The sequence below is a fragment of the Centruroides vittatus genome, unplaced genomic scaffold (genome assembly GCF_030686945.1).
Source record: "Centruroides vittatus isolate TY-2023 unplaced genomic scaffold, ASM3068694v2 contig_1506, whole genome shotgun sequence".
Taxonomy (NCBI): Eukaryota; Metazoa; Arthropoda; class Arachnida; order Scorpiones; family Buthidae; genus Centruroides; species Centruroides vittatus.
In genome coordinates this window covers 642,375-749,823 of record NW_027120931.1, presented here as the reverse complement: position 1 = coordinate 749,823, position 107,449 = coordinate 642,375, and the positions used below count along the sequence as shown (strand labels likewise).

Below are 107,449 nucleotides of genomic sequence, written 5' to 3'. Positions count from 1 at the left end.
CGGGAAATTGTATGCGACAGCGCGATCGCCCACGTGCATACAAATTAAACAAAACAAAAGTATTTTACAATACTTTTCTGAATTAACGTCACACAACTAAGTAAAAACGACGTATTTTAGTTAAAACGTAACAATATTTACGTAATTGTTAGAGATTTCTGTGTTTACAATAATAGAATTTCGGCAAAAATTAAAAGGAAATATGGTAACAAGAAACGAACACGGTGAACTCGGAACTCGCTCCTGTGTGCCAATAAGGATGTCACCGAGCATGCCAAGAGAAAGAGGAGGAAGGAGCCATCTCAAGCGACCGATGTCCTCCTTCCTTTCTTATTGCGTCGACAATCTTCCGGAACTTAGAGCCGCGGGAGTAAGGCGAGTGACAAAAGCGGTAAAGATATTAGCGAAAAAATGGAAACAACTGGAATTCGAAGCTAAGAAGCCTTACATCGAAAGATCAAAAAGAGAATGGGAAAGATACAAAAGAGAAAAGTCTCTTCTAAGTTCCTTGCCAACATCTGAAAATGTTTTAAATCAAAATTATTCCTTTAATCCGGACGAAGAAACTCGGGCAGGAGCGAGAATGAAAAATATTCCCGAATCGAAAACGTTGGTTACACCAGAAAGATCCGGGTGTTCAGATTACCAAGAAAACGAAGACATGGTAATAACAAAAGAGATTGAGACAGATGTTAAAACGATCAACAGAAAGAGATGTGCTGACGACGCAGAAAATTGCGAGCCGGAAAGCAAGAAAAGAAAGATCGAAGAAGAGGAACGGGCAAGAGAATTCACTGAAAGAGAAGAATCGTCTTACAACGGCGATCCTTTCCTCCCGTTTTTAACTTTAGCAATGGTTGTATCTGCCCTTTTCGGCGTTTAAATCAAAACGAAACAGAAAGAATTTAGATAGTTTAGGCACACGACATCAAAAGTTTATCAAGAAACAAAATTAAACTGCTGCATCAAAATAGCTGAATATTTCGGATAATCATTATTTCATTGAATAAAATTCATTTATTTATTTTTTAAAAATGAATACTAGTTTGCTCTGACTATAGTCTATTAATAGAACTTATTATACTGATGAAATTAGAGATTGGGGCGCGTTTGGAAATTGTAACCGGTGTTACCGGTAACTCCGGTTACAATTTTCAAACGTGCCCTGAATCAGCCTCTTGGTTCAACAGAATAAACTTTTAGTTGCAACTGCATTTAGACATTTTTATAACAAGAGATGCATTATGTATGCCAGGGGTGGGCAAGCAAGAGTTCAGTTGGAGCCGAAATGTAGGTTTTGCAAAATGCATGGGAGCCGCAGTTCTGTACTGTCGTGGCGGATAGTATGGTAAGGCGCACAATTTTATTATATAAAACAAATATTGAATTTTTTTAATAAACATATTTTCACAAAATTATAAAAATAAAATTGTAAAAATAATAATAAAACACAGAAATTAGCTATTTGTAAATGAACAATAAAAATTATTGGTTTATATCTTAAAAAATAGGCACACTTTTATTTATGTAAATTAGACTTGAAGGACAATTGGTTCAAAATTCATTTCTAATTCTTCATCTGTTAAGCGATTATCCCCACTTGTACACGCTTTGATACTGGTGCTAAATTTTATCTAATCATTTACTTATAACTAGTAATCAAATGCTACTGCTTACCTGAAATGAAATGTGTTTGACAAAATCTTGTATTGATATTCACTTTATCTGTATTGAAATTTTTCTGGTTAATTCAGGAGAGCCGTGCAAATTGCCTTCGTCGTGAAAGCTCCTCAGTTTGGAGTCCTCGATGACCAATAATGACGGAAATTTGTTCTTGAGTTAGAATGTCAAAACTAGTTATACCCAATTACACAATTTACCATAGTGATATTCGCGACAAACAACACAAGACTCCAGCTAAAGCGCGAATAAACACAAATAAAACAAAGATGGCGCCAGAGCTCAGGACGTCACTCGTTGAAACCTCTCTATACTAGTGCCGAAAACAAAACCGGTTTTGAGCAGGTAGTGAAGTTCGTTTAAACTGGCCAACGGTAATTTACATATTAAAAAAAATTATAATGAATACAGAAATTTTGTTGCCGTCATTGCGGATTTTCCCTTTCTCTTTGCGTCAACAAATCTGCCGTTCTGATTGGTGTGAAAAAAATTCACTGAACATTTACCGGAAACTACGTCACTAAGACGCGAAATTCGCACCCGGTGCAAACTACAGTAATTTCAAATTTGAATCGGTTTGGCATATTTAAAAACCATTTCCAAAAGAAAAATTGTGGAAATGGTTTGTAAATATCATGCCCAACCGATTCTCTTGTTAAATATGAATTATTTTTTAAAATATTCTAGAAGAATAAAATTTTATGTTTAACAAGAAATGGTGGCCTGCTTCCTGCCAAATCGCTTAGCAATTATTTAGTCTTAATAACCCAATAAAATAATCGGCCGTTGGTTTGGTATTTGAATTACAAATACATATCGGGCCCTTAGTTGTAAGGATGCGCCAAAAGAGATTCCAGAAAAATATTTTGAGGTGGCTGCACCCGTGTGAAAATGTGATAATCCTTTTGAAATGGCATCTGCATCCTCTTGTGTAGACAAATTGTAAAAATATGTATAATCGAGCTAAAATATCTTTGCAAAAACAAATGGTTTAATGAAATAACAACAGTAAAATTATTATAAAAAAATGTTTGGCAGACATTTTTGCTTGATATATCAAGCTTCTTGGGGCAATACATGGTACAAAAAGCTTTGAATGTAAAGGGTGGCGGTGTGAAAATAATTAAATCACAAAAGTGTTTCCTGGTGTCATTTAGTTTGCTTATGCTGATATGCGTTAGAATTTTAAGGATTTTCTAAGAAAAATTAAGGATTTCATGGGATAGCAGTTTAGTTGGATAAGATCCTGGTCTGGGGAATAGCCTTCTGTTACTACTAGCTTAGCTAATTCTATTGTAATTCTATTATTTAATATATATAACCCTTTCTAATTCTTTCGTGTAATGTATGAGCTGTAGCACTGATGTAAAAGATATTTGTTCCATCATCTAATATAGTTTTTGACTGAACTTCATCCAAAACAGAGCATATTTTAAATGATACTTAATAATTGAAGAAGTTACCAATTGTCTTCCTGCTAACAGTGTGAATTTTCTTGGCAGCTGCGTTTGAAAATACGAGAGAACATATTCTAATCCAAAAATATTGGGTTAACTTGTGTCCAAAGAGTTTTTAAACAATGTACAAACAATAATTTGGAGCAAAAAACCTTAAATGCTATGATAGAAACAATAAGTTCTATAAGTTGTAAAATTCGTTTTTTAAAGAAGGAAATACAGTAATAAAATTCCAAGACAGAATATGACAATTGATTTTTTTTATTTTATTTTACTCACAATAAAGTAACAAGCAAGGGAAATAAAGTTTCTGCACTTTTGGGATATCAAAACTGATTGTTTTTACAATACCCTACATAAAAATTCGGACAAGGGTATATTCTACGTATTAGCAGAATTATTTTTATGATATATGTATATAAAATGTAGTTTTAAGCAGAATAAGTTCAGCCACTAAAATGCAACCAATTTTTGTTTACATTTCATATCAATTTCTAACAGTTAGAAATATAGAAAAATGGAGATGTAAATTTGTTGTGATGTAAATAGTAATTCAAAAACATGTAAAATGATATAACAATAATGTTTTAATTGATGAATCATTAAACAATATACCAAGAAGAGTTTACAAAAATGGTAAATCATCCAAAGCAATTTACATCCATTTGACATCACTATTATTCTTATTATTATTAATTATTATTAAAGCCCATAGCCAAAAATATAAAAATATTCTAATTAAAATTTAAATAAAAATGTTACCAGTGCATACAACTAGATTTATATTTTTGTTTTACATATCTCTTTTCTTCCCCTCTAAAACACACAGTGTTATGATTGATTAACGTTTGAAAAACATTGCTCATTTAAGTAGTAATATGAAACCTTATCTTTGCTGTTTGGTTTAAATTATGCTAAGGAATATATTTTAGTAAAACGAATAATCAATAAAATGGCTTTAAAAAATTTATAACGGATAAACATGCTCACCATTTTTCATTAATCCATTACAAATGGCGGATCAAAATAAGATGAAAACATTCTTTCTTCGTCACGCTTTTTCTGTTACGGCAAATTATCTATACTGTGCTGATTTAAAATATAAATGCAGAGATGTATATAAAAGCCAATTAGCCAAATATGTCGGTCTTTAAGTAAACGCATTGTTGTCACAATTAGAAATGCTGTAAAAATCATTTTTTTTTTTTTTTGGTACTTACAATTTCAATAACTAACAAAAGAGAATTTTGTAGATATATATATACAATTTCAGTTTTTAGCAATTAGATTTTTAGGAGTAAATAAATTTTTAACAAATATATATAAAATAAAATGAAAACAAAACATTTATTTGTTTTATCAAATTGACATTGACATTATCTACTTCTCTTTCCCTAATTTTACAACCTATACTAAATCTAAACTTTAAATGGGATAGGAACAATTTTGGCATTGGCTCTACATTTTATTTCTTATTAATAAAACATCACAACAAACTTACTTTTCGTTTTATTTTTCTGGGAATGATTTTAAAAAGTAAAATTCTAAAATCCTAGTTGAGATTCTACAGCTTATCCATGATTCTTATTTTCTGCACTATAATTGTTATTGGCAAAACAATCCATTTCAGAAAAAAATCTGAATTTAATAAACATTAAAATATTTTAACATTAATTATTTTTTATAATGATTCGGAAACCATTGCATTTGTTTTTTTTTCTTTATAGGATATCCTGATCTTACCCTGCTACCATTAAATCTTAATTATCAAATAATTCTCTTTGGTGATTTGGTTTTGAATATTTTTCTTTTTAACCAAGTTTCAGCCATACAACCAGGCACTTGTGGTTAGGGAATAAAAACTGAGGACAAATTTTTACCAATTCTTCAGTGGAGTGAGCATGCCATTTTTAAATATAGCTTCAATTCTAGTTCAGTTTTCACTTTCTGAACCAGATTCACTGCTATTATCACTACTACTTTCACTGTCACTATCACTATCAGAGTCACCAGAACTACTTTCTTCACCTTCCTAAAATAACAAATTTTGATGATTGAGATAAAAAATATTTTAACTTTTATGCTGTCAATATGAGAGAGCTTACCTTCTTCTCTTCATCTGAATCCTCATTATCGTCGTCGTCGTCATCTGAATCACTTCCAGAATCATCCGATCCTGAACCGGATTCTTCGTCCTCTCCGGATTTTTCTGAGCCTTCTTCTTCGTCGTCGTCATCACCAGATGAATCATCTGAACTTTCAGACTCAGTTTCTTTCTTCTTATTTCGCTATAATTAAGATGAGACATTACGCATATAATACAAGCAAGATTTTTGAGATAATAAAATCAGAATTTTAATAAAAATTTATGAATTCTATTAAATGAATATGATTTAAAAATTGCTATTTAGTGAAGATATTTTTTTGGATACAATGAACACTAATGAATAATATGTTTGTTATTTCTTTGATTCCTTTCCACTATTCATCAACTGAAGTTATTTTCTCTTATATACTTTGTTTCTTTTTGAACTGGCATATTCAAAAATTTTTAATAGTTCTTTAATTCAATAAATTAAATACTTTTGATACTTTAGCAGATGAAAAATGGTATGTTAAAGTACACACACACATAATATACACGAATTTAAAAAAATGAATCTTAATATTTTTGTATAAAAGTATGAGCTTCATTTTTGTATTAGTAATTTTGTATGTAGAATCACATATTAAGAATGAGTATGAGCTTTCATCCACTTATTTTTTAATAAAGAAATAAGCAATTGCTGTATTGAAGATAACAGTAAAATCAAATGAAGAGAAAATACATGTATGCAGTTATATGCAGTAACAAAAATCAGATACTGTTTTGTACAACAGGTATCTGATTTTTATGGGTGAAATTATTTCTGTACTATATTGAAGATGCTCTTTAGCTTATGCTTCATTTAACTGATACCTTTTAAAAACTAATTGCACCAGCAGAATCTTCTTTGACTACTAAAAAAAACTGATTCTAAAATATTAATTGATAATTTTTGGATGAAGGAAAAGATAGAAAAAAAAATTATAATTGCTTTTATAAACAGAAGACATTTTACATTTATTTTTAATAAAATTCAGAAATTTATATGAAAAATTTAGTATGTAATACTGCTTTCTGTATCAAATTTCTGAGAGAAATTTAATTAAGTGGAATCAAAAAGAATGTTTAATACTTGAAGTGAATCTTTCTGTGCAAAAAATATATATTGATTTGAAGAAAGAACAATTTCATACTATGATAAAAATATATATATATATACATATAAAAACTAGATTGGAGTCAATAACTAATTGACATGAAATATTTTGGTAAAATTCGATTTTTTACACATAAATAAAATGGTGCAGCTGGAAAAGAACGTCAACTACATTTTCTAGATTTTTTTTCTTTTTGGGCTAAGTAAAATATTTTATGTATGATGAAACCTAAAAGATTTACTCTTGATAATATAGATCTTCTTGAAATACAAATAGTTTATTTTAAATGCCATTTATACATTTTGTAAGTATTTAAAATAATGCATAGTAAATTAATAGTAAACAACAATATTTTTTGTGTTATTATTATTTTATTATTATAATTTTTTTGAATACAGCTTATAAAAATTGCAAAAATATCCTGGGAATATTGTGAAGCAACAAGAAATATCAGAGTTGAGCTGCTGACAGTAGTCAAAGTTATAGCCCTAGTCTATAACAGACATAAAAGACTGTTTAATTCAATGTCAAACTGAATAAATTCAAGAATGTAAAATATAATCATGTAGTTGTTATATTCCTGAAATTAATTCAACATAAATTAACCAATTGGAAGTTTCATTTATTAATTTAGTTAAGGATATTTGACATTTTTATCTGGAGTGATCAATTCTTTTGTAACTGGCAATGAACAGCAGAATTGAGAACAAGATTATGAAACTGTTTTGTAATATACGATTTATTCAAAACATATGAATATTTTAAATTACATTTTGAGACAAATGCAATTTATTCACTCACTATTCAATATTAATGTTCATTACACAAAACATTAAATTTTAAAATTAATCAATATATAATAAATTATTTTGCTCTGCTATGTTATGGTAACCTTAATATTTTGTATTGTACTTGTTTTATAAAGAATCTGAAATAGTATGATGTATGATAAGATGAAATATAATACAATGAACTTTTGATACAGTAATCGCCTGATAGAATGAAAATTTTGTTGATCCATTGCTATTCTTTATGTAGATACTGAACTCTTGTTATTGTGAATGAAGTAGTGTGATCTATTGAAAGTGTACCACAATAGGAATCTGTGCTGTATTCATTCAGACTTTTTATGAAAATAATCATACCTTGGTTTGTGCTTGTTTTGCAGCTGCTTGATCTTTTGCAGCTTTTGCAGCAGACCTAGAACCCTTCGTTCTACTTTTAAGTCTATAATATTCCTCTCGTTCAGCTTCTGACAAACCCTATAATTAATAAAATATTAAAAATGCAGGAAATTAATTTATGTAAAATCAAGGTAATTGATAAAAATATTTGGAATTCAAAAATTTAAATATATATAGGTAGGATTAATGATAGAAATAGAAGTAACAATAATCTTCCAGCGTTTGGCTAAATCTTCAAACGTCTTATGGATAAAACAATGATGTTCTGGCATTTGTAATGTCTTTTATCCTTTTTGCACCGTCACCAACTGTTGTCTCCCTCATCTCCCCTGCAATTCCTTGTTTATTTTCTGAACAGCTTAGGAATGTTACTCATCTAACCCCCACATATATAAAACCACATCATATATATAGTCTACAATTGTGATATGGCCTTTGTTTTTATTATAGTGTAATAATATTAATACTTTTCTTTTTTGAATAAAGCATTAGCTGTAGGATATAAATTAATAAACATATGATATCTGCATTTTTTATAAAAATTAATTTATTCATCTTTGTTCACAAGAAAAAAATATATCTGTGTGAAGTATAAAACTTGTCATTGATAACTATGATTGACAATAATCAGATTATTAACTATTTTGTGGTTTATCTGATTTCTACATTGTTCCTTGTGCATGTGAGTTTTAATTGTAGAAACAATCAAACAAGATTGACAGAACAGTTCAATTACTGTTCCTGGATCAAATACAAATTATTTTTATCAACTGCTTTCAGATTTTATTATTGTTATTATTATTATTATTATTATTTTTAATTAAATTGTACTTGGTGAATGAGGTTGGCATTTTTTTGTTGTTGTATAATATAGGGTAATTTAAAAATGCCTAAAAAAATTTGAAATTGTCACTCTGTTCTAAACCATACAAATCATTTTTTGAAACTTTTTTCTATTTGAATTTCATGCAAATAAATTTTCTAATATACACAATCTTTCATGTCTTTATTTTTTTGGTAATAACATATTTTTTACTTTGCAATTTGAAGCAAAGAAACAGTAATACTTAAAAAAAACTCAAAATTCATTTTTGTATGTAACTTCAAAATTCATAAAAAGTTTGGTCTAATATTGGGCAATAATTTTACTGATACTCATTTTTTTTGGCCAATTTTTATCCCATTACCTGACTGAGGCTAATTTACCATGCTTATCCTGCCGATATGGCCTTTAATATGTAATGGAACTTTAAGATTATTAAAGTAAATAATTTAGAATAATACATACAGCTATAAACTTCTCAATATCTTTATTATATTTCTTCATCATTTCTTGACTTTTCTTTCGATATTTATCTTTCTCACTCTGAGATAAAGCATTCCATTTCTGTGCTGTGACGGCCATTCTATTCTTAGCATCAACATCAGTAACAGCACCTAACATTTCTGTTGTAAATAAGCTGTATCCACTCCTAATAAAACAAACAACAGTTTGATCAGAAACAAACAATAAAACAGTACCTCATACAATAAAAATTATAGAAAGTTATAGGATCTACACACAAGTTCAAACTTTAACAGTGTTTTATGCAATACAAAATCCTACACTTATTACTTTACCAATGCCAAATACTTTTCTAATATTTATAGGAAAGATCTGTTCATTAGTATTCATTAGTACTTTATGAGAGTACTACATCATAGTCTACATACTTATCAATATAACTTACTGTGGAGGCTTCTTTGGCTCTCCCTTAAATAACTGAGGTTTTCGACTTCCTGTTTCATGAACTTCATCTTTACTGTAATTTTAAAAAACAAAAAAATATATATATAATTTATCTCTCTATTTATTAGAAATTTGATTTGAATTATTTGACTGATCATAATTTTAAATGTTAATATATTACGGTCAATAACTAGTAATTATCACCTCTTTGATTCTTCGTTACTTTGTTTCTTAGCTGCTTCAGCTAACTTTTTATATTTTTCCTAAAAATATCCATGTATATAATTTAAGTTCATAACTATTGTTATATATAATTGAATTATTGGTTATATGTATAATACATTAATTAAAATAATTTACCTTTTTCTTTTCAGGTAGCTCACTGTATTCTCTAGCTAGAAGTCTCATTACTTCTTGTTTTGAAATGTCAGGATTCTTCTCACGGAATGAATCTAGTTTTTCTTGTTGAAAGTAAAACATTGCAGACAGAGGTTTTTTCGGTCTATTTTGGACATCTTCCTCTTCCTCATTTGTAGTTGTCTTTTTATCATCATTTTCTGATGATGTATTTTCATTAACAATCTTTTTCTTACCACCTTTTTTATTTTCACTTTCTAATTTTATTCTTTCTTCTTCAGGCAAACTCTTTACATATGCTGCATACTTTTCTCTGTATTGTTCATTAGCCTAAATTTGTAATTATAAATTAAATCTTTATTTATATCACTATGTATTTTAAAATTGAATTTTGAATATAATAAAGCTAATTTTTTATTCACTAATCATTTTAAAATAATAAACTAGATCAACAAACAAAATAATTGAATTATTAATAACACACACATACACAGATGCACATGTCTTTAATAATTAAATTAAATTTCAGTAATTTTACATTTCAGTAAATACTTTTATATTATTTTGCAATTTAAAATAAAGTTTTACCCATTGTGCCTGCTTATTATATGAATCTCTCTCCATTTCACTGAGTTGTTTCCAATGTTTAGAAATCTGAGCCATTTTTTCTTTGGACGGTACGTTTTTTAGTTCTTTCAACATTATACGGGAAAATAGACTATACCCAGAACTAAAACAAAAATTAATTCATGTTATTCAATATAAAAAAATTTATAGTCATTAATGTATATAAAATATGCTTTACATATACACACATGCACATGTGCACTTTGAACATATTTCAAAAAGCATTTATTTAAAAATAAAAAAAAAAAAAAATATTATTATTTTAAAATTTAGTTTACAATTACATAAAATACAAACATTTCCAGAAAAAAAATTTAAGTTATTGTGTATATAGAATGCACTCAAAATTTATTAATTTTACTTGAACTTGACATATGTTGCCTCATGTATGGGACGTCGCATACTCTCTGCTTTGTCGACATGAAAGTTTTCAATAAACTAATATTCGATTGTTAATATCATAATTTTGAAAGTTTTTAATCTTTGACTGAAACAAATAATTAATTTTCTTATAAAACGTGGAAGAATCATTTTTAAGAATCAGAAATCGGAGTGATTTTTGTTCTTTTGTTTTTTAATCTTTGACTGAAACAAATAATTAATTTTCTTATAAAACGTGGAAGAATCATTTTTAAGAATCAGAAATCGGAGTGATTTTTGTTCGACTCCAATTTCCGGAAAATGTCCGATTTTTCCGATTCCAATTAATTCTCATAACTACATTATATATTTAAAAAAAAATAAGAAAAGACAAATGAAATATTTTAAAATAAATTTATATATAATAAAAAAAAAAAAGAAATTGCTTTAATTGCTTATAGTTTCATTAACATTACTGTAATTACTGATACTTGAATATACTAAGTTGCCTTATTAAAGAAATACTGAGATAATTCCAGGATCAAATTACACTCACGAGGCATTTACAACTTTATTTAGCCCTTCTCATTGTACATTTTGGTATATCAGGCACCTCATAAACTGAGTAGCCTGTGATCTTGGTAATCCAATTTATGTGACCGAGCAGTGTGATATCAGATTCTTGAAAATTCCAATTACAAAAAATATCAAATGAGTAGAAAATAATCATCAAAAATACATACATGTAGCTGTGATAAAATAAACACACACATACAAACTCACACACTTATTTTCGATGTACAAACTGTACATAGAGGTATAGTACTTATCAATGTCTCATAAAAATAACTATAATAGGTCTATTATTTTTCATATTAGACAAGGCAACACTAGATTATTGAACATATTAGATGTTAATGGCTGGATAACTGATATTACAATGTACAGTTACATTTTTAAGTTTGATATTACATGTTCCTGTCCCTAGAACCTGGTTCTTCTTAAATGACATAATGTTCATTAACACACTGATGATTTGAATGTTAAGTTTATGAACTGATATAGATAAAGGGTAAAATGATTAGTGACATTCCTGTATCATCTCAGAGAACAAAATCAAACATGACTAGTCAATGTCAATTTGGGAATTTAGTGGTGTGTATCATGTTTACATTAATATAGCAAAAATTTTTCCAATTAAATTAATATTCAAATTAATTTTATTCCACAAATAGGAGTTTTCTATTTAATGCATTAAATAAAATACATATTTATTTCTTACTTTGGAGGTCGGTCTGGTTTTCCATCGAAACGATCCTTTAATTCTTTTTCAGCTTTACTTAGGACAGATCTAATTGTATCAGGTTTGAAGCTTGGGTGACTTTGAGAATATTCACCAAGTTCAGTCTAATCAATAATTAATTATTAAAAAATATATATCAATTGTAAAAATATTCAAAATTAAAATACTGAATGCTTCTAAAAAATGTTTAAAATTATCTTTCATTAATGAAATAGGCATCATATTGTATTAAGCAATGGTAATAATTTATAAATTTATTAATATAATTTTAATTAAAAAAATAGAATTTGTTTCCAATACATTAATGTAACAAAATCAATCAATATAATATCAAATAATACAAATGTTAATATTTTAATATCAATTTTTTACATTGATGATAATATACTGTATAAAAATTTCAACTTTAATGTAATTGAATGAAAATCAGTTTTATATAATTATAATTATCATTTCAAATTATAATTTTATAAAAAAAAAAAAACAATTTCTTTTAAAATTATTATATTTAAATAGTATTCATTCAACATAATTTTTCATAAACAAAATTTAGTATTTGATATTAAAACTTTTGATAAAAATCATCTTATTAATTTATATGTTTAAACAAGTTAAATTTAACAGTTTGAATTTCTGTTTTTAAATTAATCTAGGAATAAATATTCCAATTATATTATATTGATTTTGATAGTTGGCGACGAAGTTTAATACGTTAATATGATCGTTTTAAGTTAAATGATTAGAAAAGAAGTTGAATAAATCTTAAACTTTTCTTATTACACTAATCTGAAACAAAGTTCCGCTGTTATTCAGTTTCAAAAATTCTCCTGAAGTCATTAAATGTAGATTTTTTAAACAGTTTTTGAATTATTAATGTCTAGTTGGACTTATAGTAATAGGATTTATTATGCTGGTGTAGTCTATCAAAAAAAAAAAAAAAAAAAAGAGAGAGAGAGAGAGAGAGAAATCAGTAGTCAAAAAGACAAAGTTTCTCTGACTACTGTTTTGTTATAATCTACCAAAAATTCTCCCATTTTTGGTAGATTACACCAGTATAACAAGTTGTATTACTATGAAGAAGACCTAGTAGACATTAATAATTCAAAAATATATTTAAGGACAAAGGCATTTACTAGCTTTTGAGTGAAGTAGGTTGTGCTTGTAAAAGAGCTTTACCAAAAGCTATATATGTCAGCAAATAGAGAGTTATAACTCAGTAGAATAAATAAAAATTAACACAAGATTTATTCATCTGAACAAAATATAACTATATATATATGGGAAATTTATTAAATCTAACAAACACTGCTATTTTTAGGTTATAAAAAAATATATGAATCTTTTCAGACTAATTTAGCCATCCTGAACATTGAACACAAAAACGAAATAAAATACTTTTTGCAATTTAAATTTAGAATTATGGTGCCAAGTTTCATTGTATTTCTGGTAGATATGTTGTAATGTTAAACAAGTGTCAATGAAAAATGGCTTGTTTAACTATTTCCAAGAAATAAATAACAGTACATTTTCTTGAAATGATGCAAAATGACTGTAGTAGTGCCAACGAGTGTAGAATATCACTTTCAAAAGAACTGTGAAACTCAAATGATTTGTTTAGAACAAATATCTGAATTCATTATTTGAAATTATGATTTTTAATATTTTAACATTTCAAATTAAATTCTAAAAATTCTTCTACTCTATTTGTTCAATGCTGAAGATGGTCTAAATTAGACTAAAGATGTTTCATGTTAAATATAACTTTTTAGTAACTTGAAAACAGTATTTTGTTTTGGATTGATTGATATATTATGGTACCAGCTTTATTAATTTCCAAATTAATATTTTATATTAGAATAATTTTGCTACTTCAAATGAATGCTATTATTTATTAATATTTTTACTATGCCAACAAAAAAAATGTATTTATTTTTTTAAATCTAATAACTTTCTCTAGTAAAGAAAAATTATTTTATTTTATTAAAATAAAAATTTTACAATTAAAAGTTTATGCTTTGATACGTCTCGTTTGATTCAGAAGATATCATCACCACCACTGTTCAATTTTTTGATTAGAAAGATACTGATAATCCAATTTTCTTTATAACAGAACAATGTAGCATTGTATGAAATAGTTTGAGAATTCATTAAAGAATAACAATATTAATAATTTTAAGTATTAGAAAGAAAGATTGCAAAGATACAAAATGTCAAATGTTTTTGTATACATCTACACCAATTATTTTGAAATATTTAAAATAAACAAATACAAAAATGCAAATATTTTAAAATGCCCAAAGGAAGAGTAAATAAATGGATTAAGGAAGAAGAATTAAGAGTTTGTTACATTTGCAATTGTAATAATTATATTCTAATAACTATTCTAGTAATAATAACCAACTATAAAATAGAAAGAAACATTACATAAACATTTCATTTCATAAGGAAAGAAATCTAAAATCACCAAACGTTGTAATGTTTCACAGAGAAACAAATATTAATGTTCTGATGAAAGAAACAGACATATTAGTTTGGAAGCATAGTAATAAAAATGTTACAATTGAAATAGTAAATGTATACACATACTTATCTTGTTCCTAATCCTAATATAAAACAGCATAAATGACAGAATAAGTAAAAAAAAAAAAAACGAATAAAATTTTAAATTTTATTCTCTTTTATTGTAAGTTAATGTTTTACTATAATATAATAATTTTTATTTCACTATTTATTTAAATAACATTTCCTGTAACATTTAAATTAAATATTTTTTAAAAAATGATTATTTTTTTTAAAAAAGAATTATTAAGAGTAATTTAAATTTAAAGAAAAATGTATTAAAAATAATTTTGAAAGGAAACATGTCTCAAAGTATTCATATTATGTTGAAATTTGCTTATTTTCAGAATACTTGTAAAATTTTACCATTTAATGATAGTACAGCTTAAAAAGTATTCTAAAACAACAAAATAAATAAATCTACTCTTAAAGAGTAAATTTATTTATTTTATTGTAAATAGAAATTTAGGAAATAAATAATGTAACAAACTGTATTTAGAAGCCAGGGAGTATTATATTTTTAATTATAATTTTAAAGACAATATATATATTGTTTTGTATATTAAGCCAGTATACATTATCAAGATTTATAGATTATATTACTATAGAAGTTATCTGTATTGAGATCTAATCTATAAATTATGAAATTTTTATTTATTTATAGAATTATTTCAATAACTGTAATGCTGCAATGTATCTATAAGTATATTCTATCAGTCGGGCGGATTATCGAATAGGCAAAGTAGACAAATGTCTAGGGCCCGTAATTCGGAGGGGCCCGGCTTCAGTGCAGAAGATTTCCCTGTTTCAATATTAGTTAAGAAATTCGATCGGACAGAAAAGGCTCTATTTAACAATTCCTACTAAGCTCCGCTCGACTACCATTACCTGAAAAAAAAAAAAAAAAAAAAAAGATCAACAGCCATCCGTGCGTCAGAAGTAATGTACGCCACGGGATCTCTCGCACCATCTAGAAATATTCCTAGGGCCGTCTCTCGTGGCAGTACTGATGTATGGGTATGATTTATTTTCTAAATCTACACTTATACGTCGCGACATCGCATATTCGATATAGCGTTCAAGTTGCTCGAGTGTGAAGATATTACAATTCCATAGTGTTTTATAAAAGAGTTAAAAAGGGTGACACTACGGTGTGACTTGGGGGTGACACCGCAATATCCGCACCGGGTGTCACCCATGCTAGCTATGCTAATGTCACATTATATAAGATTTGTTTAGAAGCAACTTATTTAAATGGGGCCCCAATTTAAATTTTGTCTAGGGCCCGCTAGAGGCTTAATTCGGCACTGCTATCAGTTAAACATTTGTTAATTTATGTTATTTGATAGTCCTCAGCCTTTTAAAGAAATAACAAAAATTAAATTACTTTTTACATCATAATAATATCTTTACAAAGAAATTAAAGGCATATAAAAATGAAAAGATTTATAAAATTCACATTGCATCAACTTTAATCTGATTCAAATGAATTTTGTTATGATTTATCTAAGCTTACATCATGGTATCTGAAGTAATTCTTGACATTATATTATAGTTTCTTGACATTAAATATAGTTATATTAAATATGTATAGATCAAGTGAGACACTTGTGAGATTTCAGAAACACTATTTTAAAAAAGTTTAAAATCTTAATAAGGTTTTTCATATTTAATAAATCATCTTAACTCTTCGACATCAATTCCACTGATGCTGCAAGAATGCAATTTAATTTTTCACTTATGATAGAATAAACTATTTACAATGCATCTTAATAATAAATCTTGTGATAGAGGAAATTTAACTGAAAGTAAATACCAAATTTCAATATTCCCAACTTCTAGTATATCATGTCTATGTTTATGGCATTACCATTTAGATGTTTCTCCATTGTTTTTATTCTTGTACTAAATTTTCCTGATTATTATTTTCAAGTTAAACTTTAAATTTTCTTAAATTTTTATCTTTTACAATAAATGTGATTTATATTTTTATAATCAGATTAAGAATTAGGTTTATAATGCCGTTTTTATATTTTTATTTGGAAAGTTTTCTTTGTTAACTAAGAAAGATCACTGCTTACTTCTGAGGCATTATCTTTTTCCTTTTTAACTATAAAAATAGATTTAAAAAATTCTTGTGGACAAGTTTATTTTACATTGTCCAGTTCTGTCCCCTCTGATATATAAAATATTATCTGATAAGTTTCATAAATTTCTAAATATTTTATCCATTATGAAATAAATTACAATAAAAAATGTATCTGTATTATGAAGTTACAATGAGTTCACTGACTGATAAACATTTCACATCTGTGAATAAGAAGTACACTTCTTATAGAATATGAAATGAAACATTTGAAAGTAAAACATTTAGTACATTAACAGAAAAATCAAAATCCTGGACACTGTTACATGTCAAAGTTTGATCGTTAATGCTTCATCGAACGCAACGATGTCCCTACAATTGATTAATTTAAGCACCATTAAAAAGTTAATTAAGAAAATTAATAGTTATAATTTTAAGTACAACATTGCTATTTATTCATTTTTTTTATTATTGTTTATATAAAGAATTGTTATAACATTCAATACGAAGAGGAATGAGGTCATACAAATCCAGAGTTGGACTGTCAATAGTAGTCAGTAGTAGTGCCAGTAGTGTTTATTATAAAGTTAATCTTCAATACAAATACAATTATTTTATACGTAATGAAAAATCATAATAATTATTAGGATATTTTTTCAATGATTTGGTAAGAGAAAGTGATAGGAAATGGAAATTTAAATTTTATAAAATAAATTACAATTGAACATAAATTTATTACTTAATGTTTCATTATTCTTTAGATTTATTATAATTCTACTATACAATTTTTATAATTATAATATATTCATAAATAAATTTGTTTTTGAAATTTTTATTTTTATAAGCAGTTTCCACTATATATTTCTTACATAAATTTAAAAATTTTAAGAATAAAATTAAGTAAATGATCCATGAAATAATTCAACATTATACTTTCAAGAAATTTAATTATAAAAAAAAATATTGTATATTTCATTATAAAATTAAGAATTTATTAAAAACTTACACCATATCTCTGCTCATCCTGAATAGCTTTCTTAATCCATTTAATTTTTTTTGCTTCGGTTAAACTATTCCAAATGACACGGATTCTTTCTGTTATTTCCTTCTTTTCAAGCTAAATAAAAACACTCAGATTATACTATTATGATTAATATTGTTGAAAAATATCTCCATTGTAACAATAAAAATATATTTAATCAAATGCAGAAACATGAATCTAATTAAGTTCTTATCAATACAATGTTCCTCAAAGATACAATAAATATATATATATATTTCCATGTAAATTTCACATTAAGAGCATGCTCTTGCATGCTTTGACAAGTGAAAATTGTTTGTTTTCACATTTTTGAAATGTGTCTTGATTCACTTAAAAGAGAATGCTTGTGTGCCAGCTTGTTATAGAGAAAAACAAGCACTGGGCTGTTGTGTCAATGTAAATTAAATGTTCATGTACTGATCCACTTAACTATTCAATGACAAAAATTTAAAAAATGCTTCAAATACTAAGTTTTTAAAGTATTTCGCAGAATATAATGCCAATTTTGCCCCATCAAGTGCAAACTCTTATACCTGAGATAGGTATAGGAGTTTGCTCTTGTATGTGCAGAAATACAGTATTTCACAATTTATGAACATAGTTTATTTCTCAATAAGAAGAACAGGCCTGGGAGTACCACTTTCCCTTCGAAAAAGTGAGTTGAAATACAGAAAAAGTGAATAAAAAGTGAGTGCAATAGTGACAAAACAAAGTGAAAACGTAAGTAAAGTAAAGTAGCAGTAAAAGTTGTTATTTTCTTTTTAATATGTTCTGGTTAAACATATTTTAAAAATTTCTGTATATACTGTAATACAGTAGCCACTCGTTATACAGCCTTATCACTAAGTATTAAATGTTCAATTCAGAACCCAACATTATATTATCTTAATTATAAGAAAAAAATAAAATAAAATATCAATTAGAAAAGCAAATATCTTTTGTGTGTGTATTGATTTCAATTATTATATTGCTGGTGTATACTTTTTAATGTGTATTATACTATACATGTAATCATTCTATTAATTATACAGTTTTAAACTGAAAGAATATATAAAGATAAAATTACTTCAGCAAATTCGGCTTTCTTCATTTTTTCTGCCATAAAAAGCTGAAAGGGTGTATGCGGTTTGTAAGGACCTTCATGTTGTGGATGATGTTTAGATTCTGCTTGCGGAAATTGATCAGGATGCTCTCTCCTGTAAAATATCAAGACATTCCAGAAAATAACATTTAAAGTACTTATCGTTTTTGGTAATTGGCTATTCTATCCAATATTTTTACTAGATTTGTTACAATGATTAGACACAAATCTATTTATTACTATTATTAATATTTATCTTTCATAATGGAGAGAAAAAAATCTAGTTATCATTTTTAAAATTTAACGTATTTATGTCAAAGATCCCTACTTTGTAAATATATTATAAAATATTAAAATAAATTTACAAAAATAAATAAATAAATAATCTCAACTTTGAACTTACTTAAACTTTTCTAGTTCTTGCTTATACACTTCATTTTCTTTTTCATAGTTTTCTTTGTATTTTTGCTGTAATAAATAATTATACAGATATTAAATTATAAATTAATTAATTTAATTTAATTTAATCTACAAAGACGAAATCATCTGAATAAAAAATTTAAAATAACAAATTTCTAAAATTTTAAAGTTTTGTTTCATATATTATAAACACAATGAGACAAAAATAAACATTTTATTAAAATTTGTTCTATTATTAAGTATATATAACATTTACCTTGTATATTATTAATTTAAATATTGGAGTAAAATAAAATTTTCTTTCTTTGTTTAAAATAGAATATGAATATCCCCAAGAAGTGTGCAAAATTTATTAGATATCATGAATGCAAATTAAATAGTCTGCTTGAATAATAATAAAAATTGATACATATAAAAATTATTTAAAAAAACTAAATGTCAGAGGAAAGTAATCAATTGGGGGGATTCATATGATAATTTTGGGTTACTGTATTTACTGCTTTCAAAGTTAAATTTCCGATCTATCAGAACCAAGTATTATTATTAAGATTGTTAACCATAAAGATGAACAATATGTAAAACTAAGTATATTATCATATCAACGGAATGTACCAATATACTTCTATACGATTAAGGTTGGTGAAAAAAAATCTTTAAATTAACAATTAGCATTCTCCTGTGCAGCAGCTAATTCCAGTTGCGATGACTTTATGTTGATGAGTCGAATGAAAGAACAGGATTCGTTAAACTCTGATTGAAGTTGATTTTGGGACAGTAAACAAAAAATATGATTTATATTAATCCTTATTAAGATCTTTTGTCAATTCTTTTTTTTTTGTTGGGTAACAATACGTGTTATAACGATCTTAACGTTTCAATTATACGCGGCCCATCATCTATGTAAACAAAAAGTTGTTTCTAAATCTCACGAAGTTGTACTCATTGATCTATAGCATATCGACGTTATTTTATACTTCACTTTAATCCTATAACTATATTTTTGAATGTCCAAGAAACTTACTAGTACCCTACTGACAAAACTTAGATACGTTTCGCATCATTAATGTCAAGAATTACTTCGACGTTGTTCAGATACCATGATGTAAGCTGGTATGGCTCCCAACATCATAAAGCAGAAATTATTCTATTTTGAAAACTCTTTAGGGTTAATGGTAAAAAATTTCTTGCTAATGTATTTTAATTTTTAAGTAAAAAATTATATTTATGCTTTATCAGGAATTTTTGCAAAAAGGCAAAATTGTGAAATTTTTAAATAATTAAAAAAAGTTCTTTTCAAAATATTTAAGTATGCCCAAATGAACCTAATTAAAAGAAAAATCTTCATATAATAAAAATTGTAAAAAATATATGACTATTAGAATTTACATCTAAGGTTAATTACTGAGAAAAGAATAAAGATGTTGATTTTGATATTTTTTTGTGGGAAATTTCTATTCAATTTAAGGCTGAGGACTATCAAATAACCACTAAATTAACGGATAATGTTTAACTGATAGCGAGCGGCGGCATGCCTGTTTGGCGGAGGGATATTAAGCCTTTAACTTTTGCATACCGTTATATTCTCTAGCGGGCCCTAGACAAAATGTAAATTGGAAGGCGCCATACTTAAATAAGTTGCTCTTAAACAAATCTTGATATAATTTTGTGACATGTAGCCATGCTTAGCAGAGAACGCCCGACTTACACCACATCGACGAGATTCGGTCTTGGAAGATAACTTTAAATGACATTTACAAATCTTGCTAACGGTTGCAAAAGGGGGTAATCGAGATGTCAACCACCCAGAAGTTCACACCGTATGAGATGAGAGTGTCACGACCCTTAAATACTGTTTAGTGAATAAAGCACTATATGGAATGATATAAGATCGTCAACACATCCTAAGCTGATAAAGACACAATTGGAAGCAGGACCTTAGTATAATATCACTGTGAAAATATAGAGTCAATGAGGTTACAGCAGAAAATGCAGTGTGTTAATTGATTAACAGTGTAGAGTTTAGCTGCATAGATATTAAATATTATAATCTGTATTAACACACACCCATACTTCAGAAGTTCAAGGAGGGGTGAGCGCACTGTAAGGATACCCATACATCAGTACTGCCACAAGAGACGGCCCTAGGAATATTTCTAGATGGTGCGAGAGATCCCGTGGCGTACATTACTTCTGACGCACGGATGGCTGTTGATCTTTTTTTTTTTTTTGTTTTTTATGTGCAGTGAGGGTAACTCCAGGTAATTGGGTGAGTGAAGTTCAACGACGCAGGTCGAAGAACCACTGTAGATAAGGATCGATGTGTTAAATAGAGCTCTTTTTCTTGAGTACTCGCATAATCGAATTATCTTAACTAATTTGAAGACAGCGGAGAAATCTCTGCATCTGAGATAGAGAACAGAGCGCCCTTTGTAAGATAAGAAGAATTGTGTAGTGAAGTTCCCGAAGTATACACTGTGGCCCCTAGGATCAATCTTGTTCTAACTGTGAGTTGAGAATGACTCGTACAGATAATTACTCACGATAACCACTGAGGATCGGAATATGGTATCGTATGTGTCCGATGCTTTATAATATGAAATACTGTGTGAGTAAAGATAATCATACCGATGTGGAGAGAAATCCAAGTTAACCAGTTATTTGACAACTAGGATATAACGATAAATAAATAAAAATTTTCATAATTTCGATAAGAGTTTAGACTCCTGTCTAATCATTACAGATAACTTCGTATTAGTAAAAAAGCATGCTCATCATATGAATGAGAGTGTCGTATTATCCTCCACGAACAAGATCTTATATTATACATAAAAATCACCATATAAACTAGGTATAATAGAGTCATAATTAGAATATTATTAAATATCATATATTAATCTAAAGAAATTATCCCACTTTCTGCGACTTATATCTTGAAATACAACACCAGAGTAATCAAAACTGAGGCATGATTCCGTTACTTGTAATTCCTAAAGATATCGAAAACATTATTTTCATTTGTCTATTATTATCATAGTAACATAAAAGATAAAATTGTAGCTCTTTATATGAAACAGTAGGAATTTTTGTTATTCATCAATTTTGGTTGATTTTATCGAGAATACTTTTCTTTTAAAGCAGTTGGTTATCTAAGCCGTCTTTAGTCAAGCTATTATTAACCAAATGCATAACAATTTATAACTCAGATATCTTTGTTATGAGAAAATAAGCACGCAATCTGTCTCTAAAAACAATCAAACTCCTCTGGAGATTGTATATTAGCCTTTGAGCCACGAGTTTTTTTCACGAATAATACAAAAAGGAAGATTATTATCTTTACTTGTAATTAACATTTTCGTTTGTATGAAACATACTCGTATATAGACATTATGACCTCTTAATAAATTACTATTATTTTATCATTACAAATTAATAATCTAATTTTCTATAATAATGTTGATTGTTACTCTTTTTAAGTATTACAAATATGTATTTACAGGAATTATATGTATTATTTAAATAAATAGTGAAATAAAAATTCAATTCACATTATTGATGATAATATTAATAGATTCAGATTCATAATTAAATCCTATGTACAACTTATCAATCTAATTCATGATGAGTACATAAAATTATTATTATAATAATAATTATATTCTTTTCTTTTATTATTACTTATATTAACTAACTATGTCAATAAGAATATAGCATGATTGAGTTTATTGCATTAAAGCGATTAGGTACCTTACAAGAGTCAGACTCGTGTGTTATACAATTCTAAGCTTAGTTTACAGATTTTTTGTGGCACCATCTGTTCTAAACACGTATTTTTAGATGTGAGTTAACTATGCTTCTCAAGCTATATAAATTTTCTGTATCTAGTTCATCAGAACATTAATGATAGTTTGTTTTTGGCCTGTGACAAGAAACAATAGGAACCTCACAATCTGTTGGGTGATTATTAGATTTCTCCTCCATGTATGGAATATGTAAAGTGTCCGTATGTATGTCTCGAAACTGTTCTAATCTCTGAAATTTTATAAATTGAAGGTTAACTAATTATTCGAGGGCTTAGCCGGAATGAGTGTATTATAATAAGAATATTCTGCCGTTGTGAGTAGTGTATTACAATTATAGCATATGTCGTGAGAGGTCGAAAATACTGCTAATTCTCTTCTTTACCAGTCCAATCCATTTATTTACTTCTTCGTGAAAATTTTGGGCATTTTTAAAAAATAATAATATTGCATTACTCTTTTTGAGGCTTATTCGGTTTTATAGTCTGTTTATTTAAAAGTTTATACACGAGGTGTTCGAACAAATCAAAATATAGGTTATAGGATATAGATGCGTAAAGAACAGTATACAAACAACACTATTTGAACAAGTTATGTGATATATTCATTATACCAATGCTATATACTTTCTAATTAACGTTAAACTCTCCCAATAATTGATATCATTACTCTTTACACGATAATTCTCCAACGCGAGTTGTCGAGTCCAAACGGACGATACATAATTCTCGTCTGTTATTTCACACATGAATAATTGGATTATTCCGAGTCCTCCATTTCTAATCCAACGTTTAATCAATTGAATTAGTCGTTTTCGTGATCAACTCACTCTATCTGAATTTCATAAACGAGAAATCTAGTCCAAAATGCAAAGTATTAAAAATTACATGTTTAAGATTTGGTTTTTAATGTAAAAATTATTTGTATTTAATGACTATAAAAAAATATAAAGAGAAGGTGATAAGCTTAATGTCTGTCTTCATATCATCTAATGGACAGCTTAATTATATATTTAAATATCCACCTTACCCTAAATCATACCACTTATACTCATCTTCTCTCACTACTTCTTTTTAGTTCTTAAACTCATTTGGCAACAATTCATATTAAGATTAGCCACAAATACCACTAAATACATCAAACCACTAAATTGGAAACTTTGTGAAAAATTATAGCTATATTTACCTCATTTAATAGTAGCATAAATTAATGTGATTTATCTAATCTCCTAATATAAAAATATTATAGATTATTTTCAAAAATTTAATTCTTAAAATCTTTCGGTACCTAATATAATTTATACAATTCATTATGTCACACATGCAATTCATTATTAACTGTCTTTTGTAATTAATACTTAACTAATAACATACAAAAATAAAATTATCATTAAAGTTAATTCAAGCATATTAACACAAGAAGATAGTTACATAGTCACACCATAACACTGTATTTCCCATAATAATTGTCCACAAAAGTATTCTTGTAATAATCACCCATCTAACTTGTATTGTGAAGTAAATTCTGAACCAGTTAACATAAATACTAATATATTAGTGGTATTCCATATTATTAAATAAATCAGGTACCAATACAATCTTTTCCTATATTGCAGTCAAAAAAACAAATACAGTGGAACCTCGCTTAACGAGCATAATTTGTTCCAGAACCTTACTTGTAATGCGAAACAATTTTTTCCATAGAAATTCACGTAAAATATGATAATGCGTTCCATGTTGAAAAAAATACTCAAATACCGTTTTACTTGTGTATAAGATGAGGTTTTTATTCATTTTTCACTGCTTCAAAAACCTAGGTCATCCTATACGCACAAGCGAAGGATCCTTTGCATTTTTGCAATAATTTTTGTGAACCGTGTATAGTTCATGCTGCCATTATAGCAGAGTGCTATCGAGGTCAAGATGAATGTCGCTTTTAAAGAGATGATCCGAAAATAGTTGGTCACTTAGCAATGATTATAAATGTAGTTATTTCATATTTGTTAAATTGGTATTTTTAATGAATATTTGTACATTCTGAATCATTAAAAATAAACTATTTCCTGTCATGTGCATTATAATCTTTTGGTTTTGCTACATGGGTATCAGGTGATAGCGTCAAGAAAGCATGGTTGTTTGCCTTAAAATGTGCATTTGATGATAATTTATTTGTGATTAAACAAAATAAAATAGAATTGTATTAATAAATCTAATTTTCTTTATTTTGATCTTTAAAGTCACACCTCGTCCTATATGTGAGATCATCTTATACGCGAGTAAATACGGTATTTTACATATAACATTTATTCAAAGAAAATTATAAAATATACATTGTTAAGGTGCGTGAATCATCATCATCTTTTCTTCTAGCACGGAATGAACCAACCTGGAATGAAAATTCGATTTGCAGAAAAAAAAAAAAAAAAAAAAAAAAAAAAAAAATCACAGATAATAGGATGATGGAGCATGCACACAATCCGAGACTCCCCCTCTCCTCGTCACTCATTATGCAAGGTGCTCGTTAAGCAAGGTTCCACTGTACTGGATAATATCATTATTGACAGTCAATATTATTAATATCGGAAATTTACACAAAGGTGATTAAGGCAATTCAAGTACTTTATTCAAATTATTTTTTATATATTTGTCACAATATTCCAATTTAGCTAGTAATTTACATTAGTTGTTAAGTTAGTTTTACATCTCTATTGGAATCATGCTGCTTTCTTTCTTACATGTCAATATTTTTTACTTCAATAATTACCCCCGTGTGAAAAAAAAAGCCCAGTGGGCGATTATTGCAGGAAAATGGTACTTTCAACAGTTAATTGTAAAGTTTCAATACTTAAAAATATGGCACATTATATTTTTTAAAGATATTATTATTAGTTATTAAAATCTTATAAAAATGCTTTAACTCAATAGTAAAAAAATCTCATTTACCTTCTTTTTTTCTGGAAGCTGTTGATATTTTTTAGAAAGAACTTTAGCCAGCTCCGTCATGGACATGTCAGGATGTTCTCGACTGTATTTTTGACGTTTTTCCAAGAAATAACGGAAATAAGGAGTCAATGGCTTCTTCGGCATTTCTGGATGTTTCTTTAAAATAAGTATAACTTTATGATATTACATATATAATATACAGTGGAAACCACATACCATGAAATCTGTTAAAGTAAGAAATTGATCTATTTGAAATTGTCACAGGTGTTGGTCTCCACAATTGATAAAAAATGCTATATTTATACTTATTTATTTTATTTATATTGATACTGAATAGATCATTAAAAATTATTAATTAAATTTGCAATGTAATAATTTTGGCACGCATGTCTACATACATACATTGAGACAATAACTGAGATTTCAGTAACTGAAAAAAAAAATTACATAATTTTCTGTTGTATTAAGTGTAATTCAAATAAATCAAATTAATTTTACTTTAATAGGATCAGTGTTATTTCAATTATTACATTTCTATTTTAAAATATTTATCCAGCTTAGTAAGATATTGTATTAATTTATAAAACATTAAATATTAAAATTTCAATTAATGATACACTTTGATTTTTCAAAATACTGTAGAAGTATTTAAGCTAACAATGCAAAATGTTGAAATTTCAACTATCAAATGATATATTCAAATTGCCAAACAATAGAAAATTTTTATCATAATGATTACTAACAAGCTAAATGAAACACCAACCTGCCAAATTAATGATTCTATTTCTAGCCAGTTTCTCAATGATTAGTAATTTATATTCTGTGATAGAGAGTTTTTACATATACAGTGGGTGATCGGTTAACGAACAAATCGGATAACGAACACTTTCACGAAAGATTTTTATGTTCAGACAACGAACACCTCACAGAACAAACACAAGAAGAAGCGACGTAAAATAATAAATACCAATTGGTCTTCCCTTGTCTTCGGGCAACAATTCAAAACTTTTCGGAGTGCAGGCGACATTGACGCCCAACCCGGTATATACTGATTGGATAGTATTCCTCTGAACTTTGAAACCCTCCCTTTTAATTCCAGCCTTTTATTTTTCTGACAGAAACAATTCTTTTATAGTATTGTTGGGCAGGCACTCATTAAGTTTAGTGTCAGTTTTTATTTTTGAAAGGTGAGAGTATAATAGCAAAGGTAGAGAGTATGCAGAAGATGTCTGATGTTGCTGGGCAGTATGGCTTGAACAGGTCTACAGTAGGCTGCAGTTCAATCTTATCTAAGAAAAATACTGTATAATCAAGATGACTCAAGCAGCAAAAGGAATAACGAAAATCACATCTGAGAAATAAAGAACATTGAAGAGCTCATAATGGAACCTGCAACTGATCTGACAACAGAAGAATACCAAGAACTCTTGAATGAAAAAACACCAAAAAACTCGGCGAGATATGTTTTCTTCTGAAAAAAGAGTATTAACGTTGATATCTGCTATTAAACATTTCTTTAAAGAAGTGGGAGGATGTCAGAAAACGGTCTTAGAATGGCATCCAAACCACGTTGAGGTTAATAGGCTTGGGATCTCTACAATTATAATGCTATTAATTACTTATGAAAAGTGCTGAAGAGAGAAAAGGAATTGACATTAGACAGATTCTTTAACCCCCACAAATGGAAAAAACATGACTAATAAAAATGCAAGACTGTGTATATACCGGTACGTATTTTTATTATCACATATACATAAATGTAGTAAGAAAGTATATATTATTTATTTTTTGGGGTCTCCATGACGAATTAATCAAATTCCCATAAAATCCTATGGTAGATCGATAATCAGTTAACGAACAATTCGGATAGCAAACAAAGTCTTGGAACAGATTATGTTCATTAACCGATCACCCACTGTATTATAATAACCAGTTTGTCATTATCATCCTTGCTAGAATTATATAACTGAAAGAGAACTAATAACTTTAATTTTATTTATGCAGTACATATTAATCTGATAAGATTATGTTTAGTCTTCATAAATGCTGTATGTCTTATAAATTTGAGTTAATCATCAATAAAAAAAAAGTGTTTTATAGGAAGTAATTAGTAGCAATATTTAAGCTTTTTAATATGAAGAAAAGATGCATACAGAAAATATAAACAATATAGTAAATAGTGTATTATAAAGAACAATACACTATATATATATAGAATAAAGCTAATATAAACTTATTGGTCTTACGTTGCTTGTTGAAAATGTCAACCAAATGGAAATGAAAGTTAATAATATTTTCTATAGACCAGTTTCTCAATCACTGGTCCATGGACTGGTATCAGTCTGCAAAAAAATTTCATTGGTTCACAGAAAAATATTTGACCATACCAATGCTGACACAGTTGATTACGGGTGACATTTACATAGTAATCTAGAGTTACTTTATGAACTTTGTTACATATAGTAACTCTAGATAAGCATATATAAGCACAATTCATAGTTGAATATAATTACTGGTCCATGTAAAATTATCCATAATTTTACTGGTATACAATGAACAATAGGTTGGGAAACACTGCTAAAGACCACATATTAATAACCAAGTACAAATCCATAATGAAAAAAATTCTGTTATTTTTTTTTAAACTGAGCAGCAATATTACACGGTACAGTATTTTTTTACTGTACCATGTAATATTGCTGTTTAGTTTTGCGACAAACCAAACTTTTACGACAGATTTATTATACAACACTTTACCATACTCTTATCACGTTATCTTCAAAAGAAATCTTTCTTTGCACTTCTACCAGCATCTATATTACTTGTGAAAGCATTTTGAAAGCACTTTTTGTGATATCTTTAAAGGTTTTTGTCACCGCAACTTCCACTATGCTGCTTATTAGAATTTGCATTCCTTCAAACTTCTCTTTTGTTTTAGGAAAGAGTCCGCACAGACAAAAATCAAGGAAGTATGAAAACTGGGAAAGTATTGTTAAGCTCTTCTGTTCAGATATTCACTGACTAGAAACAAAGCTAGGGCGGAAGCCACAGTGATTAGAGCCCCTGAAGACATCACAAAAGATGATTTCCAATACTGCTGACAAACAATATGGATGCTAGCAAAAAGTACTTAGTTTGAAGATGGTCTTCTGTAAATACTTGTACCACTAACTTAAAAGTTATATTAAAAGTTTGGTTTATTTTTGACTATCATGCATATACATTTATCAAAAAGTCATGATAAGTTTTAAAACCTCAGATTTAAAATATATATTAGATATAAAATATTTTCTTAAATTTTTAGCATCAATAACAAGCCTAAAAAGTGGAGACTGTTCATTGGCTATTCTAAGGAGAGTTTCAGAGCAGCTTCTCCATGTTGTAATGTTCTTTCAATTCCAAATTGGCATGCTACTCATAAGAAAGAATCTTATGAAAAAAAGATGTAACCTCTACTTGCAGCTAGCAAGTACCATGACTTTCAGTGGCAATTTGTGGTGACCTAAAGATACTAGCACTCTTACTAGGCTCATAGTCAGTCCATACAAAATAATACTGTTTTATCTGTACAAGGATAATAGCACTCATGCATCTCACAACACCAAAACCGGCTTACCAGAAAAACCTTCAGGTGTGAATAATATCCAAAATAAACCACTGGTTGTTTCTAAAAAGATTTTTCTTCTATAATTATACATTAAATTAAGACTTATGAAAAGTTTTGTCAAGAGTATGAACCAGGTGAGGTCGATAATCACTGAAGAGGAAAATTCCCTCAATGATAAAGTCAGAGAGACTATCTTTGTAGATTCACAATTTGGGAGCTTTTCAGAGATCATCAATTTGATGAAATTCTACAAGGTGATGAGAAAACTGTGTATGAAAATTTTAAGAAGGTTTGGAGTTCTGGGGAAAGAACAAGGCACAAAATTACAAGGATCTTATGAGTGAGCTGTGGTCATTGTAGAAACCAAGGTTATACTCTCTCTCTCAAAATCCACTTCTAACATGCCCATCTTGACTTATTCTGAAAGAACTATGGAGCAATTAGTGATGAACACAATGACTGATTTCATCAGGTTATTGCAGCTATGGAGAAGAGGTATGAAGGAAAATGATGTCATGCCATGCAAGTAGTTTGTTTGCAGACTATTGCCGGATTATGGAGAGATGCTCTAGAGCAGCGTTTCTCAAAGTGGGCGATAACGCCCCCTTGTGGGTACTGGAGGCTTTCAGGGGGGCAATAGAAGGCTCAAAGGAAATTAGGGGGCATTAAGGAAATCTAGAGGGGCGATGGCAGACAAATTCTATCTATAAAAATCTGACTATAATATATATAAAATGCTGACAATCTATATATTTTTTAATTTTTATTGAAGATTACAACCTGAATATTTCTAACACGTTGACTTATATTATGGTATGAATGAACTTATGATAGTAACATTATTGCATAAATATGCTAAAAATGAAAGTTCAAGAATGGCTACCAAGAATTTTGGCTGCAGAAGCAAATCTCTCAACTGTACCCTGAGTTATGGTCAGTTGTTCAACGATTTCTGATAGCATTTCCATCGTCGTATTTGTGTGAACGTGGATTTAGTGCTGTAGCAACGTTGCTAACTAAAAACAGAAATCGGCTGCAAGTTACTGAACGCAATGACTTACGGCTGATTTTAAGTGAATTCGACCCTGATATTAACAAACTGGTCGAAATACATCAGATTCATCCTTCACATTAGATAAGTTTTAAATTCAAAGCCTTCTTTTAATGTTAATAAAAATACTTCTAAATATGATTAAGTATGAGTTTTATTTCCTCTCATTGAAACATTCTTTGATCTCAGAAATAGGATATAGATCACACCCTATCTATCCTATCCATATAATAATGCATGTTTAAACATTATATTTGCAACTGTTTTTAAGATACGCAACAGATGGTATTGTAAAAAGGCAAGTTAAAAAATATGGGGGCACTAGGATTTTTTTAATCTCAAAGTGGGCGGTGGTCGAAATAAGTTTGAGAACCAGTGCTCTAGAGGTAATCCATAAATGATAAACCAAGTAAAACTGCTAAACTTAAGACTACCTTAATATGTTATAATATACTTTTCAAATGTTAATTTATCTTTGTTGCATTGTGTAAGCTTATTTCAGCATAGAATTAATGTAAATCTTGTAAATGTAAATTGTTATTTTTTACATTTGCTTTTAAACTGATATTTTAAAATGACAGTTGAATTTTTTACACCATTACATCTGTTACATCTTCAATTTGTATTGTTTATTTTGTAATTTGTATCTTGTGTAATTTTCATATTATAATAAAGAACCTTTATTTCTAAAACTAGAGCTAAGTATATATTTTATGATCATATTTTATCGTATTATGCTCAAATAAATGTAAAAAACTTAAATATTGAAGGCATTTACAAATTTTTGGTCAAAATCTGTTGAACAATCTTCAACACTTTGACAGCCAATTAAAAAAATCTCCATTCCATTAAAGAACATTAAAAACAGAATGTAAAGTGAAATTAAGAGCTATAAAAGCATTGTTAATAGTTATGAAAATTAAACTAAAGTGAAAGCTAATTGTAGCAAAATGTAAGTAATAATGTTAAGTTAAGTGTTAAAAAAGTTAATCAAATACATAATTTACAATGAAAACACTTACTGTTATTGTTCTAAAACTGCTGAAACTATTATCAGTTTGATATTAGTTTTAAGCCAGTTCTCATAACTTAAATACTTTAAAGTTATAGGGCCTTTATCTATTAAAGTCAATGCTAAATGCTTTAATATTAATCACTATTATAAAACGTTGGCTTAAACTAAAAAAAGAAAAACAATCGTTTGTAGAATAAGAAATCAAACCTTAAAATGACAATTTATTATGCTAATGTAAAACTGGCAATTTCATATAAATTCAGAAACAGTTTAAAATAAAACTTGATGAACTTGTATTACACTATTCTCTAAACTATAATAAAATAAAGTACTATATATTCACATGTTTCCATTCACACTCACTTTTACTATACGTTAAATATTTTTTAATATATATTTCATATTGACTGCAACATTTTGCATTTTATCAAATATTTTAAAATTTTAAAAGTTTTTATTTAATTTGTCATTAAATATAATTCAAATTGTCATAAAAGCAATAAGAATGCTTTTCAATGAACAATAAAATAATAATCCTTGGATTAGTTTGGTTAAATATATTTTTATATTATGGAGATATAGTTGAAATTTGTCTACAATTTAAATTAGGTTTTCTCAGATAATGTGATTATTACTTGATACATGTAAAAGTAATGCTATGATTTTATAAAATGTAACTTAAATATTGATGTTCTTCTTTTTATCAGTAATATTTATTTCGAAAACTTCATATTACTGTTTCATAATCTTCAATTAATTACCAGCATATTGTTGTTTTGTTTTAACTAAATATAAAACTAACCAACAGAATTTCAAACTGTGAAATTTTAAGTATTAAATAAATTACATTACTTTCCAATATATGTTATTAAAAGCATTAATCTACTAGAATTTTATAATAGATCTTATTCTGATATTAGAAGTTTAAATAATCTGAAAACTAAATATTAAAAGTTTAAATATATATATATATATAAATGTTTTTAATATTAAATTAATAAAGCTTACTTGTTTTTTCGAACTGCAATAAGATGACCACGGGTGTTTTAACCATTCTTTTGCATCTGTTATCATATCTGTCAGGGTACGAAATCGACGTAACTAAGAAGAGAAAGATTTTAAATTTTATACATAATTTAAAATTGAACTAAATAATATATGCAATATTATCACATTAAAATTCGGAAGTGTTTCAATTAATTAATGACATGAATGCTTAAAATAGAAGAACTATTTTTTCTTATAACACTTCAAATGAAAAAATTTAACAGATCATATGTATTTGTTTTATGCAATGGAAATTATTTTGATTTCCACTGCATAAAACAAATATATGTTCTCTTACCAATAGTTTTTTAAACTCAAATCTCTACAAAAATTTTCATTGACAATTGACAAATACTAGTTGTTTGATGAAAATACAGTAGAACTCCAATTATCCGAGGTAATGTGAACCAATGCTGTTTTGGATAACCAAAATGCAGATAAAATGGATGACAACAACCATTTCAGATTAAAAATTATAATTATAAAAGATTTATTATGATATATCACTTGTCTCTTTTTATGCCTTAGTGAATTTAATCATAAATAAAAACAACATTTTTACATCATTTATTATACAGCTAATATATGTCCAATAGAATAATATATGTCCAAAGAATTATTATTGTAATATTGTAGTTACATTTTAATATGAATGGGCTTGCCTCACATTGAAGTAAAATGATAAAAGGTAGCAGAAACAAACCATTTTGCAATACATGTTATAATTTTAAACTTTGTTTTATGAATTGTGGTATTAGTAGTAGTGTATTCATTTACATGTTCACCTCAAATAATGCAAAACCTCATAATTGAATTTCTAACACAGGTGCACACACCTGTTGAAATTTCATAACAACAAACATTTAATTTAAATTTCTCTTTAATGTTTAATATGTCTTCAAGACAAACATTAATATCAGATTGTAAAGGTGAAATTTAGACATCTGAAAAACAGTTTATTGATAACTAATTCAACAACAATTACAGTTCAGCATGATAAGTAACCACTATCAGTATCAATCACATCTTGTGACTTTTGATGCAAACTTTCAATCCTGTGAGAACAGAATGACTAGGACTTTTCTTTTAAGAAAGTTTTGAACGTCATTCTTACACAGGTATTGTCAATGAACTGTAAATTGGCAATATGTTTCTGCAGGGAACGAAACAGGTGATAGTTAGTTGGTACAAAGTCTGGACTGTAAAGTGGATGAGGCAGAACCTCTTAGCCCAGACTAGCCAGCCTCTCTAAGATTATCTTTGCTCTATGTGCTGGCATGTTGACTTGGTGGTATTAGACTTTGTCAATTTTTGGGCAAAGTTTTTTGATCTTGGTGTTCAAATGATCCACTTGCTTACAGTAGGGTTCTTTTGTGACAGTGGTGTTGGTTGGAAGCAGCTCATTCATGATGCCACATACATCCCACCAAACACAGATCAACACCTTCTGCACTATCAGTCCTTTGACATTTGCAACAGCTGGTTGACTTTTGTTCATCCATAAACACTTGCATGTCGCATCATAGTGCAAGATGTATTTCTTATCTCCAGTTATAATGTATGGTGCTTAATAAGCAAGAATTGCAGATACTGACCCAGCAAATTTTGTTCACAGCAGTAAATTCATGGGGCAACTATTTGCCTAATTTGTTCACCTTGCTAAAAGCATAAAAGCAATTGATGATTATTACACAGGAATATTCAAGTTGTTGTGCTAATTCTCTGGTGGTCAATCATGGATTATTGTCTATGAATTGCAGGAGAATGTCACAATCAATAGTGGAATCTCTGCCTAGATGGCATTCTTCTTGAAGCAAGAAATCTCCATCCTCAAATTCCTTGAATCAATTGTAGCAGGTTTGTCCATGCCAAATATATTGCAGATGAAACTGTAAGCCTTTATTGCATTGCACTTTTGAAGTGATAGAACAGCAGCATGCAAATGTGTTCTTTTGAGTTTCATATTGTCAGACATTGCTGATGCATCCATTTTCAATGAAATATGTGATGAAACCCTAGTTACTCTACTTATAAATCCACATCAAACATCCTAGAATATATTTTCCAGTTGTTTCTAGAAAAAATCGAAATATCTAAATTTCATCTTTACAACCTGATATATGAAACTATTTAAAATTGAATGATTAGTTATTGACTTAGATAATTAAAGAATATTTATTTTATGGCATTTGTATTGTTTTTTTAACTTGTCACTTAACAAAACCTATTTTGCTTTCATAGAAAAATCAAAAAATTTATTTCAAAATTGGGATGCATCTTAGAAATACAGTAATATTCGTTTTCTTGAACTTCACTGATCTGGGATTTATTTGTCCAGTAGCTTTAATGGTTTGAGACTAATTTGAATCTGGTGGTCATTAGTTTGAACGATTGCTGTTCTAAATACGGATGAATGACATACAATTGAAATAACAAATAAATAATAATATATTATTAATATAAATAATATATATTAATAATAATATATTACCTTAAAATATAAACAATAATAATAAACACTAGATTCATTAATTATATAACAGTAAATTACTGCTTAGTTTTGTTCCCATTGTGGTTTATAAAAAATTTTCATGCTGCTATAAGCTTGCTGCATCCTTATGATTAATACATGTATTCTTAACAGTATTTTTGTATATGGCTATTTTTTTCTAGAGTTTTTCCAGAGTGTTGGTTCCTGGAGGATTTAATGAGTTTTGCAACTGTGAAATATGGTACATTATCTGAAAGCATTGCCATAATGGCCAGCATTGTGGTGCTTTTACGCTTACTCACATTGGACTGATGTTCCTTGAGCCTGGTAGGCAGATTTCAGGATGTGTACCCTATATATTTGCTAACCCTTTTTTCTAGACCTAGAATAAAAGGTATTTCGTATACTCCTGAAACTGTGGTAGAATCTGTTGGGTCCTTGTCATTACGCAATAAATCATAGACCATACAGTTGAGCTTATAAATTAGTTGTTTGATGCCCTATCAAATAGCTTTTTTGAAGTGCAATCAAGCAACTTGTTATATGTTACCAGTGTAGTCATGGATGGAGTGGGTTTATCATTTTTTATGGGGAGTATTTGATGCTTGTATCTATTAACTAAGGTGTTGATGATACTTTGGCTGTATCCATGAGTGGCTGCTATGTTTCTGATCCTGTTCAATTCTTTCATGGAGTCCCTTATCTCTGTGCAGTGTGTGTACACCCTTGTGATAAGGGCTTTAAAAGCTGCCATTTTGTATCTGGTAGCATTGTTTGAGCAGCAAGGAATGTATAATGAGTGATATACCTTTGTGCATATCTCCCCATTTACTAGGATGATGTTCAGATCCAGGAAGTGTGCTTCTTTATTACTGAATTTGTCCAGGCTATTTTTAATCCATAAAAATTGCTATTGATTATGTTGATGAAGCTTTGCACATCTGGTTTGTGTTCCATAAAATCAGTACATTGTCTATGTACTGCCCATATAATAAAATATTATTTTGCATTTTAGGAATAACAGTGTTTTTCATCTTCCTTAGCACTAGTAAACCTGCCATGGGACTTCCCATAGGGACTCCTCTATTTTGAACATATACCTCTCCTCAAATCTGAAGAAAGATGAGTAGCATATTAATTGTGCTATCTCTATCAATGTTTGGTTGTGGGTGGCCATTCTATCTAATTCCTTTAGCAAATGATCATGACAAGATTCCAGTTTAATGGATGAGTAGACTGGAAATCTAGAATGAAAATGTATTCATCATTAGTAAAGATAACATGTTTTAGCTGTTCTGCTAACTGTGCCAGGCTACTGATGCTGAAACCTGTTTATTTGAGGTTTTAAGATAATTCATTTCTCCAATACATGTATTGGTGATGCACACTTCTCAACCACCACTTACAATTGTTGACCCAGCTTATAGGTTTTAGAAAAGCCAAAAAGGTTACATTAAAAATAATTAAAAAAGACAGAACTTAATAATCGTAATTAATAAATCTTCAATAGTAATTATCCAGTGTTATTTGCCTACTGCTTTTAACAACAGTAGATGTATAACTGAAGAAAGAAATATCAATTTAAACTATTATACTTTCAGTAAATAACAAATTAAAAAACTAATATTTAAAGCACTGATTAATAATTATAATTTATTATAATTATTAATTTAGTTAAGAGACGGTGCCTAACATATACCTCTAGTGACAAATTACTTTATATCAATCATTTAATTAGCCAGATTATAGTCTGATCTTTCAGGCGATCGTTGGTTACTTCATTACACACATCGGGCTTTATTATTTACCCACATATGAATTTTACTATTACATAATATGGTAGTGTACAGATTTTTAATGTTTCATTCCACTAACAATTCTCTAACAACAAACAAAGATAATTAAGATTAAAAAAAGAATTGCTTAAATTTCTATTTATAATTTCTATTTACTTCATTTAATGTTATTTAATATTATAGGTATAATATTTTGTTAAAAGACTAATTCATTTTTAATTATTTAATAACATCTTACTTTTGTCATAATTTGCATCCATTTTTCTTTGCATTCTGATGCAGAATAATTGCCAAACCGAACTTTTTCCCAATCCAATTTTTCAATTAATGTGCTGTATTTAACATTGTCATATTTGGGTAAACATATTGTAAGATTTGAAATTAATTGAGACAATTCTTCTGATGTCCATCCAAATGCTAAAACTGGAAGAAAATTATTTTAGATTAAGTAATATATTTAATTTAAATCTTTATTAAAATACTTTCTCATATCTATATTAAAAAATCCATTATGTATTGAAAAGTATTTTATAATATTAATTTTACATCAAAATATTTTATATAGAATTATACTAACAATGTACTTAATATCATCATCATCATATATTTAGTTCTCTTAGATAAGTGAATTCATATTTATATCATCAATAAGACAAAGCTAATAACTTTTAAGTTGTCAGTCAGTTTATGTTCCACTTATTTTTTGTGTTCAATGCAAAAAATGTTGATTGTTAACTTTGAATTACTCTGTAATTAGAATGTTTATAAATTATTTTAAATGTTTTATTATTCAATTGGTAGCTGTTATTTGCCTTTTACGTTTTATTTTTAATGCTGTTATTAAGTTCAAAGTTTTAAGTAATAAACTGACTTCTTAAAAATCATTGGCAATGTCTTGCCAATTCATATTAAAAAACCCTACTGATACATGCTTTTCAATTATGCATGGTGTAAGCAAAAATACTACATCAGGCTCTCTTGCTTCTGCTACCTATTAGCTAAATACAGTGCATGAAAATATAGGTAATCAGTAGTGGGCTATTTAATGGCTTAATCAAAATGCACCCCCAACTTCTCATGGGCAACAGCTTCTATGGAAGACAACAGCACAGTTTAAATTATAAAGTCATAGAGCTTCTCAAAATTAGTACAAAACATTTCTTGTCCTGTTAAAATACTCAAGCAGCTGAATATTGGAGAGAAACTGCATTGTTGCTTTCCACCGTAAACTATTGCTACAAGTGCTGCTTTTGCCGTTCGATGGCGCGCACTCCGACTGGAATTTAGAAATACGTTCTGCAGGAATTTTTAAACAGATGTTGCCCGTGCAGAGTTACGCAGAGGAATAAAACAATGCACCCCGTGAGGCTTCTCTGCATGACCCCTCACATACTCAAGGCAACTGACTGCACACAGTATACAGTATTCCAAAGGATTCTGTATTTCAAAAACTAAAACTTTCCCATTAATAACACTATTCTTTTAAAACAATTTCAATCACTCATTATTTGATGTCCAGCTACATCCCTTTGAGTATTTTAACTAGAAAAAGAAAAATGCTTTGTTACTAATTTTGTGATGTTCTATAACTTTATAATTTAAAATGTGCCACCATGGTGCAAAGACGGATTTTGCCTCATGAGAAGGGGGAGTCAGAAGTGCATTGTGATAACACCATCGACAATACTACCAATAAACTTGTGTGAGAAGTTGGAGACAGCACGAAAGCCTTTCTTTACGGTTGGAAATTTTCTCTAACCTTCATTTAATAATTAACACAATTAAGCTGTTTGTATGTGTGAGAACAACACAAACCACTTTACACATTTGTGAGAAATGGATACAAAGGGAAATAAACCTTCCGTCCAACATCTATTTCCTGTGAAGAAATCTTATCTTGCCAGCTAATAATAATGGGTCTTTCAACAATAGGTGTCATTTTAAATTTTGCACCATTTTTCAACTGTCAACATACAACTGCCATTGCGGTGACATTTGACAAGTAAACATTAGAAGGTTTTCAGATATGAATCGATATACACTCACACAACGAACTGGAATAGTGAAAATTCACTACAAAAATGGTGAAAATATTGCAGAGACGATTCGTAAAGTTTGTACTGCTTTTGGTCTTCATCAAGCGCCTTCTCTCACAGCTATAGTGAATTTAATCAATAAATTTGAAGATTGCAACTCTTCTTAAATTTGAAGATTGCAACTCGTGCTCATCCAGCCAGGTCAGCTGCAAATATTGCTGCTGTAGCTGAGAGTGTGGCTGAAAACAGAGGTTTGTCCATTTTGAGACAATCACAGGAATTAGGGATATCACAAGCCAATTTGCACCGCATTTTGCATAAAGATCTTGGTCTACATGCTTATAAGTTGCAGTTGACACAAGAATTGAAGCCAGCAGATCACACACAACACTATACATTTGCTGATTGGGTGCTAGAAATGCATGAACAAGATAATGATTTTTTAAACAAAATTACTATGAGTGATGAGGTTCATTTTCATCTGTCTGGGTATGTAAACAAGCAAAACTGTCGCATCTGGGGCTCCAAAAACCCAAGGGAAATAGTTGAATAACCTCTCCAACCACGAGTGACAGTTTGGTGCGGTTTTTGGGTTGGCGATGTAATTTGGCCATATTTTTTTGAAAATGCTGCTGGTTCGACCGTTGCGGTGAATGGATTGCGTTACTGAATGATGTTGACTGACTTTTTTTGGCCTAAAATTGATGATAAGGATGCAAACGTTTATTTTCAGCAGGATGCGCCACCTGCCATATAGCTTGTGAAACAATGGCTCAATTGCATGAAAAATTTCCTGGATGTGTGATTTCTCAAAATGGAGACTTCAATTGGCCGCAGAGATCATCCGATTTAACACCATTAAACTTTTTTCTTTGAAGCTATGTTAAAGATAAAGTCAACGCCAATGCTCCAGTAACAATTCAAGCACTCAAAGACAATATTACAGCTGCTATTGGTGAAATACAGTTGCTATTATGGAAAAACGTGATGAAAAATTTCATCAAAAGAATGACCATTTGTAAGAAGAGCCGAGGCGGACATTGGGCAGATACTGTGTTGCATTACTAACTTCAGAGTGTGTATTTTAGATTAAAATAAAAATATCACCACTTTTCACAAAAATATTGTATTTTTCTGTTAATTTAAAATGACACCTCTTGTTGAAAGACCCTATACATATGCAAGTGTCTCACAGCTGCCCATGAGACACAGCAGTTATATTCCATCACATAAGAAAGACTGACCCCTCGATTGGAGGGAATTAGAAGATACAAGGCAGAAATCCCAGTCTCAGGATGGACACTCTCCTTGAAGCTAGCGGGCCAAGCTTCAGCCCATCAATCCTCCTGGCTGCCAGCTCTTGACCATCTCCATCAAGTTTGACTTTCCAGAGGGAAGAATTCTCCTCACTGTTACCTTGTCCAAAAAGCAAAAGCTAAAGACTGTTCAAATATCAATAAGATAAATTATGTTCAACCCCTTGTAAACTCTCTCTCTCAGTATAGGTATAGGTAGTTAGATACTCAATATATTTTACCCCTTTTGCAATGATATCTGATAGACTATATATAGACTGACTCAACATCTCTAATTGTATTAGTTTGTATGTAATCATTGATTCATTTATAGTATTAAATTTGTTGTCTGTTTACCTAGTATCGATATCAGTTCTTTCAAAGACCGGTCATCCTGTCAACATATCCTGCGACCCCTCCGCCACTCAATACAACCCCTCCTATTTTAACGCTTTGTTAAAGATAGCAATTGATAATCACAAGTTAAGACACATTACTTCCTAACTGGTATCAGGACCCTGATGACAACAGGGTCTTATGATCCCGGAACCAAATAAGAAATTCCATTGCCATCCAGTGACAAGGTGAGCAGGAGTAACCGTCCCAATGCCGCGCATAAGTGATAAGAGTAATAAAACCCATCATTGTGGCTTCTCACACTTGTATTTAGCTAGTATGTAGCAGAAGCAAGACATAGCCTGGTGTGATATTTTGTATACATCTATATTCATATTTATTGTTTTCAGTACTCACCTTGCTCTTAAAGTAAACATGAATACTCCCCTAATTATTTTCACTTTGGTATCTTTTTTTAATTGTGCACTATTGCACAATTAAAAAATAATAATACTGTGAATATAGTTTTAAGCTTTTATATGAACTAGCAAGCAAAAAAAAGGCTGTAATTCACATTATAATGATAGTCTGAAACCTAACCCGCCATATTTATGAGGGATGCTTTTATAAATTTCTAGATGAATCAATATTTAAAAGTTGAAATTAATTACAATAAACTTACTCTGTCTATTATCATGATTCTCTTTGTCTTGCTGCTCATCTCCAGATGCTCCTGATTCTTTGTTTTTCTTTTCAATTTTAATTGTTGCTGATATAGCTACATAAATATAATTTATGTTAATATTTTATTTAGCTGATTTCTACATAATATTTAAAAACTAAGACTAATATTAATAAATAAATAATTTTAATTAAATTATTAACAAACATTGTTGACAAGACTGTCTTGTTTATAAAATCATACTGCCTGCTGTTTTACCAGCTTAGAGATATGAAGGAATACATGTCAGGAACTGAAATTTGGCAGAGTATTAGGTGCCCAAATCATGTGCACATAAAAAAACACCAGACTTGTAGGTAGTCAGGACACCGAGAACCGAAACATAATAAAATACAAAATGGCAACACTCTCTACAAACAGGCAGTAGTGCAAGATTTGTGCATGCGTTACTGGTCGGTAAGTTGGAAATACAAATATTGTGAAATCGAATTTTGACAAACACGTGCATTGGGAAGTTCGAAAAGCGAATGTTGCTAAATCGAATTTTGACGAATGAATCTTTGAAAAAACCCATTTACCTGTCCCGTGTTATTCCCCACATATTTCTGGTCGCCACATGCTAACCTTGACTGATTGACCAGAAATATCTCGTTTCATCATTGGAACTTTTCAAAACTAGATGGTGCATTGTTATAATTTTATATTAAAACTAACTTCTGAAATATAATTATTTTTTCTTTTTACATTTCTTAATATATATATATGTATATATATTTCGTTTGTGCAAAATAAAAAATAATTGCAAACCATACAATAGCCACCATTATTTTTTTCAAAAATGGGAAATTTTTGCATTGACAAAAATTCAACCTGGGGCGTCATGCAACGGAGAAAAATTTCAACATTGGATAGGTTAATTTCACTGAAAATGCATCACGGAAGACCTCATGGTCATGGCTGTGGCCGGCGAAGTTTGAACAATTGCGCTCAAAACCAGCGATACCAAAGATGATTGGAGAATGAGAACGAGACCCGCCATGAGCGTCGAAGTGATCCTGCTTAGTAGTGAATCTCCGAAACATAGTCTTGTCCCAAATATGGCCTTGCTGTTTTACTTGTTAGAGAAATAGCTTTTATTTATGTTGTTTACTATTAAAATATTTATTAACACTCAAAAACTTTAAACATAACACCAAAAACTGTTTTATTTTTAAATTTTACTCAGTCTCCTTTTGATAGGAGAATCTTATCTGCTCATACAACAGTTGGTCTGATGAAACTGGCTGGTCTGCAGCTTAGCTGACAGGATCTCTTGGGATGTATACAGAAGAAAATAGAAAATAAGCTGAATTGAAAGAATTACAAAAGAAGTATTAAGAAGCGTGGTTAAATCTATTACACACCTTTAATGTGTCCAGCATACTGTTAAATTTTCATAAAAACATTTTCGATCACTTTTAGAGATCTTCATCAGTTACAGATTACAAAGAACGAACAAAAATTCGAATTTAAAAAGATCGAATGTTTCGGTGAAAAACGTAACTCCGTTCATAATGACGTCACCACTAACGTGAAAAATTAAACAACCCAAATAATTCTAGTCCCCGTGTATAAATTACCCAACAGTAAAAAACAAAATAAGATAGAATGAAGAGAAGCGGCTAGTGCGTAGATGTAAAATTACGTCATATTCGTTTTATGGAAAGACTTCCAGGCGGTTGCTAAGCTGTCAGAGTCTCTATGATTGATGCAGTGTTTGCTGAGGTGCGCCTTGTGTATCTCCATTTTTTCTATGTGTTTCACAGCTTGTGCTGATCTGGTAGGTTTAATGATCTCCGCCTTGTCCCAATAAACCGTCACGTCCTGCTCCTTGGCGAATGCCGCCAGTACCGTACTATCAACGTTTTTATTGACTGCGTATTTATGTTCCTTGATCCTTTTTTTCAAATTCCTCATGGTAGCCCCTATGTACACAAGATCGGAGTTGAATCTATTATCTCTCAACGGTATCGAGTAAACTCCTGTGAGGGTGTCGTATCTATATCTTTCCTTGTCATTTCTCAAAAGTCTATAAACCGTGGGATTACGTCTATAAACTATGCAAATATTCCTTTTTCTGGCCACTTTCTTAGTGACTTGGTTTAAAAACGGTATGTAACTGAGGGCAATCCTTTCTTTCTGCTCATTTTTCTTTATATGTCGGCTGTGTGGCTGGTAGGTCTTAATAAGGGTATCTATCGTTTGTCTTCTGTACCCATGTTGAATTGCTATTTCGCATATGTAATCTAACTCTCTGTACATATCATAAATGCTAGTACAGTGCGTGTGAGCTCTCTTTATCCATGATTTAAAAGCCGTTAATTTTAGGTGTTCCGGGTCTGATGAATTCCTGGAAATGATGTAAGGTTGATAAATCTGCTTGCGGTATACTTTCGTTACTATGTGTCCCTCTCTGCATATAATCTCCAAATCAAGGAAATTAACCTGTCACTCACTTTCCTGTTCTAGCTTCAGTGTGAGGCCATAGGAGTTATCGTTGACCAAGTTTATAAAACGGTTTATATTCTGTTTATTTTTCCACAAAATGAAGATGTCGTCCACGTACCTTGTGTAAACCACTATATCTTCCTGGAAGAAAGGTAGGATGTAGTTTTCCAATTTACGTAGGACAAGCTCACAAATTAAAGGCGAAGTGGGGCTACCCATTGGAACCCCACGTTCCTGTAAGTATGTCTTTCCTTCAAAGCCAAAGAATGACGTATGAGAAATTAAATGAGCCAATTCTAATATGTCCTTATGATGTTTCGATGGATTCTCGATGTTATTGAATAGAAAATTTCTCAGTTCACAGAAACATGGCAGTAATTTAATGGATGGGTATAACGCCTTATAATCTAGTACCGTCATGTATTCGTTATCCATGAGTGTGATGTTCTCAAGTTTCCGGAGCAGTTGTATGGAGTTCTTAATTGAAAAGGGGGAGTACAGTATTCTTTCTTGCAAAAACTTAACTAACTTCTTTTCTATTAAGTAGGTAGGCGCATTGCATTTCTCTACTACTGGGCGTAACTGTAAACCAGGTTTGTGTGTTTTTCCGAAGGCAAATATTCTAGGAGTCCTCGGAGATTGTATGGTGGCCCTTTCCATATGTAAAATACGTGCCAAAGAAGTAGCGACAAATCTCCTGACCCTTCGTTGTACTGTGTCCAAAAAATTGTCCAGCGCTATACGAGATTCTGTGGCGTTGATGTGCTCCCTTAACTTCTCATTGTATGTGTTCCTTTTGAGAAGAACACCACCTTAGTTTTATCCGCTTTAATGAGAACTACTTGATTGTCATGAAGCCAATCTCTTGCTTCTTTTATATATGTGTGGAAACGTCTCGCATTCTTGTTAATTTGATACTCTCTTTCCGCACTGAATCTTGCTCGCCATCTGACGTAATCTTGCATGTTGGCATCACGGTTTATTGGGACAAGGCGGAGATCATTAAACCTACCAGATCAGCACAAGCTGTGAAACACACAGAAAAAATGGAGATACACAAGGTGCACCTCAGCAAACACTGCATCAATCATAGAGACTCTGACAGCTTAGCAACCGCCTGGAAGTCTTTCCATAAAACGAATATGACGTAATTTTACATCTACGCACTAGCCGCTTCTCTTCATTCCTATCTTATTTTGTTTTTTACTGTAGGGTAATTTATACACGGGGACTAGAATTATTTGGGTTGTTTAATTTTTCACGTTAGTGGTGACGTCATTATGAACGGAGTTACGTTTTTCACCGAAACATTCAATCTTTTTAAATTCGAATTTTTGTTCGTTCTTTGTAATCTGTAACTGATGAAGATCTCTAAAAGTGATCGAAAACGTTTTTATGAAAATTTAACAGTATGCTGGACACATTAAAGGTGTGAAATAGATTTAATTTCAGATTTAGTTCCAGTAAGCATTTCTTATTATAAAGAAGCGTGGATAAGAAAAGATGCTTTCTATAATATGTTGAGCATAAGAATAAAGGAAAAAAGTAAAAACTTCACGTAATTAAATAATTTAAAAAATTCTGGAATAAAGGATCAATTCAGACTAGAATGCAAATGTGCAATTTCTGTCTTTCATCCAAATGTGATATTAGTTATACTATACAAACTGCTGGCTGATTAGTTAGATATTTTAATTTGAATTACCCTAATTTTGTGAGGTTAACCCACACATTATATGTTTAAATGTCAATTTAAAAGCAGGTGTAGATCATGCAATAATGCATGTTGTTTATTGATTTTAACTTGCAATTACAAACTTATCGAACAGTATTTCTTTCATCTGAATTTATCAAGTGTGTCTTTAAAAATGTGCAAGCAGCAATTTATATTTTTATACTAAGTATCTAAAGTTACAAAATTTAAGAAAAATCTGAAAGTAGACAATACATAATAAAACATCTTCTAACTTTGTCCCTTTGAAGACACTTTACGTATAACTTAATGCAATTTTGGCAATTTCTTGGCAATTTTATTAAATGCACAAGTATCTGTTTTATTTATTTCATAATCATATTTTAAAGAGCTACTAATGGAAATGAAATGGGGTAAAAACAGAACAGGGTATATGGTAGTATAGGTTATATGTTGATGTGATTATGTATCACCAAGGGCGCAGAATATGTCTGAGGTTCAGGGAAAATTTTTGATAGAAAAATAATAAGATGACAATAGCCATATAAACACTTTAAGCCTATGCTTAGCCAAGACACTACTCCATTAATTGGAAAAATTTGGCAAAATACAGTGAAATGTCAGTGTAACAAATGCCAGTTTAATGAAATTTTCAGTATAACGAATATATCTTGAATCCTCACCAATTTCCTATTCAGTTTAGTGCAAAAATGTTTCAATTTAACAAATACTATTATAATGATCATTTCAGGTTAACATAATAAAAATTTTGTATGTTACAAAAGAATAGTTTCATTATAATGTAATCTATAAATGCATAAATCATTCATTATTAGTAACCAATGAATATTATGTCAAACAGTCTGGCAACATTAATTTTAATCCTTAGTTATCATTTCATTTTGATGTTATTACTCTACATTTTATTTCTTTTTAATTAAGTTTGTGAGAAAACACGGAGAACGACAAAAAAACAGAAGTAGTTTTCTTTGGAAGAGAATAATAAAATATTGGATGTATAAATATGACTCTGTCCTGTTTTAATATACTGCATTAGTAGAACTGCTTGCATGCAACTGAATCTGGAAACACTTTTATTTGAAAGGTTTGAACAGCTTTCTTTAAAAATAATTATGTGACATCTGTTTAAAGTGTAAACAATAATTATTTTTACCTCCTTAAAAATGTCGAGCTATGTGCCCAAAAAACAGAATTTGCGGGAAGTTTCACTTCCTTATTTTATAGCAAAGAAAATTGCAGCAGAAACATACCATTTGCTGTTGGAAATTTATGGTGAACATGCTCCATCAAATACAACTTGCAAAGAGTGGTTTCAAAAAAATGGTTTAAAAATAATGATTTTGATACGCACGACAAAGAGAATGGAAAACCACCAAAAACATTTCAAGATGAAGAATTGGAAGCATTACTGGATGAAGATCCTTACCAAACACAATTGGAATTGGCTGCTGCATTAAATGTTTCTCAACCATGCATTTCCCAACATCTATATGCAATGGAAATGATTCAAAAGCAAGGTAATTGGATCCCATATGAATTGAAAGAAAGAGACATTGAATGTCAAAAAAATGTGTGAATTATTGCTTCAAAGACAAAAAAGAAAAGGTTTTTTTTCGTACTGAATTGTTACTGGAGATGAAAAATGGATTCACTTCAACAATCCTAAACAACCAAAGGCATGGGTGCATCCATCAATGCCAAAACAGAATATTCATGGAAGTAAGGTTATGTTGTGTATCTGGTGAGACCAAATGGTGTAGTATACTATGAACTGTTGAAACTGAGTCAGACAATCAATGCTGAACATTACAAACAACAGTTAATGAAATTGAACAAAGCATTGAAGCAAAAATGTCCAGAATATGCCAAAAGACATGACAAGGTTATTTTCCAACATAATGCTTGCTCACATGTTGCAAGACCAGGCAAGGAAACTCTAGAAGCACTTCACCAGTATGTATTGTCCCACCCACCGTATTCACCAGATGTCACTCCTTCAGATTACCATTTGTTTCGATCCATGCAGAGCAACCTTTCTGGAAAGCAGTTCAGTTCTTATGAGGCTATCCAAAATTGGATTGATGACTGGATTGCTTCAAAACAACCGACTTCACAGAATCTATTTGTTGCCTGACAGATGGGCAAATGTAGCTTCTGATAAAAGATACTTTGTTTTTAAAATAAAAGAAAGACTTATTCAAACAAATGTCTTTTATTTACTCAGAAAAGGGCAGAGTCATATTTATACACCCAATATTTAATAATGTGAAAAAGGAATTAAACAAAAAGATGTGCCTGATGGTCTACTGGAATGCTGTGTCACAGTAGAGATTTTATCAAAAAAACTTTGATTAAAGAAATAACACACAAAAATTAGACTTCTTTTACCAGAAAATGATGGCTTCATACAGAAATGACAATTAAAAAGGCAGGATTTGAACTAATCGATACTACTATATTGTTAATTTAGTTGTTTGCTCTTGATATTTTTTGATAACTTTTTATTACAGATGAATTTTTATCCTAATTTAATATAACTTACATTCTGAAAATGTGAAATTTGGTTCTATATAAATACTAATAGACAAATGGTCTTTCTAAAAATTTTCTTACTTCAAAATGTAAGCAATTTTTTAATATCATCAATGTCTTTTATCCTTCCATTTTTGTCTGTGTTTCAATATAACAAAATTTCAGTATTTTGATGGTCCCCAATTCCGTTGTACTGACATTTCACTGTATAGGGATCAGATGTTTTAAAAGTAAAATTAAAATGTTGTTTGCTAAACTGATATTGATCAAGTTGTAATTTTTGTAGAATAAAGTATAGTGCAATCTCAGAAATCCTGTGGCTCTTTGCCAGTTCAACAAGTTCAGTAATCCAATATTAAAGATTGTTTGGCTGCTCAAAAGAGATGCAGTATCTTATAACAAAATACTGTACAAACATAAAAATCAGCCACCAAAAATACTGCACCTCCCACCAAATTTCCCAAAATTCCTTCAATTTCCCACTAAATTTAGTGGGAATCCACCAACTTGTCAACATTGATTATTGGCGACAGCAGCACACACAGACGTTTTTATCAACTAATGTTTTACTGCATCATTAACAGTTGACTCAGCACTGGCAAATTCATTTATGTGCCATTGAATTCATATTACTTCTAATAATCTGACTAGCTCTTTCACATAACACTGTTTAGTTTCATGTATGTGAGATTACTAAGATTGTACAATAGCAGTTTTTCATTCTTTATTTGTAAAAAACATTGCATAATTCAATTAGTGTAGATTTATGTCAACTGAAGTGTATTATATTTCAAGATTACAGCTGTAAAATTGTTATCTAGTAATAAAGTCCACACCTTATATATCTCCAGCAAGCAGAATTAGTATAACAAATGTTTTCAGTTTATTTTATAAACCTGCTTCAGGTTTGAAGTTTTACAAATTCAAATTTTCAAATTTTGACATGGAATGTTTTAAATTTTCCATGACGTTAATTGTAAATTCTTTTTTTTAAACATTGTAATTGTGTATATATTACAGTAAAAACCCATTTTTAGTGAAAACGCGTTTTAACTAGTTGAAACTAGTTTTTACTGGATGTCATTGTTATAACTAGAATTTACTGCTAGTCAAAAACGAATTTGAGTTAAAACTAGTTTTAACTAGACAAAACGGGTTTTAACAAAATGGCTTAGTAAAAACTGTTTCGACCGAGGTCATTCAGCTAACACGTTCCTATAGTGTATGATGAATTTCGTATCACTTTAACCCTTTTCCCCCGACATCTTGTTTACATTTATTTTGCGATCCCTCCTAAGGCAATATAGGTCAGTCGGGCGATATTATTTTAAAAGTTCACCAAAAATCAAATTATCATTATATCTATATGAAAAAAATCACTTACATTTATTAATATCTTTAGTTTTAAATAAGATTTTTTTCAATGCATTTTATTAGAAAAATTTATAAGAAAAAAAATAATATATATCAGAACTGACATATAAACTTGATAATTTGTAATATTTTGTGAAAATTAACATTGTCTAGTTACATAGTTGTTTGCTGGCACTGAGCCAGAAAGACATAGAATATTGTTTTGTACAATTCGATATAACACTTATGCGTGTATGTTTATTCGTTGTGAAATTATCGCGCATTATATCAAACATTTGTTTGAAATCAAAATTTTATACCGCTATCAACTAATATAATGAATTATTATACTTTATTCACTTTGTATTAAACGAGATTATATCTGTTGTTAATAAATTTTACAAAAATCGATATTTACCAAAGTAACGACGAATCGGTACCCTCGAAGTTTTGCTTAAAAAGCCAGGGTACCGATCGGTGTCTTCAGGGACAAAGGGTTAACAACATAATCCATTCCAAGACTTTGTTTGCTATCCGAATTGTTCATTGACCGATTATCAATTTACCATAGGTTTTTATGGAAATTTGATTAATTTGTTCTGGAAACTCCAAAAAATAAAAAATATATGCTTTCTTACAATGTTTATTTATACATAATTTGTTACTCGTTAATTTGCTTGAGTCATCTTGATTATACAGTATCTTTCTTAGATAAGATTGAACTGTAGCCTACTGTAGACCTGTTCAAGCCATACTGCCCATCAACATCAGACATCTTCTGTTCACTCTCTACCTTTGCTATTATACTCTCACCTTTCAAAAATAAAAACAGACGCAAAACTTAACGAGTGCCGGCCTGACAGTCTCGTGAATACTATAAAAGAATTGTTTCTGTCAGAAAAATAAAAGGCAGGAATTACAAGGGAGAGTTTCAAACTTCGGAGGAATACTGTCCGATCAGTATATACTGGGTGAACATCAATGTTGACATCTCCCCCACTCCAAAAAGTTTCGAATTGTTGCCCAAAGACAAGGGAAAACCAATTGGTATTCATTATTTTACGTCGCTTCTTGTGTTTGTTCTGTGAGGTGTTCGTTGACCGAACATAAAAATCTTTCGTGAAAGTGTTCGTTATCCGATTTGTTTGTTAACCGATCACCCACTGTAATTGATTTGTAGGGTTATTGAAGAATGAGCACCAAGCATTAGATAGGGATTCTAAGTCCTTATGGTTAATATAACTATTTTTCAATGTGATCTTGAATATTTCCAATGTTTTCATTGTTCTTAGATGATGTAAGCATAATAAAAAGAGTTTACAATCAACTTCATTTAGATTTCCAGACACCCCAGACTCTGTTGCATATTGAGCTAAAACAGTTGTGGGTCTGTTGTTATCTATGTCACATTTGTGCTCATTGATTCTGCATTTTAAAGATCTAATTGTTGTATATAACATCAACAAACCTTTATAATTAAATAAGCAAATAAATTTTTAATATACAGTAGAGCATCGATTATCCAAATACCGATCAACTGAAACATTGGTTAACCGAAAAGCATTCCAGTCTGCAAATTCAAATTTCCACTAGTGCATTGGCACTGCAACACTCTCCATTTCCGTGCCAACCTAAACTGTAGGCCTACTTTAATGTACTACTTTATGTAAGATATGTATTTATAAGCTGTGCAATACAAAATATATACAGTACGGTTTTGTGTTCAATATATTTTTTCATAAATGATCAGTTATCCAAAAAATCAGTTATCCGAACAACCCCAGTCCCAAATTGTTTCATATAATCAATGCTCTACTGTACTTTGACAAGTGCTTTTGATCCTAATTAGGATCTGCTTCAGGTCAAAATGTTCTATACAAAAATTTGAAACACTTAAAGAGCAATTTTAAATTTTAAAATTGCTGGTTTAAGCAATCCAAATTTTTGTATAGAACGTTTTGACCTGAATCAGATCCCAATTAGGATTGAAAGTGCTTGTCAAAGTATATTAAAAATTTATTTGCTGGTTTAATTATGAAGGTTTGCTGGTGTTATTTACTGTATAACCAGCTGTGAGAAGATTTAGATCTAATTGTTGACCCAACGTACGTAAGTTGACAATTATATCTTGTATCTGTTAATGGGATAGAATATACATCCGGTGCATTATTGTTGACCATCTGATCTTTTCTGTTATATAATAATTTATAGATTGTGCATTTCTACATCTCTGCTAATTCTGCTTGCTGGAGATATATACAATGTGAAATGTATTACATTCGAAATAAGATCTTTATAAATTTATATTATTTGTATTAAAACTATAAATTATATTTAAACATTTTTAAAATCTATGTACTGATACCTAGTGTTAGTTATGCTTAGATCACCAGAGTGTCATTGAGAGCATTGGGCACAAAGTCATCCCAGTTGGCAGGGTGATTAACCTGTATGGTTATATGGTTCAAATTCATAGGTCTGGAGACAAAAATTAAAAGTCTTGTTAGTACAACAGAGGCTGTGATAATGCATCTGCATTATCACATGGTAAGCAGAAGCTGTAGGTTCAAGTTCTACTTTGATTTTTTCTTTCAGAATATTCTAAATTATTAAAACTACTACTAAAATCAATATAATTTCTAATGTTGGTACAAGATAGCACCCTAAAGTATCTACCTTTAGTCCATACTAGTTAGTTTTAATGATTAAAGTCCAGTCAAAATAAAGCCCAATGAAATCTGGCTTTTAGATATTTAAACATAAAAATTAAATTGTAAAAAGTAATATTAGTAGTATTGTCCTACAGGCAGCTGAAATTTAAAGAATGAACAAAAGCGATATTAAGAAATTATTTACTTTCAAAACAAAATTCCGCAGACAAATTTCAAAGATAAAATAGTTTGGCAAAATCTGAAAAGAAAACACTTATAAAATATCACATACAGCAAAAATTGTTGAAGAAATTAAAATCAGATGGAAATAAATTCATTACATAATGAGAATGGATGATGAATTGACTCTAAGCAACTTTTAAAATGACAGCTTATATAATAGCTCATACATAAAAAATAAATACTTAGATATACATTCTTCTTCTTCTTTATGTGCCCTGTCCTCCAAGAACGTTGGCAACCAGTCGCATGATTTTGATTTTGTTGTCAGCTGATTTGAATAGTGATCCGGTACTAAGCCTAAACCATTGCTGTAAATTTTTGAGCCAGGATGTTCTTCTTCTGCCTGGGCCACATTTACCGTCGACTTTACCTTGAATTATTATTTGTAAGAAATGATATTTTTCGTTTCTCATAATGTGGCCGAAATATTCTAGTTTCCTTCTCTTGATGGTGTCTATTACTTCTGTTTGCTTGTTCACTTGTCTTAATATTTCTGTATCGGTTTTCTTGGCTCCATGGAATCCTTAGCATTCTCCTGTATGTCCACATTTCGAAAGCCTCGAGCTTACTAGCTTACTACACATTGTTTCCGTTAGAGTCTAACACTCTGCACCGTACAATAAAACACTAAAAACCTAACATCTAAGCAGTTGCAATCGAAGTTGTATTTGCACATCTCTTGTGACAAAAACCCTCTGTATTTTTATGAAAGCACATCTTGCTTGCCCAATTTTGCATTTAATTTCTTTTGCATTGTCCCACTTTTTGGAAACACAGCAGCCCAGATATCTGTAACTAGTAACTTTATTGATAACATCACAACCGATTACAAGTGTCCCTTGGCTTTGGTTGTACTGGTTTTTGCTTATCACCATCCACTTCGTTTTTTTGATATTCAAATGCAATCCGTAGTCAAGACTCTTGGACGCAATCACATTCGTTAACATTTAAGTTCGTCTAAACTGGTGGCTAATAATACGGTGTCGTCAGCATATCTTAGATTATTAATTGGAACACTATTAACTATTACTCCATTGTTGTAATCTTCAAGGGCTTCACAGATTATGTCCTCTGAGTATAGGTTGAAGAGCAATGGTGAGAGAATGCAGAATTATCTTACTCCCCTCAAAATTTGGATTTCCTCTGTCTTACTATAGATATACATAGATATACATTAGATATACATTCATAAAATTAAATAAAAAGATGATTCTTCTTTCTATTCCAATATTCTATTGTATTTGTATTTTTCTATCTTTTATTTCATTCATAATTTATTTAGTGAATAGAAGTGTTATTCATCAGAATTCATTTCATTTTTTGCTAGTTTATAAATTTTTCCAATTTCTAAAGGAACCTGGCCCATTGGGCATACTTTATGCCTATGAGTTTGTTAAGAAACATTAATTTACTCATCACTTAAATGTCATTAGATCCCAGTAATCCATTAATTTACTGGGATAAAAAAAATTTTGAAATATGACAGGAAAATAATGTCAAATGATACACTATATCCGCTTTATCAATTTCACATTTTCAGTTTCACGGTGAAATTTTGATATTGATATTTTTTGTTTCTTGACATTTTGGTTATTTGTAGAGTTTCTAACTTTCAGAGTTACGAATTCTGAACACTGTATGAAAAAATTTCCTTGATGGTGACAATGATGATACTTAACTGAAGGTTATAGTCTGGGGATTCGGGATCAAATCCAGGCAAGCTACTCCAGAAATTTTAATGGACAGTCCGTTCTGGTTAAGTTAGACTCCATCCTTCATCACTCTGCCACTTTCCACGTAGGTTTGATCAAAATCACAGCTTTTTTAGTGGCTGTAGGATGGAATGAGAGAAAGATGAAAAAAAATGTTACCCAGTGAAAATGCAAGTGATTTAGATTACAGTTACAGGTGCCAACTTCTCATGAGGAATAAAGGATGAGCTAAACAAAAATAGGTAATTTCTTGTTCAGTAAATGTATCCAAAAATACAGTGGAACCTCGCTTAATGAGCACCTTGCATAACAAGCAAAACAAATTGTGAAAAAATGACTCGCTTAACGAGTGACAAAGAGAGGGGAATTCCCGGATTGTGCACATGCTCCATCAGTCTGTGTTTAGCACTTGTTCCTCTAGCATCTTAGTGTTGCTTGTGATTACACACTTTTCCAAACTTGTGTTCAGACATATTACGTATAAACATCAACAACCATAACCTGTTATGTAATAAACACACACCAAACGATATGCCAAATTCTTGGGCTATGTAAAGGCTATAATTAAATATTAGAAGTTAAATAATTTGACTAGAGGTAGGCAGTTATGCTGCCATCTTGTATTAAATTTAATGACCAATTCCAGTTAATTCCAGAAATGTCTAAATTAAAAATTAATTATTTATAAATATTAAATTTAATACGAGATGGAAACATAACTGCCTACTTCTAGTCATACTAATTAATTAATTTCTAATATTTAATTATAGCCTTTACATAGCCCAAGAATTTGGCATATTGTTTGGTGTGTTTATCAGACATATTGTCTGTAATTTTTTTTTTCTTTTCTGCAAATTGAATTCACATTTCAGGTTGGTTCATTCCATGCTAGAAGAAATGATGATGATTCACAAGCTCCTTAACAATGTATATTGTGTAATTTTCTTTGAATCAATGTTATACATAAAATATTTGAGTATTTTTTTAGTATGGAATGCATTATCATATTTTACATTAATTTATATGGGAAAAACTGTTTTGCTTAACAAGTGTTTCACATTATGAGTAAGATTCTGGAATGAATTATTCTCGTTAAGGAGGTTCCACTGTATTTCCAAGCAGTTTCTGTTTACTCAAAAATTTTTAAGGAATAACTGTAAAACTGCCAACTGTTCAGAATTTGTTATTTGATACTTTCATCATTCAATTTTATACACACAAAATTAAACTATGAATTTGTACTTATAATTATTACCCAAGATTTTTTGAAGAAATAATCACTCACTTTTCATAAAATGGAATGAAGTGTTACCAAGTTAGATGACTTATAATAAATTCTGCATTTCACAATGACAGTTATGGCTAGACTGCCTTACAATTAGCACTAACTAAGGCAAATTTTGAACCATTATACAATGTTCTCCATATCTGTAAGTTTTTCATATCAATAGTTGATCTCACCACTTTAAAACATTTTAATTAAATGGTTTGAACAGGCTCAGTTTGCAGTTTCAATGAATTCTTATCCCACCAGTTCAGTTTGGGTTTCAATTCAGTAAAAGTGGCACAGGTTCATTTCAGTATTGGTTCAGTTAGAGTCCATCGATTATCCGAATACTGTTCAACCGAAACATCAGTTAACCGAAAGCATTTCAATCAGCAAATTCAAATTTCTGCTAGTGCTGTGGTGTTGCAGCACTCCATCCCTTCCTGCCAACCTAAACTGCATGCCTACTTTAATGTACTTTTATGTAAGGTATGAATTTGAAGACACGTGATTTAAAATATATACAGTACAGTTTTGTGTTTAATATATATATATTTTTTTTTTGTAAATGATCAGTTATCCAAACAACCCCAGTCCCGAATTGTTTCAGATAATCGATGCTCTACTATATATATAAGTTCAACAGAAGCACATTTCACGTTAGTTGCTACATACAAACTAGGGTTTCTCCAATGGGAACCTGACTGTTTTTTAACCAGGGAAATCCCGCAAATTTCTTAAAAATTCACTTTTTTCTTATTTTGTGTTAAAGTTGAAGAAATTTTGCAAATAGAAAGTATAATTATTAACCTATAAACTGTCAGAATACATTTGTATTTATTAATTTTAAGCCTGCTTATTAGTTTTTTTAAACTTTTGCTTATTATGGCATGTCACAGATTGTCAATAATCAATATCTAGCCTATTTGTGACAGGACTCTGAAAATTCTTTGTCAGAATCTGTAATATCTGGAATGATTGTGTGTATGATGTCTTAATTTTTAACCATGCCCAGTAGCTTCAATAACTGCATTATGCCAGGTTGTGCAAATTGGGCAAGGATACAAACAAATATGAAGTTTTTTTCATAAACCTGATTATTAAAGCCAAACGAACTGCCAAATTATCGGGCTATAAGCTTGGTGCCACTATTAAAGCAGCCGAGGTAGACAAATCAAGAATACTAAACAGCAAAAGAAATACTGCAATGTATCTGAAAACGAACTAGAAAGCTTCCAGGCTACGGGTGAAAAAACACACAACATCCGTCTTCTCTTAAATGCATTAAAGACAATTTCACCCACATCAATTGAATCGGAACAGGAATTCTCAGTAGCAAGACTTTTCATTACTAAAATAAGAACCAGATTGAGTGATTGGACCATCTTTACTTTTTAAAATCTTATTATAAAAATTTACAATAATATTTTGTATTATGTTTTATTTAAAAAACGAAAATTACCTTGCTAATTACTGCCTTATAACGATACTTAAATCATCCGACAGGTTAATTTTGGAGCAATACTGAAATTATCTTGCATTCTCTAACTTCTGAGTACTACATGACCCAATGGGTCATGGGTAGAGTAGTAATTATAAATTACAACTCTATCCATAATTATAAATTTTGTTATAACTTATTATATTTAAAATTTATTATTTATATATATAAGATAGAATGAATGGCTATCTGTCAGTCCTCTATACAATTCTAAACCCTTTAACCAATATGAACCTGTATTTTACTGACCTTCCTTGGAAGAATACTGTAATACAAATTCAATTTCAGTTGCATTCAAATAAAACAAAAATTTTTTAAATATTCTACAATAAATATTTCAAATGTCGATAGCAAGTTCTTTGAAATTATGAATAAATGAATATATAAAGACACACACGTAAAACATACATAAAAATAATAATAAAAATATAAGAACAAATTATAGCTGAGTATGAGGGTAACCCCCAATGCACACGCTCTGAGTTCATATAGTATCACTTGATGTATATTTTAAAAAAAGCTCTCCACACCACAGGTTACAGCATAAGTTCTCACCTTGTCTCATGAGACAAAGGTTCAAGTCCAAGATGATTGAGGGAAAATCTATAAAATGAAATATGTGGAGGCATTACATTTCTATAAAACACTATTATTACCTATTACAGTATTTTCTACTCTCTATAACTTTTTAGTAATAAGTGACCCAATGGATCTTGGGTGGTCTAGTTTATGCTAAATATTAAAGGAAGTTATTTATAAAAATTTAAAAGCCAATGTCCATAAATATAAATAAAACCAAGCCTAGTTTTTTAACAGCCAAATATAAAATACATATTTTCAACAGTTAAAAATCATAAATTAGACTTGGTTGTTGCTCACTCATGCTCATGAACGCAATGCTGTGGTAAAGCTTAGTAGTAAGCTGAGAGCAATGGAAGGTCAGAAATCTATTGATCTCAACAGTTGTCAGCCTACTTTCCCATTGCCAGGGCTCCAGTCAGCATAGCAATTAACATGATGGCAGTGCTGTGCTGAATAGTGCCAAAATCATCATTTGGAAATATTTTTATTAAAGTAAAGTGAAAAGTGGCAATAAAAATCCTAGTCCATTTATTTCAATATTCGGCATAAAATTGAATTACAAAGCACACTTCAGAAAAAACAGTAGAATGTCGAGCTCCTATGCAATGGGAATCCTGTGCACCACACACATAGCAATGTCATGACATCAAGCAGCAAGTTCTGAGGAGTAAGGAGAAGTGATGTTGAGAACCAAAGGCAGTTTTCAGCATTTCTAGATTGGGAATTTTTTATCAACTGACAGAAAATTTGGGAAATTTTTTGGAGTGAGTTTTTTCACTTTGATCTTTTTTCAGTAGACTAAAGCATAAAAATTTTGACATGACAGAATCTGTGAAATACTATTTATGCATTATGATCAAATGTGATATTCAGAATTAGTCAATAAAAAATTACTCCTATTTCTAAGTAACAGCTTAACATGTTACTTTTGCTTCCTAGACTCCAAACTGATAAGGCCTCCAGCACCTGCAATCATTAGTAAGTAAAACTGATGGTGATAAATAATTTGAAGTGATGAAAAAAATGTTTAAACTGGCAAAATAGTTGTTGATTTTTTAAATTTTTCAAAGCAACTGTGAATGGTTATACCTTATATTCTAAATGTAGGTCTAAAAGTAAAGACCCCCCCCATAGTATAACTGGCAACAGAATGTAAGAAGATGAAGATTTGAGTCCTATTCCAAGTTGATTTCTTCCTCCAAAATATTTAAGAGATTAGAAATTAATAAAATAATTAATTATCAATTGTACCACAAGATTATGGCCCAACTACAGTAGAATCTCTTGGAGTGGCAAAAAAAATCGTCCACTGTTCTGAAAATCCGTTATATTGAGAACAATGGATTTCTCCTACTCCCAAGAAAATATCAGTTATTCAAACAAAAAACAAAACGAATAGTTAAAAAATTTTCATTTTTAAACCCTACATAAAAAAACACCTGTACTTGAAATTATTCAGTCTCTTGAGATTTCTATCCTTTATTTTATATAAACACATATATTACAAGATTGTACATTATGCCATAAAACTGACAGAAACTGTATACATTAGGGCAGGAGTCCCCAACCCTATGCCCGCAGGCACCATAGCGTCCGCCGATCGTTTTACACGTGCCCGCCACTGTGCGATCACAATAAAAATTAAAATATTTCAGTTTTCAATAAAATGCTATGTAAAAGTTTTCTCATTTTAATGATTAACCACATAAAAGTAGAAATGGTGTCCAACACAGATAAAAGCACAAAGCGAAATGTGACCGATCTCTTTTTCCCCTCGCGCCAAATCTTCACCAACCAAATTTCCCATACCTAAAATGAAATAAACCGGTCTGTTTCTACGGTTGCCATGACAACACAAACATTTGTCTGGAGCTCGTACAGCGTTGCCATATTTGGCTACCCTTTTTTAGTTTGGTGTAAAAAATATCATTTGGCGCATTGGCTACTTTTTGCACTACATAAATTTGATGTGGCTACATTTTTAGCTACATATTATTTATAAATATATTACTTGAATAAAAATGCACTTTAAAATGGTGTTTCGTCGTTTTTTATTTGTTTTATTTGGGTCTGTAATTAATATTTGTTTTATTATGTTTTTCAAATTATGCTTTTTTTCAAATTGCATTTTCATTTGTCTCCTTTATAATAAATGAATTTTTTTAAATATCCTTTTTCATGATAAAGTTTTAATACTTATTACTATAATCTAGACATGTTAATCCTTAAATAATAAAAGTATAACAAAAATAATATTAATTTTCCTATTCCAAAGAACTTCTCAAACCACAGTTATTTAATCTGAAAGATGACTGAGATTTCTTTATTAAACTAATATGTGCATTTTGCATATATCAGTACCCTTCATCAATTTGGTTTTAAGTTTTTCTGTTTTAAAAGATATTTTAAGTGATTTTAACTTTTCCTTTTTTAAACTTTTGCTGCCCTGTAGGCACTAAGAAGGCCTTTTTAAGGAAGCCCATTATGGGTTTGGCCACCACACAATTGGACGGCCGGGTGATAAGGGACAGGACCCGACATAGCAGCTTGGACCACCCCGAAAAATTCCTGGAGATTTTTCGACCTGATCGGATTCGATCCAGGGACTCTCCAGAGTGGTAGGCTGCCACCTTGACCACTCAGCCGTCTTTAACGTTTCTTTATGATACTTTTGATGATAAATTTAATATCTGCTTTTAATATTTTAATTTGTTTCTGTAGTCTACTTTCTGTACTGTGGGGTATAGGCATTCTTTATCTATTATTATTATTAATGTACAGTGCATATTGGCTTAATAAAGAAATCTATTAGTCAACTTCCAAATTAATTAAATAATTGTAGTTTGATAAATCCTTTGTAATAGTAAATTTGATTAAAAAATTAATTTTTCTATGTAATATTCTTGATAGTTATCAATTAATTATAGTCCATCTTGGCAAGATCATTTGTTGCAAATCTACTTCACAGATAAAATGAGTGTTCTCGACATAAAATACATGCACATACTATAATTTACTGACTTGAGTCTTGCCGTCCCTACTTCTGATCAGTTTACAGGCCTGTAAATTGGCCTGTAAACTAAATTGTGATTAAAGTAATTGCTGGAAAAGCACAAATGGTGTGTTTTTTATTTTATCCTCAAATTTCGGGTTATTAGAAAGAAAATTTTTGAAATAGCTACTTTTGGCTACTTTTTAGAAAACTTTTGGCTACAAACATTAAAAACATCTGGTAACGATGAGTTCATCTCATGAGAGCCAGACAGTGGTGCTGTGAGATAAACTTCATTTGACGTATCTACTTCATTATTTATTCATAATTATATGCTCATATTTTTTGTATACTGTGTTTCCTCTTTGTTGTTTTTAAATACTTCCTTATTTTTACCCCAAAATCAGTGGATCAAGCAAAAGACAACAGACCTATAATTCTAACACTGAATGGGAGGATTCATATTGCTTCGTCAATTTAAAAGACGAATGTATTTGTTTGTTGTGTGGAAATAGCGTCACAGTGCTGAAAAAACAATGTTGAATGTCATTTCCTGACAATTCATGCTACTTTTAATACAAACTATCCACTTAAATATGAAGTAAGAAAGAAGAAAATAGATCAGCTAAAAATTAAATGTCTGCTCAACAGTCAATTTTCACTAGGCCAGTGTTAAGATCTAAAAATGTCACCATTGCTTCTTTAAAAATTTCTCACATACTCGCAAAGAAGAAAAAGCCTTTCCAGGATAGTGAGTTGTTAAAAGAAGCATTTCTTACTGGCATCGATTGCTTATTTGAGGGATTTTCCATCAAACGTGAGATCATGTCAGCAATACAAGACTTACAGTTGTCAGATAACACCATTACAAGAAGAATACAAGCCATTTCAAAGGACACGCAAACTCAGTTAAAGAGTGACTTGAAAATATGAGAGTGGTTCTCACTACAATTTGATGAGTCTACAGACATATCAGACACAGCACAGTTAGCAGTTTTGGTGAGAATGGTATTTAGTGACTTTACTGTAAAAGAAGATCTACTAAAAATATTACCCATGAAAGGACAAACAACAGGTGAGGATATCTATAAAATATTTATAACATATGCAAAGTCGATAGATATGCCTCTCCAGAAGCTGTCTGCAATAACCACTGATGGGGCACCAGCAATGGTTGGTAATGTCAATGGATTTATTGCTCTCTGCATAAAAGATGAATCACTTCCAAACTTTATGTCGTATCTCTGTATTATCCACCAGGAAGTTTTGTGTGGTAGAATACTACCCTTCAGACATGTCATGAAAATAATTACAAAAATAGTCAACTTAATTCATGCAGCTCCTTTGCAACACTGCCTTTTCAAGGCCCTATTAGAAAATCCTGATCTCATTGTGCATACTGAAGTACATTGGCTCAGTAAAGGCAAAGTTCTTGCTAGATTTGTAAATTAATTTAATTGAAGAAATAAAAAATTACCTCAATGCCAAACATCAAAATTTTTTTGAACTAACAGACCCTCGTTGGCTAGCGGATTTGGCTTTTTTCACAGACATAATGGAAAAACTGAATTATTTAAACTTAGAGCTGCAGGGAAAGGACAAACATATAGCCACAATGATAGGGTCTATAAACTCATTTAAAGCTAAACTGGTTTTGTGGATATCACATCTGAAGGTGAAGTCCTTTGTGCATTTTCCAAATATGAAAAAAATGATAAGCAACAGTGAAATTGACTTATCAACATCTGTTATCAACCTTCAATTACTTCAAGACCAGTTTGAAAAGTGCTTTCAACAGTTTAATATCATCAAGCCAATGGTCACCTTTTTCGTCAATCCTTTTAGGCCGCAACTCCACTAGCACAAAAACGGCCATAAAACCCTTAGCCGTAAAAGCTTTTAATCATGTGACCTATTTGCGTTTGCGCTCGGATTGCAGTGGAGGTCTGGCTAACGAAGTTTTTACGGCAATGGTACTATTACGTTGTATACGTGATATATTGATATAAAGACAATGATTATATTCCACGAGTTTTTTCTGTATTATAATTACAAATGTAGTAAAAATAATATCTTTACTTTCATATATTAACGTTTATTATTGTATTATTAAGATAATATACAGCCCTTATAAGCTTAGCTTTTTTATTATATACTCCTCTAAATAAAGGATTTTCCTTTGGCCGTCCATATCTCGTATTTTAGGCATCCATTATTATAATTGAGATACCTCTTGTCGTAGATATATGAATACTTTCTGATGTCTTCGATAAATCTTTCCAGATCTATTCTAATTCTCTTCCATGTAGCCACGAGAGAATGTACACAAAAGCTCGTTTTCCACCATTTTCGCACGTGTCACAATGACCTAGATTTCACTGATTTCTGATTGGTGGATGGTACCGTTTTTCGGCCATATTCACGTCAAAAGTTGAACAGTGCTCAACTTCGTTTTTACGCTGGTTTTGCAACCTGCTCAAGCGTAAAATATCTTGGTCACGTGATTAAAAGCTTTTACGGCGAGGGGTTTTACAGCCGTTTTTACGCTAGTGGAGTCTCTGCCTTACTTATCAAGTAAATGTAACCAAACTAGCTACATACATTTCAGAGCTTGTTCAAGTAAGGACGAACTGGAGATAGAAATTTTGGATCTTCAGAATGACATTGTCCTAAAATCCATTGTATCAGATAAGAATTTCTGGAATATAGTTGAAAGAAACAAATTTCCATTCTTGAAAAAAGCAGCATATAAAACAAAATCGTTTTTCGGTTCCACATACTTGTGTGAATCATTGTTTTCGACAATGAACATCATGAAATCAAAGTACAGATCACGACTTACAGATGAACACCTTGACGATTGCTTACGAGCAGGAATATCATCATACTCTCCTAATTACAAAGCAATGGCCAATGAAATGTAATGCCAAAAATCACATTGACTTTGAGATTTATATTTTTATAAAGAATTTTTACACTTTGTAGATTTTGTATGCATTGTTTAGTTATTACTTGTTTCATAAAAATTATTGTTAATATTATTGTGTACGTTTTATTACATTTTTGGAATTAAATGTTTTTTGTACATTGTATATATGTATTATTAACTGTGTACAACTACAAATTCACCTTGAAAAAATAAATAGTGCTCGCTGTCCGACCAGTATTCTAGAATGTGCTCTTAGGTACAAAAAGATTGGGGACCCCCTGCATTAGGGTTTCTCATTTCCTGGTGTTTCGCTTGTCCTGGGATTCCAGGAAAAAAGTGAATTGTTTCCAATCTTGGGATATACCATATTTTATGGACTATAAGACGCTACGGACTATAAGATGCACCTTAATTTTTAAGCAATTTTTTAAAAAAATACCTATAAGATGCTACGGACTATAAGACGCACCTGAATTTTGGAGGCAATTTTTCGAAGAAAAAAGTGCGTCTTATAGTCTGTAAAATACGGTAATTAATTATTTTTAAGATATAAAATAAATCTTAAAATCGATATAATTATTTTTCATTTTTTAAAGTAATCCTCCAAAATCATAATATTAATAATGCTGTATAAAATATGTATTAATAACTTAACTTTCTACATAACTTTTGAGTTATGTAGAAATTTTCACAAAAAGAAAAAATTTATTAAAGTTTGTTGGAAACTGCTTACAACAAAAATGCCTTTGAATTAAGTTGAAAATTTTAATAAAATATAAACTTATATCAAACTTCTAACTTAGAAGGTAATTTTCATTTTTTAAATAAAGCATAATACAAAATATTATTGTAAATTTTTATAATAAGATTTTAAAAAGCAAAGATGGTCAATACTTCGATCACTCAATTCGATTCTTATTTTACTAAAAAAAGTTCTACCGAGAATGCCCTTTTCAATTCAATTGATGTGGGTGAAATTGTTTTTAATGCATTTAAGAGAAGACGGATGTTGTGTGTTTTTTCATCCATAGCCTGGAAGCTTTCTAGTTTGTTTTCCAGATATTTTGCAGTATTTCTTTTGCTGCCTAGCATTCTTGAATTGTCTACCTCGGCTGGTTTAATAGTGGCACGAAGCTTATAACCCGATAATTTGGCAGTTCGTTTGGCTTTAATAATCAGTTTTATGAAAAAAAAAACTTTATACTTCCGTGTTTTATTTTCGTCTGACGAATAAAATATTTTTTAAAAACAATTAAAAGACAATCGTTCCAAAAAATTAGATGATCACCATTTTTTATTTTCCTTTAGTGTTCCAGAACCAGATCAGACAGCCAGACCTTTCTTTATAGGCTACTTAGCTGCCCTTTCTAAAAAAGTTCCTTAAAAAATACACAGAAAACCAATTAAAATCAAATAAATTTCTTAAAAATTGGAATGGTAGATCTTACGATGTCTTGTGATGATTCATCCTTATCTATTCGGGATTTCGACTCCTTTTATCTGCTGAGGATTGGCGCTGACAAATGCAGATTACGTCAGAATGTCCCTCTAGTGACGAATTTTTAACAATATTTTCGTTTTTTATTTACATTCAAGGATACTTGTTTGTATCCTTGCCCAATTTGCACAACCTGGCATAATGCAGTTATTGAAGCTACTGGGCATGGTTAAAAATTAAGACATCATACACACAATCATTCCAGATATTACAGATTCTGACAAAGAATTTTCAGAGTCCTGTCACAAATAGGCTAGATATTGATTATTGACAATCTGTGACATGCCATAATAAGCAAAAGTTTAAAAAAACTAATAAGCAGACTTAAAATTAATAAATACAAATGTATTCTGACAGTTTATAGGTTAATAATTATACTTTCTATTTGCGAAATTTCCTCAACTTTAACACAAAATAAGAAAAAAGTAAATTTTTAAGAAATTTGCAGGATTTCCAGAGTTAATAAACAGAAGTTGTATATATTACTCCCTATGGAATTTCGGGACTTTGAATATATAACTGAACTCGGGACTGAGACGAGTTCAGTACCCTACTTTTGGACCGAAGATGAAAAATAAGAAAGTTATACAGTAATACCTCAAACTTATGCGATAGGTGGGACCAAGCGATAACCACATAAGTTGAATTCTCATATAAATACATACAAATTATTTTTAATTGGGGCCAGAAACTAAAGAAAACAATAATTTAGAAAAAAATGTTTAATAAAATCTTAGATAATACATATGTATAACAAATTATATTATTAAAATCGTAAACCGAAGTTTTATTATTAAGTATTATTAAAGATTATTTTGATGTAGAAGGCTTCATAAAATCTAACAAATTCATCTAATGGCTCAAAGAATTTATTTTCTCCCACAAAATTTCCTCGTAGCATGCTAATAATTTTTTTTTATTTCTCGTTTTATAGAAGAAATGCGCTCTTCGTTGGAGTCTATATTTTCTAAAATTTGTAACTCCTTTTCAATTGAACTGAGGCCTTCTGTCAAGTTTTCACAGCTTCAAGAATTATTTCTTTACCTTTTATAATTGTTCTGACTGTCGATTCCGGTAGATCAAACTTCTTTGCCAATTCACAAATTTTCATTTTTGTATCAAAGTCTTTAATAATGTTAACTTTACATTCCAAAGGTAAAGTTTTTCTTTTCTTGTTTGATGCAGAAGAATCAGTTCTACTTCATTTGGATGACATAGCAGAGTCTCTCAAGTCTCTGTAGATATAACAAACACAGAAATAAATAACACAAAATAAATTGTAGCTAGGTGTCGATTCCATGCAACATGTCCGAACATGTAGGCTGAACGATAGTGTGGGGCAGTTGCGTGGCGTTCAAACAACTGACGAATCGACGAGATTTGAAAATCGCGTAAGTCGGGGTAGCATAAGTCGAGGTATTACTGTATTTATGATTTCTTGCCTTTCACAATGCATTCCATGCCATTTTAGAGTTTTCCATTAGGTGGTGCTTGTAGTTCAGTATACATTTTCTTTTCTTTTGTTCAAGAATTATCGTGAATCAATAACTAGTGATGTTAAACACTGGGCGGCCTGCCAACGGCTCCCCTCCAGGAGTCTGTCAGGAGCATGAACAGTCAAACGCTACCTAGTGGAAAACTCTAAAATGGCATAGAATGCATTGTGAAAGGCAAAAAATCATAAATATGATTACTTTCTTGTTTTTCATCTCTGGTCCATAAGTATTGAACTCGTCTCAGTCCCGAGTTCAGATATATACCCAAAGTCCCAAAATTCCATGGGAAGTAATCTATACAACAGCCTAAAAAACAGCTGGGATCCCGTTGGAGATACCCTAGACATACATCATAAGCCAAAAAGTGACAAAGTACAGTACATAAGTACATATGATCATTAGCACTTCATATGTTAAAAAAACTCATCTTGGTTTGCGCTTTGATGACATTTTACTGCCCATTGAGTATAATAAACCGTCAATATTAGCAACGTTACATACAGCCTGTTCATTCAAATTAAAACTCATCAGGAAGATCTTCACAACTTGGAAAGACTCTACGGCCTCACAAAATTTTGGCACTACACTTAGACTATATTCCCAATCACGTGTCTGCAATAGAGGTGCAGCACACATGTGCATATCTGGAAGTGCCAGTAGTAGTTTCCCTCTGCTAATCAACACACTACAGGAGGACACTAATGCACGGCTGCAATGTTAGCAGTGAGAACAGTAATGATTATGTGCTTAGTTTGTACAGCGTGCAATGTATTTTTTTGAATTCAGTATACAGAAACACACACTTATTAATTAAAGGTTGAAAAAATATGATGTTTACTGAAGATGGAGCTAGAAAAAAATCCGTTATTCCAAGTTACAGATCCACTAAAGGTAAAATTACATCAATTTGGTGGGACCTGGAAAAAAAATCTGTTGTTCTGCAATCCATTAAAATGAGATTCTACTGCAACTACTGCAACAATCTCTAGGAAAAATTGTCATGCAAACAGCAGATGCAGTGGGTGTCATTAGCTTAATTATAGCCTAAAAAGCTAATTAATTTAGCTATTTAAATGATGTTTCTCCATCCAGTTTTATAACTTTTGTCAACTGAACACTAAACTAATACTTTGTTTTTGACTGAATAATAGAGTAATATTTCAATAATCATTACATCTTTTAATCAAACCTATAAAGTGAGTCAAAAATTCCGAAAAACTTTAATATAAGCCCAGTGAAGAATTTTAATTAAATATGTTATTGGTCTTATATTAAGGTTTTCGGAGAGTTTGATTCATTTGTACAACCAGTGTTGTAAAGAAAATTTTGAACCTAAGTATAAATTTTCTTTAAAACTGGCATTTTATATTATAAGAAGGATTACAAAGTTTCCATTTTTGCTCAAGAGAACAACGGAAATATCTAATCAAGACTTTTAACATGATCACCAGATATAGCTGACAAAAATAACAAAGAAACGAAACCCATCAATTCTAAACTGAGTCATGGCATCTGAAGTAAGTAAACTGAAATACAAAGATCATAATAAATTTAACAATTAATTACTTAGAACAATCTATTAAATTTTCATGGTGAGAAAATATTTGAATCCAAATGCAGTTGCCATAGAAACAAATGCTCCACCAAGAAAAAGCCATTTGCAAAGTTATAGACGTGCAAACAAACATAGAATGATATTACATTGTTTCCGTATTCACAAATGAGGTGAATAAATTAAAAAATAAAAAGTGAAGTACAATCACTCAACTGACGACAACTCTGCGCTGAACATTAACATTTATGTAGAGAAAACATTAATTTTGTTTATAATCTGTTCTCTATTTCCACCACTAGAAACAAAACTACATATTTAGCATTAAAAAAATAAACACTCAGTATCAGAGGTTATTACACATTTATTATTTGAATCAATACTAGACAGAAGATTGAATGGCAGTGGTGCTTCACTTGTCTATAAGCTATATCCATTAGTTCCAGCTTTTTGCTTTTTGAGATCAAATTAGACTCACAAAGCAGAAAATTTAATATGTAGAAGTTACACTACACAGAACTAAGTTATTGTGTGTGCAGACTTTCATATTCTCATCTATCGAAAATTTTTTTAAGTTACTTCCACTTATGGTGTTTTTATATACATATAAGGTTAAAAAACTGAATGCAATATTTCTTTTAACAGAGAAAATAAATTTTTAATACCAATTTTAATTGAATGGAAATGAGGAATTCTATAGTATGATATAAATTTTAATGTTTTAAATCAGAAGAGTATGGCAATCACATAGTTTACAAACGTTCAATCAAACAAAGATTCATTCATTTCATACATATATTTAGAACAACTCAAGTTTCATTTACAGAAAACTTTATTAAACTTTTTTAAAATTTCATTCAAACTACTCAGCAATACAGATAATTTCGACGCAAACCATATAATTACTACGGTCCAATAAATCAAAATCACAACATATTTTTCACATCCAGTACGAACGATCTACGAATCTTTGCTTTATTTCAATTTGTTTCTTTTTTTTTTGCATTAATGCACAATTAAAATATTAAGTCATAACCATTACAACTAGTTTATTAAAACATTTTATTACCACATTAAAATTTTACACAAAACCAGTTCTTAAAGTACATTCACATCGACTCAACATATCTTATTAAAGAGAAACCACCGTGGGAAAAAGATCCCACCGACAGAGTCGGTGGGATCTTTTTAATCCGATCGAGCACTAATTACGAATAACGATTTAAAGCGTGCGGTAAAAATAATCGACAGAGTCCGACCCGACCGTGCCGGGACTCGTACCCGTTCTTGTCAATTAGAGAAGACGCATAAAATTGCAATCTTAGAAAAGCACGGCGTCCATACGAAAACGCTCCTCCCATCTCTGCCCGCGGAGACCGTCCCATACGAGAATCTCGAACCCGAAGAGTCTGGAGAGGCAAGAGAGACCGTCCGATAACGCGGGCGGAGAGACAAACACTCCTTCCATCTCCGCTGACGGAGACCGTCCCGGTCCAAAAATCTCGACCCCAAATAGAAAAAAATAATAATAAAAATATTTTTAAAAATCGTTGGTTAAATCACGAAATAAGATTTGTGTTTTATTAAAATAAAGCAAAGGAATCGGCAAGAATTAAATTAAACGGGCGAGCAGCGTGCAGATTTGAAGTAAAGAGGCGGAGGGAGAAAGAGAGAGAGAGAGGAAGCAGACGACAGGATGGCATCGGCGTCGGCCGTATCGAGTGTACGAAGCAGGCAGGCAGGCGGGCGGGCGGTGCAGCAAGCGCCGCGAGCGACAGCGGATGCGGCCGACCGACAGTCGCCCGACGGCGGCGGCGGGGTCAGAGTGGAAGGCACCGCGGTGCGCACCTGCATCGCCTCGTCCTTGCACCGGCAGGCAGCACGGGAAGCTGCTGTGGAGTCCCCCATCCCCACCGCTGACGCAGGCCATCTCCGGCTGGATCGCCAATCGCGCTCCAGCGTCGTCTGTCGACCAATGCGGCCGTTGCTTCTCCCTCGTCCGGGGAGTGAACGATGGCTTCAGCCATCGAGCTTTTCCTTTGTCTAAGCGGTTATTTAAGTGGAAAATCGTCTCACCTTCTCCTTCTTTCTTCGCCCGATTTTTCTGCGCCGTCGACGTTTCGGTCTTGGCTTTCTTGGCCGACGATCCGCTGGCTTCGTTGACGGACGGCGTCGAAGGACCGTTGGTCGGATCGGTCGGCGGACGCTTCCCGCCCTTCCTACGCGTAGAGTTGGCGGCCGTGTTCGGTGAAGCGGTCGCCATTTTGCTTCTACCGCTCTGACGCTCGATCGAACGATTTTAGTCCCTCGAAACGGTTAAAATTCGTCCGACGCTTTAAAAATCTAACCACTTACGAATAAAGACGCTCGATAGACACGTGGATGACGGCTGTAGTCGGCAACGTGCGGCACTTCTTTCGATTTAGCGTCTGCTTGGAGCGCGACGTTTCTCTCCCCCTTTCAGCTCGAGCACGGAATGGCCACCAGACGTCGCATTTGCGCATGCCTCGTCCGAATTTCGACCAGTCACAGGCCGATGGTCGAGTAGAAGAGTCGTTCGTCGCTAATTAGCAGCAGACGACTTTTGTGGGAGCGGCCGACCGCACCTCCTTCCTTCCTCGACTTTCTCTTCGCTCCTTATCCAGTTCTAATTTTTATGTACTCGCAATCTTCTCTCCGACTCTCCCTCTCTTTCTCCAATCACGTGATTTACACGTGCCGGGAAACACGAACTTCTCCGGCGGATCCGACATATAAACACCTCTACTGCCAGAAAAGTCCGTTATTTTTTAAATATAAACCAATAGATACACACAAAATTACGCCTCCGAAATACGATTTTATCACTTTATAACCGATTCGATCTATCGGAGACTTTTTCTAGTTTACTTCTCCCTTTTCTAATTAATTTTTGATATTCACTAGAATTTCAGTGATTATTAGCCTAATTAATGGATTAGATGATGAATTCTTAAATTAGTTTAGAACATTTCTTAATTACAATGAGCAGTTTTAATGTGTAAAAGGGTAATATTAGGCTATAAGCGTTTGTTTCTATGATTGTATAGAAACAGGTTTGTTACAATTTTTGTAAAAATTTAAAATATACTGTATATAATTCAGGATGAAACACTTACTACAATTATTTTAAAGGAAATATAGGTTCCTATACATATATTCCTTTTGTTATGTTTTATGCTATGTAACAGAATATTCCTGGATAAAGAGACTAGCAGAACCATTTGGGCTGATTCTGGGCATATAAATGCCTCAAATTTAGTCTTTAGTGTAATTACGTGATAAGAAAGTATTGTAAATTGAAGTTTCTTGTGAAAAGTGATGAAAATTTTGTTTTATTGATTTTTATGGCTTACAGAAAGGTGTGACTAATATCTATGATTATCCCAAGCCTCTGTCATCTCTCAGTTTCTGGTTGTAAATGTATTAGATGAAATTTCATATATTCAAGTTTATATGAAGAAGAATTTACAATGTTTCATAAAAGTTTTCCTCTCTTTTAGATTCTGTCAGTAGGGAAAAATTTACTATAATTTTTAGAATTGTCAATACATTAATAGATATCAGGATATTTTATAAAATGTATTTTAGGAAAGTAATAAAAATACATAGGTATGAGCAGCTATAAAATTAAATTTTTTTTTAATATGTCAATTCTAAATTATAATTAAGAAGTGTTAGTGTTTTTATGTCTTTCTTTATTCAAAGCAATTAATTTTATTCAAACAATCAAGTTAATGAAAGAATAAAAATAGTAATGACTCTTGCAGTTTTATTAGTTTAAGGTCTTATTTAAATTAAATTTTGTATAAAAGTAATACATAAGTGTATTTTTAATTAGACTTCTTTGATTTTTAATTTCTCTGTGACAATAAGTGTGGAGAAAATATTTATTTTATAGAAAAATCAATTTTATTATTTTTGATTTTTGAAGGCCTCAAACACCATATAGGCTAATGACTTTTAAGATAAACATCTATTATGTATATAAAAATACATTCATCCCTCACGATAGAAAAAATTTCGTTATGAGGTTTCGAACTCGAGTTCTTGTTAAAATGTCCTAAAATTTATTATTTTTACTTGTTAATACTAAATCTGAAATAACAATTGTTAACTTTAATAAATATTCTCCTCAAAAGTGGAAAGGGAATATACTCTGTATGGTGTACTCTAACGCAGTGATTCTCAAAGTGGGGGTCGCGACCCCCAAGGGGGTCATGAAAAATATTTGGGGGGTCGCTGAAAAATTGATGCCAGATCAAATTTTTCAAATATTTTATAAATTTACTATGGATTGATGTTTAAAAATAATAGAAACAAAAAATATATAAAATAATTTTTACTTAAATAAATTGCACATATAAATAATAAAAATAATATAAATATATAAATACGAGCCTAACCCCCTCCCTCCGGGATGTTTTTCGACACATACTTATTCCTCGGGGGTCCTTTGAAATTTTTAAGTGCAGAAGGGGGGTCGCGGTCCAAAAAGTTTGAGAAACACTGCTCTAACGGACACTTTTACTTTCCCGGCTGACGTAACATAACACGAGAAAGTATTGTAATCGTATCAAATTTGACCCTCTGGGGTTTTTCAAATCTCGTCGTTTTGAGTCCCCTGAACAAAAACAAGGGAAAAATTCCGCGTGTTGGCTTGTATTTTGTTTAATATCTCCGGAAACGGTAAAGATTAAGAAACAAAATTTGGAATGATAGATTGTATATAAAGAGCATTACATACAAGCTACTATTAACTTCGGAGTACGGAACTCTTACTCTTGCTAGTGTTTTTTACTATTTCCGTCCTGAGGGTGCTAACAAGCAAAATGGCTTTTTATATGTCCATTGTGGGTTTTGTCAAAATGGATTTGTTTTCAGGAGCACAATACGAATTCATATTTTGGGTTTCTAGAATGAAACGGATTAAGAAGGACCCTGCATATCTGGTTCTCTCATTAATAAATAAAAAAATTTTTACGATAATAGCGAGGTTGAGGCCGAAGTTTTAAACGAGAAAACGTGTACGTCGGACGTTCAGCACCGCTTTCTTGTAAGCCTACAAGTTTGGAAATGGCGTTTGGAAAGTCAATGGAATCATACTCGACATTCCAAACGTCATTGTCAAACTTCTAGGCTTACAGGAAAGCGGCGCCGAACGTCCGACGTACACGTTTTCTCGTTTAAAACTTCGGCCTCAACCTCGCTAATGTTTATTGACGTAACTTCATTCATTTCTCGTTCATTCGTTTTAATTTTATCAATTTTATTTTCAATAGATATAATGGCACGCGATTTCTGAAAGACCGAAAAACCTCAGGAATTTTTCGTGGACAATTTTTCTGTTTCAGAGAAATGAAGATCCATCCTTCACTACCTAGTTATTCCTATTATGAGCCTGATGAATCCGTAATAGACAAGAAAAATAATCTCTCTTAGTACCAAGAAGTCGAAAATTAAAAAAGGGGCAAGCGCTGCCACATGTTATTGACGCCCACAAATGGCTGAGTGTATAAAACCGCTAACACTACAAATACCACGATTAGGCAATGTTGGTGAAACACTCCGTAATAGTTGGTCGCAGGTTGGCACCTAAATAGGGGCCAGTTTCTTATAGAAAGTCCTTTCGGGTGGCAGGTAGTTGTATTGCCTTATTTCGTCAATTCAGTCCAGATGTTCTTGACAAATGCACGACTGCAAATAATTTTTAATTTGCTTTAATTTTAAGAATGGCTTTTCTGCTGAGGTAACCGTTACTGGGGTTAATTTGAAGCGGTTCAATAAGTAAGTTTTCTGGGTTTGGTAAATTGTCACAATTAAATAAATTTTTGTTAATTTTACATGGAATGTTACCAACATCCTTAACTACTACTTTACATAATCACGTTCAGTGTTCAGACATTTATTCCATTTCCTCATCAACTTGTCAAACCTGCATAGAACGTAGAGTTAAGCTTTATAAGTACAGTACGAGTCTATAAGTATCAGTTGATACAAGACACAACGAGTCAATGGGCATCTCATTGATGGCGATGTTGTCGCTATTACAATGAGCATCGAAATCCTCTCAAAGAATTCAGAAGAATACCTCAAATAACTGCAAAATGTTGCAAAACACGTTTAGCACGAAAACCCTAATATGTTACGTGAACATATTGCCACCATTTCAAAATTGCTTACCCGGGCAAGGTCAGCAAATTCGAAAAGGTGGCAACATGTCTCGAACAGGTCGTAACCATTTTTGAAATTCGTTTTGTGCCAACCAATATTTATTACATATACAAATTCGCTTCCTCTTTTTTGGGTTTGGGCTTTCAATTTCTCGAGTTGTCATATTATAATAATTAAAACAGATATTATAAACTTGTAAACTGAAACTGTCACATTCGCTTTACGATAGGTTTGTCGCAACACAAGTCTCTGACTGGTTTGAATTTGAAACCGTACGAGGCATGCGCAATGTAATTTTACAGCCAAGAACTGAATAATGCACATGCCAGTGTTAAACCAGTTAGGGACTGGTGTTGAAGAAAATTTCATATTTGCCAGAGATATTTACAAAGTTAGAATTTCGAAAGTACCGGTACATTTTCTGTCACTCTTAGCCTAGGGATAAATTTGGGTGGGTGTGTGAAGTTTATCTTTAACCGTTAAAATAAAATACTCGGAAATATTTTTATAAATTCATTTTGTTTCATCATAATTTCACAATTTCTACGAAAAATGGGCAAATTAATAATTAATCCGGACCATAAATTTAAAAACCGACTTATCCGGGTGAAAACCGGCCTAGTGGCAATACTACTGGTAGGGGCGCGTTTTTTTATGCAGCGCTCGAGAAGCGCTTTACAGCTAATCCTCTGAAAACCGTTTCTAAATGGCCAACGCTGCTCGTGACGTCATTTCGCTACACTTTCGCTGCATAAAAAAACGCGCCCTAGTTAATTAGGATAATATATATCCAGAAAAATGCTATATATTATTTTAATTAGCTACCATTTAAAGACAGTTATAATTATTATCTTTTTCTCGTTTCAAATATATCAGTTAATTTAATAAAAATTAAATTTTCTGTTTCCTTTGTCGCCATTCCTTACATTTTCAACGATCTTTTGGTTGTTATATATATATTAATGAAATAAAATGAAATATAAAAAACTTAAGCAAAACTGCTATAAAAGCATAAAATTTGTTAATATTTTCTCTTTTCGAGAAAGGACAAAAAGAAACTCCATCGTTTTTGAGAAATCTCCGAAATTTTCGTGAACGATCTGAACCCAAATTTTTCATCCCTCGGCGTGGATTGAATTTTTAAAAAATAGTTTTGATTTTCTAAAATTTCTATTTATTCGTGGTTGATATTCGTGATTCTGATGTAACCATCGATACCTGTAAGTCCGACATGATGGCACGACGTGTTCGTTAAAAATTTCTTAGAGGGCGCTAAAGTACAAAATGGCGACGATCGAGAGAGAAGCTATCCAGAAACAAATCCAACAAGATTGGGCCAATAGAGAATATGTCGAAATCATAACTGTTAGTATAAAGAAAATAGCAGACTTCTTGAATTCCTTTGGTGAGTCGAAACCAATAAGTAATCAACATTCTTTAACGATTTAAAGATAAATAAACTGTCAAACATGTTCCTGTCATTTGGTAGAAGTTATCTTTAGGTACCTTGTTTATATACTAGCGTATAAACGAGTGATTTAAAATTAACTTCTACTAGATTTCACTTGGGAATTTATTTATGAGTTATACATTTGTAATTGACTTTTAAAGATAAGATTGGAGATGCGAATGACACTGTTCAGACCTTAACAGAGCTGTAGAGCATGCCCGTAGGAGCAAAACAGTCGGCACTTTTAGGGGGTACGGCTGTTTGAAAGGTTTTCTTTCATAAAATTAATTGATTCTAGACTAATTCGACTTGAACATTTCCAAAACACGTAAAATTTTTTAGGAATAGTCCATATAAAATATGCTATAAACAAAAAATTGTAGGAATACTTACCGAGTGCGCACCGTTCGGAGACGCCATTGCTTAAGATTGTTTTCGTCGCGGAACGGCACATCGGACGGAGGACGCGTACGAAGCGTGTCACGTGACATTTGTCGGTGCTATTCGGTCACGTGATTACTCATCTCTGACGTATTTCCTGATAACTTACTCTTTTTGCGAAGAATTCGCTGAACTTTGGAGACATCATTAATAGAAATATCAAAACTTCATTCCATTCTAAATATGGATTAAAATCAACATATAATAATGTATGATAATGCGATAAATCTATACTAATAAAGAGGAAATGTTTGTAAGTTTGTATGTAACAAGTAATCTCCGAAACTACTCATCCGATTTCAAAAATTCTTTCACCAATATTTAGAATGGACCTTCAGGGTGGACATAGGCTGTATATTATTCCGTTAAACATTCGTATAAATTATATAAATTAAAAGATATCATCTAGGATTAAGGCTTTTATGTCCAACAGATGACGCTAACTTCGACGACCTAAGTTTGCTTTACTGTGAGGCATTATGCTTTTCTGTGAGGATTAACTAAAGCAGGTCATCTATTCATCTATATAAATAAAAATGTAATGTTCGTTTGTTTCTACCGATTCCTTTGAAATTTTGGCACAACGTTGCATTCGAATACGCACGAGTTTTTATATAATATACATGTAGAAATTCCCCCCACTGGGGGGAGATGGACAGGATTAAGGCTTACAGTGGAGAACTCGGTTTCTATTGAACTATTTTAGATGCGGTTTTTTTGCGTTTTTGATTGTATTTTAATAGGGTATGTCAAGATAATGTATACTAAGAAGGAATTTTTTGAAATTCCCCCCACGGGGGAAGTGTTATACATTTATATTAATTACATTTTGAGCCACAACAACGCGTGGCCGGGTCTGCTAGTAACTAATAATTCTGCTCTACTTTCAAATGGCCTAATCTCTCATGTCGTAAATTGTATAATATTTATTTACATCAAGACATTAGATGTCTTATGTTGCATCTGATTAGTATTTATCATCATAATATATATCATGATAGAATTATTTTCGTTAGTGAGCAGTTTTACCTTTGATGTTTCATATAGTCAATAATAATAATAAGTCGTTTCTAGTTACAATAAAAGGTAATACTATAGTGTATTATGATCTATCATGTGATGTCTCCAAAGTTCAGCGAATTATTCGCAAAAAAGTTATTAGGAAACACGTCAGAGATGAGTAATCACGTGACCGAATAGCACCGACAAATGTCACGTGACACGCTTCGTACGCGTCCTCCGTCCGATGTGCCGTTCCGCGACGAAAACAAGCTTAAGCAATGGCGTCTTCGAACGGTGCGCGCTCGGTAAGTATTCTTACAATTTTTTGTTTATAGCATATTTTATATGGACTATTCCTAAAAAATTATACGTGTTTTGGAAATGTTCGAGTCAAATTAGTCTAGAATCGATTAATTTTATGGAAGAAAACCTTTCAAACAGCCGTACCCCCTAAACTGCACAAGTGCCAAAAAGTGAAAGGAACCACACCTCTACATGTGACCCCCTCACGAGGTATAGCCCCTCAAAATCAGCCTACTTCTACCAAAATGCTTAATAATTATAATCAAATTAATTATAGTGAGAGAGATTCTTATTGATGAATGTGCCCATTTAAAATTCACTCATTATTGAACATAAATGTAATTAATATATGTATATAGAGGTCTGTGTACACTTCATAATGTATTGTCGTTATTAATGAATGTGCAATTATACATAGCCTATATAAACAGTTAATCCTTTTTTAATTATGTATAAACTTAATGTTTTCACATGATTTTCTTGATAGCCATTATTCTCATTTAGTATATTGTTTATCTTTTGGCAAGATGCCAATAGTGTTGGGCAGAAGTAAAAGATGCGTTTACTTGATAAAACTGCTAAAGTGACTAACAGTAAAAGTAGTTACTGTAAGTTAGCCCCTATTGCAAGACTTGGAATGCAAGTAAGCAAGCTAATGACTTGGTCCATTTCATATGAAGAAGTTTGTCATAGACATGTTTACTTATACATCTTTAGAAGCAATAAAAATGAAATGTAAAGTGGCAGCCACAAATAGCAAAGTAAAGGGTTGCACGTGAAATGTCATACCTTTATTCATGACAAGATTAGAACAGAATTGGTATAATCTTAATCAAAGCCTGGAAATTTTCATCTTATGTGTTTAATATGATGGCTGGTGTGTTGTGATTAGAAGCTCATTCTTGTGTTGACAACTACTTTTTGACACAGATCTTCAGATAATGCATAGTACAACTGCATTACATGGTGTGATTTTCGAATTAAAATACATTTTCTAGTTTACTTCTGTATGTTTTGATAAAACTCACAAGGCGCAAGCTGTAAGGAGGCCACATTCTTTTGCCTCATAACATTGAGAAACTGATTTGACGTTACATGAAGATAAATCTTTGATGCAAGAAATTGTGAACAAGGTTTGCAATAAGTGGATGTGCTCCATCTTACACGAACCGCTCCATCTGTATTGGTAGACTTGTTTTTGTTGCCATGAGTTGGGAATTTGTAACTTGTCCATTTAGTACTCACTGGTCATAGCAGCATTAAAGAAAAATAGATCAATGATTTCATAAATTGAAATTGCAACCCAGCCACTAACTTTTTCTTTTTAAGTTTATTTCTTGTGGCTTATTTAATAATGATTTGTTTCCCAGAAGTAATTGTTTAGCTTGTTTATGATGCCATTTATATGAAAGTCTTGTCTGTTAACTGTATGTTGTAAAGTGTAGCCTCTTTCTTCAATTGCCCAAGATGCAAACTGTAAGCTTTTGCCCTTGTCTCTTCCATAAACTTTTGCATCATTGTCACTTTGTAAAGAAACAAATGAAGATCTGAAAGAATAATTCATTAAAGAATTTTACATCAATCTCAATATAAAATTCCCAACTCGACAGAGATCCTCCTTATTGATTTTCCAGACTTTGAGTTAAAGCTGTTCTAACCACTTCAATGTTTTCAGGCGTAAGAACAAAAGTGGTGTAAGGTTGTTTTTTTCTCCAATACAAAACCATTAGTTTTTAATTGTGGGATTGTCTAAACTGTTTATCCGTTGAGAGCCTACTGTGTACTGAAATGACTATTCAAAAGTTAACTGTCTATTGTTCACCATCTTACAGGTTTTGACTTATGATGCAACCTAATGAAATTTTCATGAAGTGCAGCATCTGCTCATGCAGTTGTAACACCAATACTCCATTAGAATAGTTTTAATGAGATAATTAAATGGTATGTATCTTGTGTACCATATTGTATTTGTAGTAATTGCTAGATTAGTAAATGCATCAACTTTCTCCAATGCTATAAAAATGATAAATATTGGCTACAATTCTGTGTCATCTCTGGCTAAGCATTTTGATTTACATAAAAATGGTGATCAAAAGCAGCAAAGTAACAATACAGCTGTTTCTTTTAAAAATGGAAATTGCAAAGTGATCATTAACAACTCAACAAAGGAAGCTTTACAAGACAATACACCTAAACTTATAATTCAACAAAGTAATTTATGGTTTAAGAGCAAAATTTTCTCTTTGCCTGATTGTATTGGCACCTTGCCAGGATGGAATTTTCTTATGTAAAGCCATAAGAAAAATCAAAAACAATCATGAGTCTAGCAATGATTCTTTCCATGAAAGATATAGCCTTTGAAACTGGTTTGAATTCTGTAGTACTGAATGATTTGCAAAATTTAAAATAAAAATATTGGAATACTAAGTTCTAAAATTAGTGTTGTTTTACTCTCTATGAAAATATATTTACGATGTGAAGTGGATTGCTAATATGAGATTATTTGCTGACAAAGTATAATACACAGAGTTGATGCAACATGTAAACCATGGCAAAATGAAACTGTTTATTAAATATAAGCATGGCAATTGGATAAAGAATAATTCTGAAATTGTTTACCCAAATACCATCCTGAGCGATAAAAAGAAATTTCTTGAGTAATATACAAGTAATATACAAGTCAAACACAATTGTGTGCATAATAAATTGTTATTCTATTCTAGAAAAAGAAGAGATCGTATAAAAAAGTGTATCTTAATTAGGAGTATAGAAAGTATGTTGATAAAATTTATAATTCCTGATAAATAAATTAATATTTTAAATCTAATTTAGAAAGTTCTGGAAAAAACAGGTTGGGCAGAGGCCTAGGTAGTGTAACTGGCAACATGTCCGCATGGTAAGTAGGTGTTGTTAGTTTGAGTCCGACTCTGAGCCAATTCTTTTCTTCCAGGACTATCTAAATTATAAATATCCATAAATATGATTAAACCCTTTCTAAATTAAATTAAAAATATTAATTTATTTATAATTATAATTTTTGATAAATTAATTTTTGAATTTTTCATTTAATAAGTTAAAATACAGATTTTAACAAATATATATTTGCATTAACTGAAATTTTATAACTGACTAGTCAGTATCAAAATTACGGCTATTTCAAGAAAGAAAATAAATTTCAGTGATTTTTGAAAACTAAATTTCTCTGAAAATTGATGTTTTCTAGTAATCCCAATTTTTATTTTAAATATTTTTTATATCTGGACATGATAATACATGGATTTCCATGTACTATACACAGAATTACATGTGTTATATTGTAAAGTTTTTTACAATGTAGTGTTAATCACTATATAGCATTTTTACTTTCCTAGTTGTTATATATTACAGAGGGAAAGAAGGGAATATATAAAAGAGGGAAAGTATGGCAGTCAGCAAAAAGTGATCCTCAAGATTTATGTTTTTGGACTTGGGACCTTGAAATGCCAAGAAATGCAAAAAAGTTTGGGAATTTTTAAAAATTAATTTTGCTATATTGCCTATACAATATCCTGTGTAGTATTGCACTTGAATATTATATATAATTTGTAATAATATGTATTACTATTGGATATAGTACTACAAACAGTATCCTGTATCCATTATATTTTCATCACCCTTTTGACAAGATTACCCTTTGAAATGACCAATTTTCTTAAGTTTTGAGGATGATCTTGAAGAAATTTTATTGTACAATAATAAGCATTTTTATTCTTAAAATTATTATATGTATTAGCTATTAGTTACATAATAAATGTAAAAACTGTTCTTATATATGATTAAATTCAATAAGGGTATAAGAGAGGCCTAAAATTAATACTATGTAAATCTTTTAACTTATGTTTGTAATTTTAGACTGCTACAGCCATTTCAGTTTATTTTATCTGAGTTTTCAGTTATCTCAGGTAGCATCAGTCCATATTACCTCATATAATTAGGATTCTACTGTACAAAGTCTTCCAATCTTCCACCTTCAGAATATTTTTCAGATCTCAGAATGGATCACTATTCTCACTGTCTGTCTCTAATTTTTAACTAGGACATCACACAACTTTATATTGCAATAGAAATGAGATGGAGTTGGAAAGAAAGAAGCAATCCTTGCACTTGTTAGACACAGAAAAGACTAGACACCAACCAAATGCCGAAACTCTATCGGGCTAGTTTAAGGCTAATTACTAAATGAATTACGTACCAATTTGGCTCTAGAGATAAGCGTTAGGTGTCATCTCGCATTAACATTAATAATTATAATTTAATTAATTAAATTATAATTATTAATGTTAATGCGAGATGGTTGGTATCTAGCCTTATAATATATCATGTTTAGCGATGCTCTTTATATAGACACAGAAAAGGTGATACTTGTACCTGACAGTCGAAGACATGCAAACTTTACACTTTCTGCCATGAAAGAAGCTATCTTTGCACCTGCTAGCCACAGGAGATGTGATCCTTGTACTGGCCAGGCACACAGAGACAATCCTTGCACTTTACAACACAGAGGTGATCCAAGAACAATGCAATTGATGCCAATGTCCAACAGTGGCTAAGTGGACAAAACACAGGTAGTTGGTTATGAGTTTGTGCCTGGCCAGCAGGCTGGCTATGTGAAGTTTTCTGGGTTTTCTTAATATTAGTAACACCTAAATAGGGGCCACTTTCCCATAAAAGACCTCCTGAGAGATATTTCCCTTGTCAGATTGCCTACATATTGCCATAAAAACGAATAAAACCAAAACTAAAAGCAGTTAATGCCAATTGCTTTGTTTTTGTGTTCTGTTCTTTTTTTGTCTATTATCTGTTAGGTATATGCAATGCTGTTTTTTTATTTGACCCCTAAATTTCATTAGATATGCTCAAGGAGTGCAGACATTGTCACTTTATATTGAAAATGAAATCCTGGACTCATATTTTCTACATTTACATTTATTACATTTTTGGATTCCTCATTGCAATTAATGGAAAATGACAAAATTTTATCAAAATTGATCAAACAGATTTTGAGAAACTCAATTCTGTAAGCCACATAGAAGAGGCTTTGCATGCTTCAGTTAGTCACTTTTTCTCAGCTATTTTGGTGATCTGTCATTACTTCTGGCTTTTTCTGCCATTATGGGTAATGTGACATTTTTGATGCCAAACTGTCATACGTTACATCATTAATTAATGTTTGAGAACTTAAATTGTACATGGATGACATCTTTCTCTGGCTGTTGCACTTTTGAAGGCTTTGAGTGATTTATGAAGCTTGAGATAGTGCTGAATGTATGGTATCTTGGTACTAGGTACAAAGCTGTTATCTGGGTAATTGTATATCTGTACCTATGGGTACCCCTCTGTAGAAGATTGTGTGTACAGGACAATATGAAAAATGATTATTCAACATTTTTTCTGTAGTTTAATATATTTAGTAGTTTTCAATTGAATGTTTTTTCTAATAAATTATGGTTTTGAATTTTTCATATTGTCGTTTTGTAAACTAAAATTTTCATTAGTTAAATTTGTTAATTATCAAAAGAAATCTATTTAGAATTGTGGAGTTATTATAAGTTTAAAATAATGGGTTTTGTTATTTTTCATTAATAAATTTTGAAATTTATTACAAAAATATAAATTTATTGAATTGTTTCAGAATAAATTCTACAAATTTTATAAAAATATTGATAAAATGAAAAAACATTTTATCAGAAATTCATTATTTTGTTACACAATGAAAATTGTTAAAATAAATTTGAAAAATGATAGAATAGGACCATTTAAATTACAATTATTTTTAATTTTTTGAACTTCTAAATTTTAGGACTATTCATTAACAACTGCCTCAAATTGAGGGTGTGAGAGTAATTGTGAGAGGTTCAAAAAGAATTAAAATACTGTACTTTGAAAAATTATTTTATCTAAATTAGATAATTACAAGGTGTGTGAAATTTATAATTTTACCTGAAAATGATTTTTAAAATTGTAAAATGTTTTAAAATTATAAAAATTACAACTCAGAACTCAGTAAAAGAAGTAAGCATTAGTATTAACTGTTGGAAAATAAAAAAAACTACACAGAATGTGATCATGATTTATCCAACAAATTTTAATTAATGTTAAAATAGTATGATCTTTCTAATGCAAAAGACAAATTGGTCTTATTAAACATGTGTAAAAATAAACTCACTATATAAGTTCAAGATGCACATGCAGCACATGTATGTACCTGGGAATTTCTCTCTCTCTCTCTCTCTCTCTCTTTTTTTCCATTTTTATTCTTTTTGTCTTGAAATTTTGACATGATTACAATACTTTCACATGTTATGTTATAATAACATAACAGCCAGGAAAATAAAAGACAAATTTTTTTTTGTACAATAGATATAAGTCTGTTACAAACTTTATTTTATTACAAAACACCTTTCTCATATTTTTTAGCAAATTTAATTAAACAAACTAACTCTTTAGCTATCTTAAATAGCCTTCCTCAGGTTCAACATAATTTCGAACGTCAATTAGAAAATAAGATTTGAAACTTTAAGCTTTGCTCGCATTCTTATGACGTCGTGGTATTACAAAAATTGGGATTCTTAAACATATACAGTTAAAATAAAATAAATACAGAAATAAACATCAAACAAAATTAGTTATATGTTACATTTAACAAACCTAGTTAATAATTAATGCAGATATATGAAGAATTCAGCAGAAATAATATATAAAGAAACATTTATAAAAGAATACAGGGATAAAATTGTAAAGTCACATGACATTCTTAATAGATTGAAAAAATGGATAAATTAACTCATTTCTTTTAAGGGGTTATCTAGGAGTGATTGCCAAGCCATAGATAACAAGTTGGCATCCTTGCTATTAATGCAACTCCCTTTAAGGGATTTTGCAAAAATTTCTAATGTTTCTAGTGTTCTTAATTTGCTTTTGTTATATATTGATGTTATAACTTAGCTTCTTCTCATTTGGCTGTTATATCCGGCTCACTTGCATATTGGGCTAGAGTGGTATTAAATTTATTATTATTATTATTATAAGTATTGTACGTATGCTCCGCTCTCCTTTTTGTTAACGATCTATTTGTTGAGCCTATGTATGTTAACTTCCTGTTGATATTAAACCTATTGTTGTCTAGCAGTACTGAGTATACTCCAGGTTTTCTGGCTTTGTTGCATTTATCTTTGGCATTGGTAAGAAGTTTATATATAGATGGGTTATGTTTGTATGCTAAATCTGCTTTGACCTTGGCTATGATTTCGTAAGTTTGGCTCAATCTAGGGTCAAGGTCAACCACACTATGCATTTTTGTTGTTGCTTTAGAGGTCTGTATTTACTGCTCCCGTATCTCTTGACCCAGCCTTTCTATTAACTTACTGCTGTATCTGTGGGCTATGGCAATGTGTTTAATGCATTGTATTTCTTGTAATGTGTCCTTGACATTAGAGCAATGATAAAAGCCCTTTGAAGTAAAGCTCTATATGCTGTTATTTTATAAATATATGGGTAGTTACATGTTGAAAGGATAAAGATTGTAGGTTATAGTTACTTTTTTCCTTAACAGAAGTTATTGTTCTCACTTATTTTAAAGTCATTTTTTCTTCTGGGGCCTGTATTTTTTCTATATGAGTCATTTATTTTGAAAGCATGCAAGTTCATTTTGAATCAAAATTATTACAATAAAGCCAAACCAACTGCTGTATAAGATTGGGCTATTTTTGGCAAATATAATTTTAATTACTAATTATTTAGCCTTGGAAGGAGGCGTTAAGTGCTATCTCATATTAAATTCAATAATTATAATTTAATTAAATAATTTTTAGAATATTCTGGAAGAAAAGAATAAGCCCAGAGAAATAGCCTGATCTTATATGGCAGTTTGTTTGGTTTTATAATAATAAATCGGGTTTTTAGAGATCTTTACATGTATTATTACAATAGCTGAATATTTTACTGTATAATTTAGCTCTGGTAAAATTTAGCAACACTGAAAACCTAAAAATTATGTTATTTTTGGGTATTTCTTATTCAATTCAAATAGTGTACATACAGGAGTGTAAAAGTCATTTAAAATTCACAATTTATAATCAGGAGGAGGAAGATCTAATAATTTCAGAATATGAAATTATATTCTTTGTATAAAAGACTAGGCCAATTACATCAGAAAAATATAAGGACATGATAGATTTATTACCATATATTTCTCCTGTTTATCATGAATACTTTTGTGAGATCTGCAGTTTAATGAGTTTAATTTTTGTGGGATTAATTATTTAACCCTTAACTGGTTTTGTGGGGGCTGCGCTGACCCCATGCGTCATATCTTTACGATTTTCTAAGGATCAAAGCATCATGTGCAGCTGCCATTTTATGTAATCTCAACATGTTGCGACTTGCAGTGGGTGCCGGATGTTCGGCGCTGTAGCACTTACCAGGACAGAGGTACGTACATTCTGGGGGCCACGCGGACCCCACAATACCAGTTACGTTAGTTTTTTGTGACTGTGTGTTTTTATGTTTTTTTCATTTTTACAGTTATTTTGCAAACATGTCGCAACCTTTAAGTAGTATAACAAATAATACAGGTATGGAAAGATTCAAACACTGAAAAGAAGATGAAATGAAAGAAATACATGAAATCAATAGGGATGGCACTAATTAAAGAACACATTATAAACAGAAAAACTGAGTATTCGAAGTACCCAAAAGAATTGCGTGATAAAATTGATACTTTTTTATTGTCAGCTTATAGCATGGCAGTGCCTCTGTCCTCAACATCTGAAGTTGCTAGATCAAGTCAAAATCTCCTGAAAAGAGGACGACGTCATTTATGTGATAGGAAAAAAGAGATGTTAAACGTGCTACTAAGTGCAACAGTTGTTTGAAATGTATCTGCAAAGTGCATAGCACCACAAAAATATTATGTGATAACGTTCTAGACTGAACTATGCAATTCGTTAAAATGTTCTTGAGTCTTAAAAGTAGAAGTGATTTTGTTACCTGTAATCTTTTAATAAATGATAGTTAGAGGCTATAAGAGTTACATTTTTTGTGAGATTAGTTTCTTAAAAATAAGAAATAAGGTTGCTTTTGATAACAGTACAAAAAAATGAAAAAATCTACCCTATTGAAAAAATCTAACACCAAAAGTTGTAACATTTTTGTGATCTCTTATAATAATTAAATAAGAAGAATTATATGAATAAAAAAGAGTTGATTATACTAAACGAGTGTTTTCTTTAGCATTTATGCACTTTTAAACTGTCACATTGTTGAAACTTGCTCTCTAGAAACAAGTTTTGTTTGGGGTCAGTGCAGCCCCCACGATACCAGTTACGTTTATAAAATTTACAATACCAGTTAAGGGTTAAACAAAATATTCTAGAATTTAATAGAACAAAAACATTTAAAATTTTAATATCATAAATTGAAATTTTTATCAAAGTTACACATCAAAGAGAACAAGGAACAAAATGTTTCCTGTGTTAACAATCAGTTCCTGAGAAAGATCTTTATCTCCCATGACTAAAAGGCTGACTAAAACCCAAAAGACTCATCATGACACCCAGTCAGATGATCATTAAGCTCGATCTCCATTGGAAGAGATCTGGAGAAATTGAAATGTATAAAAGGGGACATTTTCCCCCATTTGGGTAGCTCTTCAAATGAAACTACCATATGAAGCACACAGTTCAAAAGATCCAACTCTGCCATTTGTAATGCACCTCAGCCATAAAAGCACCATAGGAAGGTTGCCACAAGTCCCATGAATGCATGTAAAAGATTGATTTATCCTGTTCCACATCCTCCAGACTACTTATCAACCCGTAGAAACTAAGAAGATCAAACCCTCCAGTGAAGGTAATATGAAATGTTAGATTGATGTAAATTCTCTCTCACGCATATAGAATATTAATAATTTAGATTAAATTAGATAGTTTGGTATCTCCACAAGATAAGTCTCGAATATATTACTTGTAATTCCATTAATCTGTATATCATTTGTATTTACTTGTATTCATTCATTTAGTTTAGTTTTATTAAATTTTTGTTATTGTTTTAACATGGTCTCATTAATTGAGCTTAGAAGATTACCACTTACGTAACGCTCTACTTGTCAAATTAACCCTCCTATGATATAATACGAACATTGTCACTTGGATGTCATAGATATCTCTAAATAACTTAACGTGTAATAGCTCGCAAAATTGACTATCTGGTGTTGGGAGCCTGATGTTTGGAGAAGGGTGGTTACACGATCACCAATCTCCGCATTTTTATTTTTTCACTCACACAAAAGCCATCCCTTTTGACAACAGAGAGCCTGTTCCTCCAACAGGCTGCCGATTAAGCGGTAAAGAGTGCAATCCTAACTCTCTACCCCCGGCCAGCCCCTCACATTTTAAAATGGTAAACCCTAAATAAAAACTGAAAATATAAAATAATAAATAGATAATTGTATTTATTATTAGTATTATAATTTTTGAAGTGACATTTTCTAAGACCTGGCTCTCTAACTTTCTAACTATTAATTTCTAAAGCAACAACAAAAATGCATAGTGACTCTGAGACAACTTTGATCCTAGATTGAGCCAAACTTATGAAATCATAGCCAAGAAGGTCAAAGCAGATTTAGCATACAAACGTAATCCATCCATATATATACAGTTGTCCCTTGATAGTCTGATGTTTTGTAATCCGACATGCTTAGTAGTTCGATGCACCTCCTGTCAAGGTCACCGTAGTCCCCGTCCCCATTACGTGTCTGCTTGCACAGAAGCATGTCGCAACATGAATCTCCCCACCCAATTCTTACACGATGACACGCATTTCTTGTGTTTTCCGTGAGCAGTTCTGTACGTACTGTATTATTTATGCCTATACATACTGTATGTACATTTATTGGCTTCCATATTTCTTTTAATAAACATGTTTTAGTTAACCGAAATGGGTGTTTCATTTCCATATTATAACCTAGGCAGCATTTTACTCATAAAATGTAGGAATATTGTAGGCTACTGCTAGCAAAACAATGCCAAATATGTAATCACTTTCGGTAATCCAGACACTTTTGGTAATCCGACACCCCTTTGGTCCCATACCTGTTGGATTATCAAGGGACAATTGTACTTCTTACCAATGCCAAAGATAAATGCAACAAAGCCAGAAAACTTAGAGTATATTCGGTACCGCTAGATGACAATAGGTGTAATATCAACAGGAAGTTAACATACATAGGCTCAACAAATAGATCGTTAACAAAAAGGACAGCAGAGCGTAAGTACAATATTTATAATAATAAGTTTAATACCACTCTAGCCCAATATGCAAGTGAGCCAGATATAACAACCAAATGGGAAGAAGTTAAAGTTATAATTATATAAATATAAAAATAAATAATTTTAATGTTTTACTTTTATTTTTCATCAAATGAATAAATATTTAAATAAAATATCATGATATTTTGTTGCTGTTATTAATTAAAAAATAAGACTGATTAAACTGAAATATTAGCCATTTAATTAATATTTACAATAATTTATTAATTTTCCAAGTTAGGTACAGTACATCCATTTAAATGTCACAAAATCTTAAATTTTTTCAGCCAACATCAATTGGCAAGCACCAAATCCGACAGAGGGCGTTCAAAATGGCTGCCGAAACAGATAAGGAACTGGCAGGAAACGTTGTCTTGTAGAAGGTGAATCCGTTTTGGATGCTGGACACATCGTATTTTGTGGATTAAATTCTAACAACAACACTGAACATAGTTTTATTTATCATAATAGTTATGTTTTTATATTGGAACATGGTGTATACTGCTTAAAATATTTAAACACTTCTCACCTGTTAACGTGTAACAGGTGAGAAGTGATTGTAAAAGCCTTACTGTCCTTAAATTCTAATATTATTGTTAATTGTCTACTTGGACTTTACTTATTAATAGGACTTTATACTGGTGTTTAAAGATTGGCACAGTAATGAGAGTTAGTTCAGGAAAGAACAAAATTTCTTTATTATATCACCTGTAGTAATAAAAACAGAAATTATTACTACAGGTGATATAATAAAGAAATTTTGTTCTTTCCTGAACTAACTCTCATTACTGTGCCAATCTTTAAACACCAGTATAAAGTCCTATTAATAAGTAAAGTCCAAGTAGACAATTAACAATAATATAAGGTTAGAAGTGTTTTAATTCTACACACGATAGTCTTTTATTTTATTTTTAATTAAATAATAATTCTTATGTAGTCATGACATAGCGGTAATATTCCAATTCAAGTTTGAAAATTATTCTTTTGAAAATCTGAAGCCATCCACATAAAAAGAAAAAAAATGTCTAATTTTTTTTGTAAATGGACATGCCTGTCGAAAAATTGTTTTTGTACGCAGATCGGAAAGAAAATAGGTAAATTTTCTATCTTCATATACATATGTCGAGATAACTTTCCAGTCAAATTTTTTAAAATATTCTTAATTGAAAATATAAGTTAATTTACGTTTTTTGTTTTCATTTTAGTATTATGCTCGGCTGTCGCATGTTTACGAAAACCAGACAGCCCCGCTTTGCACGTGCATTCTCCCCGTAATTGAGACGTATTAAAACAACAATATCTGAGATTGCAACACTAAAGCAACAACATGAACTTTCAGTGTTGTTGTTAGAGTTTAATCCACAAAATACAATGTGTCCAGCATCCAAAACGGCTTCACCTTCTACAGGGCAACGTTTCCTGTCACCAATACAGTCTAGAATTTGACATAAATTCAATGATTTGTTCTTCATTTGGTCATCGCGGTAGTCGTCACCTATGGAAACTGAATCAGCTCAAGCGTTGAACAAACACATGGTCGGTTCCTTACCTGTTTCGGCAGCCATCTTGAGCGCCCTCTGTCGGATTTGGCGCTTGCCAATAAACACTGGATAATAAATTTACATTATCTAATATTACAAAATACATAAAAGTTGTCTGTTAATGCTTATCAAGACTTTAAAATCTTGTGGTCGTCAGCCATATTTTAGTTTTATATATAGTTCATAAGTTCTGTATTTTGTTTCTATTTTCTTCTCTCATTCCTACTTTCATACTTCCTTTCCATTGTCTCAAAGCAACTCATACGTAAACCATTACTGCTCGAGGGGGAGAATTGCCCTTTCCAAGAACCAAGAGTCGAACAAAGGAGAAGATTAAGACTTCCCCGAAATTGGGAACACAGACAAAGAAAGTATGGGCCCAAGGCAGCATAGGAAAAAGAGAGGAGACACTTTCTGGCTGGACCTCGGAGGAGACAGACGTAGTAAGTAGTGCTCCAGACTGCGAAAGAAAGGGGACTATGAATTGAGAGAGAACCTGTCGAGACCAGAGAGGAAAGGAGGCTATGAAGATCTCTAAGACATCGAGAGAGTCGAAGAATCTGGGCATAGAACTACTGGTGGAGTAGAGAGAGACGACTATGATTGTGAGAGCGTGAAAATCATCAAGGATGTTAACTACACGACTTGGACCTGGGTACTTCCTATCTGCCTTTTTACTGCAAGCACTTTCGACGAAATTACGTTCGTCGTCCTCAGGCGAATAAGGAAAGGACAAATTTGAAAGTGGCACGTGCCGAACGTTCCAAACCGATAACGGAAAATTTTCGTTGGCAAATTTTTAAAAATAATATATTCTTTTAGCGTTCGGTAACTTTGCCGGTTCGAAGGAGATTTTAAATCAGCGCGACTGATGGCGCATGCGCTGAAAAGCACATGCGCTAAATGTGCGACTGTCGGCGTGTTTGGGTGTTTAGGCGCTTGTAAAGAGTGACCCAAATTTCGGGCAAGTCCAGGGTGGGGACGTTGCATGCATCTGATTTTATTGTGAGGATCGCTTCCCAGATGAATGTAATTTTTCTATTGTTGCAGCTTTTTAGGAGCGCTGTTTCTGACCACAGCGGAGTGTAACCTTGTTGTAGAACTTGCTGTGGTCAGAAACAGCACTCCTAAAAAGTTGCAACAATAGAAAAATTACATTCATCTGGGAAGCGATCCTCACAATAACATCAGATGCATGCAACGTCCCCACCCTGGACTTGCCCGAAATTTGGGTCACTCTTTACAAGCGCCTAAACACCCAAACACGCCGACAGTCGCACATTTAGCGCGTGTGCTTTTCAGCGCATGTGCCATCAGTCGTGCCGATTTAAAATCTCCTTCGAACCGGCGAAGTTACCGAACGCTAAAAGAATATATTATTTTTAAAAATTCGCCAACGAGAATTTTCCATTATCGGTTTGGAACGTTCGGCACGTGCCACTTTCAAATTTGTCCTTTCCTTATTTATCTGCCTTTTCTTTACTTTTCTTAGTCTATCCGTTTTTTTTCCTTGTTAGTTCTAAGATAGTTGTAAGGTTAGTTGTAAGTTAGTCATTAAGTCCTCCCTTTTTATTTTTCTTTTCGTTTTTGTTATGTGCATGTTGTATATATGTGAAGTAATAGGAGATGACCTACTCCCCTGTAAAGTTATAGAAGTGAAATTCTATCAAGTTGGGATCCATGTATTAATAGAACCGCGTTCGGAAGAAATAAAAGGAGTATTCATTGTGTGAATTTTCTCTCCGTGTCGTTATTTGAAACAGTTACTCGCGGACTCACAAATATTTCCTTTCGAACTACCACAATCTATTGAAAGGCAAACCCTTAAATATCTTGAAACAAGAAAAAATGGACTTGCCTCACTTTCAAAATAAAAGGCTCTTATGAAGATTTTTATATTTAGGCAAACTCAAAAGTTTGTTTCTATACAAACATAACTTCATTATCCTTTAAAATTCATATACAGTGTGTTTTAAAGATATAATTTACACTGTCTATTTACATATAAGATGTGATAATGTATATTGTTTTATTTCAATTGTTTGATATTTTATTCACATTTTAAGCTGATAATGGAAATAGAGCTATGCAAAACTAGAAAGGACTGAAAATTTTTGCCTAATGTATATTTAATTTATTTTAATTGAAACATTATCAGGTGTAGTGTTAGTCTCCACGTTGCATGATGAGTGTTGTATATACAAGGTGGGAAAGAAAGTCATTTAACACCTCTGCTACAAAATACAGAATGCACCCAAAGTTAATTTGCTCATGTCAGGAACACATTAGACCAATGGTTCTCAAACTGGGGTCTGTGAAGCGGTTTTAGGGGGATCATGAAGGGTCACTTTAGGCAAAGCAGATGCACCCATCCCACTGAATGTACATTTGATGGCTAAGATTTGCCATTTTTTGAATAAATGTCAAAAAATATTATTAATTGTAGTTAATTTTAAAGGGTCCACGAGCAATCTAAAAAATTGTAAAGAGACTGTCATGTGAAAAATCCCAAAAAGTTTGAGAACCACTGCATTAGACTAAGGGGGAAACAGATTGATGTGTTACGTGCGGAGTTGTACGAATGCTATACTAGCATGCGTGCAACTCTGAAACTAAATGGAAAGGGGGGTCATGTGACACATTATTTAGGGTCAGAATTTCACAAGTAATTGATTGCTGAAAGATTTTATTGACCTATCTTGAATGGTTACATAGTTATGCACGTTACATGATATGTTTAATGTACATTCTTTGAGTGCATTGTATATTCTGTAGCCAGGGGTATTAAGTGGCTTTCTTTCCCTCCTTGTATTTTGCAAATATATAACAATGAAATAGTTGAATGCTATTCTGAAGTATCAAATGAAAATCTTTATGTTGCTTATGTATTTTACATAGAATAATTAAATGAATTATTGTTCTTTGTATTCAATTTGTGCTACTACAGAAGTCTCTCTCTCATTTTATAAGAATGTTGTTCTGTTTAACATGTTGTCATATTCTGGTTTTGATGCAAGATAAAGATATTTTGTTTAGTGTTGATACAGACCAATTGTATGCTTTTTGATTTGATAGTTTTGATCAAATTTGCCAGTAAAAAATATCAAATTATCAATATATTTACCAATTTTTTTTAAACCTGATTTACCTGATTATTAGTAAACAGTTTATTTATGAAATGGACTGTAAATTAGCAAATAGCTGGTGAATTTATTTAACAATTTACAAAAGTATATAATAAAACAACACATACAGTACATTCAAGGTTCAGCTTTGAATTATGGTGTGGAACAAAATCACCATATCATGTAGACTGTTAATCCAGCAACATTCAAACTGATGTTATGGTATACTGGGATTGAGTTTGACAGTATTTTCTGGTTTTCTTTATGCAAATAAACTATATAGCTAGATATAAAAATGAATCCAACTGTTCTCTAACACAGAGCTTAAACATTATTAATGGATTACTTTTGGTTTCACTTTTTTCTGTAGAGCTTAATTGGTATGGTTAGTCCTATCAGGAGTCTCTGATACTGCTGACATTGCTCTATAGTTTGGCAGAATTACAGAATTCTTTCATCTTGACTAAGTGATTGTCAATAAGAATATTATTTTAGTGATATAAAATAAAAATCTAACTTGTTAAAAGACTTAAAATTTCAATAAATATGTACAATATGTAATTAAAATTAGATATTTATATATTGGGGCTATCTGTTAATTACATATATAGTTTTTTAACTACTTTTGATCCCTTCCCCTCCTGTTGATCCCTTCCCTCCCTTCCTGTTGTGTACAGTGATGTACAGTATTTTTAGCAAACTTCCTATCCTTTAATTATGTATACAATAGTTCACCACTCTGACATTAAAGAACTGACTTCAAAAGTTCTGCAAATATTTTTTAACTGATAGTTGATATTCACATGACCTGTAAATAGTCTTATAAGAACAAATTCATATGCCATTAATACTACTAAAAAATGTCCTTGTAGACAATGCCTTGATCTCCTCCCTTTTTATTGTATACAATAATATACTTCTTGTGACCCCATTTCTCTCTTAAACTGTGTACATGGTTAAGGGATAGCTTCTTTTTGATTAATTATTCAAAATTTTGTAAGAAGAGGGACATTTTTGTACATAAAATTAATAAAGTTTTTGCTTAAATGAAGACAAAGGTAATAACACTTAATTTATTGATATTTTGTAACTGTTCATTCTCCTCTTTTGTAATTTGTCTTATCAAACATGAAGATATGTCTTCTTTTTTATAAAAATAAATTTGCTAAGCTTTTTGTTGATTAATATACATTGAAAAATGGAAAACATTTTAAATACCTTAATTATGATTATACAAATTATTTGTTCTTGTTAAGTTCTAAAAATCCACTAAAATATAGATATACTTTGTAGATACAATAAGCTCTATTTTTATAACTATACCATATAAAGTTTTTAGAAATTAAAGAATTAATAATGATTTCTTATATTCCATACTGGTTTAAATTTTTTAGTGCTCTTGTAAAATAGAATTTGGATCTCCTTTATTTAAAAATTTTCTCAAATGCATAATTTAATATTTTAGTATTAAATAAGTCATATGTAATTATTATTATTATTTTTTTTATTAGATATGTCATGCAGATCAAGATTAGCAACCTTGAATGAGAAGTTGACTTCATTGGAAAGAAAAATTGAATATCTAGAAGCTAGAGTAAGTTTTTATCTATGTGATCATAATTTGATATTGAATAGTTTATATACAATTGTGTTCATGATTATTATGTTACCTCAAAAATTATGAATTTGGGATATGGTACGAGTGATAGGAACTGATTTTTTTACGAGCAGTTATTTATTGTAGCATCGATACATTGCTGGGCTGCAATTTTTAATTAATTTAATTAAAAATATATGCTCTCCACCTCAAATTAGTACTGTAGTGTCTTGCCCCTGTACATTATACTTTTCCATTAGCAATGGAGTCATGCCGGTCATCTATCTAACTCTTTTCAGGGGAAAATTTTTAAATTGAAATAACGTGACTTTCGGTTTGCATCAGAAGTTTGTATATAGTTAATTGGGGCTTCCTGCCCCTAAGATTTCCATATCTGGGCTTGAATTTCATTTATCTAACACCGTTCTCGAGATTAAGGAAAGACAGATGGACGACAGTAGGAATTTACAGGTCTACAATTTTTTCAAATTGCAGTTTAATAACAAAGTAAATCGAACAAGAACAAAAACAATTGAATTGTTAAAAGCAGTGTTGCCTGAATCATTTTTTGGTAAGATTAAAAATGAAAAGATTTCCCATTTCATTTTTTTAATGCACTTTATGCAGATTAGTTTTCAATGATTTGTTCATAATGCTTTTGCATACAACAAAGAGTTTTTTAATTTTGACAAGATGCCATGCAGAACTAAGCTGAGTGAATGTGAAATTGTCAAATATAGGCTTATCTTAAGAAAAAGAAGAGCCTTTGTTGAGTTGTGTGCAAGTTAGCTTGTTTGAAGGAAGATTTTCTATTTGATTTATTTGGCTCAACATTGCTTAATATTTCACTGGTCATGTAGGTTATTCTTTCAATGAAAAAATTCAATCTGGATGGACCAGGTGGTTGGTTTCAATGGTTATTGGAGAGATTTGCAAAAGGAATCACAATTCTTTTCTTAATGAAACTTTGGTGGTGGAAGTGTTATGGTTTGGATGGGAATTTACCTGCATGGTAAGTTCATGCTCCAATTTATTTCGAGGATGAAGAGTTCAGATTACATCCAGATCCTTTTTGAGATTTATGGCATTCCTCTGTCGAAATCAGTGTATGAAACTAGTTTCCCAGCAGGATAGCACTGCAATCCATTTTAGTTGTGAGACAATGGAATAGTTGGCAGCCAGACACATAGAAGTCCTTGAGCGACTTTCCTGCTCATATGAGCAAAACAGTGTTGAGATTTGTAGAAAATTATGGTATGCTGAATTTACACATACAATCACCAATTGTTGACTGTTAAGGAGCTGAAAACTTTTTATAAGAGTATGGATCACAATATCATTCAAAATTTCATGAGCATGCCCAACAGGATCGTAGAAGTTATCATGAAGAAGAGGGCCATGACACAGTATTAAAATGTATTACTTTACTTGACATTATATATATGAAATGTGTAAATTTACCATTTTGTTTTAAAATTTATATATTTGTTGATTTAATTTGAATAAATGCAATGCATTTGATTATTATGTGCAATACAGCATATATTGGGTTGAGTCATAAATAAGTTCCGTTAGTGAGTAAGTGTAAATGACTGTCAAATACTTGCCAGATGTTGTGTTGCTTCAACTGAGTTTTATTAGTGGCAAATAGTCTATAAATATAAATTTTAACACTGAAGTGTCAATAATGTAATAAAAAATTATTTTTGAATTCATTTAAAATGGAACATTTGAAAGTGCATGTATGCCATATCATGTTGTGGGAGTTTAAACTTGGCAATAACGCTACAGAAACAGCAAAAAAGATTTGCAATGTCTACGGCAGTGATGTAATTTCAGACAGAGCAGTTCGAAAGTGGTTTACAAAATTTCGTTTTGGTGATTTCTCCTTAAAAGATGAAGAAAGACCAGGCCGCTCCTCAGACTTTAACAACGACGTTTTAAAGGTCCTGATTGAGCAGAATCCACAGCAAACGACGAGGGAGTTAGCAGAGAAACTGCACACTCCCAATCAACCATCAATCGTCATCTCCAAAAACTAGGAAAAGTAAGCAAGCTGGGAGTTTGGGTTCCACATAACCTCAGTGAACGGAATAAAGCTGACAGAAGGTCAATAGCTGCTATCTTGCTTTCTTGGCAAAAAAAAAAAAGGAATCTTTTTCGGCTAAAATTGTTACGGGAGATGAAAAGTGGATCACATACGAAAATGTTATTTGAAAAAGACAATGGGTTGACAAAAATTATCAGCCACAACCAGACCCTAAGCCCAGTGTGCATGGAAGGAAAATTTTGTTATGTGTATGGTGGGATTGTCGAGGAATTATTCATTTTGAGTTGTTGCCACGCAATGAAACTGTTACTGCAAATGTATACATACAACAGTTAGAGCAACTTTGGCTAAAACTTCATGAAAAGCATCCTGCACTTGTTAACAGAAAAAAGATTACCTTATTGCATGACAATGCAAGGCCACACACAGCGAAGATTACACAAGAAAAAATTTTGGAGTTTGGCTGGTCTGTTTTGCCTCATCCACCATATTCACTGGACCTGGCACCAACAGATTTCCATCTTTTTCAGGCACTGCAGAATGCTTTACAAGGGCAATGCTTCCAAAATGATGACCAAGTTCAGGAGTTTTTTTATTCGAAACCACCAGAATTTTATGCAAGGGGAATTGACAAGTTGCCCGAAAAATGGCAAGAAGTCATTAATAATGATGGTGAATATGTGTTAGATTAAAGTCTATTTTTGTACATTTTATTGGCAAATAAATTTCAGTTTAGAAAATGGAACTTATTTATGACTCAACCTAATATATCAATAGATAGTGATATAGTATTGCTATACCTTGTAGGATTGTCCAAATTCATAATTCAATGTTATAGTTATGAAAGTGACTTTATTAGTGAAATGCTGGATCAATGTGAAACTGACGATAATTAGAACAGGATTTTTTGAAAGAGTTTACTTTATATTGCTTTTCTTGCGTGTCACAATTTATGGGTAAGTCTAAGTGGCTTACAACTAAGTGGTTGGCAATGTGGCCCATTTCTCACATAATGGATAAACTTAGTTGTTTGTCACTTATATTTATCCGTGATGATGTTTTGTCATGCTTGATTCTTACTTTTTTTTATTTTTCAGGTGACAAAAGGCGAAACTCTCACTTAAGTACAATACGGTCTTTTTCCCAGAGACTGGAATTTCCAAACATGTTGTCCACAATTTTTTTTAATACTTGTAAGTCAGATAAGGTTCCGTAAACGTTGTCTTTTGTAGTGTAATATAGTGAAAATGTTCCGACTTCTCTGTGACGAATGTTCGTGAACGTGTTGGCAATATTCGATTCAAATTGTAGAATTAGCACTAGCTGTATTCTTTCAAATTTTTTTAATACATAAAATATCACACTAAGCATTTTTCATTAATAGCAAAATTCTATGCATTGGACCACTTAAAGTAGGATTTTTTTTAAAGTAAGATTTGCTATAACTAGTATTTATAATATCGAAGCATTATGAACGATTATATGACTTTCTATTGTAGTAAAATGCCATTTTATAAAACAAAAAACACTCCGTAAAGTAATTTTGTATTACAATTTTATAAAAATATTTATTTATTCCAAACTCATTACTTTCCAATTACAACATTTTTGTTTAAAGGCAAATTTCTTCATTAACAAATAAGAAACAAGAAACTTTGTTTTACAGTATTTAATTGTGATTAGAGATTATTTTTTATTTCGATAATTTCGAGTAATAAAATTATATTTTAAAGAACAAATGTACACTTTCGAGTATTTTTTATTATTACAATTGCTTCGCATCCAAGTAACTTAAACAATTTGTAGAGATGAGGAAATTCATTTCCTCATCTCTACAAATTGTTGAATAGTTCATTGTGTTGTAAAACAATGCACATCAACATTAAAATAGGTTCTGTTCGTATATAAATAATTACACAGACACAACCAATTCAAACTGATTTTCTTGGAGAATTTCTTCTGCTTGGAGAAGCATTTTGAATTTTGGTTTGAAGATCTTGCTTAAGTATAGCGCACGAATATTAAGCAATAATTTGCAACATTTGTTAAACAAGTAAAATTTTGTATAAACTGGAACAATGAGATGTGAATATGCAATATACAGGGTGCTAAAAAAAAAGCTGTGAAATAGCCTGGAATTTCATCTTTTGGTGCCATTTTTTATTTTATAACTAACGTCCTTTAAATCGAATCATTATGCAAAGTCTGTCCGGAAAATTTCTGAACTTTTAAACTAACACACCAAAGAGTGCCACTAAGTATACAATGCTTATGTTGATTTCTAGCAGTAACTTTGTGATAATGAGGCATTAGGCCGAACTCAAACCAATGGTGAAAACAGTCGGAAAACTTGATACTTGGATGCTTCACAATAACACCGAACACTCATAGCTACAGCAATACACTTCTCCCGAATTAAACACCAAGTCGAAAACTTTGATTTCAAATGATGAGAATATAAAGGAAAATTCACTATGGGAACTTCGTGGTATCCCGAGAAAGGAATTGCAGGAATGTTTCAAAGAACGAAGTTGCGTACACGCAGTGGAAGGTGGAGTACCTTGAAAGTGACAAAACCGAATATTTTCAAAGATAAACGGGAATTTAGTAACATAGGGAATTTTCCGGACAGACCTTGTATGTAAAGGTCTGATTAGAATACAGATTTATATTAAAAAAAATACTAACTTCCACCTTATAATTATTTATGGAAATTTTACCAACTTTCAGTGATCGATCAAAGATATCTGGTTATTGTTTTAAATGTTTCGATAGCAGGACTACCAGATTTTGCGGTTTAAAATATATATTTTTAGCACATTCTGATAATCGACATTGTATTGTATTAAAGACTAATAATTGCCAAATGTACATTCTTTTTCTAATAAAAGAAAGGTAAAAAAATAAAAAATTACACGAATTTTATGAATTGATAGTTTGGAAGAAGAGATCTCCGATATTTTGGAATTTGTGAAAATTAATTTTTTCTTCTGTTTTCTGTTTAATCTATTGTTATTTTAATTGTAATATGAGAAGGTTTATTGAATTCGCATTAAAACAATTTCTTTCATCAGTTTCCCCAAAATTAAATCCTGAGTGCGCCACATATTCATGTGATAGAAAATTACAGTGAATAAATATAAATTACCCGTAATAAGAATGAATAAAATGACTTAAGAGATATGGTATTTCATTGGTTAAACTCTAAATCCATGGACTCCAGATCCGTTAATTCAAAGATTTTTATATTACAATGGATGATTTTTTTTTTTTGTTTTGCGTTTTTACAGAAATTAAAAATGAAATTGTTTATTTTGTAATGGAAATATGAATTATAAAGTCGTTAAGACACTTGTGGAGTTAATATCTCAGGATGGGGTGAAGATTATGAAACGATATTTGACAGTAGCTTGTGTATAAGAGGTACTGATGCTATTAAATTTTGGTGGTTAAAGGTCGAGGGGGTGGGGTCGGACTTAATGAAGATTTTTAATTATTGCTAGCATTTACAAATTTTTATAAAACTTGTCGCTACCTTTAAAATTACTTGTTTCGCCATTTCATTATAATAATAATAATATTTTTATTATAAAATCTCGTAACAGATGGCGCCACACACACTAATTTATTATGATTAATGATATATCAGTTATTTTTAAAATAAAATCTTAAAACATCCGGGAAAGTTACGTAACTCGTTGCTGAATTTCCTTTCTTGTCTAAACTGTGACGAGAATACGAGCGATTACTTCGTGAAAAACTTGTACCAATTACAAAATTTTTTTAAATATGTACGGTGAAACGTGCCTAAATGGGAGAAATTCTTCGGAAAGGAGCGTTTTTCTATATTAAAAAGCCTGTTTAAAACGGAAGCCTAAACCAAAGAAAATATTTGGTACCGCGCGATTTCGGTTTACACAGGTTTTACTGTAATTAGCTTTTTCTAATTTAATTTTCTATATCCGTTCATCTGTATTCACGTTATCCATGTTTTTATGAATTCTCTAATTTCTAAATCACAGCACTCAAAACAGGCCTAACTCGAAGGTTTTTTCCCCTCCCTACTTATTGCACAAATATCAATTTTGTTTTGTCCAAGCCGATAAATCCTAGCGTTAACAAGCTGTTCTAAGACATAAATGGAAAGTGGGAACAGTAAGACAATTCTTATATCTTTATAATTATTTACTAATTTCAATTACCGTTCAATCTTAATCGTTAGACATGTGATATAATTTACTATTGGTAAGCGTGTTGTCTATATTACTCAGCTACAACGCTACGAAAGTGGCGAAAAAATATTTCTGTCACTTCGAGCGCTGCAATCGCTTCGCGGCGTAAGTTTGGCTTGAGTATTGACAGGGTCAGCAGTAAATATCTCAAATCTTTTTAATACATGAAATTTTCTCGTTTTTAACTCAGATGTTGCTTTGGTCGATTTTAAAGGACTACTTATAAATACTATTTTAATCAGTTTTGAACATTATTTATTCGTAAATGTCGTTAATATTTATAATTCTGTTAACTGTCACATGATTTTAGACTTTAAATTGAATCGTCGATTTGTTTTTGCTTACAATTTGTGTTCATCTTAAAATATTTTTGAAAGTTTTTGTTATGGATAAGAAAGAGTAGTCAAAAAATTATAATCCTCTCTATACATTATTAATATGGGATGCTTTTGAGATTCCTGAGAACTCTCTGAGTCAGAGAGAAAATAAATTGATGAGAAATATATATATATTTAATTATGGAAATGTATAGAAATGTTAAACCAAGTGTTAAGATAGGGTATATTAAAGTGTTACAAAAAAACTTAGGATTTAGGATCAGTGGCATTCGATGATAGGGAAGCTGTGTTTCTGTAAGAAGCCGACTTCCAGGGGCAATCAGTTACTTGTGCGTCAAGGGGACCTCTTTTGCCAGCTTTTTTGAAGAAACGAAATATGTAGAATGTTTCTTTTATTAATTAAAGATAGTCTTAATTTAATTTGTTTTTTTTTTGTTTGTAAAAATAACATTAATGGGAACGGGTTGGAATGTCAGAATTCGTACAATTTGACAATGTCGTCACTGCAACGCGCGACGTACTGTACCACGACATTTTAATATAAAAATTCTCATAAATTCAATTTTTTAAATTAATTTATTTAAATAATATAAACATTTATATTTTTTAAATTATTTAATTAATACACGAAAATAATTGATTTAAAAACTTAAATAAAAAAGAATGGTTTTAAAAAGTTAACAGACGAACTATCGTTTCCATAGCAACTGACGTAACAAGTCATTTTATCGTCTGTTTCCAATACATTTGGCGCCGGTAAGTTATTTTATATTTTTAATATGTAAATAATTACAATCTTGCCAATTTTTAAACTTTCGTAGAAATTAAAAATAATAGTAAAATAAGGCCCCGCTTTCTTGTAAGTTAGTATACTTGGGTGAGGTGGGGGCAACTTGAAAATTTCAAATAAACTATACGGTGTAACCTTCATTAATCTGTTTCCAACGGCCGGATGGCCGAGCGGTCAAGGTGGCAGCCTACCGCTCTGGGGGACCCGGGATCGAATCCGAACGGGTCGAAAATCCCCAGAATTTTTCGGGGGGTGGTCCGTTCGGATATGTCGGGCCCCGTCCCTCACCACCCGGTCGCCCCATTGTGGGCCTGGCCGAACCCATAATGGGTCTTCTAAAAAAGGCCCTCTTAGTGCCCACAGGGCGGAAAGAGTTAAAAAAAAAAAAAATCTGTTTCTAAGGATCTAACGAATATAGAAAATAACGAATATACAAACAATTTTTCTTATAATAACTGATATTCAATTAATCTGTTCCCATCCTAAAAAAGATACAAGAATAAAAATTTTGTTATTTGTAAAACTTTATTTTTATTGTACTAAATAAATACAATATGGTGGTAGAAGGGGGAAGAAGAGTAAGGTTATTATTGTTTAGAAGAAGAAATACCATCAATTAAAACATTAGGTAATTCCAATTATGATTTCGGCATTTTAAATTCTTTGGCTAAGTTGGAAACACTAGAGAGGTTGCGGCCGAAATTTTCATCTCTAAAACGTGAACGTCGAACGCCGCCATCTTGTAAGCCTAAATTCTAGGCTTACAAGATGGCGGCGTTCACGTTTTAGAGATGGAAACTTCGGCTGCAACCACTCTACTTTGTCCATTTTCAGACTTAGCAATAATTTTTTAATTATTTATATTGTTGTTCTAACAGCCTTCTGCTGTTTTTCCTCAGTGCCCTTTGTCGGAGTTGAGTTTTTAAAAATAACACTGGTCAACAATGAAAATGTTTCGGGCTCAAAATTAGCGTATTCTTATGTATTTCCATCTGCTGAATTCAAAAATCACCATAAAAATGATCGATTAGCTCTTCCTTTGGAGATACAGTGAAATGTCATGTTTTAGGGTCTACATTTGTATTTTGGGAAAAATTTATTTTTTGGGAGTTTTCACACCTCTCAACTGATATAATGCAACGTTCTCCATATGTTTGTAGATTATAAACATAATAAATGTAGCTGTGACGTTGCCAAGCCTCTCGTGGACCCAAAAAATGTTCTTCTTCCACCCCTTCATATCAAGCTGGGTTTAATGAAAACTTTTGTTAAAGGTATGAACCAGAAGGACAGGCATTTAAGTACTTGTGAGACAACTTTCCTAGATTGAGTGATGCAAAGGTTAAGGAAAGTATTTTTGTTGGGTCACAATTCGACAACTTGTAAAGGATCCCACGTTTGACCGAGTTTTGGAGGGAAAAGAAAAGGAAGCTTGGGAAGCCTTAAAGGGAGTTATTCGTGGATTCTTAGGCAACAAAAGAGATGATAACTACATTCGGTAACAGTACTGGAAAAATACCATCAACTCGGATGCAACATATCCTTTAAAATCCAATTTTCTCTGCTCCCACCTAGACTTTTTCCCTCCTAGTTATGGAACTATCAGTGATGAACACGGAGAAAGATTCCACCAGGATATTTCTGTAACGGAACAAAGATATCAGGGCCGTTGAAATGAAGCAATGCTTGCGGATTAATACTGGTCTGTGTGTAGGGATGCACCGGAACTCACTCACAAGAGGCAAGCGAAAAGAAAACGATCTCATGAAGTCACCACATGATTCTCTTCACACCGACCACCTACCAGGTATTCTTCCATCAATTTAGAACTCCTAGAATGTAACTGTGATTTTAAAAAATTTCAAAAGCACTTTCAATGTTCTTAACGATACATTTTAATTACATATGCTTTCTCTTAAGCCGTTAAAATCACATACTGCCACCTATTGTATACCACAGAAACTAGAGCTAATAAAAAATTTTGTCATTCGATTTTCTCACCCCAAAATTAATAAGATTTCACTCATGAAATAAAGGAAACATTCAAAAACATTTTTTTGTTGACCAGTGTAACGCGAGAAACCAAGAACTCACGACGACCGCACAATGCAGACCGATTAACTACAGCTAGCTGACAGTGTTGCCAACCCAAAATTCAAATTTATAGCTAGACATTTTAATAAAAACTATTCAAATCATATTGTTTCCATTAAAATTGTTTAATTTTTTATAGCTAGATATCTAAATTATAATGGCCTAGCTATTGTAATGCTAATTTGCATAGCTAGATTGTTCATAAATCCACTAAATCTAGCAAAAAATTAGTAAATTGGCTAGCTGATCGGCGCGGTCGAGATTGTAGCGCCACTACCGGTGTAGAGAATAACGACGAATACAGAAAATACAGTAGAGCATCGATTATCCGACCCCCGATTAACCGACCACGTTCTAGTCGGCAAATTCAAATGTCCTGTAGTGATGTGGCGCTACGATATTTGGTTATGTCTTGGCTACTTTAATATAATTTTTGTTAAATTTTTGCATGTTTTAGCTGGCAGCACTGGCTCGACCATGAAAGGGAGGCTAGTATTTAAACCAGGCCTAATACACTATAGTAATAATGTATTTTTTCATACTTTTCGGTTATCCGACTTTTCAGTTATCCGACCAACCCCAGTCCCCAATTAAGTCGGATAATCGATGCTCTACTGTACTGACGATTATGTGGGGGGAAAATCGTCGAAATGTGACGAATATCGAATATAGAGGTTCCACTGTATGAAGTTTTTTCTATAAAATATAACAACAGATGGTGCCACACGCGAAGTTTTAAATCGGGACATTCCAATTTTAAGCGCTGATCTCAACGCTGACTGAACACTCAGCACTCAACAGATATGTTGAGTGCTGAGTGTTCAGTCAGCGTTATGTCAGTGTTCAGTGATATGTTGAGTGCTTTCCAATGCATTATGGGTTATTGGTGCGACATTTGAATGGGATCCATCTTACTGAGAATGGAATTATGGAAACTAAGCACTTCGTACTATAAGTTGGAAGGTCATTGATGACGTCAGATTGTTGGTTTCGTCACTCAACACTCGTGTTGAAAATTGGAATGTCTCCAGGAAAGTTAAGCAACTGGTTGCTGGATTGTTTCTCCTTCGTTTCTTTTAAATCGCACATAAAATTGACATCGTGTACACGAATTTTATCGTAATTACCGTGTATATAATATAATGCGTGCCTTCGTTGCGGTGTATTTATGGCAGAAATTTTTATCGAAAGTACAACTGGTACCATTGTAAAAAAGGATTCTGATCTTTTCAAACGAGTGCGGCAACGCAACAAGTACGAAACTCGCAACAATTCGCGTTATATCGAGTAACAATAAATAACAAATTCTCATTTTTCGAATCGGCTAGATTTCCATATAAAACTATGACCAAAGAATTAACGGAGGAGCAGATCGCCGAATTAAAAGAGGCGTTTTCTCTGTTCGACAAAGACGGCGACGGATCCATCACCACCGAAGAGCTGGGCACTGTCATGAGATCTCTGGGTCAAAATCCCACCGATGCAGAATTACACGACATGATCAAAGAGGTGGACACCGACGGAAGCGGCAGCATCGACTTTTCGGAGTTTCTGACTTTGATGGCCAAGAAGATGGAGGCCGTCGACGAAGACGAGATCATGGAGGCTTTCAGGCTCTTCGACAAAAATGGCGACGGTTACATCGATGCAAACGAACTTCGCTCCGCCATGAAGAGTCTGGGCGAAAAGCTGACCGCCGAAGAGACCGAAGAAATGATTCGCCACGCCGACACCAATGACGATGGATTGATTAATTACGCCGAATTTGCCAGGATGATGTCCAGAAAATGAAATCCAAATACAAAAATACAATTTGTTCTTTCCTACGGGATATTTACTCTTACCCTTTTAAATTTCAATAAAATTGTAATTTTCAATTAATATATCATGCGTGGTTTATTTTCTTTAGATCTTACGAGGGACTGTTTTTAGTTTACATTTTTATAAACTAAACTAGCAAAGAATTCCCGGGAACTGGGAAGTGGATCAAGTCCAAAAAGCCAGTTTGTTTGGTGAACACTTACTTTCCCGGCTGTTGTGTATACGTAACAAGGGAAAGTATGAGATCAAATTTGATACGATTCCCAGTTTTTTTCTTTTGCAAATCTCCACGTTTTGACCTCTTGATTCAATTTTTAAAAAATCCCGTAATGTGTTGGTGTCTACTTCGCTCAATATCTCAGGATGGAATAAAGATTAAAAAACGAAATTTGGCACGGTGGCTTGCATATGAGGGGCATTAGTTTTGTTGTCTTGGTGGTTAAAGGTCGAGGGGATGGGGAGATAAAGGGAATCCAGTGTGGTCGGACTTAATGACGATTTTACTCATTAACAACATTTATACTTTTTTTTAAAAAAATAAAATTCATCCCTACCCTCAAAATTAATTTTTTTTTACCATTTTATAGTAATTAAAAATATAAAAACTTTTTATAACAAAATCTCATAACACATGACGCCACACACTGTTGTTATATTGTAATTAAAATTATAAAAGTTATTTTCCAAATAAGATCTCAAAATAGTCAGAAAATTTACGCAAGTCGTTGCTGGATTTTTTATTTTTTAAATTGTTCCTTAAAGAAATTTGTTAAAAATGCAAATCTTAGCAAAGAAAAAAAAAAAAAAAAGAATTTAGAACGTGGGTGTACCCAAATTCTAAATTCATTTTATGCAATTTTCAAACAATCTTTTAGATTTGGATGATTTTTAAATAGTATGTTCAGTGATGGTTTTAACGATTATGCGAGAACACAGGCAAGCGTGTGAATTTACAAGATCTCCTTTATATAACGTAAACTTTCGAATATTGCATATATGCAATACTCGATATAGTATAAGATTCGGAACCGTACTGAACTAAACCCAAATACTGACAGATACTCTATTTGTGTATCTGAAATCCCTAAAAGCACAGGGTCCTAGACAAAAGCCTACTTCGCTTACGCATAAAACCAAACACCGGGCATATTTATTAATTTCTGCACTAAATATTTTAAGAGAATTTTTGAAATATTTTGCAAACCTACAACCTTGTACTGTTCAAGTAATGTACAAGCATACGAAGTATGATTGTAGACTTACAGTAGGTATTAACCAAAATTTCCAAATTGCAGACCTGTACGTTTCCACTGTCGTCCTTCGTTTCCCTCTGTCCATCTCGAGAAAGGATTTAGATAACCTGTATGACTCGATTGTTATCGGGAGAAGCATGATG

General features: G+C 31.3%; 4 protein-coding genes and 1 long non-coding RNA gene across 6 annotated transcripts; 3 read left to right on the top strand and 2 right to left on the bottom strand.

Moving 5' to 3' along the window:
• Positions 1–202: 202 nt before the first annotated feature.
• On the top strand, positions 203–883 carry LOC136968696 (uncharacterized). Its single transcript, XM_067262705.1, has one exon. It carries the CDS (start codon positions 203–205, stop codon positions 881–883), a length of 681 nt encoding a protein of 226 aa, XP_067118806.1.
• Positions 884–3,382: 2,499 nt separating this feature from the next.
• On the bottom strand, positions 3,383–70,231 carry LOC136968676 (nucleolar transcription factor 1-A-like). The gene is made up of 17 exons (XM_067262678.1): positions 69,809–70,231; positions 41,224–41,319; positions 37,113–37,297; positions 32,549–32,641; positions 25,868–26,023; positions 19,112–19,176; positions 18,694–18,823; positions 17,592–17,702; positions 11,920–12,044; positions 10,239–10,380; positions 9,654–9,980; positions 9,498–9,556; positions 9,295–9,366; positions 8,853–9,036; positions 7,526–7,642; positions 5,243–5,425; positions 3,383–5,169 (listed from the first exon to the last, which is right to left on the bottom strand). The coding sequence occupies exons 1-17, from the start codon at positions 69,993–69,995 to the stop codon at positions 5,071–5,073; spliced, it is 2,331 nt and encodes a 776-aa protein (XP_067118779.1). The 5' UTR covers positions 69,996–70,231; the 3' UTR covers positions 3,383–5,070.
• On the bottom strand, positions 61,772–63,212 carry LOC136968690 (uncharacterized). Its single transcript, XR_010879691.1, has 2 exons — positions 62,843–63,212; positions 61,772–62,109 (listed from the first exon to the last, which is right to left on the bottom strand). It is a non-coding gene; the product is annotated as an uncharacterized lncRNA (long non-coding RNA).
• A 4,966-nt stretch (positions 70,232–75,197) lies between the features above and the next one.
• Positions 75,198–98,517, top strand: HSPC300 (haematopoietic stem/progenitor cell protein 300). Its single transcript, XM_067262697.1, has 3 exons — positions 75,198–75,329; positions 94,643–94,725; positions 97,876–98,517. Exons 1-3 carry the CDS (start codon positions 75,209–75,211, stop codon positions 97,900–97,902), a joined length of 231 nt encoding a protein of 76 aa, XP_067118798.1. The 5' UTR covers positions 75,198–75,208; the 3' UTR covers positions 97,903–98,517.
• A 3,510-nt stretch (positions 98,518–102,027) lies between these two features.
• On the top strand, positions 102,028–106,061 carry LOC136968687 (calmodulin-like). Of its 2 annotated transcripts, none has more exons than XM_067262696.1 (2): positions 102,028–102,104; positions 105,561–106,061. In XM_067262696.1, exon 2 carries the CDS (start codon positions 105,577–105,579, stop codon positions 106,021–106,023), a length of 447 nt encoding a protein of 148 aa, XP_067118797.1. In that variant the 5' UTR covers positions 102,028–102,104; positions 105,561–105,576; the 3' UTR covers positions 106,024–106,061. The 2 variants fall into 2 exon arrangements, with proteins under 2 accessions (XP_067118797.1, XP_067118796.1); XM_067262695.1 differs by having other exon boundaries at positions 102,032–102,108.
• Positions 106,062–107,449: the final 1,388 nt, after the last annotated feature.

Excerpts from the sequence above, each read along its gene's own strand:
- LOC136968696 (XM_067262705.1), top strand. The coding sequence starts at position 203 with ATGGTAACAAGAAACGAACACGGTGAACTCGGAACTCGCTCCTGTGTG.
- LOC136968676 (XM_067262678.1), bottom strand. The coding sequence starts at position 69,995 with ATGGCGACCGCTTCACCGAACACGGCCGCCAACTCTACGCGTAGGAAG. Across the intron at positions 5,426-7,525 it reads CAAAACAAGCACAAACCAAG|CGAAATAAGAAGAAAGAAAC; the intron begins GTATGATTATTT and ends TCTTAATTATAG. Across the intron at positions 5,170-5,242 it reads ATTCAGATGAAGAGAAGAAG|GAAGGTGAAGAAAGTAGTTC; the intron begins GTAAGCTCTCTC and ends TTGTTATTTTAG.
- HSPC300 (XM_067262697.1), top strand. The coding sequence starts at position 75,209 with ATGGCGACGATCGAGAGAGAAGCTATCCAGAAACAAATCCAACAAGAT. Across the intron at positions 75,330-94,642 it reads AGACTTCTTGAATTCCTTTG|ATATGTCATGCAGATCAAGA; the intron begins GTGAGTCGAAAC and ends TTTTTTTATTAG. Across the intron at positions 94,726-97,875 it reads TTGAATATCTAGAAGCTAGA|GTGACAAAAGGCGAAACTCT; the intron begins GTAAGTTTTTAT and ends TTTATTTTTCAG.
- LOC136968687 (XM_067262696.1), top strand. The coding sequence starts at position 105,577 with ATGACCAAAGAATTAACGGAGGAGCAGATCGCCGAATTAAAAGAGGCG.